The 144,179-nt window shown below is 38.6% G+C and overlaps 1 long non-coding RNA gene across 1 annotated transcript; it reads right to left on the reverse strand.

Moving 5' to 3' along the window:
• Nucleotides 1-21,494: 21,494 nt before the first annotated feature.
• On the reverse strand, nucleotides 21,495-97,996 carry LOC122685821. Its single transcript, XR_006338555.1, has 4 exons — nucleotides 97,814-97,996; nucleotides 54,872-54,946; nucleotides 28,327-28,436; nucleotides 21,495-21,663 (listed from the first exon to the last, which is right to left on the reverse strand). It is a non-coding gene; the product is annotated as an uncharacterized LOC122685821 (long non-coding RNA).
• Between the last annotated feature and the right edge of the window lie 46,183 nt (nucleotides 97,997-144,179).

Below are 144,179 nucleotides of genomic sequence, written 5' to 3' on the forward strand. Positions count from 1 at the left end.
TTATCTGCTTTCAAGGAAATATTGGTGCAAATATTTCTGAACTGCCTACCTATATGGTGATTGTTGTCCATTCACTCAGTCATGTCTGACTGTTTGCAACCCCAAGAACTGCAGCACGTCAGGCTTCCCTGTCCTTCACCATCTCCCAAAGCTTGCTCAAACTCATGTCCACTGAGTCAGTGATGCCATCCAACCATCTCGTCTTCTGTTCCCCCCTTCTCCTCCTACCCTCAATCTTTCCCAGCATCAGGGTCTGTTCCAGTGAGTCACTCTTCACATCAGGTGGCCAGAGTATTGGAGCGTCAGCATCCGTCCTTCCAGTGAATATTCAGGCTTGATTTCCTTTAGGATTGACTGGTTTGATCTCCTTGCTTCTCCAGCACTCCAATTTGAAAGTATCAGTTCTTTGGCACTCAGCCTTCTTTGTGGTCCAACTCTCACATTCATACATGAATACTGAAAAAACCACAGCTTTGACTATACGAACGTCTGTCGGCAAAGTGATGTCTTTATTTTAATACCGTATGTTTGTCATACTTTCCCTTCCAAGGAGCAGGTGTCTTTTAATTTCATGGCTGCAGTCACCATGTGCAGTGATTTTGGAGCCCAAGAAAATAAAATCTGCCACTGTTTCCACTTTCCCCCTTCTATTTGCCATTAAGTGATGGGACCAGATGCCATCAGCTTAGTCTTTTGAATGTTGAGTTTTAAGCCAACTTTCCCCCTCTCCTCTTTCACCCTCATCAAGAGGCTCTTTAGTTCCTCTTTGCTTTCTGCCATTAGAGTGGTATCATCTGCATGTGTGAGGTTGTTGCTATTTCTCCTGGCAATCCCAGTTCCAGCTTGTGATTCATCAGCTCAGCATTTCACATGTTGTACCTATATGGTCAGAGGAGGAAATTGGATACCAGAACTAGGTAATGAGCATTTATCCTAACTGAGTGTGTCTAAAGTCCAAGGCATTGCATTGAATAATGTTTTCCCAAATTTTTTTCCAAAGGTTTGTAGTTACACTGTGAGATATGACATGCAACATACATTCAGCACTTCTCCAAAGCTCATATTCGAAGCCATCTGTCCTGTTCTCCTGCCCAGTTTAGAAGTGCCTCTGTGAACTTGCAGTTGGAATTCAGGAAGACTCTTTAGAAGTCCATTTGTTTATAGAAAAGAAACTTTCTAAGGAAGAGGAGAGGTACTACCTTTCAAGAATCTGAGCCTTCAACATGCTAGAAAAATTCTTTTTGGACTGGGAAAGTGATTTCATTGTCAAATTTTTTCACATTATTTTTTAAATATATCTTTTTCATAAGTTTTTAAAATTGATTTACATTAAAAAAAAATCTAAATTTTAGAACTTTACTTTGAGAACTTTTAGCTGTCGCCAACTACCTATAGCTACCTGGGTAACTCAGTCGGTAAAGAGTCTGCCTGCAATGCAGGAAACCCTGGTTTGATTCCTGGGTTGGGAAGTTCCCTTGGAGAAGGGATAGGTTACCTACTCCAGTGTTCTTGGGTTTCCCTGGTAGCTCAGATGGTAAAGAATCTGCCTGCAGTGTGGGAGACCTGGGTTTGATCCCTGGGATGGGAAGATCCCCTGCAGGAGGGAGTGGCAACACTCTCTTGCCTGGAGAATCTCCAAGGACAGAGGAGTCAGGAGGGCTTCGGTCCATGGGGTCACACAGAGTCGGACACAACTGAGCAATTACACACAATTACTTATGACTAAAAGTCCCCATCTTTATTCTTTAAGAAATTAACATTTTCTGTCTGGGGACATTTTAGTATTTGCAGCCTGTAGCACAATCAAATACAAACTAAATCCATCACAGTGATGCATTTGAAATTATTTTACTGTATCTAACTAAACTCTGAAAAAGTGATGTCTGTATACTTTACTAATATCCACATTGATCATGAGTCAGCCTTAGTTGTTTTATGTTTAGTTAGAACTGTATGCTTTCAAAAATTTGTTTGAGATTTTTATTTCACCTATCAACAGCATTTAGTTGATTGTTTTAAATGTCTCTTTAATTCAAAATGAGTATTTAAAATAAAGTTGGCCCAATTTTCTAATGATAAACCTTATAGATAAAATGTGACTTGATTTTAAAATAATGAATTAATATAGACTGCAAATTAAAAAAAAAAATAAATTAGCATTTCCCAACTACAGACTGACAGGAAGTAGCATTTGGTACCTGAATTTACTTCATTATTATAAAATCCTTATGCTCCCCAAATCAAATTATTTTTAATACATTTTAGTACATATATGATTACAACATAGTGAGAAGAAAAGAACTTTTAAATAGTTGTCTTCATAAGAGTAGAGGACTATATGATATGACTATGATAGCAATGTAGATTATGAGAATTTATTTCAACCTCTGATTTTAGTACAATCAACTAACTCTGGGGCTTCCCAGTGGCTCAGTGGTAAAGAATCTGCCTGCAAGGCAGGAGCCACAGGAGATGTGGGTTTGAGCTCTGGGTTGGAAAGATTCCCCGGAGGAGGGCATGGCAACCCACTCCAGTCATCTTGCCTGGAGAATCCCATGGACAGAGGAGTCTGGTGGGCTACAGTCCATGGGGTCGCAAAGAGTCAGACCTGACTGAAGCGACTGACCATGCATGCAAGCAACTAACTTTAGAGAAAAAAATCCTGCTCCTGCGAGTCACAGTCATTTTCCAGTTTTACGAATTGATTGACTCATCTTTCATTTACCCATTTCTTCATTTTCAAGCATATGTATTAAGCACTCATTGGGTAGGATGTAGGCCCACAACTAGGTACTAGAGAAAGACAGAAGTAAACAACATGAAGTCCTTCTCACACTACCCGTCCCCCACCATCCCATGGGGTTCACATTCTAACAGCAAAGAAAAACCATAAATAGGAATGTGTAAGGTAGTTTCCAGTTTTATGAAGAAAATAACAGAGCTACAGTGGGAAGAGTGATACCTGTGTATAAGATGGCAGGGTATGGTATCTTTAAGGTAGTGACTTTTGAAAGGAAGCCTGAAAGAACTGACCACACAAGCCAAAGCAATATCTGAGAGAAAGGCTTCAGACAGAAGGAATCAGTGCAAAGACCCTGAAACAGGAGTAATGAAGGATGAGTCCCACTTTTTTTTTAGGGGACTTAATCCTTTCTCTTTTTCGCAATATTTTTGTCATATAATCGTACATTTTTAACTCAGGATTGGTGCACACAGTCAAAAGATTGTCACCAAGCACCTACTATGCCAAAACCAGGCTGATTACTCTAAAGATGCAGACCCTGTTTGAAAGAACTTAAGAGCAGCCTCTGTAAATAGGACGACATAGAACTTGAGCTTCACCAGTCAGCCAGAATCTCTGAAACTGGAGGAAAATGTGCTCTTTTTTGCTTTGTGTAGTCTATGTTTAATTTTTTTTTTTTTTTTTAAGGAACAGGGGGGTATCACTTGCAAAACAGAAATTGAGGTTTATCTTTCACAGTCTAAAGTAGTCCAGTAGGCCATAAATCAACTGGTCATTTCTCCATTTAATGATTTACCACCTTACCAAAGGAATCTCCTTGTTAGCTTTTTATGAGGCTTATCATCTAGAGCCAGCCTCCAAAATTAGAGGCTAATAAATGATTAGTTACATGTCTAGATGTGCAACAGCTGATTGAGGAGTAATAAAAGATCCCTCCCCCATTACCTTTCAGCTGGGTGATTTATCTGTGTCCACTGGCACAATCCTGTAAAAATCTGAAAATTACTCTGCTAATGTGTTCAACATAGGCAACTACGGGCATAGGCCTCTTCAAAGTGGCTTTGGGGGAATCTCAGTAATCTCATTTGGCTGCTTATGCTAATCACATTTTGCAGTCTCAAATTTCTACCTCCCTCTGTTGTCTATAGACAGAGGCAGATATTGGTATTTTTATTTCTATTTATAATTTCCAAAGTCATGGGCTTTTCAAATGTGCTGTCAAATTTCACCCATCTTGATTAAGATTCCACTAATTTTGGAAGTCCAAGTAATGCTAACAATAGCTGCAAAAAGATCATCTTTTTAAAGCCAATCTTTTCTTTCCTGGTAAATTCAAAAGCAGATTATATAAAAATATTTGTAAGGGGCAAAAATGCTTTATATTCCATTAGAAAGTAAAAGTTTTCATGAACTTCAGAAGTATCCTTTCTAGCCCAATCTAGATATGTAGATATGTCCTGCCTTGGAGGATGATGGATGGATGGATAGATAGATAGATAGATAGGTAACAGATGGAAGGAAAGGAGGGAAGGAGGGAGGGAGAGAAGGGAGGAAAGAAAAGGAATCTACACATCACTAGGCCCAGGGACCTACTGCTCTGGTTTGCAAATATAGAAACTTGATATGCTTGATTTTCTTAGGATTGATGAGCCTTTTGGAAGCTGCTTCAGTCTAACAATCTCATACAAAAATACTTATTTAAAAAATTTTATTGAAAATCATTTAAAAAAATAACCTAGAAGAAATCTCCCTGACCAAGATCTAAGGCCAACTACCTGCCTTCTTATGGAAAGATGCAAAGGATGTATTCAACAGTAAAGTTTGGTTGGTAGAGAGAGAATCTGAACCTGAGTTGGTATTCTCTCGCAGAGGTCACTATTGTTATTATAGAAAGAACAGAAAATGGAACTGCCAGAGTAAGTGAGCTGATGGCTGAGGCAGAGGATGCAAATGACCCCTCCCTTTATAGGGTCATCACATGCAAGATTTGGTCCTCAGATCTCAGAAAGTACCACACCTCAATGCAGATGACACAATCACAGAAGATCAAAGAAAGGATAACTCTTGTTAATGTAATTCACAATAGGTGGGTATATATGCTGGTAATCAGCACTCCTCACAAAATACAGCACTCCTCACAAAATATTCCTGGCTCTCCACTTTTCTGATATGTGGTAGGACTGTTTCCCCACCCTACTGATGTTAGCCATGCTCAGTATTTTAGCTAAAAAAAAAAAAAATGAAGTGAAATGTGTCACTTTCAGGCTGAAGCTCTAAGAAACAGAGTGTGATTTGCCACTTCCTCAGCTTGGTTATTGTGGATGTACAGGTTTTGGTGACTTGCAATGACCATGCCCTAAAACAACCTTTGTTGAGTGCATGTGTGTGAAAGAAAGAAAAAACGTAATTGCTGGATCAAGCCACTCAGATAGTAAGGTTGTTTATTACAGAAACATAACCCAACCTATCCTATCTGTTGTGGTACACAGCCCAGAATTTAAAATTATTTTAAATTAACCCTACTTGGATTCAGTGTATATTGACAACCCAACTAATACGCAGAAGTTGTCCTGGTGTTTCTATAATCAGAACAAAAGGAACTAGAGGGTGTTGTACGATGCCTGAAGAAGCACAATGAACTAGGACTGCATTGTAATAGAGCATACTCTTTGGTGATTGCATTAGACCTACTTGCAAAACACCACAGCTCATTCACTCATTCATTCATTCACCAAATATACAGTGCTTACTATTAATATATACCAGAACCTGTTCTGGACCTTGGGGATACAACCATGAAAAGATTGAGATAGTCCTATACCTTTCAGATGTACTTATTATCTTAGCCTTACTCTGATTCCAGATTCCATGAAGATCATGTACATTTCACCAACACAGAGTCCTTTATCATAATTGCTTAGGCTGCCACTTACTTGTTCTAAACATACCCTCTCATCAGTGCTTCTCAAACTATTGGGTTTCTTTTCTAATCCATTCCAGACTAATACTTTTGCAAAATACAGGGAAAATATAATTAAATGCAATAAAAATAAGTTACTAGAAAAATAGCTCATGAGGTTGGATGTCAATGTAATGTCAATAAGCTATAAAAGTTTCTAAATGATCACTTGCAATTTCTGTACTTATCTCCTCCAGGAGGACAAAAGGTTCTCAATCACTGATCTATGGACCACACTTTGAGGAGGACTACTCTGGACCAGCAGGGAGGACTTAAGCAAGCTATGTTTTCTGTGTTCATTTGTGAAACCACCTACCTCTTACCAAAGTTATAAAGTTTTGTATGTTGTGTAACCTCTTCAGGTCAATTACCCATTGCCCATTTAGCTCACCAATATGTATTATTACTTAGTTAATATTTTTAAAATCAACTCACTCTTTCATATGGATACATTTTAAACTTCTCCATGTAGATGACAAAAACAATTTCACTTGCCATAATAAAATGTAACTGTATAAAGAAGTGCTTGGAGTAAGTAGTTATTCAAGTCTAGGGAGATGCGGTTGCCTGCTCTGAGATTTCAAATCTCACCAATGTCAAAATGAAATCTCCTATTTGACATAATCAGAAAAGTAAGAGGAAATTAAAAAGAAGGCCTTACTCATTATGTGTTTCAGTGCTGCGTAATACACTACTTGTGTGCCATCTAAACCATTTTAGGGATCAAATGGTGGTCTCATAATCAAATGGGTAACTGTGATTGAGCATCGGTGTCAAATATCACCACTTCCTTTCCTGGTACCTGTCTTACAGACAACTAATGCTATGGACCATAGGCTCACTTCAACTTCTGAAAATAATATTTTCCCCAGATGTAAACAGTACCTCTGAGACTGGGGAGTTCTACTGCAGCATCTGGCATACCATAAGTATCAAACAAATTTGTATTTCCTTCCTTCTTCCATTAATAACCAGTTTCTTTTCCTGATTTAAAAAAAATGTGTTTCTGCTATATTTAAAATGGATAACCAACAAGGATCTACAGCACATGGAACTCTGCTCAGTATTATGTGGCAGCCTGAATGGGAAGGCAGTTTGGGGGAGAATAGGTATATGTATAATTGAGTCCCTTTGCTCTTCACCTGAAACTATTGCAACATTGTTAGTTGGCTATACTCCAATACCCAACAAAAAAGTTTTTAAAAATAAAACAAATTTATCAAATTTTTAAAAAAAGAAAAAAAAATATGGTTAATGATGGAAATTCCCCCTTGGGCTCCCTTGTAGCTACAAGGGAGAAAAACTAATTCTTTCCCACTTGTATTTTTTTTTTTTACTGTTGTAATTATTTAATCATAATCCACAACTATAACATTGGTGATATCATCCAACAGACCAGAGATTTAGTTTGCTATCTGTTTTCACATGGCTACAATTCTCACCAACTCAGAGCGTTACTTTAGCACTAGGGAGCAGAGACTCCCCAGGACAGAAGAAGAGTCATTTAACCAGTTGTATGTCTCTATGTATTACTCCCAACTAAATGTGAGATCAGGGCTTCTGTATGCTCTAGGTTAAGCTGTGAATATGCACAGGCTAGAAAATATGATTTATGTTATATTCTCAGAGACATGGCTATAAGCTGAATCTTCATAACAAAACAGTCCTTCCACAAGCATTTCTTACCTAACACTGAACTTTTATCAAAGAATTTTTTTTCCAACTAGCTGTTTCAAATAAATGCTAACCATACAGTGTCTCTTCTCTCCCTTCAGGATATACAAACCACAGAATTCCGATGACTCACCCCAAAATAGCTTATGAATATGCCAAGGGCGGAAGGGCATGCTGTTTGGTTCTTTAAAACTTCCTGCCAAACTGAAGAAACTGAACATACACAGATATTTGGGGACTAACTATGAGTAATAATGAGAATTTAATCCCTTTCAGTCTTCTGGGTTAGCAACAGCTTGCCTAACATGTCCGGCAACATCCTGTTTGCTACATGTGACTTCTCAAAAAAATAATAATATAATATTAATAGCACAGTGTTTCATTGTTAAGACTGCTGTTATCTATGTCAGTGGTTCCCAAACATTTGTAACCATTTGTAGATTAAGGTCATATATTGGAAAAACTGTCACTAAAGGCTTAATAGAAAAAGCATGTTATCAGTTTAACTTTGAAATTTAAAACAAATAAAGGATTCAATGTATAGAATTTTAAGTCTGCATAAGCCCTTAAAACGGGTTTGAATCTCAGATATGCCACCTGTAGCAGTTACTTGAACCCTCCAAGTTCTAATTTCCCTATATGTAAAGTGAGGATGATAATGATGCTATTGTTAGACGTGTATGTAAACAAAGAGTACTGCTAAGTGAATAAGTTATCTAGTACTAACAAGGAATCTGAAGACCACAACCATTAACTGACCTAAGAAGGGTCACACTCATCAGTCAAGTGCCAGGACAGAGCATTTTATAAAGCTGTGGTTAAATACAGTCTCCGGAGCCAGTCAGCCCAAGTTCAAGCCCCAGTTTTCCCATCTGCTAGCTGCATCACCTTCAGCAGGTCACTTTTCTATGCTTCAATGTTCTTATCTATAATATTAAGATAATAATAGTTCTTTTATCACAGGGTTGTAACAGCTTAAAAAGAATACAGGTAGCAGTGCCTGGCACATAATAATTAATCAACAAATACTACCACCCCCAAATTGGAAAGCTCTGGTTCTTCAAAAAAAAAAATTTTTTTTAACTAAAATAAATGTCAACAATGACAGACATTTTTTTAACAGTGACAGTTATTAAAAACTTGATCCAGAAAAGCAACCCAAACTTTAAACACACACACACACACACACACACATACACAACACTTAAGATAGTTTACAAAGTGATTAGAATATTTGCAGATGTCTTTACAGGTCAAGGTACTTGTGCTCTACAGCCATGTTGATGTGTCATCCTTCCCTTTTCCTGTAGAGGAAGGATACAAAACAAAAATATTATACACAACAACCCCAATTACTAAAGAGTCACCTTGATTAGAGTTTGAGAAGAATGCCATCATCCAGCTGCACTTGACATTCGTGGAAGAAGCTTAGTGCAATGGGAGGAGCATCAGACTCCCCTTTTCAGTCCAGGCTCTGCCGCTTGACCAGCTATAGTAAGTTGCTCAGACTCTGAGTTGCCATCTGTAAAATGGGAACAGTAGACAGAGACTACCTTATTATAAATACTATAAATTCTTTTGATGCAAATTAGCACTAACTCCCCCGCCACAGTTCAGTTCAGTTCAGTCGCTCAGTCCTGTCCGACTCTTTGAGACCCCATGAACTGCAGCACGCCAGAAACTGCTTACCACATATTTGTTTAAATAATAAATAAGATACAAATTAAAGATTTTAGGATTTATTGTGTCCAGTCCCGAACTGACACCACTATATCCCTACTCCCACCCAAATAGTACCTAATTTGAAAATCACAGATGTAGGCCCCTCCATTGATGGCCTCCAAGTGTTAAATGACTATAGTCGTTAGCTCCTTAATAAAAAGCTTAAAATGATGACAGTGGTATAGATAAAGAACTTCTTCCCAACTCATCATTTGTTTTTCAAATAATAGACATTTGTACCGTCTTAAAAGTTTTGTGAGTGATTTTAACCCCAATTTGAAACCAAGTGGTCAAAGGACCTTGGAAACCATACTCCCTACCCTCAATAGACATCATTTCCAAAAACAAGAGAAAAGAGGGAGGTGGGAGAGGGATTGGGATGGGGAATACATGTAACTCCATGGCTGATTTATGTCAATGCATGACAAAACCCACTGAAATGTTGTGAAGTAATTAGCCTCCAACTAATTAAAAAAAAAAGAGAGAGAGAGAAAAAAATATCCACATGGCCTTTGTACTCCATTTGTCTCTTGAAGCACCATAAGAAATAAATGGGAATGTTTTGTGATTCGGGAATAGGTTGTGGGTTTGGACAGGTATGGGCTCTTACAGCTCCTCACACCTTCAAGGAGAAAACTTGCTGAACAGAACTCTGCTTAAAAACTTTAGGGATCCCCACTGTGCAGACTACTTACTCTGATCATGTCACAAATGAAGATCAGATGGAGACCGCCCTTCAGGGTTGCACATGTTTGCTGGCACAGCATTCTCACTGCGTCAGAGCCTCACCTGACACTTACTCATTATTGGATGAAAAGCCAAGGCCTAATAGTGTTGATCATGTGTAACTTGCCAGGTCCAGCCAAGTATCCCAGGCCCTTTCAGAAATAGTCCGCCAATTTGCTTCCCCACTATACCCTGAAATATTTCTATGCCTGTAGCCATCACAGACTCCTAAAATCTCCTGTCACTATGAACTTACTCCTGTCTCTTCTGACGGTTCTCTTCCTCCATTACAGCCAGCTTCTGTATCAGACCTAATGCAGACACTGGGAGACTCTTCTCTGTGGGCTTTCAATAAATATTTATTCAACTCTATTTTGTCATACTCAGAGATAATAGGAAGCAAGGATTACTGTATTTCCTAAATGCATCTTAAAACTCATTGCCTAGGGTCAGGATGATAGCGGGTTGTTTCCTTACAGAAAAACCAATTTTCTCAAATGCACTGCCTTCATCAGCCTCAATGCAGATACTGTATATTATTCAAGGTTTATAAAAAAAATTCAACATCTGCCATAACAGCTTAAGGTTCCAAGGCAGAAAATCTGAATCAGTAACAAAATTCTCCCCAAGTAATACATGGTTCTTAAATATCAAATAAAGAGTCAAACCTGTCATGAAATATGTATTGGACAAAAACAGCATAGTACCAGCTCTTGTTTCTGGATATTTCAAACAGTATGTCCTCCCATTTTCCATCGTGGATTCCCTGTCATTACTTTGTACACACTCTGTGCTTGCAAAGTGCTGGGAGCATAGATACATATCTGGGGGCTTTTGTTACAGAAATAAAAAAGAATTAATATGGGCTTGCAAGAGAAGCAAGAAAGGAAGTGAAAACGGAAGCAAAAAAAAAAAAAAAAAAAAAAACCAAACCTGTGACTAATCAGCAATCTGTTCCATGAATATAAACACTTCGGTATCGTTTTTTTGTGTATTAACATCTTAAATCTAAAACAAGCCTATGAAGCTCAATTCTGTGTCCAGCCTGGACAAAGATAAACTCTTATCTGTCCTCTGCACCTGTAACCGTTTTGACTTATACATAGTTTGCCCTTTTACTTTGCTTCAGGGTCAGCTAAGCAGCAGAAGAAATGCCTGGGATCACATTGCTGTTGTGACTAATCGCTACAAAGAATAGTGCAGGAGATGAAAGGGAAACCACCTCCAGAGCCCTCAAAACCAGGAGCAGAGAGCCCAACAGCCTATCTGAAGACAGATAGTACAATATCTTAGTATAAGGTTTAAAATGCACTGTCCCAAATCAATCCCCTCATTAGAAAGTTACATAGCCTCAAAAATCATCATTATGAATTTTATCTGCTTAGTCACTCAATTACGTCTGATTCTTTGAGACCCTTTGGACTTTAGCCCTTCTCCAGGGGATCTTCCTGACCCAGGGATTGAACCTATAGCTCCTTCCATAATGGACCTAACATTCTAATATAATGCTATGTCAAGGCACAGGATAAAATCCAGGGCAGCAAAAAGGAAAGAACATGAATTTTGGTAGCCTGGCAGATACAGTTTTTAATCTCAGTTCTGCCACTGACTTGCTGAATTAATGTAGAAAGTTAGCCTGCTCATGCTGCTTCTCTTTTCTACATTTATAACAAAGGAGGACATAAGAGTTATCTCATTGTATTATCGTGAAGATTAAAGAAGATTAAAGCCTGGATTTTGGGCAGTACTAGACCTGACGATACAGTGTTCTAGGTGTCAGTGTCCAAAGAAATCCTCTCTGTGTAGAATATGTCACACACACAGACACAGTCACACATGTGCACTTGCACATAGGCTTATAATTTTTTTCTAACTAATGCATTTCTGCATTAGGTGATGCTAGTGGTAAAGAACCTGACTGCCAATGCAGCAGGCTCAAGAGACGTGGGTTCAATCCCTGGGTCAGGAAGATCCCCTGGAGAAGGAAATGGCAACCCACTCCAGTATTCTTGCCTGGGAAATCCCACAAACAGAGGAGCCTGGCAGCTACAGTCCTTGGGGTTGCAAAGAGTGGGACACGACTGAGCTCACACACACAATGCATCTCTGAGTATGCAAAAAAGCCAGGGAAATCCTCAGAGGCCAGAAAAAATGAGAAAACACGTATGCAAAGAGGGATGCAGGTGCTTGAGACAGCATTTGTTTGTGGGCATCTTCTTCTCTGATCCACGATCAGAGAACCAGCAAGGTGGGGCAAAAACCTAAATCCAGGATTCTCAAAATCACCTTCAGAGGGGTATTAAGATAGTTCCTATCACCTTTAAATCTGAGTGATAAAATATATATCTACCCAGAAGGTTACTAGCCATAATCCTGCACTCACAAAGGTTCACATTTGTTTGAAGCTTAAAAATAAAAATAAAACTGAATATTTAATTTATGAGATTTCTGGATTGGTGATACCTCTCCTTGATCCTCCCCATCCACTCACACCTGACAGAAGTAAAGATAAATTCTTTCTAGAGGAAAGTACTTTAAAGTCAGGCCTCAAAACATTCCCACAAATAAGATAGCAAGGCATATGGTGTTTGCACACAGTAAAATCAGGCATTACAAATAAAAGTCAGTAGAAATATTAAATTTTAATTTAACAAGTAGTCAAAATATGAATGTGTGATAAACACTTTAAAGAAATAAATAAGTACAAAAATATTCAAAAGGAAATGAGACTGTAATTACCAGGCAGATTTTTGAAAAATAAAATTCCTAGAAATGAAAAATATAATCATTTAAAAATTAGAAATGCACTGGGGGACATGAACAGGCAATACATGGGGACATGTTTAGCTTTAAGCTTGTATCATTGATCCATATTTTTTTAGAATTATTCTTTTCAACAGCTTTATTAAGATATAAACAATATACAAAAAACTGCACATGTTTAATGTTGTTCAGTTTGAGGAGTTTGGAGATGGGCGACACCCATGACATCATCACCACAATCAAGGGACTAGATACATCCAACATCTCCTAAAATTTTCTTGTGTGCTTTTTTACTCTTCTTTTTCCTTTTTTTGTGGTAGGAACTCTTAACATGAGCTCTACCCTCTTAACTAATTTTGAAGGGCAGGATACTGTATTGTTAACTACAGTGACTATGTTACGGGGCTTCCCAGGTAGGGCTGTGGTAAAGAATCCAGCTGCCATTGCAGGAGACACAAGAGAAAACTGGTTCCATCCCTGGGTCAGGAAGATCCCCTGGAGAAGGGAGTGGAAACCCATTCCCATATTCTTGCCTGGAAAATCCCATGGACAGAGGAACCTGATGGGCTGCAGTCCAAGGAGTCGTAAAGAGTCGGACATGACTGAGCGCACACACTCTATGTTGTGCAGAAGAGTTTTAGAACTTACATATCTTTCTTAACTGAAACTTGCTGCACATTGAACAGTAACTGCCCGTTTTCCCCATCCCAGCCCCTGCCCCTGGAAACCACTATTATATTTTCTGTTTCTATGCATTTGACTTTTAGATTCCTCATGTAAGTGGAATCCTATAGTATTTGTCTTTCTGTGACTAGCTAATTTCAGTCAGCATAATTCCTCCAGATTTATCCATGTTATCATAGACGGCAGGATTTCTCCCTCTTTTTTATGACTGAGTAATATTTTAAGTATATAAAATATGTATATTTATGTATATAAAATATATATTTATGTATGTATATCCATTCATCTGTTGATAGACATATTGTTTATTTCTATATATTGACTATTTTAAATAATACTGCAGTGAATGTGGAAGTGTGATCCACACTTTTTTCATTGAGAAATGAAATATAATGATTTTTTAGAGCAAGGGTTCTTTTTCAACTTATTTATTTTTAATTGGAGGATAACTGCTTTATAATATTGTGTTGGTTTCTGCCATACATCAACATGAATCAGCCATAGGTATTTTAATACATATGTTGATAGACATATTGTTTATTTCTATATATTGACTATTTTAAATAATACTGTAGTGAATGTGAAAGTGTGATCCATACTTTTTCCATTGAGAAATGAAATACAATGATTTTTTAGAGCAAGGGTTCTTTTTCAACTTATTTATTTTTAATTGGAGGATAACTGCTTTATAATATTGTGTTGGTTTCTGCCATACATCAACATGAATCAGCCACAGGTATTTTAATACATATGTTCCCTCCGTCTTGAGCCTCTCTCTCACCTCCCACCCAACACCACCCCTCTAGGTTGGCTGGATGGCATCACCGACTCGATGGGCATAAGTTTGAGTAAACTCCAGGAGCTGGTGATGGACAGGGAGGCCTGGCATGCTGCGATTCATGGGGTCTCAAAAGAGTCGGACACGACTGAGCGACTGAACTGAACTGAACTGAACTGAGGTTGTCACAGAGCACCAAGTTTGAGCTCCCTGTGTCATACGGAAGATTCCCACTGGCTATCTGTTTTACATATGGTAACATATATGTTTCAGTGCTATCCTCTCAATTCATCCCACCCCCTCCTTCCCCTATTGTGTCCACAAGTCTGTTCTCTATGTCTGCGTCTCCATTGCTGCCCTGCAAAATGCTCATCAGTACCATCTTTCTAGATTCCATTATATGCATTAATATACAATATTTGTTTTTCTCTTTCTGACTTGCTTCACTCTGTTTAATGGACTTAGAGCAAGGGTTCTTAATGGGGGTCATAACTCAAAGAATTCAGGGAGTCTGCAAACTTGAATTAGAAAGAATTTACATATTTATTTTCATTAACTATGATTTAGCATGGCTTTCAGAGTGTAAACAACAAACCATAGTATCGATAGTAATAACTTAGACTTTTTATCAATATAAATCTCAGATACTTTTATATCACACAATCACTATTTCATATGTCACAAAATGTTGTCTATTTTCATCTCACAGAATCACATTACTCATTGTGATAGTCCTATATATTTCCCTGTTTCTTAATGTATTAATTTGAAAATATGTATCTTCAGTTCAGTTCAGCTCAGTCGCTCAGTCGTGTCCGACTCTTTGCAACCCCATGAATCACAGCACACCAGGCCTCCCTGTCCATTACCCACTCCCAGAGTTTACTCAAACTCATGTCCATCGAGTTGGTGATGCCATCCAGCCATCTCATCCTCTGTAGTCCTCTTCTCCTCCTGCCCCCAATCCCTCCCAGCATCAGGGTCTTTTCCAATGAGTCAACTCTTTGCATGAGGTGGCCAAAGTATTGGAGTTTCAGCTTCAGCATCAGTCCTTCCAATGAACACCCAGGACTGATCTCCTTTAGGATGGACTGGCTGGATCTCCTTGCAGTCCAAGGGACTCTCAAGAGTCTTCTCCAACACCACAGTTCAAAAGCATCAATTCTTTGGCGCTCAGCTTTCTTCACAGTCCAACTCTCATATCCGTACATGACCACTGGAAAAACCATAGCCTTGACTACACGGACCTTTGTTGGTGAAGTAATGTCACTGCTTTTTAATATGCTATCTAGGTTGATCATAACTTTCCTTCCAAGGAGTATATTACTATGTCATAATTTTTATATTTTTGATAATTATATTTTAATATAATTGAATTCTTTTATAGTCTATTGTATATTATCCTACCTGTTTTTAAAAATCTCTATTTAGAGAAGTCCCTAGGCTGCATGGGACAGACAAAGGTGTTAGTGGCATAAGCAAGGTTAGAATAATACCACATAAACAAACTCAGGAAAAAAAATTTATGACCATCTGCAAATTTAAATTAAAGTGAATTCCCTTTGTATTTTTTAACTCTAAAATTGCCCCTTAAATATAGTCCTTGGACAAATTTTACTAAGTATATTTTTTGGGGGGCTTTCAAGTTTTAATATAAACGTTTGTCACAGTTTTAATAGTGAAAGAGGAAAGGAGTGAAGAAAGAAGTGAAAGATTTGTTTTGCAATTTATCAAGCTATTTGCACTTACCTCCTATCTTACTAAAAAAGAAAAAAGAATATTTGAATATCTCTACTTTCTTTTAGTTGTTTTCAAGTCACTCATCTAAGAATTTATACCAGAAATAAAGCAAATTTTCAACCTCTTGAGGAAGTAAATCATTAGCATATACTATCTGACATTTAAAATATTAATTTTCAGAGGTTTCAACATAAGAGTCTGAGTTTGGGTATCTTATAATTTGACAAGGTTGCTTTATCTCATTCCATCTTAGGTTCTTCATAAAATATAAAGTTCAAATACTTTCTCTTCACTCTGATATTTTACCCACCTCAGCTCCCTCTCTGGACCTTTTCTATGGCATTCTATCGTAGTCATTGGAGTTCTTCATGTTTGTGTCTCAGGTTCATTAAACACCCCAACCAGAACTTCAAAAGAAGCTATGAACAGCAGCACTTGTTCTAACTGGAAGATCATCCCGAGTTGTCCCCTCACCCCCACTGTTTACTCTTGAAAGGTTTGGGCCTCCTTTCCTCTTCAGTTCTCAGGTTCTGGCATAATAACCCAGCCCTGACGTCAGCATCTAACCCTCTGGATCCCAGGCCATTACCAAAATACTTATGCTTTGCCGTTCTGACTCTGCAGCTCTGCTCACTTAGCTAATCCTGTCTGGGATGAGCCTTCAAATTCCCAGAGCACAGGGCTTTGGGCTTCTCTGCCTCTTTTCCTATAATCCAACCAGATCTTGAAGGATCTATGCCATTAGCCACAGTTGAAACAGGGCTGTTAAATGACCCCCTGTATAATAGCATTGATCCTCTCCTGAAACTCAAATAAAATTAACCTCTTGTTACACTTTCAAAGGTATTTTAGCAAAATGACATATCCAGTAAAACAGGAAAGTGACCTTTTCTGAAAATTTTCTTGGAGGATAGAGAAATAAAGTGAATTACACCTCACAGCTCCAGCTTCCTCATAGCTCAGTTGGCAAAGAATCCTCCTGCAATGCAGGAGATCCAGGTTCGATTCCTGGGTTGGGCAGATCACCTGGAGAAGGAAATGGCAACCCACTCGAGTATTCTTGCCTGGAGAATCCCATGAACAGAGGAGCCTGGCAGGCTATAGTCCATGGGGTTGCAAAGAGTCAGGCATGACCTAGTGACTAAACCCCCACCACCACCACCACACCTCACAACCCAGAGAAAAACTTCCAAAAAATGTTTTCAATACATCTCTGTCTCCCATGTCTGTACACCATACAGCAGTAGCCCTGTCTCTCTCCTTTTCTCTCTCTCTCCCTCTCTAGTTCTCTCTAAATCTCTGGCTCATTGCTACTCTCTAAAGTCCATGAAGCCATAAGAAAGATATCTGTGAACTCACATGAAGTAATATCCCAAAGATATTGTAAAGTGACTGATGATATAAAGCATAAAAGAATATATAGTATGCTACTTTTGTGTAACAAAAGACAAGGATGTAAGAAATGGTACACATGCCTGCATACTTCACAAAAAGAAATAGAAAGGAGAAACCTAAAAATAATGAAGTAGGTTACCTACAAGGGGTGAGGGAAACAGAGTAGAAGGGATATGCAAAGCAGTGACATTTCCCAGTGAATTTCTGTTTTTCTTAGTTTTGACTTGAAATTACATTAATATTCTACATACTCAAAGAATGAACATATATATTTTTAAAAGGATAAGGAGAAAAAAACCAAAACAAGTGAACTCAATATTATTTCAAAAGAAAAACATAACATTGTAAGGATGAGATGGCAAGGAAAGAACTTTTAGTTATGATCACAGTATTTGGCATATTAGTATTTGACACTTGACATGATCAGTCTTGGGCAAACTATAAAGCAAAGGGTAGAAGACAGTAGACACATTTTGAACTCTTTTTAAAAAAAAATTATTGGAGTATGGTTCCTGGGTTTCGGAATAACGGAAATGTCAATATGCTTACAGACACAGTATACTGTCTACACCTTTGTCACCAAGAAACTATTTAGGAAATTAACTTGTAAATTGAGTAATCTTAATGTGAAAGACATATCTATCTTTTTTTTTGAGAGAATTTTCCTAGATTCAGTTCAGTTCAGTTGCTCAGTCATGTTTGACTCTTTGCAACCCCATGAATCGCAGCACGCCAGGCCCCCCTGTCCATCACCAGTTCCCAGAGTGTACTCAAACTCATGCCCATCGAGTCAGTGATGCCATCCAGCCATCTCATCCTCTGTTGTCCTCTTCTCCTCCTGCCCCCAATCCCTCCCAGCATCAGGGTCTTTTCCAGTGAGTCAACTCTTCCCATGAGGTGGCCAAAGTATTGGAGTTTCAGCTTCAGCATCAGTCCTTCCAGTGAATACCCAGGACTGATCTCCTTTAGGATGGACTGGTTGGATCTCCTTGCAGTCCAAGGGACTCTCAAGAGTCTTCTCCAATACCACAGTTCAAAAATATCAATTCTTTGGCGCTCAGCTTTCTTCACAGTCCAACTCTCACATCCATACATGACCACTGGAAACACCATAACCTTGACTAGACGGACCTTTGTGGGCAAAGTAATGTCTCTGCTTTTTAATATGCTATCTAGGTTGGTCATAACTTTCCTCCCAAGGAGTAAGCGTCTTTTAATTTCATGGCTGCAATCACCATCTGCAGTGATTTTGGAGCCCCCAAAAATAAAGTCTGCCACTGTTTCCACTGTTTCCCCATCTATTTGCCATGAAGTGATGGGACCAGATGCCATGATCTTAGTTTTCTGAACATTGAGCTTTAAGCCAACTTTTTCACTCTCCTCTTTCACTTTCATCAAGAGGCTTTTTAGTTCCTCTTCATTTTCTGCCATAAGGGTGGTGTCATCTGCATATCTGAGGTTATTGACATTTCTCCCGGCAATCTTGATTCCAGCTTGTGCTTCTTCCAGCCCAGCATTTCTCATGATGTACTCTGCATATAAGTTAAATAAGCAGAGTGACAATATACAGCCTTGATGTACTCCTTTTCCTATTTGGAATCAGTCTGTTGGTCCATGTCCAGTTCTAACTGTTGCTTCCTGACATGCATATAGGTTTTTCAAGAGGCAGGTCAGGAAGTCTGGTATTCCCATCTCTTTCAGAATTTTCCAGTTTATTGTGATCCACACAGTCAAAGGCTTTGGCATAGTCAATAAAGCAGAAATAGATGTTTTTCTGGAACTCTCTTGCTTTTTCGATGTTCCAGCGAATGTTGGCAATTTGATCTCTGGTTCATCTGCCTTTTCTAAAACCAGCTTGAACATCTGGAAGTTCACGGTTCACATATTGCTGAAGCCTGGCTTGGAGAATTTTGAGCATTACTTTACTAGCGTGTGAGATGAGTGTAATTGTTGCGGTAGCTTGAGCACTCTTTGGCATTGCCTTTCTTTGGGATTGGAATGAAAACTGACCTTTTCCAGTCCTGTGGCCACTGCTGAGTTTTCCAAATTTGCTGGTTAAGTAGAAGTTATTCAAGAAGGTCTCAGATTTGTGGGTTAAATCAAAAGTTTGTCACTAATGCTTTTCCTGACCTCCTTGACAATACTAAGTGAACATTTCTTTTAGTCCAAGAAAGTTGACCCTATAAGAAGATTCCAGTTGTACACCTTTTGTTCACCCCAGGCAACCTCCTATTTTGCATCCTACCTCACTTGACTTAACTTTTTGGCACCAAACTTTTTCTTTCTCAAAGTTTTCTGTGTCAAAAATAGTTAGCGGCTTTAGTAGACCAATACATTTTGAAGAGTGGCTTCTTATAAATAAGTATAAGATCTTAGCCTGATTTTCTTGTAATGAAATCCTTGTAATGAGGTATGGCCACGGGTTCCTTCCTGGGACCTAGGTTCAGATGCTATCAGCAGCCAGCCTTGTGAAACACACACACACCCATCCCCCAACCCCCACCCCACCCCCACCCCTAACCCATCAACAAATGACTCATCCTGCTTCCTACTGGTAAGGTCAATGAAGAATGGAGTGGCCAAAGCCCCAACAGGGGGAAAAAAATCTGAAAGTGGCAGCCAAGGCACCATCCTAGGCTGTTAAACCTATATTCATTTGAGGATCTGACTATAATCAGCTTGCCAACAGTTCAGCAAGGATGGATGTCCTGAGAATTCAAAACAGGAAAGAGACTTGGATGTCATTCAGGTCCTAGCTCATTCTTCAGAGATCAAAAGTAAGGTTGCTCAAATGAATTGCTCAAGACAAAACAGTGGCACACCTAGATCTAAAACCCTTTGGTTTAGATTCTAAAATTTTCTCTGAAGCAGAAGTTGTGTGGTGATGATTTTGACATAAGCTGCTTTAAACAGCTAGTGGATATAAGGCACACAAGTTATTAAATTTATATGAAGAAATTATTGAAGTAAAATTCTCAACTTATGAAAATCATTACAGACGAAAAACCAATGTGTTGTAAAGAAAATGAAGAAAATTTGAAGTATAGCATGTTAGCTGTGAAAAAACAGTGGACGGTTATCTGCCTCAAAGATTTTACAAGGGGTTTTTTGCTGTTGGGTTTTTTGAGGCTAGTTTTCGGGGGAAGGGGAGAAGTGTTCTATTGTTATATTTTGGTTTAGATTGTTTTCAAACAGCGGCCCCAGAAGCACCTTTTCATTCCTAGGAACTCAACCGCATTTTGAAAACGCCCATTTATTTCAGTCTCCTTGTTTTACTAAAAGGAAACTGAAGACCAGACACCAGGGCTGCTCGGTAAGAAGCAAAGACGCTTTCTTAATGAAGTAACGAAACAAAAAGACTCTGTCAATCCATTCTTACGACGTTGCAGAGGGCAGCAGGGGAGGGGCGAGAATGGGGAAGAAGTCGGGGAAAGGGTCTATCTCCGAGCCTTGCGAGCTGTGCCCAGCCCTCCGCGGGGCGTTCAGCCCCGGACCAAGGCCGGCGAGCCTGCAGAGCTTAGCGAAGTCAGGCAGCCACCGAGCGTCAGAGCGACGCTGCGCGACTCCGCGGCCTCCAGGAGCCTGGGAGGTGCCCGCAAGGCCCGATCCGCCCAGCAGCCCGGAGCCGAGGAGCGCAGCAAGGTGCGGGTTCATGCATGGAGCAAGCGGCGGTATCTGTCACTCAAGGCAATACCGCAGGAGGTTGCAAAAATGGAAGCTCTAGTCCCTATGAGGATGGAGTTTATAGTGGAGTTAAAGATGTGTGTGTCCCCGGAAGCAAATTCTTAGGAGAATGTTGTTGAGATGTCCCAGAACTGGCTGGCATATATGGAAATCCTGCTGGATTGTCAAGGTATAATGCAATCTTCAAAGGTGTTTAGTAAAAAAATGTCTGTAGGTTACTAGGGGTTTGAGAGATAACAACTCAGCTGCATCACAGTTGTTTCAGAAGAATGATGAATTCAAATGCCTTGAACCCACATATTAATCCTGATCCTAGGGACCATGAGAAACTGATGTTCTGACTAGGAAGGTGACTGCATTACTTAAGTTATAGGAAAGAATCATCAACTGGGGGATTTGTTAAAGAACCCTTCAGGTCCAATGCTCTTTTTTCCAAAAGTTAAATATTTAAACCAGTCAAAACAGACATTCATTTATCTTACAGTTAATACTTTCCCAGATATATTAATGACTCATTAATTGTTTATTTCATACAACAAATTTTATTGACTACCACGCTCAAAGCAGTGTAAAAGATACAAAGGAATACTACAAAAGGGTCCTTTAACAGTCTGCTAGGGAAAAAATATGTAGACAACCCATTCACTTGTAAATCAATACACCATTATGAGCCACAGTGGACATAAAAGCTTAGTTAAAAAAAATCAGTAAGGAAAGGAAAAGTTACTTTTTATATGATATGGAGATGAAATGATTGGAAGAAGTCCTGTCAGCGTCTTCCATTACACCATACTCCTAAAATTAATTCAGAAGAAATAACAAATTAAGCGTTTTTTAAAAATCATTATTTCAACATGAAGCAAATTTAAATATATATTACCTTAGGATGGGGAGGACTTTCTGAGTAAAACTTCTAAAGAAATAACAATAAAAAATACTGATAGGTTTTACTGTAAAAATGTAAAACTTCATTGGAAAAAACAAATGAAATTAGAAGAAAATACTTAACAACATAAGGTACACAAGAAGTTTATGTCTTTACTATAGACAAAGTTTTTACAAATCAGTAAGATGAGCCCTGAAATAGAAAGTTGGTTCAGAATCATGCCAGGCAAAGAATTAAAATTATAGATAGAAACATTTGAAAAATAATTAAAAAAAAAACAAATTGAAAGATAATTCATTCTCACAAAAAGCTAAAGGAAAGATGCAATATTTCATATACCATTTTATTAAAAGTTACATGTTATTTTTTATACTAATGAAGTTGAATTAAAATAAGTACTCAGTTTCTAGAAATTAAATTGGAAAACAATTTCTGGGGGATAATTGGGGAATATATTTAAAAAATCTTACAAGCATTCACACTCTTGAACACCATAATTCTATTATAGGAAATCAAATTAAATAAATTTTACACAAATTAAAAAGCAAAACCTATAAATTGACTTTATAAAATAATATGCAATTAAAAGTAAACATTTTGCAACTTAATCTCAAAGATAATATTTATTTTTCCTGTAGTAGATCACATCTCTCATTATCACCACCATCATTATTATTATCAAAATATTATTACTAGACATGTTTCTTCAAATAAGTCTATTATAATTTCTGAAAACTTCTCACATTTTTGCCTAATTATAATAAGTGAAATATGTTGTTTAAAAATATGTGAAATAAGCAAATCTGAATATGGGTTGAAAGTTAAAATTGTTAATTTTGTAAATTGGGATAATGACATACTCTTTCAGCTAGCAATGCATAATGAAGTGTGTATGAGTGAAATGAAACAATGTCTGAAATTTGCTTAAATACTAGCCCCTCCCTCAAAAAAAGTAAGGGTTTAAATGAAACAAGATGAGAAAAATATTAATTATTCTTGAAGCTGGATAATAGGTTCATGAGAATTTATTATACTTATTCTCTTCTTTTCTGTATGCCTTAGATTTTTCACAATAAAAAGTTTTTTTAAATGTCAGTGGAATAGTTTTATCAGCTACCAATAAAGATATATTACAGAGACAAAAACACTGTCCTAGAGAAATCATACAGAATGACACCTTCTAAGCAGTAGAATTTTTTTCTCAGTACTCTATTTTAACAAGTACATCTTGTTAAAATGTAAAACATCTCCGGCTTTTGAGTTATCTCCCTTCATTTGGACCTCTCACACATTATTTTCCTTTTTAATAACAGTTCATGTCACTGCATGAGTGCTAGAAGTGGGTCAAGAACCACAGTGGAAATCATTTTTTAAATCTCAGTATATCTTAATGCTGCTTATCATATTTTTATATTTTTGTTTATAGTGTTGGCTCATAGAGATTGCGGAGAAGGCAATGGCACCCCACTCCAGTACTCTTGCCTGGAAAATCCCATGGACAGAGGAGCCTGGTGGGCTGCAGTCCATGGGATCGCTAAGAGTCGGACACGACTGAGCAACTTCACTTTCACTTTTCACTTTTCATGCATTGGAGAAGGAAATGGCAACCCACTCCAGTGTTCTTGCCTGGAGAATCCCAGGGACAGGGGAGCCTGGTGGGCTGCCGTCTGTGGGGTCACATAGAGTCAGACACGACTGAAGCCACTTAGCAGCAGCAGCAGCATAGAGATAGCAAGGGAATTTCAGAAAACAATCTACTTCTGCTTCATTGACTACGCTAAAGCCTTTGACTGTGTGGATCACAACAAGCTATGAAAAATTCTTAAACAGATAGGAATACCAGACCACCTTACCTGCTTCCTGAGAAACCTGTATGCAGGTAAAGAAGCAACAGTTAGAATTAGACGTGGAACAACTGACTGGTTCAAAATTGAGAAAGGAGTACTTCAAGGCTGTATATTATCATTTTATTTAGCACCTACGCAAAGTACATCATGTGAAATGCCAGGCTGGATGAATCACAAACTGAAATTAAGATTTCCAAGAGAAATATCAACAACCTCAGATATGCAGATGATACCACTCTAATGGCAGAAAGTAAAAAGGAGCTAAAGAGCCTCTTTATGAGGGTGAAAGAGGAGAGGGAAAAACCTAGTTTAAAACTCAACATTCAGAAAATGAAGATCATGGCATCTGGAATAGAAGGGGAAAGTGGAAGCAGTGACAGCTTTTATTTTCTTGGGCTCCAACATCACTGCAGAGGGTAATGACAGCTATGAATTTAAAAGACACTTACTCCTTGGAAAAAAAGCTATGACAAAGCTAGACAGTGTATTCAAAAGCAGAGACAACACGTGCACCCCAATGTTCATCGCAGCACTGTTTATAATAGCCAGGACATGGAAGCAACCTAGATGCCCATCAGCAGATGAATGGATAAGGAAGCTGTGGTACATATACACAATGGAATATTACTCAGCCATTAAAAAGAATTCATTTGAATCAGTTCTAATGAGATAGATGAAACTGGAGCCCATATACAGAGTGAAGTAAGCCAGAAAGATAAAGAACATTACAGCATACTAACACATATATATGGAATTTTAAAAGATGGTAATGATAACCCTATATGCAAAACAGAAAAAGAGACACAGATGTATAGAACAGACTTTTGAACTCTGTGGGAGAAGGTGAGGGTGGGATGTTTTGGAAGAACATCATGTATATTATCTATGGTGAAACAGATCACCAGCCCAGGTGGGATGCATGAGACAAGTGCTCGGGCCTGGTGCACTGGGAAGACCCAGAGGAATTGGGTGGAGAGGGAGGTGGGAGGGGAGATCGGGATGGGGAATACGTATAACTCTATGGCTGATTCATATCAATGTATGACAAAACCCACTGAAATGTTGTGAAGTAATTAGCCTCCAACTAATAAAAAATAAAAAATTTTAAAAAAAAAGCAGAGACATCACTTTGCTGACAAAGTCAAAGCTATGGTTTTTCCAGTAGTCATGTGCAGATGTGAGAGCTGGACCATAAAGAAGGCTGAGTTCCAAAATTGTGGTGCTAGAGAAGACTCTTGAGAGTTCCTTGAACTGCAAAGAGACTCAACCAGTCAATCCTAAAGGAAATCAAATCTAAATATTCATTGGAAGGACTGATGATGAAGCTAACACTCTAATACTTGGGCCACCTGATGTGAAGAGTGACTCACTGGAAAAGACCCTGATGCTGGGGAAGGTTGAAGGTGAAAGGAGAAGGGGATGGCAGAGGATGAGATGGTTAGATAGCATCACCAACTCGATAAACATGAATCTGAGCAAACTCTGGGAGATAGTGAAGGACAGGGAAGGCTGGCATGCTGCAGTCCTGGCGTGCTGCTGTGACCATGGGGTCACAAAGAGTCGGACACAACTTAGCAACTGAACAACAAATATAAATGTATGTACATATCTTATATTTTAAATATATAACATTTATGAAAAGTATATTTTATATAAGTATATTGTGTATTTATTAAATTGTTATAGATTTTTTAAAGCTATATGTTTTTAAATAAGTCAGTATTCCCATCAGTTACAAATAGAAGTAAAGATTCATTCACACAACTGTGGTCAATGTCAGTATGCAAAAAACTGCTCCTACCATGCTATATCCTGTAACATTTCTCGTTGCCAGAGCTGAGGACAAAGTTTGAGAGACCATTAAGATAGGATGGAATGATATTTCTCCTGTGTTATTTCAATTTTGGTCTTCTACCATAGATTTGGGATATAAGGCAGATAGAAATATATCATTATAAAAGATGAAAAATCTTGCTCAAGAAAATCTCTCATCACTTCCAAAGTGGTATGAGATTTCTGCTTATGTATGGCAAGCCTTGTCTTTGTTAGTAGAGAGCCCTGTCCTGGAGTCTCTCTTAAACTTGTTAGTCTGTTTTAGTGGCAGATTTGCCATGCATGATCTGCAAGTACAATGGAATTTGAGACCATCAAGCTTGCTTGATTCTTCCACATCCTTATGATCCTTACTCAGCTCCGAACTCTTGACTCTATGACCCAGCCTTGCCTGTACCTCCATAAAGTGAAAGTGAAGTCGCTCAGTTGTGTCCAACTCTTTGGGACCCTATGGACTGTAGCCCACCAGGCTTCTCCATCCATGGGATTCTCCAGGCAAGAATACTGGAGTGGGTTGCCATTTCCTTCTCCAGCAGATCTTCCCAACCCAGGGATCAAACCCAGGTCTCCCGCATCGCAGGCGGACGCTTTAACCTCTGAGCCACCAGGGAATCTCCGTGTACCTCCATAGGTCTTGACATTTGTAAGTTCCCTCCCTACTGTTTGTTCCTTCGACTTCTCTCAACACACCTTGTTTTATCATGCTTTCAGTTATTCCCCTCAGCCTTTGCCTTGCTCTAATAAATTGTACACCACCACTCCTAGTTTTTCTAGCCTCTCTGCTTTCAGGCCACTCTCCCAGCCACTCTGACTGCAACCCAGTAGAGAGGAACATGGGTATCTGGTGCTCCCAAGGCTACAGACTTACGAAGGCTCATCTACCAGCTCTAAACCAGTGATTCTCACAGCCATATCACTTTGACAAGAATTTATAAAATAAATTCTGATGAGATGTATTTTCTAGGGTGTTTTTACCATCACCTTGGCCAGGAGGAAAGGATGTGGGCTTCATTTACAGTTGTGGGGACAATGAAGCACCTTTAGAATTTGGTGCATTTCAAAGGTATGACTTCCGTCTCACTCACTAAGTTCAGATATTGCTTCCTGATAATCAGGAAAATGAGTAAAACTTAAACCTGAAGCTAAAAACAAAAGTTTCATTTGAGTCAATGGTTTTTAACATTGCCATAACCAAATACTACACTAAAAAAGTTGACCAGATTTTTTTTGTTTAATTAGAATTTTACTTCTTTTCCCCCAGTTTGCATTCAAACATTGTGTAACTTAAAATCCTTTCTTTTCAGCTATTCACTTTTCCATGAAACATATTCGCCTAATGACTCTGTTCAACTCAGCAAACATTTGGTAGGCATCAATTATTTTCAAAATATTATAAATGCAAAACGAGTCATAGTAAGTATAGCTAACAGTTCTTGACTGCTTACTCTGTTCAAGGTACAACAATTGCCATATATTATTTTATTTAATTCTCATAACAACACTATGAGACAGAGGGGATGCTATTTTCAGCTGCCAAACTAAAAATTACCTATAAAATTATAAAACCTTAGACAATTAAATTTAGACATATTCTAAAGTATTGTCAAAATATATTTATCAAACTGATGAATGACATGTGAAACACAAATAGGCAAATATGTAATCTTAGAGGCAAATGTGCAGAAGACTACTGCCCATTTACTTAGACTTTGAATTCATAAACAGTCTCTGCCATTTATGTCCTACTATAGGCATTTCATTGTTTGTTAGCATTTCTTCCAGGAGTTGGAAAGGTGTGAGGATAGGGGAAAAAAATAAAAGGAGAAAATAGAATTCAGTACTTTTCCACAGCTACACTCTGGTGAGAAGTTTGTTAGGGATAATTGGAAATGACAGATTCAACTAAGATTTTGAATTCCCGTAGTCCTTGAGATTCAGATTTACATATTGAATTTGAAATTGAACTAGAAAGCACTCACATTTTTTGACCACTTGTAAAAGCTAAAGGCTTCCTGTGCATTATCCCATTTAGTAATTACAACTATATGACATAGTATTCATATACCAATTTTGTAGATAAAGAAACCAAGATTCACAAAGTTAAAGTAATACGTGCAAGTTATCAAACTTGTGATGACTTGGAGGAGGGTAGCAGAGAAGCCTCAATGAAATACTGAGATTTGAAGTCAGGTAGATATGGGTTCAAATCAGAGCTCTGATATATTTATGCTGTGTAAACTTGGACCAGTTCCTTAACTTGCTTGAACTCTGCTTCTCTAAGTAACTATAATACTATTACATAGGCTTGCTGTAATAATGAACTGATGTCACATATGTTGCAGTCAACGGTGTGGCAAAGAGTCAGACACGACTTCGCGACTGAACAACAGATGCTCAATAAATGATAGCTCGTCAAATGCCCACCCATTGTGATTACTGTAATTAGGGAAAATGCAGGCCTGCCTCAGTTGAGCCCAGGATCTTCCTCAGATGGCAATCACTATGCCCTAAAGAAAGATGTAAAGAATGACAAAAAAGAGTAAAATTTACGTGAGGAGAGGATAAAGGTAGGAGAAAACTAAGGAGGGCCAGAAAGAACTGTTCATATTAAATGATACCAAATCAGGAATTCTTTGGTTTTTAAACAGCATAAACCACATTTTTTAATGAGTTTATTGGCAAGATATGGGATGAAATAGCTCACAGAATCAAGGGAAAGTTGAATAACTAGCTTCTTGCACGACAGTGAAGGTAGGGAAGGCAAGACCCGTCATTTGGCTGGTTGGATAGTCTCTTCAGGACATGACCATAGGAATGAAGCCTCCAACTATTTCTTTCCTTAAGACATTCTCGAAGATTCAAAGTCCTAAGAGAAAGTGTGAGTTAGCCTACCTTGTATCACATACTTGCCCCCTTGGTTAAAAGAGTCCAGTCACCTTGAATGATAGTTTCAAATGATAGGTTGTATTGGGAGGCAGGGTTTACCAGGGAAAGTGGGGGTCCTGTAAGAGAAGGAGTAAGGAAGTCTGAGTAAGCAAAAACCACAGAGTCCATGACACAGTATTTGTGGGTGTTGCGAGAAATGGTACAGGAGAATACCCAATTCTGGGCAAATCTCTTTTATCCCATTGATCAGAATACTTTACAAGTGTTCCTTTATCTTTGACCCCCATGACATTATGAACTCCTTGCAGGCAGGGGGCTGCTTTGAATATTTGTCCTCAGTACTTGTCACATAGGGAGTTCTCCTGCAAGTCTTAGACTCACAAAAAGGTTTCCATTTCACCATGCAATAAAGTTTCAGTAGAACCATTATGGGTTAGGTCCCATAAACAAAGGAAGAATACTAATTTGTATGAATCCTGCATATAGATGATTAAATTCAGAATTAGATGATGCATCAAATTAGTTAAAAGTTCAGTTTTCAGTCTTTAGAATCTGTGAGTAATGTAGCAAACAAGAGTGATAAACTTTATTGTGTACTTTGACATGTGCAGCAATAGATTTATTCCTGGCTAGCTGGTTTTTAAAAAACTCAAAATATCATTTAAAAATTAAATAAGATACATAAAGATTCTGGCCCTTCACATCCATCCCTAACTGGGCAATGACGTAATTTATCTGATACCACACCCCAACAACCTACAATTCTGAATGGTTTTCTCACAGGAGCTTGTGTGTATATTGATTTAGCCAACTTCTTACCAGGTTCCCTTAGTGAGTAAGGATATATTTCAAAGGCTTAGAGATATAGTCTAAAACCTTGAGATGTAGTCTAAAATATGGCCCTTAAAACCCAAACTCATGTTTATTAGCATTGAACACTAGCAATTAATAACAGCCTTGGTGGTGTTTGTTTTGATAAAATCTGAAATAAATTAAGTTTTAGGGTCAGAGTTTAAAGAAAAGTTATGGAAGATTCTTAGAACTGTTATGACTATTTTTATTTCAAATAATTAATTGCAAGTGACCTTTAAATTTTATGTAACTAAGTAATGAGTCAATTTTTCTAAGAAACTAGAATTTTTTGGTCAACTGTAGATGATATGTAATGAGCTTGGGACTGTATCTTTGCTTTTCTGTTGTTGGTGTATTTCCACCATGACTCCAAGATGTACAGGGCAAGACTTTCAAAACTAGAAAATAGGAAGGAAGCTCTCCCTTTTATGTCACCAAGCAGGATTGTTAACAATCTTCCAGAACCCATCCAAGTATCATTTTTCATCTTCTGAAAACACAATCATTGATATTTTGTAAATATTTCCTCCTTAGAAGAAAACATTTGTTCACTAGAAATAGAGACACTCGTTTTAACATGGAAAATTCCAATTAATTAAGGCTTCCCTAATGGCTCAGACGGTAAAGCTTCTGTCTGCAATGCAGGAGACCTGGATTCGATCCAATTGATTAACAAAACATCAACTAGTAGGTTTCCACAATGTCAATGATGAAGCTAAAAGTCATTAGGCCTTATCATAAAGTTGTCAATAAAAGGATTGTGTGATATAGGACAAAAAGGGAAGTGTTCAAATAGTGGTATTATCACCTTGGATTCTAAGGGGGCTGTAAAATACTAGAGGGCTATCAAATACTCCTGTTACCTTACGCCTCCCCTTCCAAGTGTGAAGCAGATAACAAGAGTGGTCCTCTCTCTTAACTGATTGCAAGCCTGCAGCAAAATGGTCAATTGACTTACCTGGGCTAATAAAATCACTTGCAAAGCGTAACATCATAAACCTTTACTATCAGCAATGGTTAATTTTATGTGTCAACCTGGCCCAGTTTTTTGGCCAAAGTGAAGTGAAAGTCACTCAGTCATGTCCAACTCTTTGTGACCCCATGGACTATACAGTCCATGGAATTCTCCAGGCCAAAATACTGAAGTGCGTAACCTTTTCCTTCTCCCAACCCAGGGATTGAACCCAGGTCTCTCTGCATAGCAGGCCAATTCTTTACTAGCTGAGCCACCAGGTAAGCCCAAGAATACTGAAGTGGGTAGCTTATCCCTTCTCCAGCAGCTCTTCCCGACCCAGGAATCAAACCGGGGTCTCCTGCATTGCAGGCGGATTCTTTACCAACTGAGCTATGAGGGAAGCTTAACATAATCAGTAGGCCTTGAGTAAAGCAAGTTACCCTCCTAATGTGAGTGAGTTTTATCCAATCAGCTGAGAGCCTTAAGAGCAAGGACTGAACGGAAGGACTTCTCTTCAAGACAGCAACATAGAAACCCTCCTGAATCTCCATACTGCTGCTTGGTGAAATTCAGACTCAAAGTTATAACATCAACTCTTATCTCAATTTCCAGACTGCTGGCTTGCTCCTCACAATCACAAGAGCCAATCCAGTTATATATATATAAATGTAAATATTGTAAATATTTGTAAAAATATGTAAATACATATATGTAAATAATTGAATGTATAAATTTTAGACATATATAATCTTAATGTGAAATATGTATTTTATATATATATGTGTATATATATATATATATATCCTATTGGTCTGCTTCTCTGGAGAACCCTGACTAATACACTATCTTTGAGTGTTTCCAAAGTTTTCATGAATGGAAGTCAAGTGACTCTTAAATTTAAATAGCTAAAGTAGATGATTTTTTTCTGATTTCATATTTTATAAATCTATAAATAGCACCACATTTTCTCTCACTTCCTTATTTATAAAACCCACAAATGGCTTTCCAACCCCCAACATCTTTAGCGTGGCTCACAAGGCCCTGTGTTTTCTGCCCCCAAACAGAAGGTTCATCTCACAAGATAACCAGCATCAAGCATTTACCAAATCACTTCCTTCTCTTGGGCGTGAACAGTCAATGGAAAAAAGAATGCCCTAGTCTGTGCCCTTGTGAACACAGAACTAAAACAGCTGGGAATAGATGCTATTGATAGTTTCAGAAAAGTGTCTAAGTAGATTGTTCTAGCCCGTACTAGATATTCCTGCCCAGACAACTGGGGTCTACCCTCCATATCAGATTACTTTCTACTCTGAGGACTGCTGGCTGCCTAGTGAGAAGGTTTTAACCATTGGCGCTCATATCTTCAAACTCACTTTCTATAACTACAGCTGTTTTCACAGTACAACGTTTCCCTAGATGTGATGCAATACTTACTGTCCTGTTTTTCTAGGGTATACACCCTGGTCACTTTGATGCAATTTGAAAAACACTCTGGTGCCTATAAATAAATAGAGAAGATGCCTTGCTCTCAATTGTTGTTGTTGTTTAGTTGCTCAGTGGTGTCTGATTCTTTTGCAGCCCCATGGACTGTAGCCCACCAGACTCCTCTGTCCATGGGATTTCCCAGTTAAGAATACTGGAGTGGATTACCATTTCCTTCTCCAGGGGATCTTCCCAACCCAGGGATTGAACCTGCGACTACTATATTGGCAGGCAGATTCTTTACCACTGAGCTACCCAGGATGCTCCTTGGTCCCATTAGCAACACATTTAAAAATATCTCTTTGGTTACTGCCATAGAGGGTATATCTACTTTGGCTCTATTATTTTTTTCAGTGTGAGTGGAAAACGTTTCCTGACACAGTCCCTACAATCTGAGAATAATGTTCCCTTTTGGTATCTGAGGTTCCTATGCACTACTTAAGCTGTCCTATTCCTAAGTAATCTGGCCATGTGATTTGTCCCTGTGTCTGAGTTATTCAGCATCCTAGTCCTAAACCTAGTAATCCTCTGTTGTCAACATGTTGGAAAGAACTTGGGATATTCCATTCACACCCCTCACTAAGCATTGTACACTGTTTACCTTTTGAGACAGTAATAAAATGTCCCATAACAGAAGCAGAAATCTGTAGAAATTTTCCAACAAAAGATTAGTCATAAAATGAGTGTGTAGAAAGTTGGGCTGCATGAAAGTCCAACAGGGTGTTTATACCACTATACTTCAGGGTCACATGACGCTGCCCACCACCACCAAACCACCGCAACAGCAGTGAGGAAAAGGAACAAGAAAAGGGGGATAAACCTCACATAATTCTAATCAATTATAATCACAGGATGAAACTTTGACCTGATTATGTGACTGTATTAAATATATCAACAGAAGGAAGAAGGTCTATATAAGACCTAGTAAAAGAGAAGTAAGAAGTAAGAAGTGGTCAGTGTATCTCACGCATCATCCAAAGGGGAAATGCCTTAAACTTTGGACTTGGAAATTTCATTCCTTTAGGCAGAAAATAAAGATAAAAATTTATACCATATAGTTCCTAGTCTAGGGCAGAAAACATTCTAAGCACTCTAACTAACTCATTTGATATGCATAGCAGGCTATAAATAGGAAGTATTATTATCCATATTTTCATATAAGGAAACTGAGGGACAAAACTTGCATTTATATCACTTGCCCAAAGCCAAGAGTGGAGATGGACTTGAGTCTAGCCCAGGATCTGCTCTCTAATATTAGAATATATTAAAAGGAGAAAAGACTGCTTCACTTTCTCTTTGAGAAGAGTAAACCAGCATTGTTGAGCACCTGCTTATTGCTGAGGACTGTGCCAAGAGTTTTACGTACATTGTGCTGGAAACAATCCTATGAGTCAAACCATCTAATCCCCATTTTACAGAAGTAGAAACTAGGCCTCAGGGAGGTCCCTGTAGAAACAAGTACTTTCTAGGGGATCACTGAGAACTTGTCAAAATCAAAGACAGTGTGTCTGCTCCCTTTCACTCATCTTGAAACCAAGCAACAAACAAATTTTATGTTAAACAGGCCTTAATGAGAAATGCAATCTTGAGACTGTGGTCCATTTGTTAATCTAATACAAACCACTGGACCAGTTGATAAAACAGACACGCATACACACCACACACACACACACCACACACACCACACACACCACACACACACACACACACACCACCACCACCACCACCACCATGTGCAAGAAACAAAACCAGGAAATTCAGTTTGGCCGTCTTCTGAATTGATCAAATTAAGTTGAGCATGACTCAACTTTAATAGACCTCTTTCTACTGACTATGTGAGTCAACAGAGAGTGTTATGTTTAACAGAAAAAGTAGTCTACAGAACTTAACACATTTAGAATCCCTACAATTGTTTGGTTAGCTCCGTAAAGACTCATTTAGATGCAGGAAGGAAGATCCAAAGTTACAATAGAAGTCAAAGCCAGAATTTAGATCACCAGCCATAATTTTCTTCAAGTATGACTTTCCCAGAGACCTTTCCTTTAAATAAATTCACATTTTCTTTTTTTAAGTCAGATTATATATATACACACACACAATATATATATATATAGGTCAGGGGCTGCAGCCGAGAGGAGCAACCCCACGTCCAAGGAGCTACGGCTGCGCGGGCGCCGGAGGGCCGAGAGGAGCTACTCCACGTTCAAGGTCAGGAGGGGCAGCCGTGAGGAGATACCCCACGTCCAAGGTAAGAGAAACCTAAGTAAGACGGTAGGTGTTGCGAGAGGGCATCAGAGAGCAGGCACACTGAAACCATAGTCACAGAAAACTAGCCAATCTGATCACAGGACCACAGCTGTGTCTAACTCAATGAAAATAAGCCCTGCCGTGTGGGGCCACCCAAGACGGGTCATGGTGGAGAGGTCTGACAGAATGTGGTCCACTGGAGAAGGGAATGGCAAACCACTTCAGTATTCTTGCCTTGAGAACCCCATGAACAGTATGAGAAGGCAAAATGATATGATACTGAAAGAGCAGCTCCCCAGATTGGTAGGTGCCCAATATGCTACTAGAGATCAGTGGAGAAATAACTCCAGAAAGAATGGAGGTATGGAGCCAGAGCAAAAACATTACCCAGTTGTGGATGTGACTGGTGATAAAAGCAAGGTTCGATGCTGTAAAGAGTAATATTTCATAGGAACCCGGAATGTTAGGTCCATGAATCAAAGCAAATTGGAATTGGTCAAACAGGAGATGGCAAGAGTGAACGTTGACATACTAGGAATCAGCAAACTAAAATGGACTGGAATGGGTGAATTTAACTCAGATGACCAGTATATCTACTACTGTGGGCAGGAATCCCTTAGAAGAAATGGAGTAGCCATCATAGTCAACAAAAGAGTCTGAAATGCAGTACTTGGATGCAATCTCAAAAATGACAGAATGATCTCTTGGCTTCCAAGGCAAACCATTCAATATCACGGTAATCCAAGTCTATGCCCCAACCAGTAACACTGAAGAAGCTGAAGTTGAACGGTTCTATGAAGATCTATAAGACCTTTTAGAACTAATCCCAAAAAAAGATGTCCTTTTCATTATGGGGGACTGGAATGCAAAAGTAGGATGTCAAGAAACACCTGGAGTAACAGGCAAATTTGGCCTTGGAGTATGGAATGAAGCAGGGCAAAGGCTAATAGACTCTTGCCAAGAGAACGCACTGGTCATAGCAAACACCCTCTTCCAGCAACACAAGAGAAGACTCTACACATGGACATCACCAGATGGCCAACACCGAAATCAGATTGATTATATTCTTTGCAGCCAAAGATGGAGAAGCTCTACGCAGTCAGCAAAAAACAAGACCAGGAGCTGACTGTGGCCCACATCATGAACTCCTTATTGCCAAATTCAGACTTAAACTGAAGAAAGTAGAGAAAACCACTAGACCATTCAGGTATGACCTAAATCAAATCCCTTATGATTATACAGTGGAAGTGAGAAATAGGTTTGAGGGACTAGATATGCTAGAGTGCTTGATGAACTTTGTACAGAGGTTCGTGACATTGTACAGGAGGCAGTGATCAAGACCATCCCCATGGACAAGAAATGCAAAAAGGCAAAATGGTTGTCTGAGGAGGCCTTACAAATAGCTGTGAAAAGAAGAGACGTGAAAAGCAAAGGAGAAAATGAAAGATATACCCATTTGAATGCAGAGTTCCAAAGAATAGCCAGGAGAGATAAGAAAGCCTTCCTCAGCGATCAATGCAAAGAAATAGAGGAAAACAACAGAATGGGAAAGACTAGAGATCTCTTCAAGAAAATGAGAGAAACCAAGGGAACATTTCATGCAAAGACGGGCTTGATAAAGGACAGAAATGGTATGGACCTAACAGAAGCAGAAGATATTAAGAAGAGGTGGCAAGAATACACAGAAGAACTATACGGAAAAGATCTTCATGACCCAGATAATCACGATGGTGTGATCACTCACCTAGAGCCAGACATCCTGGAATGTGAAGTCAAGTGGGCCTTAGAAAGCATCACTACGAACAAAGCTAATGGAGGTGATGAAATTCCAGTTGAGCTATTTAAAATCCTGAAAGATGATGCTGTGAAAGTGCTGCACTCAATATGCCAGCAAATTTGGAAAACTCAGCAGTGGCCACAGGACTGGAAAAGGTCAGTTTTCATTCCAATCCCAAAGAAAGGCAATCCCAAAGAATGCTCAAACTACCGCACAATTGCACTTATCTCACACGCTAGTAAAGTAATGCTCAAAATTCTCCAAGCCAGGCTTCAGCAATACATGAACTGTGAACTTCCAGATGTTCAAGCTGGTTTTAGAAAAGGCAGATGAACCAGAGATCAAATTGCCAACATTCGCTGGAACATCGAAAAAGCAAGAGAGTTCCAGAAAAACATCTATTTCTGCCTTATTGACTATGCCAAAGCCTTTGACTGTGTGGATCACAATAAACTGTGGAAAATTCTGAAAGAGATGGACCTGCCTCTTGAAAAACCTGTATGCAGATCAGGAAGCAACAGTTAGAACTGGACATGGACCAACAGACTGGTTCCAAATAGAAAAAGGAGTACATCAAGGCTGTATATTGTCACCCTGCTTATTTAACTTATATGCAGAGTACATCATGAGAAAAGCTGGGCTGGAAGAAGCACAAGCTGGAATCAAGATTGCCGGGAGGAATGTCAATAACCTCAGATATGCAGATGACACCACCCTTATGGCAGAAAATGAAGAGGAACTAAAAAGCCTCTTGATGAAAGTGAAAGAGGAGAGTGAAAAAGTTGGCTTAAAGCTCAACATTCAGAAAACTAAGATCATGGCATCTGGTCTCATCACTTCATGGGAAATAGATGGGGAGACAGTGGAAACAGTGTCAGACTTTTAGGCTCCAAAATCACTACAGATGGTGATTGCAGATGGTGATTGAAGCCATGAAATTAAAAGACGCTTACTCCTTGGAAGGAAAGTTATGTCCAACCTAGATAGCATATTAAAAATCAGAGACATTACTTTGCCCACAAAGGTCCATCTAGTCAAGGCTATGGTGTTTCCAGTGGTCATGTATGGATGTGAGAGTTGGACTGTGAAGAAAGCTGAGTGCCAAAAAATTGATGCTTTTGAACTGTGGTGTTGGAGAAGACTCTTGAGAGTCCCTTGGACTGCAAGGAGATCCAACCAGTCCATCCTAAAGGAGATCAGTCCTGGGTGTTCATTGGAAGGACTGATGCTGAAGCTGAAACTCCAACACTTTGGCTACCTCATGCGAAGGGTTGACTCACTGGAAGAGACCCTGATGCTGGGAGGGATTGGGGGCAGGAGGAGAAGGGGACGACAGAGGATGAGATGGCTGGATAGCATCACTGACTCGTTGGACATGAGTTTGAGTAAACTCTGGGAGTTGGTGATGGACAGGGAGGGTGGCATGCTGTAATTCATGGGATCACAAAGAGTCGGACATGACTGAGTGACTGAACTGAACTGAACTGATATATGTATATATGTATATACACATATATATATGTGTATCCATTCATAAACATATATCCATTCTCCTTCAAACTCCCCTACCATGACAAAAGTAATGTATTGCATAGGAAGTTCTATGGAAAATAAATGTAGAAATTTTAAGACCCTAGAACTCACTATCCTATGGTCATCATGCTAATATTTGAGACTGAATAGGACTTTGCAATGTATGTATTATAGATATTTGGATCATGCTACATGTATATTTCTATGTCCTTTTACACTTAATATTTCATCTGAAATATTTTTCTATATTATTAAACATTCTTTTACATTTAAAGATTGCAGTTTTATAGCACAAATATATCACAGGTTATCTTCTACTGCTGGACATTTATGTTGTTTCTAGACCACACCATTATAAACCAAGGAATGGAAGTAGCAAGAGCATTAACACATTACTCTGAAAATTGATAAATAAGAGAAAGAATCAAGCATGTATCATACCTGTCCTGCATGAATTACTTTAGGGTAACCAAATTGTTGAAAAAGAGAGGTTTATCTCTGTAGAAAATTTCTAGTTAATTAATGCAAAAGAATTGGCAGAATTAGAAAAATATCATTTTGTATTCTAAAGAACATTTGGGTGCATATATCTTTAGAAAACAAAATAGTTACCAAAGGGGAGAGGCAAATTAGTGGTATGGAATTAAGATACAAACTACCATATATAAAATAGATAAACAACAAGGATATACTGTATACAGGGAATTATAGTCATTATCTTGTAATAACTCTTTTTAACCTTTTTATTTTGTAATAACTTTTAATGGAGTGTATTCTTTAAAATACTGAATCACTATGTTGCATATGTGAAACTAATATTGTAAAAAAACTATACTTTGATAAAAAAAATCTAATGAAATTATTAATGTAGGCAATGATCATTAACGAAAGTTATAACTAGCAACTATGTAAAAAATCAATAAGGAAACTGATAAAAATAAAGGGAGTCCTCACCAGAACCTACAAATCATCAGTAAAAGTGGGGCAACCAGAAATTTTATGCATGCATGATACAGCAGGAAGTACAAAACACCACACATACAGTACTCTTGCCAAAAAATAAAAATAAAAATGAGCCTTTCTCTATCAGCCTCTCCCTAAGTACAACTTTACAGGAAATAAGTGGGCTAGAAAAAAAATGAATGAAACCATGAAGCAAACAACAGCTAAATCTAGAATGAGGGACATTCTACAGGACAGATAACCTATTTTATTTATCAAATAAATAAAGGGGAAAGAGGAAGGGGGCAACTGTTATACATTAGAAGAAACTTATGAGACATAATGTCAACATATGCATTGTGCAGACCTCTTTTGGATTCTAATGTGAAGAAAACAGGAGAATAACATTCTTGGGACAATGAAGAAATTTTAGCATAAAACCTGTTCAATTCTCTTAGACTTAATAACAACCTTTGAATAATTTTTATAGATTTTATCATATTCAGGTATTTACAAAGAAAATAAGATTTCTTGGATTTGCTTTAAAATACTCCTGGAGAAAAAAGAGAGGAAACCAGGGACAGAAATAGAGCAGAAATAGATGAAACAAGACTAGGAAAATATCACCAACTGTTGAAACTGGATAATGGGTACATAGAGATTTGTAATATTTTCTGTATCTTTATTTTGGTATAAAATTTTCCATAATAAAAAAAATTCTAGAATATTTATATAAAAATCTTTTTGTGTGTATAACTTTGAAATTTTTACTGAAACCACAGAATATATTCCTAGGAAGAAAACTATGGGGTCAATGGCATGAGCTTCTTTGAGGTTCTCAGAAAAAAAATTTTAAGTGCTCTCCAGAAAGTCTGTACCAGTTTATTAACTGCACTAATATGTATGTGTGCATCTCACCAGACCATCATCAAATTGAAAATACATTTTAAAACATTCATCCTATTTTGATAGATAAGGGTATATTGTTTCAGTTAATGTCTTCTCAAGAAATGGGTTGAAATCTTTTAACTGTAATTAGTCATGTATTTCTTCTTCACCAAATTGTCTGGTTATATTCATTGTCCATTTTTTATTTAAGTCTTAGTGACTTTTGTTCTTTGATTGTAAGGTGTTTTTAAATAACAGCTCCTCTTAATCTGATGACAAATATTTCTCCTTTATTTGATTTTTATTTTATGTTTTGAATATTCAGAAATGAATTTTTATGTAATCAAATCTATAGACTTTGGTCTATGCTTTCTTTCATTATGTTCAAGCTTAAAAATTCTTGTCCTCACTAAGATGAGGTAGATTCACTTTCTCATAAATTTTTTTTAAATGACTACTTTTTAAAATTTTTATCTAGATTTCACCTTGGTGGGCATGAGTTATAGGCTTACTTTATTGTTTCCGAAATAATAAGCCAATCATTTTTTTTCTTCTTCATTTAAATTTTGTTTCTTTTAATATACCATCTGACACATAATAAGTCTCTCCATAGAGTACTCTCATATGTTCCTGGTTCTCTTGGTAACATGGCTCCCTCTTACTGTTGAATTTTGTGCCTATACCATATTATTATGACTTTGTACCTAGTGAATATACTTGTTAAACTAACTAGATAAGAAATGAGAGAAACAAGAAGAGGGTATATAATGTATACAGTAGATTTTTATCAGATAGAGTGTGTCATCTATATCATCCAGCATTTTGTTAGCATCTACACAAAGTCTGTGTGCTATAGAAAAGAGAGCAAAGACTCTGGAGTCAGTATACAAAGATTCACAGTCTGGTTTTATTTATTTACTGGCTGTGTGTTCTTAGATAAAGCACTTAACTTCTCTGATTCTGTCTCCTCCATTGCAAAATGAACATAAAAACATCTACACCATGTGAGACATCCTTATAAAACATAAAACACAGTGTATTTTTAAATTAAATGTTGACAATGCCCAGAATACTTTAAAAAAAGTAACAATGATTTCATTGGGAAGATGCTGAAGATACTTGACATGTTTTTTTCAGTAATTTCTGCAGTAAAGATGTCCACTTTTAATACAAATGGGTATTATTCAATCTGCCAGTTATGCTGAAGTGGGTTTAAAAAAAACACACAAAAGACTTTCTTTGGCTTTTTGAAATTCTACATCATTAATGGAATTAAACATTTTCAATTAATTTCAATCCGGTATGGTCAATTTGATTGACGTATGGGATAGATGAAAATCTAGCTTCATTACTTTGTGCCTCTTGGCAACTACCTACAGACTTGGCTTCACCTGTATATTAAAGCATTCTAAGTAGAAGAGGAAAACATCCCCACCACAGCTGTAAACAAATGGGTCAGATACTGCGCTTAAAATGATCTTTAAAGATACTTTCAACAAGCGAGCTCTGTATAAACTCTCCTTGGTATCGGAAGCTGTGGTCTGTGCCTTTAAAAAGATGGAGAGACCCACAACCCTTGCCTCAGTTCAGGAAGGAGGGGTGAAACGCAGCTGGGACTTGGGGAAGCGGCCAGGTTGCCAGCAGTACTTCGGAGTGCTTGCCCTCCCTCCTCCTGCGTTAACAACTTTGTGGCTACCTACCGCTGACAGTCCTGCTCTCATAATCATCAATGCCCAGTTTTACCCACGCTGGCTGTCTTCTCTTTCACCCAGCCGGGCGCTGATTCCTAGCTGGCTTCCCAAACTTCTGTCCTCACTTGATGTGCCTGGCTTCCTCCCTGTTGTCAACAAGTTCTAGCATGTAGAACGCGAGTAGGAGCAAGCTTTCAATAAATATACTTGGTGAGTAGAACTGAACTTCAAATGAATAGCATAAAAAGTGCTACTAGAAAGGTGGAGAATGCTAGTCTTTTTTTTTTTTTTTTTTGACCCAATTATTTTTATTAGTTGGAGGCTAATTACTTTACAATATTGTAGTGGTTTTTGCCATACATTGACATGAATCAGCCATGGATTTACATGTGCTCCCCATCCTGAACACCCCTCCTACCTCCCTCCCCATCCCATCCCTCTGGGTCATCCCAGTGCACCAGCCCCGAGCACTTGTCTCATGCATCCAACCTGGACTGGTGATCTGTTTCACATCTGATAATATACATGTTTCAATGCTATTCTCTCAGATCATCCCACCCTTGCCTTCTCCCATAGAGTCCAAAAGTCTGTTCTATACATCTGTGTCTCTTTTTCTGTCTTGCATATAGGGTTATCATTACCATCTTTTTAAATTCCATATATATGTGTTAGTATGCTGTATTGGTGTTTTTCTTTCTGGCTTACTTCACTCTGTATAATGGGCTCCAGTTTCATCCACCTCATTAGAACTGATTCAAATGAATTCTTTTTAATGGCTGAGTAATATTCCATGGTGTATATGTACCATAGCTTCCTTATCCATTCATCTGCTGATGGGCATCTAGGTTGCTTCCATGTCCTGGCTATTATAAACAGTGCTGCGATGAACATTGGGGTACACGTGTCTCTTTCAGATCTGGTTTCCTCGGTGTGTATGCCCAGGAGTGGGATTGCTAGGTCATATGGCAGTTCTATTTCCAGTCTTTTAAGGAATCTCCACACTGTTCTCCATAGTGGCTATACTAGTTTGCATTCCCACCAACAGTGTAAGAGGGTTCCCTTTTCTCCACACCCTCTCCAGCAGAAAATGCCAGTCTTAAAGTGAATAATACAGCCTCATACAGCTACCGCCAGTAAAATTTATGAGCATTGAATTCTAGTGGAACATAGATTTCTTGACTACTCATATTTACATATCTTTCAAATCAGAGAGAAGAGGTTTAAGGGAAAAGCATATCTACTTTACTATAGCAGTACAATTAAATCCTCAGCCCAGCTTGGCTTTTTTCACTTTTAGTAATGAAATCTCCTGAGGTATTTATTAATTTCAATATGAGCACAATTAAAAGGAGAGAAGATTGGTGTAAAGTTTATATATCTTTAGGTGTGAACTATCATGGAAGTCTATATATCATCCCATACTTAAATTTAATTCATTCAATGTATACCTTGTTGATCTAACTATAGTAAATTTATACTTATATCCATAATATTTAGTTGAATATAAACAAAATAGCCGTGTATAGTCTACTCTACAATCACCAAGCGTAGACCAGAGCCCCAAATTGACTATAACTCAAGTAAATAAATCTTTTATTCTTATGCTTTAAGTCTTGAAATTAGAAGTCCTTTATATTTTCATCTAATTTCTCAAACTTCTATTAAATGCCTACCATGTGATAAGCATAGCTATGCCTTTACCCATACATTTCCTCATTCAAATCAGATAATAACCCTGGGAAATTGGTATTATCATGATTTAAAAGTTTTTATTTATTTACTTTTGGTTGTGCTGGGTCTTCATCGCTGTGCCAGCTTTTCTCTAGTTGTGGCAAGCAGGGGCAACTCCCTAGCTGTGGTGTGCAGACTTATTATAGTGGCTTCTCTTGTTGCAGAACACGGGCTCTAGAGCAGCCTGCTTCTCTCTAGTTGAGGCACATGGGCTCAGTAGTTGTAGCCCCCAGGTTCTAGAGCACAGTCTCAATAGGTGTGGTACACAGCCTTAGTTTCTCTGAGGCATGTGGGATCTTCTCAGAACAGGGATTGAACCCGTGTCTCCTGCATTGGCAGGTGGATTCTTCACCACTGAACCACCAGGGAATCCCTGTATTATCACTTTAAATTCACCAAAGGACACAAAGCTGAGAGAGCTCAGGCAGTTATAAGGAATAGAACTGGAGTTTTATCTTAGGTCTTCTGATTCTCAGACTTTTTCATAGTTTATTGTTCCTTTCCTAAACTTCGTACTAAGCTCAATTGGTAACTGTGGTTGAAAGGTATCATCACCACTAAAAAATAACAACAAACATTCAAAGAGAAAGTGTCATTATAGAATACACTTTAAAATATAAGATATTTTGTCACCTCATATTTAAAAATAGATCATGGATTTTCAAATAGATTCCAAGTCCAAACACTCTCATCATGTGAAACCAGAGTAAAGAAAAAGCCCAGCAAAGGCAAAGCTCTAAACAGACACAACAAAATCAGACTGTGCCTTCATTCACTGTCTCTGTTTCTCTGGGTAAGTCACTTCACATCTCAGAACCTCAATTTCCTCATCTATCAAATGGAAAAAGTTATTTCTCCTGCAGAGTCTTGACTCAAGGATTAAATTAAATAGCATATAAATGACCCTGGTATATGCCCAGAAAACTGTAGTTAATATGGTTAACATTACATTTTCTAGGAGCAAGTTAGCTGATTTACAGAATAAAGATAGATCAAATTAAAAACACGTTCATATGCATAATATGTGTATGTGTGTCTGTGTAAATTAGAAGGCGCATGATATTTGTAGCATATGATAATTGCTGCCCCTGGCACCAGTTGACACTGACCTCCAACTCCAGCCTCACCAGTTGCAGCTTTATCTGTTCAGCCTCCATGCTATTTCCCCCACCCACCCCACTGCATTCTCTCTTCCAATCCTGGTTAAGATTACTTCTCTGTTTCATAATAGCAGCTACCTAACCTGCCCAGTTATACAGGTCAGCCATGGAAGTGATTAAGGTCCAAGTCACCTCTGTACCAAACAATAGTTAATTTGCACCTGTAAGATACAGAGCTAGTATGATTACATTCACTGATTATTTGGGATTGTTTGTTACCTTCCAACACCTTACCCCATTCCAAGCCTCCATACCCAAACACACTTTCGTCTCAGTTAATTCATATTTGACTCATATATTTCTATACCAGCCCTTCCAAGTGGCTTTTTGACTTAGGTCTCTAGACCCTAATAGCAGGGAAAGAATTTCTTCTTAAAGGTGTATCCTATTTTGATAACTCTGAAAATTTCCTTTCTCTTACTAAGCCAAACTCTCCTTTTGGATAAGATTAATCTGAGCTTTTCTTCCCTTTAATGATCCTTTAAAAAAAAAACAAAAACTTCTCACCTAATCCTTTTTCCATGAAGTCAGCCCTTCAGATAAGATTCTGTATAAATCAGATTGTACCACAAAAGCATCATGCTAAATGAAAAATTTCAGTCTCAAAAGGTCACATACAGTATGATCCCATTTATATGACATTTTGAGAAAGGGCAAAACCACAGGGACATAAGACACATCCGTTGTAGCCAGGGGTTAGGATCTGGAGGAGAGAGGGGAGTGTCACTAGCATCTGACTAGAAGGAGGCAGCATAAGTGAATTGTTTGGGTATTGAAATTATTCTGCTCCTTGTTGTGTTGGTGATTATAATATGCATGTATTAAAAGTCATAGGACTGTGCACCAGAAAAAGGTGAATATGACTAAATGTAAATTTTGAAGAATTACATGTATTGATCTCATGTGTCAAATGCTTATCATGATTTTTTCATTTTAATCTTCATAATAATCCTGCACAATAGGTCATTTTATTATCATCCCTGTTTTAATAATACAAATAAAACAGCAGCACAGAGGGGTTAATTAACTTGCCAAGGCCACAGAATTTGATAGAGGCAGAGCTTTGATTTTAACCCCAGCAGTCTGACTCTAGAACTGAATATTTTTACCGCTGTCCTACGCTGGCTCTGCAAAGAGAGAAAGTGGCTTCGTTTTTCCTCTATCAATGAAAAACACATGACCTCCTTGGCAAGGAAAATATCAGCTAAAACTATTGAGTGAGCCAAAAAGTTTGTTCGGGTTTTTCTGTATGATGCAATGTAAAGCAAACTTTTTGGCTAGCCGTATGTAAACGGATCAGCTTGCGAATGGAGCAGAGCTTGTGCCACCAAGACCAGCGTGTTTCTAGGCCACAAAATGTCTTAATTGTTGTTTTAATAACTTGCATTTAAACTTTGCAATTTCCAATTATCTTTGAAATAAAATGCCTTTTTGTTAACATACTAAAAACTTCCAAAATCAACTCTCTAATGCCTGTGGACACTGGTTTGAAAATCTTTAAGAGTCCCTTAAAAAATTCTGATTCTGATGTAAAGAAAATAGAATATATCAATAGGAAGCTCAAATAAATTGTTTAAAAATTTAAAAATCTTACTCCACTCCTTCTCCCTCCCTACTTCCCCAAAACTAAATCCTTCCGGATATTTTTTGGAACTAAAACCTCTTAGTAATGAGACAAACGGATAAATACACCCACGCCTGGTGCCTGGTGGTCATTCTTACACATTCATTTAGGTCTTTCAGTGCCTGCAGTCTACAACTTCATTCTATGCACTTTGCAGAAATAAAACTATCCACTGAAGAAGAGAAGTATGGCAAGCCTCATAATTCAGAAGCAGCAGCAGCTGGAAAGAGAAAACAAAGGGAAAAAATTATGATGGCTTTTAAAAACTAAGAGTCACAGAGAATGCCTAAATTTGGCGAGCACAATCTTGAGATAATAAATGTTGCTCAGTTATTGGTTAAAGAAAATCTGCTTCTGGATTTTTAATGTTTGGGACTTGTTCGTGGTGGATTTAGTCACTTTAGAACTTATGCCCAAGACAGATTATATGCACAGCCATGTACGTGTAGTCTATCTCCACATGAAAATGGTCTGAGTTCTATGTGACTTTTCTGCCTTAGATCCACCTTCTCTGAAGTGTTCAAGAGTTTGATGGATATATTCTCAGCCCACTACCATCATTTCCCAAACATCTTTAGCCCAAACCCCTTAATATACAGAGGCAGTTCTTCTAATAAATTCTACTATACCTTATGTAACCTACAATTAAAGTTCATCCAGAGTAACATCAAAAAAGGAACCAAAGAGAGATCAGGGCAACATAGGACACATTATTTGAATTCTCTGGTCATCTTCCATAAAATTGCTTTAGCTATATTTATCTTTCAGGGTAAGCATTAGAATCAAATAAAATGATACTTACCTAACAAAGTTCTTGCCATATAACTAGGCTCCCTATAAGTAGTGGTTATAATTATGATCAAGGAAAGAAATCCCGCAGATGGAACATTGTTCATCTATGGCCATTTGCAACTTTATTTCACAATATTTCCTTAGGCAAATTTCTCTACTCCTTGCCTCAATATCAGGTTTGATCTTGTTGTAAACTCATGGGGTTTGCAGTGTTAATTATCAGTTACCAGCACACCTCCTATGAAATACAATGGTTTTTGGTTTATGAAATTAGGCTTGCTAGAGAAATGTTGAAGAGATGTGAAATGACTTTGCAACTTGATGCAGCTACCCGGGAGATTGCACAATCTCAATTCACAGGCGCAAGCACACACACCCACACACCCAGGAAGTGCGGGGGGTCTTGTGGAAATCAGTAGCTTATCTATTATGTGCACTCCGGAGCTGTAAACAACACCATGTGAGGACTCAGCTAGAATGCTTCCTCTGAGTCAGTATTAAACAAACTTCCGAAATGTTAGAGAAGGAAATAAAGCCAGTGTACCCTGAAGACACCCAGGACAGAGAGCTGGGGATGTAGAAATTGTGTTCAACACTGTTAGAAACTGACATAATAAAGTAAGTTCTGTAATAAAAGCAAATGCTACTTAATAATCAATAGCTAGTATGAATTAGGACAGGTTGTAATCTCCATCAGAATTTACATGACTTATATGTGGACTGGCAAAAAAAATTTTTAAACCTTTGATTTTATTCCATGAGAATGATAGAATGATTTTCTATTTGGTGATAATAACATTATGTAATGGTCTCAGTATAATTTGGTTCAGAATAAATCAGAGGGAAAGAGCTCAGCAATGGTGAAAAAATAAAACCCCAGGAAAGCAAAGATTTTTCACAGACAGCATACAATGGAAAAGACACAGGCTTTGAAATCAGGAGTGTTCCAACTCTACATTTGCAAGTTTTGTGATCTTGGGCAAGTGACATCTCCCTATTGAGATTCCATCTTCTTATCTATAAGATCGTGACATTCATGAAGTTCTTATTACAATCAAATTAGATATTAACTGAGTAAGCCGTCTGACAAATATGAAGAGCTCTATGAATATGAGAAAATGGTTCACTGCTTTAAACTCTAAGTGTCCTCAGGTCAACAAAACAGAGTTGGAAAGAAATCAAGTTTAGAATACCCTGGAATTGTTTTTGCTTGAGGTATATAATGAGTTCTACAACTTACATTCCTTTTGACCTGCGGAACATTTTGGTTTTTAGGAAAGAAAAGAGGAATGTCACCTGTAACTAGAAATCTGCAGTTATAGCTGAATATAGAGAACATAAGTAAGAATATAGCTCTTACTTACATATAACTATATTTGAATCTTAGAAGGCTGAATATAGAAATCACAAAATAAGAGGAAATAGTTAAAGCACTTTAATCCTTACCAATGTCCACAAAGTAGGATGTTTCATTAAGTGCTGTCTGGGTGCTCAGACAGTAAAGGACATTACATTTCCGGCAACCCAAGGCTTGACCTCACACTTGGACTTCTGAAGGTAAACTTCCGGAGAGGAAATTAAATACAGAGAACCTCTTCCAGTTTGGAATACTAGTTCTGCCAAAATCACTAACAGAAACGTGTAGACTAAGTTATATTTTTAAATTTTACACTAAAAATATTTAAGCCAACAGAAAGGCTGATGTTTTTTCAAAAAATTATTTAAAATAGGGAGTGAACTCAAAATCAAAATATCCAAAATGTTTTTTTTCTCCTTAACTATTCCCTATAAAAATAGGCTCTAAAGTAAGATAAGTTCTTCCTTCCCTCCCTCCAATATTTTTTCTTAAGCCCTAAACTCCAGGCCTTAAAAATTGAAATATCTAACTGACAGGAAAAGAAAGAACTATAGCTATTGTAATTTACATATATGATATATATAAATAAAATTAAACATGAAATTTATTCACACTATTTTTATTTTCCAAGCTACCCAGGATAATTCAAGCTCACGTTCTTCTCTAAGGTGTGTGTACCTTCTGGGTTCAGTGGATACTCTGAAAGGTCAAACAGAGTCCATCCTTCAGGCAGATGAGATGCTGTTCTATTTTTAAAAAACCTCTAGAGAAGGAAATTCCACAAGCTTCCCCAGTTACACATTCCAGTGTCTATCAAATCTCACTGTCTGAAAATTTTTCCTTTTCTCTTATCTAAATCCCTCACACTGTAACCTAAGCCTATGCCTCTAACTTGGTCCCTTAATGAGATTGTCATCATCCTTCATAGATCAACCAACCTTCATAGACCAACCAACAAGGCTCTTTTCAGATTCTGTAAGCCAGAAACCACTTGATTTCTAACTCTCTTTATTATAGCTTTTTAGTTATTGTCATACTCTTCTATCATTTTTTTCCAAGTTTTCTTCCTCCAACCTTGTATTTATTTCACTATCCTTTGAAAATAATATTTTTAAAAAGCAAAAGAAATAAAAAATTATTCTTTAACCTACTGCACTAGAACAGCCTATTTTAACTTTTTGTTCTTGCTCCTAATTACATATACATACATCATTGTAACCATAATGTATAATTGTATTATGTTTATTCCAAGTTTTAAAATTACTCCCTTAGTGTCACTACCCAGAACATGCCTAGAATGAGCTAGCTTATCATTATAACTTTGATGATGTTGGTATAAAGTTCATGATTTGAGGAATTTCCTTTGTCTAATAGAATTAAATGATTGATTACTAAGTCCTGAAGCACTCTGCTAGGTTCTAAAGAGTCAAAACTTTTAATGTTCAGTCCTTACCCACAAGCAGATCATTACAAGACACATAACCTATTAGACTGAAAAAGATCTTGTGTAGATGATTCCTGCATCTACCTATACTGTATATATTGGGTTGGAAATCCAACATCTTATGGAAAAACCCAAACAAATTTTTGGGTCAACCCAATACCTATATAAATTTATAGGGTCAATTGAGAGAGCTAGACTTCAGGGGAGGGTTGACCCTGAAGAAGCCAGAATAGGGGAATCACCTAGCAGGTGATCTGGAGGAGCAGGAGCTGTGGGTAAATTGCCACAGCTTCTACCAGCTACCATCTTCCACTATCTAGGCCAGAGCACCTAGGAGAGAGTACTTGGTACTATCCAGTGTTTCTGTGATTTCATCAAGAGACTCTTTAATTCTTCACTTTCTGACATAAGTGTGGTATGATCTGCATAGCTGAGGTTATTGATCTCTCTCCCAGAAATCTTAATTCCAGCTTGTGCTTCATCCATTCCAGTATTTCTCATGATGTACTCTGCATATAAGTTAAATAAACAAGGTGACAATATACAGCCTTGACGTACTCTTTTCCTGATTTGGAACCAGTCTGTTGTTCCATGTCCAGTTCTAACTGTTGCTTTTAGAGGAGAGTGAAAAAGCTGGCTTAAAACTCAACATTGAGAAAACTACAGTCATGGCATCTGGTCCCATCACTTCATGGCTAATAGATGGGGAAACAGTGAAAACAGTGACAGACTTTATTTTGGGGGGCTCCAAAATCACTGCAGACGGTGACTGCGGCCATGAAATTAAAAGACACTTGCTCCTTGGAAGAAAAGTTATATCCAATCTAGATGGCATATTAAAAAGCAGAGACATTACTTTGCCAACAAAGGTTCATCTATTCAAAGCTGTGGTTTTTCCAGTAGTCATGTATGGATGTGAGAGTTGGACTGAAAAGAAAGCTGAGTGCCAAAGAATTAATGCTTTTGAACTGTGGTGTTGGAGAAGACTCTTGAGAGTCCCTTGGACTGCAAGGAGATTCAACCAGTCCATCCTAAAGGAAAACAGTCCTGAATATTCATTGGAAGGACTGATGCTGAAGCTGAAACTCCAATACTTTGGCCACCTGATGCAAAGAACTGACTCATTTGAATAGACCCTGATGCTGGGAAAGATTGAAGGTGGGAGAAGGGGACAACAGAGGATGAGATAGTTGGATGGCATCACTGACTCAATGGACATGAGTTTATGTAAACTCCAGGAGTTGGTGATGGACAGGGAAGCCTGGCATGCTGCAGTCCATGGGGTCACAAAGTGTCGGACACAGTTGAACAACTGAACTGAACTGAACTGATCCAATGTTTAGTTGGGCCTTTGCAGAAGGAATGTCGGTGAAAGGCTGAACTCAGTGGTAGCTGCTTCCCAAATCTTTTGTGAATTATAAGAGCTTTGGTTACCAGAATGAAATGACAAGTTTGTACAACTGACAAAAAAGATAGTTAATAAGGATCAGGTGACTCTGGGGTAAGTCTGACTTGAGGATTCACTTACTAATTGATGAAACAATCTAATATTATTAAGAGAGCAAAAACATGAAAGGAAAAACTGGTTGCAGTACCATAGTATTCTTGAACAATTACTCTTCAGATCTGATCCTCAGTTTCTTCACCTGTAAATGTTGTTTATAGTATATTCCAATGATTTAGATTCCAGGAAATAGCAAATATTAAAAATAATGCATTGTATTTCCCAAAACCAAACATACAGCTACTTCTTTAAAGTAAAAAATAATTGATGTCCATTTTCACTATTTCTTAGATCAAAAAAGGAAACACACAGGTTATGCTATCCTGTCAAGATGTTTAGGTCTTCAAGAAGGGTAGAAAATAGATGGTAGAGCCATATTGGGATTTAAGGACTTTTTTTTAGCCTGAGTTTTCCCAAAGGTAGTGCCTCAGGTAAAAACTTGTATATAGAGAGCAGGAGTGAGGAACAGTGCAAAAAGCAAACACAGATGCATTATTCAAATCACTATTGCAAGCAACTGGTACTCAAACCTGCATGGAATCGTCTAAAGAGGATGTAGAATATCTTTTGGAACTGTGTACCTGAGGATTGGTGTCTTTTGTCTATAGCTCATTTTCCTCATTAATTGAGATCTACTTTGGGTTAAATAAATTCCTATATACTTCCAGACTCAGCATGCCTGATCGAACAGAAGGCTTCCCAGAGGCAACTGTAGCACTGGAAAAACCTGAAGGCAAAAGTACAAAACATCCAGTACTTGAAAGAAGATGTCAGCATGAGGTAAGCCAAACTAATGTGTGTTGACATCAGAGATAAGACTAAGACTAAGTGAGTTAGGAATTCAGAAGCAATCTGTATCCTCTGTACCACTCAGATACAGCTATGCCCTGTAAAAAGTCCCATCTGCCTCTCAGTCTTCAAGGTGATGGCCAGCCATAATCTTCACAAGTGACTTTATAGATAAAGATTAATGTAACAAGCTGTAGTCTTCACTGCTGAAACTGACCTTGAAGTTATAAGACCTATTTGTCTAGGTTTCTATCCCCATGGAATGATGCCTACCTTCATCCCCAAGCAGGTTGAGCCCTTGGCTATCTTCAGCCCTTGGCTAATTTCAGGCCATGGTTGCTGAAATTTCCATTCACCATTATCACTGGTCATGTGAGCACCAGAAAATGCTAATGATTGACCTACACCTTGCTGATGCTTTAGCTATATCAAATTGCCCAAAGCTTCAGTTTCTGACATCTTCTCATCCTAATTTACCTCCAGTGAGAATCTAATAATATATGTCTCAGCTTTGATTCTACCAAAAATCAAAGCCTCTGTCCAGGAGATAATCCCACAGCACAAATAGGGAACCAGAGAGAATGAGGGAAGGAGGAAAAGTCTCAATAAAGGTGTACTTTTGATATCACAGCTTTGAGACCCCCTGGCTTAATTCTGGCCTCTAAGAAACACCAGCTCAAAATGTCTCAGAGCTGATTTCATCCCTCAGAAATTGAGGATTTCCCTCAGAGTTAACTTTCATAAATTTGGGGGCTCCATGAGTGAGCTCAAACAAGTAGAATCCCATTCCCAGCTATGGCACTGGAGAAGTCCTAGAGCAAAAAGTAAAAAACACATTGTGTCCATTTGAGATGAGATTCTGTTGAGATGAGTCAAAGCCAGAATGCCAATTTCATCCAGGCTGGAATCAGAGGTGAGGCTGAGAAGATGTGAACTAGGGTCCAAAGGCTATGGTACAGCCTTAAAAGCTTCTCAGGTAATTTGGACTGAATTTGGTAAAACATAGCGAATATCAAAGACTTTTAAGTAGAACAGACATAATTATGTTTGTATTGCAGGAAAATTACACTGGAAATACTGAGGAGGATGAAGTAGGAAGAGAATGGGATGATGAAGGACAGGAGACAATTTTGGGGTCCTAACCTATAGCTAATTTTGCAGTGTTAGTGGGGATGGGAGAAGGCAAGAATTAATGAGTGATTTGAGATAATAAATTAAAGTTGAGAAAAACTTCACACTGATAATTTGATCAAAGATATTATAACGAAGTATCAGCTTTTAGCTGTTACAAGTCATTTAATGGTAATAGTTCATTGATGGAATCAATGTGGTTTCAAATTTAGGCTAGTGAATGGTTCATGAGGCCAGTCATGGTATATAGATAGAGAAAAAATAAACTCATGTGTTCACTGTGGTTATATCCAAGGAGGTGCGTAGAGGAGGAATTGGTATGATTTTGCACTTTCATTTTCTAAATTATTATCTTTGTGTCATTTTTACATTTCAATATGAGATGATAGGAAATTTGAGGGGATGATTTTGAAATGTGCTATCTCAGAATCACATATATTCACATTTTCTTATTAACATTTTAAAATTTTTATTGAAATATAGTTAATTTATAATTTTATATTACCCTTATTAACATTTTTAATGTGAGGATTACTTCAGGAAAGCCAGACACTTCACTGATAATCAAACTGTTTGTTCATTGGAATTTTGTGGAGCATTTCATAATATGACTTAGCGTGAGATGTCTGTGATATTTGTTTTGATATTTGCATTACCTGATTTCTGAGACTAAATCCCACATGTATCTTTACATTATAACATGTAATATAAGCAATAGCCTTGGCAGAAAGTTAATGGTAGAGAGATTGCACTCATTTTGCTGATGACAACAAATTTAAAGGAAGAGAAATATTTTATTATGAAGCCTACAACTTCCAACCAACCTTACTTCTTGACTCATGTTGGTAGGATTCACTCTACATAAACATTTTTCATACCATTTGTTATCTGCAATCTAATATCAGCTGCAATTCATGGGGTCGCAAAGAGTTGGACACGGCTGAGCAACTGAACTGAACTGAACTGAACTGAAGGCTTTATTATAAATATGTCCACATACATACTTCATGACCTCAAGAAATTTGAAAATCTCTCACAGATACCACCTGTTCTCTTTACCATCATGTCAATTTCAAGACTAACAAGCAGGAACAGGAAGTAAGTCTTATTAGAAAATGCAGTAGAATAATTAAAAGTTAGTGGACAGACCAAATAACTGGAATGAGTGGAATCTTTAAGACTTGACATGAAGGATATTGCACATATACACTCTATGCTACTTGATAAAGTTGTTTTCCACAAGGATCTTGGGTTAACAGTTCTGATACATGTATGGTGTAATTGGCAGATGATGGGAGCAAGGTTTCCCATTGTTGGAGTGGGAGCATACAGATTAACAAGAGGAAACTAAAACATACAAAGGGTAATGGATTAGAGTTAGAAATGTATGTATAAACTTACATTTAGGTTACTTTTGATACCAGTGGGTTACATATAGAAATATTTATATATGTGTGTGTTATACAGCTTAGTAGATACACATGCATTACCTTGCCCTGTCAGCTGAGGGGTCCTAGAAGCAACTGCACCTAGTAGCAATAACCATGTCTAATGATCAGATCTTGCTTTCTAATAAAAGGAAACTAATTATAAGGAAATTGGAGCTCCTTGGAGAAATGGCTGATTCTATTGCTAAGGCAGCAAATATGCAAGATAGACTTGGAGCTTCTTGTTGTGCCAGAAATTAAGAAAGTTCTCTAAAACACAGAACAAACAAGCAAAAAGCCCTATGTTGACAGAGGTATGTCAAAGAAATACAGGAGCCAACTGAAAGAGCTCCCAATAGCCAAATCTGAAACAATTTGAGCTACAAAATAAATAGAAGTGTTAGATTATAACTCAAAGTGTAATAAATATTCATGAGTACATACTGTTATAAAGAAATGATTGAATAAATAAATAAATGCCGAAGTAGAAAAAAATATTCCACGCAGGAAAATTCCAAATAATTTATGTAAGTACTCCATCCTCAAGGAAAAGGAAAATAACTCCATATTCCTTTTTATTTATTTTTTAATGTTTTGAGTTTTTAAATTTCATCTTTTTTGAGGTATAATTGACATCTTAAACTAAGATATTTAAAGTGTACATTATGGTGATTTTATATATATATATGTGTATATATATATATATGTATGTATATATATATATATATACACATATACACACATATGTATGTATATATATACATAGAGAGAGAGAGAGAAAGGATTCACCCCCCCCCCCCGTAGTTAATTAATATATCCAACACCTCAGATATTTATCATTTTCTGATTTTGGTGAGAACATTTAAGTTCTACTCTGTTATCAAATTTCAGTTATACAATTTAATACTAACAACCATAGTCACAATGTTTTACATTAGTCTCAAATTTTACTCATCTTAAAACTGAAAGTTTATACCCTTTTATCCATCTCTATGTCCCCATCCTCCAACCCCTGACAACTGTTTTTTTACTTTTCTGTTTCTGTGAGTTTAACTTTTTCCACCCATTCCTTCAATGTGAACTGCACATAGAAACGTCTTTCTAAAGATACAATATGCAAAGGGGGAAAAAAGAGTAGCTTGACAATGAAAGAACATGACAAGCACAACCCCAGCAGGTAGTCAGGGTCGATATCAACAATGATATGTCATTTGATAGTATGTACCCTTGACACGATGTGATGAAAATGCTCATTTACTTCCATGATCTTCCTCCCAAATTCCATAAACTCAGCCCAGCTCTGAAAAAAAAAAAAAAAACAGGCCAATTCTAATAGAGGGGCATCTGATAAAATATCCAATCAACGTTCCTTTAAAAAAACTGTCAAAGTTATAAAATCAAGGAAAGTCTGAGAACCTATTACAGCCAAGAAAAGCCAAAGAGACTTGATAACTAAATGTAATGCATCATTCTGGATGAGATCCTGAAACAAAAACAATATCAGATAAAAACTAGAGAAAGCAAACAAAATATAGACTTTTTTTTTTTTAAATTAGTTGGAGGCTAATTACTTCACAACATTTCAGTGGGTTTTGTCATACATTGATATGAATCAGCCATAGACTTTAATGATATAGACTTTAATGATAATGTACTGATATTGGTTCATTAATTGTAATAAACATACAATTCTAATGTAAGATATTAATAATCGAGAAACTGAATGTGGGGTTTATGGGAACTCTTTGTACTATCATTGCAATTTTTCTGCAAGCCCAAAATTTTTCCTAAAAAATCTATTTATGAAAATAGATCTTAAAATAGATCTATAAAAATAGATTAAAAAATCTATTTCAGCACACACTGAAAAGACATTTGATAAATTTAAATATAAATCCTTTTCCATTAAAAAAATTTTTTTTCATTAGGCTCATTTTATTGTGATGTGAAATCAGTATCATGTTGAAAATTATTTAAATAGATACCCAAATTTTATTTAAAAAAAGGTTTTTTATAACTATTGACAAAATCTCATTAAACTGACTTCAAAGAGATATTATAATTCTTTGAAGAAGAATTTCTTTATATATTGACTCATTGAAACAAGTGGAGTTATTATCTGAGACTTAGAATCCTTTTTCTTATATATGTATTTTTTCTGGTAGTGGAATTTTATATATTATTAAATTCTCTTTTATTCATCTTTTCAGTTTGTGAAAAAATCTAGACTGTTTTAGGTAATTGCAACATGCCAACAATGTAGTATCAATTTAGGGTTCCTTAGGCCTGCTGCTGCTGCTGCTGCTAAGTCACAGTCGTGTCCAACTCTGTTTGACCCCATCCCTGGGAGTGGGTTGCCATTTCCTTCTCCAATGCATAAAAGTGAAAAGTAAATGTGAAGTCGCTCAGTCGTGTCCAACTCATTGCAACCCCATGGCCTGCAGCCCACCAGGCTCCTCTGTCCATGGAAGTTTCCAGGCAAGAGTACTGGAGTGGGGTGCCATTGCCTTCTCCATCCTTAGGCCTATAGTCCATAATAAAATTTTGTTGCTTGCTTGTTGATGATGCCTGGATTAAAAAATAATTTTTATTAAAAAATAACAAGATACTTCCTAAACATGATATACTAGAGAAACTTAAAACTCAGAAGCTTTGAAATAACTCACAGAGCAAATTTTATATTGATTAAATAACTCAAAAGTTTCAAAATAGGTTCTCAAAGGGAAAAAAAGCAAAACCTAGAAAACATATTCAAAGTGAAAACAATAAATGAGTTGATATTCTAAATTGATATAGAGCCCTTGCAAATTTACTTTTGAAAGGATATCTCTGTTTCAAAATGGGCCATAGCCAAGAGAAAGCAATTGAGAGAGGAGGAAATGAAAGTGCTTAAAAAGCAATGGGAAATTATTTTCACTGCTACTCAAATAAATAAAAATTAAAGCATAAAAGAGATACAATACTATTGCCTATTAAATTCTAAAATTGCGTATATTTATATTTAATGTATATGTATAGCTGGTTACAGACAAACAGTAGTCTCATCAGACAAATGCTAGGAAAAGTGCCCATGGATACATAAACTTTTAGTTTATGTTTACAAGAGCCTTAAAATGTTGTTCACATGTGACTCTAATAGTTATCCTCAGGGTTGGTAAGCTGTTTTTGGAAAAAGCTGGCATGCAAATATTTTTGGCTTTGTGGGCCCCATAAGCTCTGTTGCAAATACTCAACTCTCCCTGAAGCATGACAGCAGCCATAGACAATTCTGGAAGTTAATGAGAGTGGCTGTGTTCCGTCAAAACAGACAGTGCACCAGATTTGGCCCATAATTTGCCAACCTGTGGTCTCTCCTAAGGAATAACATAGTGAAAGAAAATGCATGAAGCAAAATTACATGTACCTTATGAATTCCTCACAATTGCACTCATCTCACATGGTAGCAAAGTAATGCTCAAATTTCTCCAAGCCAGGCTTCAACAGTACGTGAACCCTGAATTTCCAAATGCTCAAGCTGGATTTAGAAAAGGCAGAAGAACTAGAGATCAAGTTGCCTACATCTGTTGGATCATCGAAAAAGCAAGAGTTCCAGAAAAACATCTACTTTTGCTTTATTGACTATGCCAAAGCCTTTGACTGTGTGGATCACAACAAACTGGAAAATTCTTCAAGAGATGGGAATACCAGACCACTTGACCTGCCACCTGAGAAATCTGTATGCAAGTCAAGAAGCAAAGTTAGAACTGGACGTGGAACAACAGACTGGTTTCAAATCGGAAAGGAGTATATCAAGGCTGTATATTGTCACACTGCTTATTTAACTTATGTGCAGAGTACATCATGAGAAAGCCGGGCTGGATGAAGCCCAAGCTGGAATCAAGATTTCTGGGAGAAATATCAATAACCTCAGTTACACAGATGACACCACCCTTATGGCAGAAAGTGAGGAAGAACTAAAGAGCCTCTTGATGAAAGTGAAAGAGGAGAGTGAAAAAGCTGGCTTAAAAACTCAACATTCAGAAAACTATGATCATGGCATCTGGCCCCATCACTTCATGGCTAATAGATGGGGAAACAGTGGAAACAGTGACAGACTTTATTTTGGGGGGGCTCCAAAATCACTGCATATGGTGACTGCAGCCATGAAATTAAAAGACATTTGCTCCTTGGAAGAAAAGTTATGACCAAGCTAGACAGTATATTAAAAAGCAGAGACATTACTTTGCCAACAAAGGTCCATCTAGTCAAAGCTATGGTTTTTCCAATAGTCATGTATGGATGTGAGAGTTGGACTAGACAGAAAGCTAAGTGCTGAAGATTGATGCTTTTGAACTGTGGTGTTGGAGAAGACTCTTGAGAGTCCCTTGGACTGCAAGGAGATCCAACCAGTCCATCCTAAAGGAGATTAGTCCTGGGTATTCATTGGAAGGACTGATGCTAAAGCTGAAACTCCAATACTTTGGCCACCTGATGCAAAGAACTGACTCACTGAAAAGACCCTGATGCTGGGAAAGATTGAAGGCAGGAGGAGAAGGGAACGACAGAAGATGAGATGGTTGGATGGCATCACCAATGCGATGGCCCTGAGTTTGAGTAGGCTCCAGGAGTTAGTGATGGACAGGGAGGCCTGGCATGCTGTGATTCACAGGTTCGCAAAGAGTCGGACACAACTGAGTGACTGAACTGAACTTATGAATTCAACTATATAAAAAAGCATTTGTGATTAAAAAAAAAAAATGCTAGCAGAAACAGCATTAAAATATTAACCAGATTTTTTCTTGAAAGGCGGAATAAGGACTTTTTCCCTTCCTCATTCCTACAACTCCACTGTTGCATGTATTAAAAATGAGAAAAATCCTAAAGCCATTTATTTGAGTTTGTATTTTATCAGTAAGCTAGAATTTCCCAGACCCGTTTAAGATTTGAAAGTATTCTTATTCGTGTTATTTATGTACATTCAAAAATTATTCTGGTTAATCTTCATCCAGTTCTCCATAATAATGGGCTTCTTTGACATTCAGAAATTACATTTTAAAATATTACTTGCTTTTAATCAATTCAGATTAGGATTCCGAATCCACTGTTAGTTACTCATGAAAATGCTTCACCTCTTCCAGAGCTTCTGATACTTTATAGGGATCGCCTAAAGCCATAATATTGGAAAATGTTGCCTATTTTTCTAAAGCTCTTTTAATGACTCATGTTCTAATAGCCTCTGTTTAAGTGACAAAAGAACCACTGTTGTTCGGAGGGATGTACAGTGTATTACACAAGTTTACCCTGGCAAGCCACCGGCCCTGATCTGCAATCCTGTGTCAGCACTTTTCAGTCCCACTAATATGGATACAGATGGGTGTGTGAGCTGCTCCAGGCTTCTCATGGGGCCAAGGAAAACATGGAAAACAAAGGCCTTTATGAGCTCCATGCTGACCACAGTCCCTGCAGTATTGCTAAAATCACATTTTTCTCTGGATTTGCCATATACAGAATACTTCTCACCTGAGAGAAATCAAATTTCATTCACAACCTAGGACCTAAGTTTGTTGTTCTAGTGAGAGTAAGTAATTGCTCCCTTTGGAAAAGGGAAAATGAAGCCTTTTTCAGCCTTTCTTTCTACAAACTTGCAAAACAGCTCAGTAGCTCTGAACACACAGAATGCAAACCATGGATAACTAGTTAGCCTAGAGCAAAGGCACACAGTTGGGCTGACACTACATACGTTTAGAAAAATGAAAAAAATGAAACCATTATCTGAGACCGTTCAAGCGAGAGAAAGATGTGCTTGGTCAGCTCCACCGTCACCTCAAAGAGCCCCACCCTGGCCACCACCAAGGTCGTCATCTCCTGTCCTTCACCCCATCTATTATTCTCTCTCAGAAGGACATGTGTGCTATTATAAGAGTTTCACATTAGATTAGGTTTAAATTTACTTGTTTTTGTCCACTTCCTTCACTAGAAATAGTTTCTTTGCAAAGGCAGACACCATAGTCTGTCTGAACTTTGCTGCTGCTGTTGTTCTGTTTTCTGTATTAAATATATGATAAATATGTGGTGAATGCACAGATGAATAGCAGGCTAATTTAGTAGGAACACTAGATTGCTATGGATTACTGGTTTAGAGACAAGGTGTGTTCTACTCTGGCTGGACCATCAACCTGTTATTAATGAGGTTCCCACTCTAATAGTGCTGGGTGACACCCACCACAAATCTCAGCGACCTACATTGGAAAGCATTTTACTTGCTCACAAGTCTGCAGGTTCTCTGGGGATCTCCAAGGCTTGCTAACAGTCAGATTTGGGTCAGGTTGGCTTCACACGCCTCTTCCTTCTGACACCAGCAGCTACTTTTAGAGCATGTTTTCCCAGTAAACGGCAGAAGCATGAAGAGCAGATTTTCTGTCCTTCCTTTGTCCCCCATTCATGTGCCTTTCAGGTTTAGCCACATAATGCTCTGCCTCACACCAGCCCACGCTGGGTGACTCACCATCCTGCCCTACTGTCTTTTGTAGAACAGTTTCATCATCCAAAGGAAAAAACCTCTGGCTTCCACCACCGCTGTTTTGAATGGCAGTGTTTTGCCCTGGAGTTGATTTTTAAGTTTGAGTTTCTTCAGAAACTCACTTGAACACCACGATCCAGTACCAGCGGTCTGCCTCATATGTGCATCTCTACTTTTAGAAAGTTCCTTATTAAACTCTTCATAATGTATGGGCTTCTTAGGTGGAATATTCAGTCCCTCATGATCTATCTTTTAGTTTATAAAAATAGCATATTATCTCAAGTCAGTTCTTAAACTACTTGGCACATGCCTTATTCTAACAAAAAGCTTTTCTCTTCTAACTGTATAGGCTAGCTCTTGTCAACTTTTCTATCCCCCCATCTCACCTGCGCTCACTATCTTCAAAACCCACCTCTTTTTTTTTTTTTAACCAAGACCTTTTTTAACCAGACCTCTTATTTTTTAACCTCCAGGACATTCCACTAGGTTCTTCTTCCAGTTCCTCAAAAGTCGGCTCATTCTCAAACTTCCCTGTCACTCTCCAATATCACTTTTTGGAGATGTTTTCTCTGGCCATCCTATCTAAAATAACTTCCTTCCATTCTCAAACTTATCAAGCCCTTTATTTCTTCTAGAGTCATTTGTCCATTTCTACAGTTCCTGATTTATTGTGTGTCTCTTTTAAAAAGAGATAGTATGTCTGCCTAGTTCAGTAATAGTCTCTGCTGTGCATACAGTGCCTGATATGTAATAAGTATCTAATAAATATGAATCAAATGAAAAAAGAAAACTTTGGGCTCAGATCTTTCAAAATCTTCAGAAGTTTGGACTCTAAGCAGGAAATGTAGAAACAGTTGACTGTGTTGCCTATTAGTGCTGGTGTCCTAGGCCCGTGGTTCTGTGACCCAGATTTTTTTTGCCTGGATTTAGATCACTGACACAGTATTCTAAAATCTCTTATCTTGGGCATTTAACTTGGTTTCAAAGTTTTGTGTTCCAGACTCTGTTTTCAAGAAAAGGGACCTAGAGTATCAATTGGTCTTCTCACTTACTATTTCTGAATTTGACCTCTTCCGTGTTATTACAATAAATGCTGTTCTTACTGTTTTAGAGTACAAACACAGAATGACCCCAAAGCTGCCCAAATCCTCCTTAGACAAGGACTGATTTCCTGTCTTTCTCATCTGTTGTCTTTCCACTCTAAATCTTCCTTCTGTTTCTACCCTGATAGTGGCATGACGATAAAAATAAGCAAGGGGTTAATGTGACACATTTTTAAAAGCTAGTCATTCCAACTCACAGTACCCTCTCTATTAGAGGCTTGTGCAAACCCCCATGTACTCATCTCACTGGATACAATAAACCTCCACATCAGCAATTAGGATTTATGCACTTGCCAACTCTGATATAGATAGGAGCTAAATCTGTAACATTTTCAGCTTTGGGTGCTTTTAAACAACTTCTTGATACAGTTGAGACCATTTATAGCATTGACAGTGGGTATGCCTTGAAGACTCTCCTCTGTAAACTTAATTTTACTACTTTCCTTAAAATCCAGTGTCTACAAAGCATTTAAGAAAAGCTACTGTGAGTTGCCTGGATATTTTCCAAGCTCTGGATACCATAGTTAGTCACATGGAATGTGGAATAGGCTAGACATCTTGGAATTGTTCTTGTTAAACTGGTGTAAGCGATTGACCCAATAGCTTCAATAATCGTTATTTGTTTAACAAGTTCCTGTGAGGAAAGCTATGCAGTTGTCTTGTGAAGTAGCTTCTTAAAAGGCTTTTATTTTGTCTGGATATGATAAGGATCATTACATGGTATGTCTAACTGATGACTTAGTGCTCTTTCAGTGCATAGAAACTTCTATGGGAAAAAGAATTAGACAATAAGTACCAATGACTTAATACATGCCATGTTTCCAATTCAATTTGCTTTGATAAAAATCAAATAATCCCCAGGAACACAAATATTTATCTACAGTCATTGGACAGTCTGTTAAAATTGGCATTCTCAGTCCCTCCAAAACATTCATTTGTCCTTTATACGACCCACACATTGTCAGGAGGTTAATAATGTTGAAAAATTCCTGTGGTGTTCTTAGTTTTTGTGCTATCTGGCAGAGAAACATCAGAATCCTTAATTTTCTTTTCAACATAGCATGTTCTTTATTCACAATCAATGCTCTTCTGTCTTAATCAACAAAATAGGAAACAGATTTTAGAATTCTAAAAGCACTATAAATTCATAGCATTTTTCCTTTGAAGTATAATGTTTTATTGGACTACAATGAAACATGAAAAGAATTCATATGATCAGAAGGCTCTACAATTAAAAGCATAATAATCTGTCCTCTGTGGCATAGTCCAAGATTTTAAGGGCAAGCAGCTATTATTAAAGAGTTTGGTAAAGTGATTTTTTAATGTGCTAGGCTTATATTATAGAATATATTTTAAAATATGATTCAACTCTAAATACAATTATATACCACATTTCCTACTTGCAAAGATTATTCTTTCCTACTTAGTTTTTTTTTTTAAGTATTAACATTCTGCCTTAGTATCAATTACCCTAGCACCAAGGAAAATGTACCTGAAACAAAAGATAAGTTATCTACTCTAATAAAACCATAAGAGATAAACCCCTTTATTGAAGGTCAAGTACACGTTAAATGGTAAAATATCATAGGACTAACTATAGGGGACACCTTCATACTTTCATGGTTATTATCTTTATACACATGCCTAATGTACTTTCAAACAAGACTTTAAAAAAAGGAAAATTTGTCACTTTTTAGAATGGCAGTGAATGTTAGTCATCAAAGTCAAAAGCAGAGGCATGTTTCACTTTCTTCAGTAAGTTTCAGGTGTTTAGAAGAAAAGTACAATAGGAAGAAAACTTCTCTGATCAGAACCTCAGGAAAGAAATTTAGATCCAGGACTCCCCTGGTGGTCCAGTGCAGGAGCATGGGTTCAATCCCTGGTCTGGGAAGATCCCGTCTAAGAGCAGCTAAGACCGTGCACCTCAACTACTGAGCCAGCTCTCTAGAGCCTGCAAGCCACTACTGAGCCCACGTGACGCAACTACTGAAGCCCAGCACCCTAGAGTCCATGCTCCACTAGGTGACAAAAGAAGCCACCACAATGAGAAGCCCACACACCGCAACGAAGAGTAGCCCCCGCTCATTGCAACTAGAGAAAGCCTGTGAGCAGCAGTGAGGACCTAGCACAGCCCAAAAGTAAATAATCTTTAAAAAAGAAAGAAAGAAAGTTAGAATCCAGTTCTAACCTATCACAGAGATGGAACATCAACAGTATATTATATATATTATATGTATCATATAGCTTCTCATTAGTCTATATGGTAAGAATGTTGCTACTAAAAAGTAAAGCAATAGACCACTATTTCTCTTAAACTGACTAGTAGCCTAGAGATGTTTCCAGTGTCATCTCTTGTCCCCAACTTCTTTCTTAGACCTTGAAGGCCCTCCACCTTGATCTAACTTACCCCTGACTACCCTTCCTCTCCTCTCTACCACTAATTTCCCATGACCTTTACCTCCTTCGCTGATCTTGCACACTGAGCCCATTCTGATTAACCCCAATCAACCTTATTTATGTCTATGTCACATAACCACTACAGCTTCACTTTCACATGCTGCTCCTCTACTCAAAGATATTTTGCCTTGGGTCTACATTCAGAGGCTTCCCAGGTTGCTCAGTGGTAAAGAATCCACCTGCTAATGCAGGAGTTGCAGGAGACTCAGGTTCGATTTCTGGGTCAGGAAGATCCCCTGGCGGAGGAAATGGCAACCCACTCCAGTATTCTTGCCTGAAAATTTCCTTGGACAGAGGAGCCTGGCGGGCTATAGTCCATGAGGTGGCAAAGAGTCAGACATGACTGAGTGATTAAGCATCCTACTTTCAGAAGTGGTTCTGTGGGTATGTGTAAGATTTGAGCTCTGGAGCTATTCTGCCTATACTCAAATTCCAGCTCTGCTCTAACTACTGGAAATCAAGTTAACTGATTCCATTAAGCCTCAGTGCCCCTACCTATAAAGTGAAGACTATAACAATTTATTAATACCTAATGGGGATACTGCGAAGACAAAATAAGGTAATGAAAGTAAAGCAAGCATTCAGTACAGTGCTGGTAGAGAACAAATCAATACTGGTTATTATTATTGTCTTTTCTAGTATTTCACCAACACAAAGGCAATTCTTTTCAGTGCAAAGGCAAAGTAATTCATATAACTTTGTATCATCCTGTAAGTATGGTGACTGCACTACTTGAACTGAAATCTGAACAAATGCTCCCACCGATTGCATACACTTATTGGCAAAGGAATAGAAGCATTGAAATGAGAACAGTACCAGTTGACTCAGGGTGGGAAAATCACTGTATGTGTAAGTCTTGTGCTTTGCTTTTTTAATAGATTGAGTCCTCAGATAAAAGCATGTCAGGTCTACACAAGTGAAATACAGGACTGATTTGTTTGGGGTTTTTGAATTTACAGGCAAGTTTTTGAATTCAAGATTTTTTTAAATTTACAGGCAAGTTAAGACAAGTTGTTTTCCTTCCAACTTGGGGTGCATAAATATAGACACCTATGCAATGTACTAGGCTATTGTTCTTGCTGCTGCTATTTAGTCACTAAGTTGTGTCCAACTCTTTGCTAGCCCATGGACTGTAGCCTGCTAGACTCCTCTGTCCATGGGGTTTCCCAGGTAAGAATACTGGAGCGATTGCCATTTCCTTCTTTAGGGGATATTCCTGAGGCAGGGATTGAACCCATGTCTCCTGCATTGGCAGGCAGATTCTTTACCACAGAGCCACCTGGAAAGCCCCAGGCTATTGTTCTTAGTGTGTTAGTCGCTCAGTCATGTCTGACTCTTTGCAACCCCATGGACTGTAGCCTGCCAGGCACCTCTGCCTATGGGATTCTCCAGGCAAGAATACTAGAGTGGGTTGCCATTCCCTTCACCAGAGGATCTTCATGATGCAGGGATCAAACCTAGGTCCCCCACATTGCAGGCAGATTCTTTACCATCTGAGCCACCAGGGAAGCCAGCTAGGGTAAAATAAAAGGGTTCAAAGTAACTGAATGCTAAAATATTGGAAATCATACAAATGATAGTTTACTTTCACAAAGTCTAGTGAGGAAATGGAGAAAATATTTCCAATTAAGTGACTGAAGCAATTTGTGTTTTTTCTTCTTAAAATTCTTTATCTGTCCTCTGGCATTGAAGAGGTGGATCTTCATGATTGTTTCAATTTATAGTCTGATTCTTGTAAAGTATAGCAGCAGGAATCCAAAAAGAGATGCATAACATTTCCTTGTTAGGGGCCACTTTTCTTACTAGGTGAACTGAACTGCATGCCTCCAAGGAGATGCCTAACACAGTTCCAGCTTGTTGCTGAACATCCTTAGCTCGATTAGCATCTTTGGAAAAGCTGTAACAGTGCACAATGGGAAGGAGTTCACTGCCACATGGCTGTCCATCTAAGAGTGCTTTGAAAGTGCTGAGAAACTCAATAGCCTTTGCTGGCAAATTCATGACAATGTGCACAGAGTGTTTTCTTTCTTTTGACAGTAGTCCCAGCTGCTGCATTAACTCTTCTCTGACTGGTCCTTGCAGGAAGTCTTTCCCATCCAAGTTAAAGACTTTTACCTTTTGGTTCACTTAATTTAATTTACAGTTGTGCACTAGCCATTCATGAGATTCAGGATTGAGATCATTAGCAAACACAGGGCAGTTTTCTTAGAGAAGACCTTATCTTCATTTACCAGAATTTGTTATGAGGACAATATCAGGAGAAAAATCTTCCCAGTACCAGGGTGGAAGAGGTCAGCACATGAAACAGGGGGGAAATAGACTTACTATCATGTGAGAACCAAATCTGGAGGGATACTGTTGATAGAACTGGAACCCCTGTGGACATAGAAAATGGTCCAGAAAGCTCATGGTGTCTAAAGTGTGTTAGTCGCTCAGTCATGTCCGACTGTTTGCGACCCCATGGACTGTAGCCCACCAGGCTCCTTTGTCCATGAGATTCTCCAGGCCAGAATACTGAAGTGGGTTGCCATCCCCTAGTAATTGTTTGAAGACAGACTTGACTTGGAAAATCCAAGCTTAACTCTCCAAATCTCATCTATTTAGTTGCAACTTTGTTAATATTAATATTTGAAAGCTATGTCTATAAGACTCAGTTCAGTTCAGTTCAGTTGCTCTGTCATGTCCGACTCTTTGCGACCCCATGAATTGCAGCACGCCAGGCCCCCCTGTCCATCACCAACTCCTGGAGTCCACTCAAACTCATGTCCATCGAGTCAGTGATGCCATCCAGCCATCTCATCCTCTGTTGTCCCTTTCTCCTCCTGCCCCCAATCCCTCCCAGCATGAGGGTCTCTTCCAATGAGTCAGCTCTTCGCATGAGGTGGCCAAAGTATTGGAGTTTCAGCTTCAGCATCAGTCCTTCCAATGAATACCCAGGACTAATCTCCTTTAGGATGGACTGGTTGGATCTTCTTGCAGTCCAAGGGACTCTCAAGAGTCTTCTCCAACACCACAGTTCAAAAGCATCAATTTTTCGGCACTCAGCTTTCTTCACAGTCCAACTCTCACATCCATACATGACCACTGGAAAAACCATAGCCTTGAACAGACAGACCTTTGTTGGCAAAGTAATGTCTCTGCTTTTTAATAGGCTATCTAGGTTGGTCATAACTTTGCTTCCAAAGAGTAAGCATCTTTTAATTTCATGGCTGCAATCACCATCTGCAGTGATTTTGGAGCCCAAAAAAATAAAGTCTAACACTGTTTCCACTGTCTCCCCGTCTCTTTCCCATGAGGTGATGGGACCAGATGCCATGATCTTAGTTTTCTGAATGTTGAGCTTTAAGCCAACTTTTTCACTCTCCTCTTTCACTTTCATCAAGAGGCTTTTTAGTTTGTCTTCACTTTCTGCCATAAGGGTGGTGTCATCTGCATATCTGAGGTTATTGATATTTCTCCCGGCAATCTTGATTCCAGCTTGTGCTTCCTCCAGCCCAGCATTTCTCATGATGTACTCTGCATAGAAGTTAAATAAGCAGTGTGACAATATACAGCCTTGACATACTCGTTTTCCTATTTGGAACCAGTCTGTTGGTCCATGTCCAGTTCTAACTGTTGCTTCCTGACCGGCATACAGGTTTCTCAAGAGGCAGGTCAGGTGGTCTGGTATTCCCATCTCTTTCAGAATTTTCCACAGTTTATTGTGATCCACACTGTCAAAGGCTTTGGCATAGTCAATAAAGCAGAAATAGATGTTTTTCTGGAACTCTCTTGCTTTTTCGATGATCCAGCGGACATTGGCAATTTGATCTCTGGTTCCTCTGCCTTTTCTAAAACCAGCTTGAACATCTGGAAGTTCATGGTTCTGTATTGCTGAAGCCTGGCCTGGAGAATTTTGAGCATTACTTTATAAGACTAGGACCTTTTAAAACCCTGTCATTAAGGTAACACAAGAGTGACAGACAGAAATAGACAGAGAGAGTCAGAAAGAGACATGTAGCTAAAGGAAACAAGAAAACAGCTCCAACAGGCCCTAGTTGTAACAGAATGGCCTCCTGTTCTGTGAAGAGACTTGCCAGATAGACACACCCCTTAGACAATTGTAAGTACAGCAGTACATTCCAAAGTCGAATACAAATGCTTTTTATTATCTTCTATCTTTCATAGTCCAATGTTCCCAAGCATTTTGGTGGATAATTGAAAAATAATGTAACAAATTTCTTTCCTAAGTCTCTATTTCTCTCAGGGCAGATATAGTACCCAACGCAGACAGACACTCCATGTAACCAAAGATAATTATGTCTCTCAGGTAATCCAGTGGTCTTAACCTGATCATTGTGCCCTTTTACTGTCCTTCCCAACCTTCAATGAAACCAATATACATACACTCATGGGAACAGAATAGCTATAATGATCTTTTGTTTTCACATTCCTAATTTTCAGTCTTTACACACTTCTCCTGACTTTGCTTTCTTTTCAAGGTGAAATATTTACATCCCTACTGTATCTTATTCTGATAGCTGAGTTATTGTTATCTCACATATTGTGCTTTTTAAAATGTTGGTGCTAGTCACCATTAAGACTTGATATTGAAAGGAAAAACATTCATCCTGTCCTGGGGGAAGAACCCAAGGCTAACCACCAGAGACAGACACACCATAATTTATGGCAGTATTATACAGAGCATAAAATCAGGGCAGATAATATTGGAGCCAGGTCAACGTACCCAGTTTTTTCACAATGCTATTTCCTCTACTTTAGTGTATGCTTGAAAATCTCTATCATATAAAACTTCAAAATTTTATAAGAGATCAGTGGGACAGACTCAGAAAGGGGGGGAAAGTGATCTTAACTAGAGTCTCTGAGTTCAGATTACTCTAGGAAGCACTCAGGTTTAGCAGAGATCCTGAGTTCCTCTCTTCAAACTTGGGAAGCTCATGGGAGGAAGAAGGGTATTTATTTTTAGTGTGAGCTACTTCAGTGAGAGAGTACCCAATTGTTTTGTTCAGGTGATCCAGACATAAAAAGCTATATATTTAATTTTCAACCAAGATGGAGGCCAGGTAAAGAAAAGTGTGAAGACTTTGGTGGTAGACAGACTAGATTCAAATCCTTCTGTCCATATAATTTACAGGAAATGACTAATTTCTCAGACTTTTTATCCCTTGTAAAGTGGAGTTAATATCAGCCTCACAAAGTCATTATATGTAAAGGACATTCTGATACCTCTGGCAAATAATAGATTCTTCATGTTTATTTCCTTCCTGCCTGCCATAGTTTCAGTTGCTTACCACATAACATATTTGAGAAACACTGAAGACTTTCTGGATATAGCTTTGAAAATATTTTCAGTTCTCCAAAATACCAGCAAGAGCCAAGGATATCCAGTCACTGAACATTATTAATAGAAGGACTATTAATAGATGAGGAACCCATATCTTTAGACAGATTCTTCACCAGATTCTTTGGTGTTTTAGAAAGGACAATGAGCTCTCTGTTAAGGACCTGAATTATCATCTCCACTCTCTCACTAAGAAGCTGTTGCCTTGGAAAGAAATACTTAATCAACCCTTATCCTTCGAATAATTCTCAAAAGGACTTTTAAATTCTCCACTTTCTAAAACTTGAAGAATAGTGGGCACAGAGACTGACTGAAATACGTGAAATTAAGAATTTGCTATGTCATATATTAAATAAAGATCACTTTGGTTTTCCTCAGATATTAAAATTTCACTTATTTGAGTTTGACAAACACAATACAAATGTGAGGTTCTGACTCTGAATCAGTGACCTTGCCAGAATCCACTGCAAATTGTCATGCTGTGTGTGTTGTGTGATTATTAATGCTTTTACTATGATGAAAGCAGCATCACAAATTTAATGCAATCACTGAACAGTTGCACATTAACTAAAGTCAAGCACAGAGACTAATTAAGAGTATGGGCTCTCAGGTGTCAGACATAGCAGGCCCCAAGACATATAGTCTTGGCAAGTTACTTCACATTTCAGAACCTAAGTTGCCTTGCCTCTAAGATAAGATATAACTATATTTAACCCATCAAAAGCATGGAAATTAAAACTGTAATCAAAAATCTTACAACAAACAAAAGCCCAGGACCAGATGGCTTCACAGGTGAATTCTACCAAAAATGTAGAGAAGAGTTAACACCTATCCTACTCAAACTCTTCCAGAAAATTGCAGAGGAGGATAAACTCCCAAACTCATTCTATGAGGCCAGTTCAGTTCACTTCAGTCATTCAGCTGTGTCTAACTCTTTGCAACCCCATGGACTGCAGCATGCCAGGCCTCCCTGTCCATCACCAACTCCCAGAGTTTACTCAGACTCATGTCCATTGAGTCAGTGATGCCATCCAACCTTCTCATCCTCTCTCATCCCCTTCTCCCGCCTTCAATATTTCCCAGCATAAGGGTCTTTTCAAATGAGTCAGTTCTTCGCAGCAGGTGGCCAGAGTACTGGAGTTTCAGTTTCAACATCAGTCCTTCCAATGAATATTCAGGACTGTGAGGCCACCATCACCCTAATACCAAAACCAGACAAAGATGCCATAAGAAAATAAAACTACAGGCCAATATCACTGATGAACATAGATGCAAAACTCCTCAACAAAATTCTAGCAAACAGAATCCAAGAACATATTAAAAAGATCATGCATCATGACCAAGTGGGCTTTATCCCAGGAATGCAAGGATTCTTCAATATTCACAAATCAATCAATGTGTACACCACATTAACAAATTGAAAGATAAAAGCCATATGATTGTCTCAATAGATGCAAAGAAAGCCTTTGACAAAATTCAACACCTATTTATGATAAAAACTCTCCAGAAAGCAGGCATAGAAGGAACATACCTCAACATAATAAAAACCATATATGATAAATTCACAGCAAACATTATCCTCAATGGTGAAAAATTGAAAGCATTTTCCCTAAAGTCAGGAACAAGACAAGGGTACCTACTTTCACCACTACCATTGAACATAGTTTTGGATGTTTTAGCCACAATAATCAGAGAAGGAAAAGAAATAAAAGTAATCCAGATTGGAAAAGAAGAAGTAAAGCTCTCACTGTTTGCAGATGAAATGATCCTCTACATATAAAACCCTAAAGACACCACCAGAAAATTACTAGAGCTAATCAATGAATATAGTAAAGCTGCAAGATATAAAATTAATACACAGAAATCCCTTGCATTCCTATACAGTAACAATGAGAAAACAGAAATTAAGGAAACAATCCCATTCACCATTGTGATGAAAAGAATAAAATACTTAGGAATAAATCTACCTAAAGAAACAAAAGACCAATATATAGAAAACTATAAAACAATGATGAAAAAAATCAAAGATGACACAAATAAATGGAGAAATATACCATGTTTGTGGGTCAGAAGAATCAATATAGTGAAAATGAGTATACTACCCAAAGCACCATACCCATGAGCAGTATGAAAAGGCAAAAGATAGGACACTGAAAGATGAACTCCCCAGGTCACTAGGTGCCCAATATGCTACTGGAGATCAGTGGAGAAATAACTTCAGAAAGAATGAAGAGAGGGACCAAAAGCAAAAACAACACCCAGTTGTTAATGGGACTGGTGATAGAAGCAAGGTCCAATGCTGTAAAGAGCAATACTGCATACGAACCTGGAATGTTAGGTCCATGAATCAAGGTAAATTGGAAGTGGTCAAACAGGAGATAGCAAGAGTGAACCTCGACATTTTAGGAATCAGCAAGTTAAAATGGACTGGAATAGGTGGATTTAACTCAGATGACCTGTATATCTACTACTGCAGTCAGGAATCCCTTAGAACAAATGGAGTAGCCATCATAGTTAACAAAAGAGTCCGAAATGCATTACTTGGATGCAATCTCAAAAATGACAGAATGATCTTCTGTTCATTTCCAAGGCAAACCATTCAATATCACAGTAATCCAAGTCTATGCCCCAACCAGTAACACTGAAGAAGCTGAAGTTGAATGGTTCTATGAAGACCTATAAGACCTTTTAGAACTAATCCCAAAAAAAGATGTCGTTTTCATTTATAGGGGACTGGAATGCAAAAGTAGGATGTCAAGAAACACCTGGAGTAACAGGCAAATTTGGCCTTGGAGTATGGAATGAAGCAGGGCAAAGGCTAATAGACTCTTGCCAAGAGAACACATTGGTTGTAGCAAACACCCTCTTTCAACAACACAAGAGAAGACTCTACACATGGACATCACCAGATGGCCAACACCAAAATCAGATTGATTATATTCTTTGCAGCCAAAGATGGAGAAGCTTTATACAGTCAGCAAAAACAAGACCAGGAGCTGATTGTGGCTTAGATCATGAGCTCCTTATTGCCAAATTCAGACTTAAAACTGAAGAAAGTAGAGAAAACCACTAGACCATTCAGGTATGACCTAAATCAAATCCCTTATGATTATACAGTGTAAGTGAGAAATAGGTTTAAGGGGTTAGATATGATAGAGTGCCTGATGAACTTTGGACAGAGGTTCATTACATTCTACAGGAGGCAGTGATCAAGACCATCCCCAAGGAAAAGAAATGCAAAATGGCAAAATGGCTCTCTGAGGAAGCCTTACAAATAGCTGTGAAAAGAAGAGAAGCCAAAAGCAAAGGAGAAAAGGAAAGATATTCCCATTTGAATGCAGAGTTCCAAAGAATAGCCAAGAGAGAGAAGAAAGCCTTCCTCAGTGATCAGTGCAAAGAAATAGAGGAAAACAATAGGATGGGAAAGACTAGCGATCTCTTCAAGAAAATGAGAGATACCAAGGGAACATTTCATGTAAAGATGGGCACAATAAAGGACAGAAATGGTATGGACCTAACAGAAGCAGAAGATATTAAAAAGAGGAGGCAAGAATACACAGAAGAATTATACAAAAAGATCTTCATGACCCAGATAATCACGATGGTGTGATCACTCATTGAGAGCCAGACGTCCTGGAATGTGAAGTCAAGTGGCCCTTAGGAAGCATCTCTATGAGCAAAGCTAGTGAAGGGGATGGAATTCCAGTTGAGCTATTTCAAATCCTGAAAGATGACGCTGTGAAAGTGCTGCACTCAATATGCCAACAAATTTGGAAAACTCAGCAGTGGCCACAGGACTGGAAAAGGTCAGTTTTCATTCCAATCCCAAAGAAAGGCAATCCCAAAGAATGCTCAAACTACTGCACAATTGCATTCACCTCACATGCTAGTAAAGTGATGCTCAAAATTCTCCAAGCCAGGCTTCAGCAATACATGAACTGTGAACTTCCAAATGTTCAAGCTGGTTTTAGAAAAGGTAGAGGAACCAGAGATCAAAATGCCAACATCCATTGGATCATCAAAAAAGCTAGAGAGTTCCAGAAAAACATCTATTTCTGCTTTATTGACCATGCCAAAGCCTTTGACTGTGTGGATCACAAGAAACTGTGGAAAATTCTGAAAGAGATGGGAATACCAGACCACCTGACCTGCCTCTTGAGAAACCTGTATGCCGGTCAGGAAGCAACAGTTAAAACTTGGTATGGAACAACAGACTGGTTCCAAACAGGAAAAGGTGTACATCAAGGCTGCATATTGTCACCCTGCTTATTTAACTTATATGCAGAGTACATCATGAGAAACGCTGGGCTGGAGGAAGCACAAGCTGGAATCAAGATTGCCGGGGGAAATATCTAGAACCTCAGATATGGAGATGCCACCACTCTTATGGCAGAAGGTGAAGAAGATCTAAAGAGCCTCTTGATGAAAGTGAAAGAGGAGAGTGAAAAAGTTGGCTTAAAGCTTAACATTCAGAAAACTAACATCATGGCACCTGGCCCCATCACTTCATGGGAAATAGATGGGAAAACAGTGGAAACAGTGACTGACTTTATTTTGTGGGGCTCCAAAATCACTGCATATGGTGATTGCAGCCATGAAATTAAAAGACACTGCTCCTTGGAAGGAAAGTTATGACCAACCTAGACAGCATATTAAAAAGCAGAGACATTACTTTGCCAACAAAGGTCTGTCTAGTCAAAGCTAAGGTTTTTCCAGTAGTCTTGTATGGATGTGAGAGTTGGACTATAAAGAAATCTGAGTGCTGAAGAACTGATGCTTTTGACGTATGGTGTTGGAGGAGACTCTTGAGAGTCCCTTGGACTGCAAGGAGATCCAACCAGTCCATCCTAAAGGAGATCAGTCCTGAGTGTTCATTGGAAGTTCTGATGCTGAAGCTGAAACTCCAATACTTTGGCCACCTGATGCAAAGAACTGACTCACTGGAAAGACCCTGATGCTGGGAAAGAAAGAAGGCAGGAGGAGAAAGGGATGACAGAGGATGAGATGGTTGGGTTGTATCACTGACTCAGTGGACATGAGTTTGTGTAAACTCCAGGAGTTGGTGATGGACAGGCAGGCCTGATATTTTGCAGTCCATGGGCTCGCAAAGAGTCAGCCACAACTGACTGAACTGAACTGAACTGAACTGACCCAAAGCAATCTATAGATTCCATGCAATCCCTATCAAGCTACCAACAGTGTTTTTCACAGAACTAGAACAAATAATTTCACATTTTGTATGGAAATACAAAGCAATATTGAGAAAGAAGAATGGAACTGGAGGAATCAACCTCCCTGACTTCAGACTATATGACAAAGTTACAGTCATCAAGACAGTATGGTACTGGCACAAAGAGAAAAATATAGCCCAATGGAACAAAATAGAAAGCCCAGAGATAAATCCATGCACCTACGGACACCTTATCTTTGAGAAAGGATGCAAAATTATACAACAGAGAAAAAACAATCTCTTTAACAAGTGGTGCTGGGAAAGCTGGTCAACCACCTGTAAAAGAATGAAACTAGAACACTTTCTAACACCATACACAAAAATAAACTAAAATGGATTAAGGATCTAAATGTAAGACCAGAAACTAAAAATCTCCTAGAGGAAAACATAGGCAAAACACTCTCTGAAATAAATCACAGCAGGATCCTCTATGACCCACCTCCCAGAATATTGGAAATAGAAGCAAAAATAAACAAATGGGAACTAATTAAACTTAAAAGCTTTTGCGCAATGAAGGAAACTATAAGCAAGATGAAAAGACAGCTTTCAGAATGGGAAAAAATAATAGCAAGTGAAGCAACTGACAAAGAATTAATCTCAAAAATATACAAGCAGCTCATACAGCTCAATACCAGAAAAATAAATGACCCAGTCAAAAAATGGCCCAAAGAACTAAACAGACATTTCTCCAAAGAAGACATACAGATGGCTAACAAACTCATGAAAAGATGCTCAACATCACTCATTATCAGAGAACTGCAAATCAAAACCACAATGAGGTACCATCTCCCGCCAGTCAGAATGGCTGCTATCAAAAAGTCTACAAACAATAAATGCTAGAGAGGGTGTGGAGAAAAGGGAACCCTCTTACACTGTTGGTGGGAATGCAAACTAGTACAGCCACTATGGAGAACAATGTGGAGATTCATTAAAAAACTGGAAATAGAACTGCCATATGACCCAGCAATCCCACTCCTGGGCATACACACCAAGGAAACTAGAAGTGAAAGAGACACGTGTACCCCAGTGTTCATCACAGCACTGTTTACAATAGCTAGGACATGGAAGCAACCTAGACATCCATTGGCAGTTGAATGGATAAGAAATTTGTTGTTCATACACACAATGGAATATTACTCAGCTATTTAAAAGAACACATTTGAGTCAATTCTAATGAGGTAGATGAAACTGGAGCCTATTATACAGAGTGAAGTAAGTCAGAAAGAAAAACACCAATACAGTGTATTAACACATATATATGGTATTTAGAAAGTTGGTAATGTTGACCCCATATACAAGACAGCAAAAGAGACACAGTTGTATAGAACAGACTTTTGGACTCTGTGGGAGAAGGTGAGGGTGGGACGATTTGAGAGAATAGCATTGAAACATATATATTAGCATATGTGAAATAGATGACCAGTCCAAGTGCGATGCATGAAACAGGGCACTCAAAGCTGGTGCACTGGGACAACCCTGAGGGATGGAATGGAAGAGAGGTGGGAGGGGGATCTGGGATGGAGGGACACAAGTACGCCCATGGCAGATTCATGTCTACGTATGGCAAGAGCACCACAATATTGTAAAGTAATTAACCTCCAATTAAAATTAATTAATTAATTTTTTAAAGATATATCTATATTTAAAAGTTGGTAAATGAGAGGATATAGGTAAAATGTTCTTGACAATTAGGAAGTGCTTAAGAATCTATTTCTTCATGAATTTCCACTAGTCATTCATCATTCATCATTGTGTGTTTGTGTGTGTAAGAGAGAGATTACACATTTATATGGCTTTTAAAATGGCAAAATCTTTACAAAGTAGTAGGACAGTCTTCAGGAAGGCTGATCAGTCTGGGAGGCAACATGGGACTCAGACAGACTAAAGAGTTTTCAAGATTAGGTGATTCTCAATAGGAAACGTCCTTCCATCAAAAGCCACAGATATCTCCAAAGCCCTTCCCAACACAGACCCTGTCACAGTCAACCTGTGCAGGCACATTGATCCAGACAATTTGCAAATCACCTTTGAATAACAGGAATCTCACCTCCAGCATATCACTTATCTAGATAATTCAAAGCTAAGATACATTTGAGTACAGTTGAAGAGTCTATATTTGAGAAGATACATTTGGAACAATTGTCAAAGGAGACAGAATTCTACATGAGAAAATCAGCATTGATTCAAGAAAGTGACCCCTAAATCCTGGACAATGCAGGATGTGACCCAGCACTCTTGACACTGACACAGTTCAGCAGGTGACCCAAATCCCAAATGACCTGAAGAAGCAGACCCACACCCAGAACAACCCAAACCAACCATTCCCCGACCACCACATTTTTCATCATCATAGTGGAATGAAACAAAGGACAAGGTATTGTTAGTATCCAAAGCATTTTGTGGTGGATACTGACTTAGATATACATAAATTAAATGTTGCAAATGAGTGTATTTTCCCATTACCTAGGTTGACTATTTCTCAAAGATGGCCTGTAGTTTTGTTAAGAAAAATCAGGTAAGCTGGTGCCAGGACACAACATTCACAGAGAAACATGCCCATAACATAAGGTGACCAAGACAGGCCTTAATGCTCTTCAAGAGCACCACTTCTTAGGCACACACTACAAATATTGACTATGGATATTATAATTTTTCAGGCCTCTCACCGCAAGATGAGATTTAGAACACTTACGTAAGTTGGCTATCTTTATTTAGGGGGCTCGATAAAATCACTGGTGCTCCCAGAGCAGAACAGACACTAGGGCTTTATTGATTTGGAAAGAAAAGATTATGTCACTGTCTGCATTCCAAATTGAAAAAGGGAACTATCTACCTTTGCACTTCATCTATCTCATTTTCTCAATGTTATCGTCTCATTTTTCTTCTGCCCTTATATCCTCACAGTTTGTTTCCCCAAAAGCTATTCATCTTTTCCTCACCTCATATCAGCAAGGAAATCATTTAATTGATGAGACTGGTTGCCCCAGTTTACTATTTCTTTTAAAGATAGACTTTCCCCACAATAGAATCCATGCCAGAAAGACAGCTCCACAACCACCCCCACCACCTCAGCCTTGGAGTGAGAAAACCCAGGCATTTATCTGGACCTGCCACTGCCCTGGCCTGAGAAAGCATGAGTCTCTGAGACAAGAGAGGAAAGGCTGCAGACAATAGCAGAAGCTGCATAGTCCACAAATGCTCAACTGTGCACCACACCCATTGGTGGAATTTGTTACCAGTAAACATGCATTGCTCAAAGCACCATTATTTATTATAGATGAAAGAGAAAAATCATTTAAAGTCAGCTCAGCTCCAATTTGATACCTATGAAAACTGGACAGTTTTGCTTCTCTGAACTTGAAACTAGAAAAGGGTAGCTCTTTGTTACCTAGAGACGGCTCTTTTCCAAGTACCTTGAGTACAGTTTCTCTCTTGAAACTCTAAAAGGGACAATAATTTCAAATCATTTTATAAATCAATAAGGGCAGGGAAATATGGAAAACCATGGAACACTGGAAATCTTACAATCCTCTAGAAATTACATGTAAAAAAATGAAATTTTAGTGTTTCTAATTAGCCTTACTAAGCAACAAGAAGTGTTTAGCATCTAACCAAGGTAAAACAATATTTCAAAGAATAATGAAGAGTAAGGAAAAAGGACAATGTACCAGCCATACTCCACATCCTGAAGAGGTCTGCCCTATCTTATCCTATCCTGTCTCCCTGTTGGCTGTAACTCTCAGCACTTCCAGAAATCTCTCAGCATCCTCTTCCTCCCTTCCATGATATCTCTCAGCTCAGTCTAATAGCCATATATCTGCCTCTCTCTAACTTGTGTCTAATGATGAGCAGATCGTTCAGTCTTCCCAGCTCTCAAACATAGTTTTCCTCCAGAGTCTGTGGGTCTCCCAGAGTTTCACGCTTTGCAGCCTATTAACCAAACGAATGCTGCTCCTTGTCACTCTGGAATCTGTTTCATTGCCTTATGCCTCCAGTTATCTGGAAGAAAGTAAAAACTTGAACTTCCTGCTTATTCCCTTAATTAACCTCTCTGACCTTCAGTTTTCTCATCTACAAAATGGGCTAGACCATGCCCCCAAAATTGCTATTAGGTTTAGAAATGTTTCAGATAAAACACTTAAACCAAGGTTTAAAACACACTAGATACTCTGTAAGGAATGATAGTAATAACAAAAATAATAATACTTATACTACACTGGAAGTAAACAATGACATATAAAACAATACCAAGTTTGTAAGCAAGAAGTTCTTCCGATATAACAAAATATGTATTGAGCCAATAAAATGATAGGAATCAGAAAATTTTTTTGTATTATATCTTAGTTTAGAAATATTCCATGAGGTAATGTGATCAGCATTTTCCAAATGAGGAAATTGAGGCATGAAAGGATTAAATAATTCACCCAAGGCTAATCAGTTGTAAGTCCTAACCCTTTTTTGAACCCAGTTCTCTTTCATACTAGAGACTAGAAAAGTAGATAAAAGGCTTCTGCTGTTGAAAGCCATCTCACTTTAGTTTCAAGTGCCCCACAGAGAGTTTTCATTGTTCAGCATCTCGTTCAGTGAATCCACAATCCTTCGCCTTGATAACCCACCCTTGTTAAAAACAAGATGGGGTCAAAACTGTTCCTCCTGCCTCCCTTCCTCACTGTATTTCTTTTCCCCCCTCTCTACCCAAGATCCTCAGTGGCTCTATGCAGGACACTAAATGCCCTCCAAGCTTAGCCCCCAAATACAGAAGTGCCCCCCAATCCATCCTTTCCTCTAAAATGACCTCCTTTCTTTCCTCATTAAAGCTCTCATAAACTCAGCATCTCACCACTAAACCAAGAGAGGGAGGTAATTTAATGAAACTAATTCATCCATAATATTTACTATGTGACAATGTCCCAGGCACACCTACTTTACTTTTAAAGAAAACGTCTAGTACCAAAAAGCTAATAATTGGTCAAGTGTCCAAAAATAAGAATTTCTTGTTTGTTTAGTGTTTAAAAGAGATCAGGCAGTGTGAAAGATTTGACACAAAATGTCATATTTCTAGGCTCAGTACTGACCTTCAAATAAAAGTCTATGACACTTCTTTCACATTCTGATTTGATCACTGTTTTCAGTACTTCCCAGAACTCACATCTTCCCCTCCACCAAAGTACACCCAAAAACAAGAATCAAAATTTAGTTCTACACTTTTGAAAGAAGATTAAATCTTGTTCTCAACCATATCTTCATCAATACATTCCTCCACTGTATATTTCATCTTTTAAAATTGCTTTTATTATTTTGAAAAGAATAATGCACATGATTAAACAAAATTAAACATACAAGAGAGTATACAGTAAAAAGTTATTTTCTCACCTATAATAGACCTTTTATTTTATTCCCCCAAAGTAACTGCCATCACATTTTCTTATGTACACTTCCAGATATTTATCATGAATATAGACATACATGTATGTGATTTTTCCTAAATTGAGAAATATAAATAGTTTTTTACTTGGCTTTTTAACAATATGTCTTACAGATCTGCATATAAAAAGTATTTTACTATTTCCATTGTTGTGTATTATTCTATTCTTCAGATATACCATAATTTATTGATCAATTTCCCTATTGGTAGATATTTGGTTTGTTCTTAATATTTCCTGAATATTAAGAAACTTAATTTGCATATATGTCTGTATATATTTTTGAACATATCTATAGAAACATAAGGCTCAAATCACAATTGTTGGATAGAACAGTAAGTGCATTTTGAATTTTGATATTCTTAACTTACCCTTCCAAAGTTTCTCCAATACACACTTCCTACAGTGAGTGTATAAATGTGACTGCTTTTTCATATCTTCACCAACATAGATTTACCATATATCTTCCTTACCTCTGGGTGTGGAACTATTGATCATGTTTTCAGTGAGAGAAGCAGCAAGAGGGTAGTAGTGATCATTGATCAGGAATGAAATGATACCATGAAAAGTGCCCTAAACAAGTTGGACTACGAAGTGAATTTGATTAGTTTTCATTTTATAAATATTTGAATAATTACACCTTTAAATATATCCTTCAAAATAGCATCTTTGTTGTTTAGTCATTCAGTTATGTGCAACTTTTCATGACCCCATGGACTGCAGCATGCCAGGCTTCCCTGTCCTTCACCATCTCCCAGGGCTTGCTCAAACTCATGTTCATTGCATCAGTGATGCCATCCAACTGTTTCATCCTGTCATCCCCTTCTCTTGCCTTCAATCTTTCTCAGCTTCAGGGAATTTTCTAATGAGTCAGCTCTTCTCATCAAGTGGCTAAAGTATTAGAGCTTCAGCTTCAGCATCAGTCCTTCCAATGAGTACTCAGGACTGATCTCCTTTAGGATGGACTGGTAAGATCTCCTTGCAGCCCAAGGGACTCTCAAGTCTTCAATATCACAGTTCAAAAGCATCAATTCTTCGGTGCTCAGCCTTCTTTATGGTCCAACTCTCACATCCATACATGACTACTGGAAAAACCATTGCTTTCATTAGACAGACCTTTGTTGGTAAAGTAATGTCTCTGCTTTTTAATATGCTGTCTAGGTTGGTCACAGCTTTTCTTCCAAGGAGCAAGCGTCTTTTAATTTCATGGCTGCAGTTACCATCTGCAGTGATTTTGGAGTCCAAGAAAATAAAGTCTGTCGCTGTTTCCATTGTTTTCCCATCTATTTGCCATGAAGTTATGGGACCAGATGCCATGATCTTAGTTTTTTGAATGTTGAGTTTTAAGCCAGCATCTTATAAGGCTGTTCTCTTATACTAAGGATACTACCAATATTCCAAATATCTTTGCAGCTCTTCTTTGGATATGGTCTCTGTAGTCAGCACATTACCTTTTCCCTCTTTGGTGGTAATAGTCTTTTAATGATGGATTTGATTTTTCTAATAGCCAGAGACATTCACAGCCAGTTCTCTGGGAAATAACATTGGTTATCAAGCAAGATAAAACATTTTGGTTAAAAATGAAGTATACCTTAAAATACTGTGTGTGTGTAAGAGAGAGAGAGAGAGAGAGAGGTAGAAAGAGAGAAAGAAGGCCCAAAGGATGTTTTCAGTAAAGAGTTTAAATATTTTATGCCAATATATGTGAAAAGTTCCCCAAGGTCACAGCTCTGAAGGACAAGTTGCTTTTGGATGTAGACATTGTGGTATGTTTGCTTTAAAAGATTGATTATTTTATAGCTGCAACTCTTAAAGCTGGTGATTGTAAAACACCTCACTCTACCTTGGAGGCAGACCACCGTTGTTATGTAAATAGTGGTGTCAGGTTCTAACTCAGCTAAGACCACTTCTGACATTAACACAGCTAGATTCCACTCTGGACCCAAGTAGCCTGGACCATGTCTATTCCCACATAACAAATATGACTTCTAATTTACATCGAAAAAGAAGACAGAAAGTATTTTTTTGTTTCAAAAGAATAACTATTCTTAAAGGATAAGAAATTACTAAAAAACAAAATAGCTTAAAAGATACAAAGTGAAAGCTGCTCAGTCGGTGTCTGACTCTTTGCTACCTCAGCCTACACAGTTCATGGAATTTTCCAGGCCAAAATACTGGAGTGGGTAGCCTTTCCCTTCTCCAGGGATCAAACCCAGGTCTCCCACATTGCAGGCGGAATCTTTACCAGCTGAGCCACAAGGGAAGCCCAAGAATACTGAAGTGGGTAGCCTATCCCTTCTCCAGCGGACCTTCCTGACCCAGGAATCAAAATGGGGTCTCCTACATTGCAGGCAGATTCTTTACCAACTGAGCTATCAGGGAAGACACAATTAAGCGTAATATTGGATGGTGGACATTTTTGTTTCTTATAAGGACTTTAAGGAGGAAGGCCACACTCTATCTTGATTCCGCATCTGCAGCTTGCTAGGATGGTCACACCCTGGCTGCTCAGCCATCAGCAGCCCTGCTTGGTCACCATTCAGTTCCAACTGACTTAACTGTCTCCTTTATCACTTTCTTGTTATACTCCCCAAATCTGCTATTTGCTGTTGAAACGCTCCTAAGCTCCTACAACATATTATTGTATACCTACTACCTCCACATCTTGTCTACTTTTTCCCTTCTTAATTCCATAAAAGGTAGGATTGTGGTTTCCTGAAGGAAAAAAAAAAAAAAAAGATTAGACTTTAAGTCAGAGATGAAGTCAAATCTTGGCGTTTGGTTAAGACTTCAGTAAATGACAGGGACCAATAACATCCCCAAGAAAAAGAAATGCAAAAAAGCAAAATGGCTCTCTGAAGAGGCCTTACAAATAGCTGTGAAAAGAAGAGAAGCCAAAAGCAAAGGAGAAAAGGAAAGATATTCCCATTTGAATGCAGAGTTCCAAAGAATAGCCAGGAGAGAGAAGAAAGCCTTCCTCAGTGATCAGTGCAGAGAAATAGAGGAAAACAATAGAATGGGAAAGACTAGCAATCTCTTCAAGAAAATGAGAGATACCAAGGGAACATTTCATGCAAAGATGGGCTCAATAAAGGACAGAAATGGTAGGGACCTAACAGAAGCAGAAGATATTAAGAAGAGGTGGCAAGAATACACAGAAGAACTATACAAAAAAGATCTTCACGACCCAGATAATCACGATGGTGTGATCACTCACCAAGAGCCAGACATCCTGGAATGTGAAGTCAAGTGGACCTTAGGAAGCATCACTACGAACAAAGCTAGTGGAGGTGATGGAATTACAGTTGAGCTATTTCAAATCCTGAAAGATGACGCTGTGAAAGTGCTGCACTCAATATGCCAACAAATGTGGAAAACTCAGCAGTGGCCACAGGACTGGAAAAGGTCAGTTTTCATTCCAATCCCAAAGAAATGCAATGCCAAAGAGTGCTCAAACTACTGCACAATTGCACTCATCTCACATGCTAGTAAAGTAATGCTCAAAATTCTCCAAGCCAGGCTTCAGCAATATATGAACCATGAACTTCCAGATCTTCAAGCTGGTTTTAGAAAAGGTAGAGGAACCAGAGATCAAATTGCCAAAATCCATTGGAATTTTCCTTGGAAGGAAAACTATGAACAACCTAGGCGGCATATTAAAAAGCAGAGACATTACTTCCCCAACAAAGGTCCGTCTAGTCAAAGCTATGGTTTTTCCAGTAGTCATGTATGGATATGAGAGTTGAACTATAAAAAGCTGAACACCAGAAAATTGATGCTTTTGAACTGTGGTGTTTGAGGAGACTTTTGGGAGTCCCTTGGACTGGAAGGAGATCTAACCAGTCCATCCTAAAGGAGATCAGTCCTGGGTGTTCATTGGAAGGACTGATGCTGAAGCCGAAACTCCAATACTTTGGTCACCTGGTGCAAAGAGCTAACTCATTTGAAAAGACCCAGAGGCTGGGAAAGATTGAAGGCAGCAGAAGAAGGGGACGACAGAGGATGAGATGGTTGAATGGCATTACCGACTCAATGAACATGAATTTAGGAGTTGGGGGATGTACAGGGACGCCTAGTGTGCTGCAGTCCATGGGGTCGCAAAGAGTTGGACACGACTGAGTGACTGAAGTGAACTGAAATGTAATTAACCTTCCTAAGATTTCCTGAATTAAAAAAATATATATTGTATGTTGTTCTAAATTTTTATTTAATATATATTCATTAAAAATGAGAAAAGTGATTACACAAGGCAAGTGTTTGAGTTTGGAGTATTTTTACATGCTTATGATACATATCAGTTCAGTCATTCAGTCATGTCCAACTCTTTGCAACCCCATGAATTGCAACATGCCAGGCTTCCCTGTCCTTCACCATCTCCCAGGGCTTGCTCGAACTCATGTCCATTGAGTTGGTGATGCCATCCAACCATCTCATCCTCTGTCCTGCCTTCAATCTTTCCCAGCATCAGGGTCTTTTCCAGTGAGTCAGTTCTTCGCATCAGGTGGTCAAAGTATTGGAGTGTCAGCTTCAGCATCAGGCCTTTCAATGAATATTCAGAACATATTTAAAATGGGAATATGATATAGTATTTATTGTTATGCAGTTTGGTTTATCTCCCTCTACAATGTTACCAGTAATCCTGTCTCTGTTTACATATCTATCTATGGATCAAGAGGAATATGATTGCAAAGGTAATCCTTTTTGTTCTTGTTGTTATTATACTATATTATAGTTGATATTGGAAGGTTCTTCTCCATTTTGATTTTAAATCTTCCACCTTCTACTTGCATACATTTTCCCTACTTCTGTCCCCTAGAACAACATAGATAATCTAATCCCCTTGCCACATGACAACCATAAAATATTAAAAGTAAACCTTTGTATCTAGCTGATTCTTTTCTTCTCTAACTTAAACATGCTTGGGCTTTGGGGATTTCCTTATCCATTTCTCATCTGACACTATTTCTGGGTCCTCGGTCTACTTAAAATTAGCACATGCCAACTCTTTAGCCTCTCCCACCTCTTGAGGCCTCCTCCAGTCCCATCTCTCACCTGAAGCTCTTACCTGTTCAGTGTAAATTCACCTCTCTTCCTGAACTTCAACTGGACTTGACTTTGTTTTCATTTCTCTACTCAATTTGACTATAGAAGATATGTCTTGTAATTCTTTTGGAACAAACCTTCTATCTACTTTTCACCTCCGCCATCATCAGCCTCATAGGAAAATATCTCAAAGCTATCTCTAAATTAATTTGGTTGACTTTAGCAGCTATTTCCTCTTTTTATGTAACCAATACATATAATGTGAATCATTTTAATTTTTAAAACATTCTCAAAAGTTAAGTAATAAGGGCTTCCATGATGGTCCAGTGGTTAAGACTTCACCTTCTGATGCAGCGGATGCAGGTTCAATCCTTGTCCCACAAGCCTCTCAGCCAGAACATAAAACAGAAATAATATTATAACAAATGTTTCCCCAGATGGTGCAGTGGTAAAGAACCCATCTGCTAATGCAGGTGACACAAGAAACGTAGGTTTGATCCCTGGATCTGGAAGATCCCCTGGAGCAGGAAATGGCAACCCATTCCAGTATTCTTGCCTGGGAAATCCCACAGACGGAGAAGCCCGATGGGCTTCAGTCCATGGGGTCTCAAAGAGTCAAACATGACTGAGCACATCCATATATATATTGTAACAAATTCAATAAAAACTCTTAAAAAATGATCCACATTAAAAAAAAAAACTTTTGAAATAGTTAAGTAGTAAACTAGAATATGTTGTGAAGTGAAGAAAGACTCAAACAGGGAATTCTGTTGAAATCTAGTGGTTAGGACTCTGCTTTGATTGCAGGAGGTGTGTGTTGGATCTTTGGTTGGGGATCTAAGATCCCATAAGCCAAAAAAAAAAAAAGGAAACATACAAGAAAACTGTATTCATCATCTGAGCCCATATTTATTTTTAAGTCTGTGTGTGTACTCCATACACATACACATACACATACCAAGTGCATTGTGTGATAATTTGCTTCATTTGTGTCCAACTCTTTGCAACCTTATGGACTATAGTCTGCCAGGCTCCTCTGTGCATGGGATTCTCCAGGCAAGAATACTGGAGTGGGTTGCCATGCCCTCCTCCAGGGATTCTTCCTGACCCAGGGATCAAAACCATGTCTATAACATCTTCTGCATTGGCAAGAGGGTTCTTTACCACTAGTGCCACATTGTCAAAATGATCACTCTGGAATCACATTGCCTGGTTCAAATCCCAGCCAGTTGACAATCCCAGCACCTCTTTGTGCTTCTGCTTTTTCATCTGTAAGATGGGATAATAGTAACCACCTCATAAGGTTATTATGAAGATTACCATTTACCAGAATTACTGGTGATACATATAAAGTGTCTAGATCAGTAGTTGGCACTAGGTAAACACTATATTTGCTGCTAGAAAGAGGATGAGAATGATATATATGCTCAGGAAAATCAATTTTTGTCTTACTAGATCTCAATTCCTAACCTGCAGAATGTGAAGGAAAACATAAGTGGTGACAGTAGTGATGGTAATACCATACAATCCAGAGCCCTCGACATCCAACGAAGCATTTCCATAGGCTTCATATTTTCATTGGGAAACACTCATTAGGATCCCCCACGGTCTCAGTGAACCTGATTTCCTGACCCATGTACTGCAAAGTACAAATACTGATTCTGATCTCTGGCCTTCATTTAGCAGAAAGCTTCAAAGTTCTCAAATAGCTTGTGTCTCCTCCAGTGTCTGACTTGCTGTGAACAAAATAACTTAGGCCTATAAAAGCTGGACTCGCAAATGGCACTACATGACTAAGAAGAAAGAGATAAGGAAAGAATAAAACAAAGGCGTTCACATTTGTTGAACACCTACAATACAGATCAGTTTATCAATCTCACTGAGTTCTCACTACCTCTTCAGGAGAAGAGTTTATTGCCCATATTTCGGAGATAATATCCTCACAGAGTTCAATACCAGTGTCAAGGTCATATAGCAAATTTCAACCAGGATTTGAGTGGAAGTCTGACTGATCCCAAAGCTTGAGCTGAAGCTAATGTTCATGCTGCCACACTGAGACTTGAGGTCTACAGAGACTGCAATACTGGTTATCATTTTAATTCTTTTCCTAAGTTTTAAACCCACTGAAAAGCTCTGCTGGGTAAAGATCCCAAGAACATGATGCCGTAAGGGAATTTATTTTATTATGAACAACAAGTCTAAAATAAAGATGGCTCTGTCTTTCAATCATGACTAATTCAGTCTGGCACCCATCATGAAAGCTTCAGTGCAGGAATGGCACAGTATTTTGAAGGCACCCTTAGACACCTGTACCTCACAGATCCTGGTAAGAGACCAAGACAGCTGTTGAGCAATGGTATTTCTCCCATAGTTACAGTTGAACAGAGAGCAAATACATCTGAAGAATGATCACTGTATAATAAATATTACCAGTGAATAAACTCATGACACTTTTTTTTGTCCTTGTTCTTCCTCATTTATTTCTCACCAACACACTTCTTTGCTCCCACGATTTTATGAGTGAAAGCCTGAGGGCACATGAGGGTGAGGTCAGCATAATGTATACCTACTGAAAAGTCTTGAGTCATCAGCTGGGGTTTGCTGGCCTGTTTAAAAGCAGTAGCGTATAAATGAGGGAGCAACAAAGCTATGGTTTTGACATCCTGGAGACTTCATTTTGTTTGGAAAATTCAATTCTATTAAGATACTTGGCCTTGAGTAAGCAAAATTGCAATTATGTGTTAAGAGAACATCTGCATTATCTTTGGTGTCATTTTAACAGTACCAGGCAGGGTGCACTAATTATTTTGCACTTGAGCCTCACAGTAATCCTATGAGGTTTGCACAATTGCACCCATGTTTAATGAGGAAACTGAGGCACAGAAATGTTATGTAAATTTCCCATTGCCATAGAGTGTAACTCTGGTAGCCTGAGGATTCAAACCTCCCCCAACCTGACTCCAGTGCCCATGCTTTCTCAAAGCAAGTTACTGATCACAATGGTCCGATATGCCTGTAAACAGGAACTGTTTAGGTTAATGGTTTTCATGAGATTTCCCAATCCACTTAACTCTGTACTAAGTATTTGGTGTGAAGAAAATGAACATAACAAATTCATGTATGCTAAGAAAGCCAAAGTCACCATGACCAGTGAATTTTCTCAGTGAGGTCACTTACCTGTTGGATCACAGACCACAGTTGAGTTGGAATCACGAGGACAATTTTAGTATGGTTGGAGCTATGTGATGGTCAATGTACTTCAGGGATTACATTATATACTTAACCATTACTTTTCCTCTATGTCTCTGACAATGAGATGTACAACTGCTAGAAAGATGAGGGGAAAGTTGTCAGTCTGTGGAACAACTTGTCACTGATTTGTTTCAGAGCCGAGAGTGCCCACACCTTCCCCTCCTTTTTTCCTCCACAAAGGTCCTTCTTTCAGAAAGTTCCTCTTCCCAAAGCCAAGGACTGATAAGGAATGAGGACAGAAGAGCTGGTGCCTTGTTGTCTCAAGTGGCTTTTTGACATCGCTAAGATTTTTCAGGCTAGGTAATACCCATTGAGTTTGTTATGCCCCTCAGAACAATAATGTTCTTTTGGTACTTTCTCCCTGTTGAGAAGGAGTGGGGTGGGGTGAGGTAGGGAACCTGTCATAAAATGTCAGGCATTCTCTCTCTCTCCCTCACCCCCCTCCCCTTATTCAAGTTTAATGTGGCTCAACCTATGTCAGACAGAGATGACCCCAGTCCAGGAGCTGACTGAAGGTAGCCATGAGGTACAACTGAAAGGCCAAAGGGAAAGAACAGCTCATGACAAGCGAGCTAGGAGACCCCACGCTGGGCAACTCTCCTCTGTCTTGTAAACGTCTCCCAAGGTGTAGTGATAAATGGAAGATGACACAACCGTAGGAGTCAGAAAGTCTAGATCCAAGTGCTGCTCCCCCGCCCTGGTCTTAGGCAAGCTGCTTCTCGGTTGAGGTGCCAGCTGTCTCTCTGTTACAAGGGAGAAAGTGTCACCAGAGGATTGGGAGGAACCGGTGAGCTGTCACACAGGCAGATACACTCTAAGTCATCTAGGGTCTATGTCAAGTACCAGCTGTGAGTTTATTTTCTGGAGTCTGGCCTTGCCTCTCATTCTAACCAGGAGCATATCCCTGATCTTTGAACCTCTCCCCAAGCCCAGGAGAGGTAAAGCCCTGATACTGCCTTGGGTGTGACCCTGGTCAGGCTTATTAATAAACAACACTTCCTGTTTCTCTCCAGTGAGAAAGGAGGAGGGAAGCAAGGTCTGAGAGAGCGACAGGGGCCACACTAAGCGAGGACCTCAGCAGAGACAGAAAGAGCTCACTCAAGCTGAGTCAGTCCATGTTTTTTCCTGTTAAATGATTCACACGCCAAGGCAAATCGGTCTGATATGTGCAAACTCTACTCTGCCTTTCATGAGTTTCTAAATGAGTTTTGGTGATTTTTGTTTTTGTTTTTCCCATCTCACTTCTCTTTCCTTGGAAACATGATTGCAGGTTAGAGTTCAGGTCACAGTTCACCCCCTCCTCTTATTTAATATCATGGGGAGGAGGGGTGATCATATCAAAGAAAAACTGTGATGATACTCTCGACTTTGAATCTATTTAAGTGGTCATTTTAAATGTTACTCAGATTCCTTAAACTTCCTTGTGATTTTGACTCAAGCAGGTTAAATTATAAATAAACAAAATTTCCTAACATATTATATACAATGAAGTCTGAGTTCTTTAGAAGTCAGGCTCTAGATATGTGAATTTTCCATTTATCTTAAAAGGCTCATTGTTGTAAACATCCTAGACTTTTTTCCAGTTATTCTGAATGAGAATTCCTTTTGGATTGTATAACATACACAACATTCTTCTCCATAATAAAATTTAACATTTTATTCATTATTGAAAGTCATCTTTACATCCTTTAAACATTGCTAGCTATCATTTCATCTTCCTCCCATGTTGAAGTGAGGTCAATTTTAATTGGAGGCCCTTCTTCCATGTTCCACTTAATTGTCATGTATATCCATAGCCATAATATCCTTTTTTGCCAAGTAATTCAGGAAGAGATGGTTTTACTATTTGGGTAATTTGGACAGCGATGACATTCCCCAGCTAAGGCCTTCCAGTAAGTTCTCAATGTAGTTAGAATGTTAGCCAAACTGTTTTCTGTGAGATTGAGCCCCAGCCCTTCTCTACAACTAAGCTCCCCTTCATCCACTGTGCCCCACACGCAGGCGTCCTCTCTGTCACTCCAACAGGTCCAGTTGTCTCCATTTCTTTGCACTCACCATTGCTACTTCCTGAATGACTCTTCTCTCATTTTCATCCGACTGACTGCTTATTTCTCTTTATTTAGGTCTAAGATCAAATGTCACTCTCTCAGAGAAGCTGTCACTATATAACCACACCATAGAGGCTAGAACACTTTCCTGCTTTATTTTCACCCCATCAGTTAAAACTATTGGAATGCTTTATTTTCTTATGTATTAGTTTTTATCAATATCTGTTCTCTCTCGGGTTTGTTACGTTGTGTGAGAAGAAGCTCTTTATCTGGCTTGTTCTCTGCTGTGTCACACTTTCCAAAAGAGCTGCTGGTACACAGGCATTCAATAAATACTCTTGAAGGACTAAACTGTGGCTCATCTCCACACCTACTTACAACCCATTTCCATCTATCCTGGGGCATTCTGGCTGCCTTGAGTCTTGTTACACTTTGGATAATCCGGACTGCATTATCAATTATAATAATATCCTCAAATGGCTGTCAAAACTGTAGGAAGCTGGTACTATCCAATGTCATCCAATTTTGGAAAGAGACAGAAGAGCTGAAAGAATGTTGAAGACACACTCTAATTTCTTGGGTAGGTCTTCTCAAACTTCTCTGATAAGATATAATAGCTTAGAATAGTGAATAATAATACTTACAGGAAGATCTAAACAGGAGTATAAAGTGGCCCCTAAGGACAGTACATCTTTGAAGTCTCATGATTTATCCAGATGAATTTCACATTCTAATCCACCAGTATATATCTGGGTTTGATTTAATATAAAAGAATTTTCCCCTCAAATTACTGGGGAAAAAAGTGCCTTTCAAGATGTGTCCTGTTTACCCTGGAAAACAACCAAGAATCCCCAAGTACATATGGTCCAAGATGATAATCATTTAGAAATGACACTGGAAAAGCCTTGAAGGGAGCACAACCCCCACCCACCCCTTGATGGCCCACCCACTTTTCCCATCTTTGCCCCAACAAGGAAGAGCTCTGGAACAAAATCACCTCTGTGAGCTGGGAGTTCCAAGAAGTGTCATATCTTGAAAAGGAAAAATTGATAAAAATTCTTTCTTTCTGCATCTCTCTTTTCAGACATTTCTCTTAAAGTATTGCACTGCTCTCTTTCTTACCACGTGCTAGGTGAGATAAGAGGTTCAAGTCTCCTTCACTCTTGAGAAGAGAGACCTTAGAGTGAGCTTTTAATCCAATTTTCTCAGAACCATCCTGGTTATGATTGTTGTCCTGGCAATGTTAATAGTGCTTCTTTTTAACTTGTGCAATGTACAGTCACTCTAAGGGACAGCTTTCCTGCTTTTCCCTCCCCTTAAAAAGACAAGAAGAAACCAAACTAAAGGAATCATAGACAATAGAATGTAAGTCTTCTCCCACATCAGTGTCAGACCACATGCAAAAAGGAGTCCTTGTGACTCAGATCAGTTGTCCATTTTGCCCATTAAGGAAATCCCAAAAGAATTTGGGGTCCAAATCCAAGTTCCTACTAATGAAATTTTTTGTCTGCTGTATTTGTTAGGAATCTGTATTCACTTCTGGTTGCTCACTGAAGATTAGAGGTTTGGGATCCAGGCTCCGGTGCATGCCTTACAAAAGTATTTACAAGGAGACAGAAGGAGCAATCAGGATGACAATGGTGATTTGGGTTAATTAGTAAAAGTATTTTTAAATAAGGTAAAATGTGATGAATGGAAAGTATTCAGTCAGTCAGAGATGCCACATGAATTTGAATGACCTAGCCTTTCAATGACCTAGCATTTGAAGGGATGAAAGAGGAGAACCTTATCCCGTGGATGTACCAGAAAACGGATTGCCAGGATAGTAATTATGGTAGCCACTGCAGGAAACATAGTAGGCTGATGGTTCCAGCTGCTGCCCTCTGAAATTCATCACCACATTTGTTCCGAGGCCATGCTTTCTGTGGCTGCCCCCAGCCATGACTAAGCACAGCCGTGCTGCTAAGGCAGGCCCATTCCTGGAAGATGCAGGATTCCTCCGGTGGGCAGCTTTAGCTTAAGGACTCCAGATAGCCTTGCCAGAACTTTCTCAGAATTGAACTCTTCAGGTCTTTCTTCCTTGCCTTCCCTGCCTCTCTCCCTCACAGGGATCAGTCCTGCATTGTGCTCTGTCAGCCCTCCCAGCCTCCACCAGCTCCCACCCCATTTTCTCCCACAAGGCCTCCTTCAGCAAATCCCTTGCATGTCTAATCTCATCTTAGCACCTGCTTCTCAGAGGACTGGATGGTGGGAGTGGTGATAAGAATAATCAGGGTCTGAAGTTATTAATTTGCATATCTGATGCTACATTAAGACCAAAAGGCAATTTGAGAATTTAGAGAGATTTCACTGTCTTTCAGAAACATGGATAGTTTAGTCATGCGGGCTGGAGCCTTTTAAAATAACTACCTTTTTTTTTTTTTTACTTTGGAGTTTCTTGCTTACTAGCTGCAGGGTTTTGCGTAGTTAGAGAGCATAAATCAGAAAGTTAATTCTTTGCATCAGAACTCATTTTCAAGAAGCCAGAACACCCATTTCCTCATGTTGATTGTTTGTTTGAAAATATTTCAGGTAGATTATATGTAAAATAATTCAAAGAGAAAATGTGACAAGATTAAATTTGTTGTCATGGTTTGGGAGCATTTTTTACCCTCTTTATAAAATACTGAAAGTATCATGGGGATTGTTTAAACTAGTGAAAAACTATTATTTTATCTGTCCACTGTACCTCTCTCTATAAATTTTACTCCCATTCTTTTGGAAATGCTCTTCCCCCAGTCAAACCAAGTGGTTCTGAGAAAATGTCCATGTTCATCTATAACTCCATCCTCCCTTCCCCAGAGAACAGTAAACTGCTCTAGAAATGGACAAAATCTCCCAGCTGAGGCAACAAATCTCCCTCCGCTGGTAATTTTTAACTTTTCACTGAAGAAAGTGTAATTTAATCCATCACCCATAGTAGAAGTTGCAGGATGTAGAACTCGGGAAGTGTGATAGCAGTGTTTCTTGCCATGCAGAAGAAACCAATCTCCAGAGAAAAAGAAGGAGCCATCGCAGAGAGAGAAGCAGCAGGAACTTCTGGAAAGAGAGTCCCCAGGAGTTTTTGACCAGATATTTCAGTTTTTCTGGACCATCCAGCTGCATCCCTGAAGTTCCCATGGTTTGATTGTTCAAGTCTTCATGACATTCCATGAATCAGCATTTCTCATTTTACCTAAACAACTTCAAGATGAGTTCAGTCATTTGCAACCAAGAGAGATGTGACTCACAGAACGGAGAAACTTCATTTCATTTTTCCTTGAGAACATTTATCATCATGTAGTGGGAAAAACCTCTAGCAAAGAAACTTATTCAAGTGTCTCCAGGACACTGGTGATTCAGCAGGGCTTACAGTTTGATTCCTTTCATGTCACCAGCTGCTGTACTTGCTTGCTTGTTTTTGCTCACTATACCAAATACTCCTTCCCAAATGCTTTGCACATATAAAAGAACTTTTAAGTTATTGCTGCTCTCTTGATTATAGCAGCCTATATTCTGTCAGTGTCACATCATAAACATGTATTAGATATATGTCTCCCTTATCTAGTACACCTACTTTTGAATATCTTTAACTGACAGTGAACTTAAATGTTTACAAGTGCTACATATTGCTAAAGAGATTTGGCAGGCTGAGACAGAGAGGGAGAATTATTCCACTAAAAAACCTGCTTTTCTTTTCATCTCTATTCATATTCTTAAAAGAAAAATACTATAATAATTTCATGTCAAATATATATGGATAATATGAAATTATATTTTTACATTTTGACATCTGATCCTTTGTAAAGAAGAGATAAGGGTGCTAAGTATTGGGTTGGCCAAAAAGTTCATCCGAGTTGTTCCATACAGTGTAACAGCAAAACCCAAATGAACTTTTTGGCCAACCCAATATAATTTCATTCATCTGTGATTGGTTAGTTTCACATATGAATCATATGCGCTTTAGATGATACAGAAATAATGAAAAGCATTAGTTAGGTTGAACTTTGTTGAGTCTCTGCTGTTTGAGCAAGTGATTTAAATTCCCCGTGGCCTTAAAGTGGGGATCCACAGAGTGTTGTGGCTAAGGACACAAACTCTGACAACAGACTTCTGGTTCATACTTTGTCCTCATCACTCTGACCTTTATCACTCTGAGTTGTTTGGTGACTGTGGGCCTTGGTTTTCTAGTGTGTTCTAAGATACATTCTAAGACAGACACATACACATATATATGTTGTATATGTATATGTATATATGTACTTATACACACCAGGCATGTATAAGAATATTCAAAACCACATTGTTCATAATGCCAAAAAATAAATAAAATGAAAACAACTCAAATATCCACCAACAGTAGAATAAATTATTGTAGCAAAGTCATCCAGTGGAATATTATTCAACAATAACAATGAATATAGCTTTGCACATCAATAATAATAAACCTCAAAATAAGATATTGAGAAACTAGTACATTCTAGAAGAATACATTCTATAGGAATCCATTTCCATCAAGTTCTAAAACAAGAACAACTAAATCTAGGGATACATACAGGGATGGAAAACTAAAGAAAATCAAGGTAATGATTTACACAAAATCCAGGATAGTGGTTGCTTTTAGAGGTAAGAGGGGAATGTCAGTGGAGAGGGCACACAGGGACACCTAAGGACTGATAAAGTTATATTTTTTAAACTAAGAAATATGTATAGGGTATTTGCTTTCTAATTCTTCTACATATTGTATGTATTTATGATAATCATATATACATGATAATTTCAAAACAAAAGTATTAATAAAGTGGTTCAGACAGTAAAGAATCTGCCTGCAATGTAGGAGACCTGGGTTCAATCCCTGGGTTTTGAAGATCCCCTGGATAAGGGAACGGCTACCCACTCCAGTATTCTTGCCTGGAGAATTCCGTGGACAGAGAAGCCTGGCAGGCTACAGTCCATGGGGTCACAAAGAGTCAGACACGACTAAGCAACTTTCACTGTCACCACGTTTTAAGAACTAAACAAGATCATAGATGTTTAGCCGCAGTGTCTAGCATATAGTAAGCTCTCAATAAGTGATAGGAGCCATAATGATGTTATGACATGGAGATGTTTTTAGCACTTAGAAGAAGAAAATACCAAACAGTGTGTTTTCATCTGTTTACACTATTATATTCCAAAGTACTTGAACATCTATGTTAGAAGCACAGTCCTCTTAGAAAATGAAACCTGATGGCTTTTAACCTTCACTAAACCCAAGGGATTATGCCAGAGGGAATCTTAGATTCTCAGCCACAGGTGAGCATTCTGCTTGATTAAATATCAGGTACCTAATGGATGTCTCTACTAATGAATATGAGGTGTTTAGTTACCTAATACCAGAGAATTAAGCCCAATCTTTAAAGAAAAAGTGATTGATTAATATCTGCATCTTATTAGAGGATTAAGTATTGAACTTAAGGTATTCTAACTAGGGTCTAGTCAAAGAATAATAAAATCATAGAATTAGTAAAGCACCTTGACCATCATCTCATCCAGTTATTTGTTGTAAGTTATTTGTTGTTGTTTAGCTGAAGAAGCTAAAGCTCAGGGACGTTAATTGACTTCTTCAAGGTCAACGATGAGTTTGTGACACACTCAGATCTAGAACACAAGTTAAGATGGAAGCTGCAAAAAACATTCTACTATTGATGTTCACCAGACCAAATAGCAGGAAAGATGGTAGGAGGATGGGAATAGAAGGGAAACTAAGAGAGATCAGAAACACCTAGTTCCTTTCAAAGGAGCATAGGACTGGAATCCATTGAAACTTCCCTAGGTTACAGGCCTAGCATACCACTTTGGGGATAACACCTTTTTCTGAACTCCTTTTGAGCCAAATTCCTGGGAAGAAGACAGGCTCAGCTCATTCTAATAGCAGATAACATCTCATTTGCAATTTCAGTGAGCTCTGGCACCTTCAACTTTACCCTTGTCTCCATCACCTCCAACTAATCCACTTGATGGGCATATACAATACAATACTTGCTCTTACTTATTCTGCTCTTGAATTATGTTTGTCCCTAACCAATCAACAATCTAAGGCTAAGTTTATAATTATTTTCTTCAATAGTACTTACAGGAAACCTGTTAGGGATAAAGGCTCTGTACTGGCTAATAGAAATTTGATGAAAAGTATTTACTCAAACTGCTTGTACCTTGTCCAGTCAGGGAGACCATGATTTATTCAAAAGAAAAACAGACCAATGAGAAGTAACTCTGTGCAGACTAACCCCCAACCCTATATCACACAGACAATTAAATAGAAGTCATAAAAAATCTTGCTTACTTCAGGACCTTATCAGCCTGAGCCAGCTGATAGGGAAAGTAGGTCTTATAGTTGAACTCTTGAACCAGGAAAGGATCAGTCCAAAGTTTCTATCAGGTGACGTGACCTACAAAAGTATTCCCATTCCCTGGCTTATCTTTATAACCGATGAATGATTGCCTCTTATTTGCCCTATATGCTTGGAAAATGTGGTTAAATTGTTGAAGCTGTCCCAAGCAAGAGGTTTCCTTCTGGGACAAAAGAAAAGTAATCTCCTAAACATAAGGTTTAATTAATGGGAAAATTGCTTAGATTATGAAAATGTGCCTTTTGTTGTCTGATGTTTGATGGTTTGGGAGCTTTTTATTAAACAATCAAAAAGACCTCTAGGCAGAAACTAGACCCTTCTCTAACTTTTATATTCTAATCTGTTGCCACTCTACAGTGCTCATAATAACATACTTCCATACTTTCCTAACAAGAAAGTCTGACCGCATTAGTTGTTCACTCGTTGCCATTCACCAATTTAATGTTTCATTGGAAACTCCCATTTAGGGGAAGTTTCTAAATCATAAAATAGCTCGGTTTTTTTGTTGTTGTTCTTTATAAATAAAAAAACATTAAATTGTAATTGAGGTGCAGTGGATGATTTCTCAAAATGAACAATTTAGTGGGCAAAGCCAAGTTTAAGCCTGCTTGATTATTAAGGGAAGAGATTGGAGATCCTAAAGCAAGATTGTGACCAAACTGTGTATGCAGCTAGTGACCTCATGCGCTGGTACACCTGTGCTAGCTTACACCTTCAGCGACTGACAACAAATGGCAGACTTAATAACTATCTAGTAAATGACCAAGCAACATGCATAGACAAGTGTTCAAACAATGAGAGCAATCCTCTCTCCTCAAGTGATTTATTGTCAGAAACCCTGAGTTAAATGGAGCTCCCACTATACCTAAATATACCAGTCAGTGGACAAAAGCTGTTCAGTCAAATGCCAGCCTCCATTGTTCATTGAGAGAGGCAGTAATTTACTCAAAATGTAGCATCAGAATAAAGTTACTTTTCAGAAATTAATCCTATTATAAAGGAAACAGAGAAGGAGGTGACACAAACAAGTAAATAAGAGTAAATATATCTATCACAAAAGATTATGGCAATATTTTTTAATCTCAAAAATTATTCCAATTTTAAGGAAGTAATTTGAAAAGACATGTTTTAATACAGAAAAACTAGGTTTAGGGGGTTGTCCGTTGGTTTCTTCACTTGTTTTAGTTTTCATCAAGGGCCAGTTTATTTCTCAGACCTTGACCCAGCAATAGATAAAAGTCCTTAATCAGAGACCTGGAATGCCTTATCTAATGACACATATTCTGTCTCTGTCTTTCAAAGCACATATTGTCCCTCTAAAGGAAATTCACATGAAGCTAAATGACACAGTCAGTAAGTACCTTGTTTGGAGATCCCCCTGCTTCCTGAAGACAACATCACAGCACTGGTCAGCATCCTTTATAACAACCAGCTGATTGCATGTGCAGTTACGGCACTGTGTGGAGGAAGTAAGGACAGGAGAAAGCAGCCTTAGGTCATCCTCCCAAGGCCCCTGATGTGGAAGGAACAATCACCTAGTACACACAAACGATCATTGTAATCCCCAGGACAAGGGTTTAGGGTGTGGGAAAGGAAGCTTGGCGTGGAATTTGAAAGCTAGAATTGCAAGGTGAGAGATCTGAGAGCTTCAAGAGGAGTCTGTTTTGTTTGTTTTCAGTCTAGACTGAGAGTGGAAGGACTTAGGAAATATGCTTTAGGTTAGAAGGCACCCGGGGGGTTGTTTTCTTTCTCTCCTTAGAGCCCTGAGTAATATCGCACATGCCAGTGCCTGCACTCAGGGCTGACGAATGATAACAGAAATTCCCTCTCCTTCTTTCCACATCCAATCAAAAATCAAGGCTGACTGCCACTACCTTCACAGGACCTCCTCCACTTCTCGTGTCTCCCACACTACTTTTATCTTCAATATTTTACATGTCTCAGTATTTCTCACCTGAACTAGAGCAATCATCTGTTAAATGTTCCTTCCTGTTTTCCATGCTGATGTCTATGGAGCAACTTTGACCACAGGACTGCCAAGTTTAAAAATTTTTAGTAGTTTCCAATAGCCTTCAGGTTAAAATCCCAACTGTCCTAGTATAGGCTTTGGTAACACAATCACCTTGATTCATATCCTGTCATTGCTACTTACCAACTTAGGAACATTACTTAACCTCTTTGATCCTGAATATCTTCATCTATAAAACGGGGTCACAACAGTCCTTCACCATAGGTTTGTTGTGAAGATTCAGTGAGATACGCCTTTGAAAGAGCTTAGCACTGTGGCTAGTTTTCAGTAACTTTTGGGCTATGAGTACTATTATAGTTTCACCAGCTTACTATTAGCTATGAAAACCCTCCCCCCACATGACCCCTTCTCCCTCTGCAATTCTCTCTCTTGCTACTAGCCCATCAGTAATCACAGGTCTTATGAAATATGTGCCAACTCCCAATGCCAAATGATTTACATATATTCTTAATCATTAGTAATTCTGTAAGATCAGTCCTAGCTTCCTCATTTTACAGATGAGAAAACTGAGGCTCAAGAAAGTTAAGCACCTTGGCCAAAGTTACCCAGCTAATAAGTGTGAAGCCCATCGTTGAACCCAAGCGCATCATAATCCAACTCTACTCTTTAGGACCAACTATGCTGCCTTTTATCCTCCTCTATTTCCGCCCCACCACTCCCCCAAAAGAAAAAAGTTTGCAACAGTACTTCTGTCCCTATGCTTTTCCAGAACCTTGCTATTTGTCCAGTCTGTGTCCCCTCCACTTGAACCTGGGCAGGATCTTTTGACTGCCTCAACTAATGAGGTCTGGGATAAGTCAGGCTATATGATTTCTGAGGCTAGGTCATAAAAGGCAACATGCCTTCCATCTGGCAGTCTCTTTTGGAGCACACGCCTTAGAGCCCTAGGCTTCCATGTAAGTTCAGTTCCTTGAAGCTGCTGTGTCTGAGACACTACATGAAGTGATCACAGAAAGATTCAAATTCTTAAGAAGCCCCAGTTGTTCAGGCATACTTAAAGCAGCCCCAGCAATCACTGCATAGACTATAAAGGGGCTGTCCCCACCAAACCCTGACCAACTTGCAGATCTGCGAACTAGCGAAATGATCATGATTCTTTAAGCCACTAAGTTTGGGAATGTTTTGTTATGCACCAATAAAAAAACCAGATCACCCACAGAAACCTCCAACACTATTTAATCATTTTCATTTCCCCTGACAACACATCTCCCATGGCCTTCAAATATGCAGCTGCCTCTGCCTACTAATCACCACCAGCCCCTAACGCCCTAGCCAGCCCAACTATATCCTCATTTAGAGAGTTATTTTGCTTTCAAGAGTCATTGTAGGGTAGTTTTGTTGTAGTTTTAGTCATCTTTCCCCAAATCTGGAAATGTGTGGTTAAGAACCAAGTGTCAAGTCCTTGGTTCACTGCTTCCAAGCTGTAGGAGTTAATCTCTTCAACCTTTGATCCTCCAAAAGGAAGTAATGACCAAACCCCTATATTGGTAATCTAAGGGTTTATAGCTCCAAGCAAAGTTCCTGGTATTTAATAAGAGTTCAATACATGTTGCTGTTATTAGAAAACTAAATGTGTTTAATTGAAATTATCTATTTCTTTCTCTGCTTCCTCTTTTGAAAAAGAACAGTATATTCTCATGCTTGCTACCTAGGATATGCAAGAAATATTTTTATTAATTGAATAAATGAATGAACAAATGAGCGAATAAGTATGCATAATCTAGCCTCCCTTCAACTCTTTTTGTCCACACGGCAGAGAGGAAAAATTGAGAGATCTCCCACCCTGTGGGAAGCAGTCCTAGTGCTGAGTGCATGCTTTTCTTCCAGTCCAATTCTTCTTTCCCTTCCTAGTGTTGCTGTCGTACCACGGCCATGCAGAGAGCATCCTCACTTGACTAAGTAAAACTTTTTACCCCTGAAATCCAAATCAGATGGCAGGACTGTAAGGAAAGCCAGTGCCAAAATCTCAGGTGGCCTCCAACTACAGATTCCCTTCCTTCTTCTAGCCATTTTATAGCATGCCATCCAGATACCTGACCTTGCCAAATAAAACCAGTTAATCTTTTACAATGTCAGTCCCTTTTATGGACTCCACAATATGCCAGTGCCATATGGTGGCAACACTGTGGAAGGGACTCTGCTCTTAGCTGACAAGCAGGTTTGTGCTGCACTAAACAAATAGTTCACCTCTGGCCTCGTGCATGATATTGCCCCACTGACTTCTGCTCAACAGAGAGAAATTGAGAGGAATTACTAAACAGCAATACAAACTTGATTAACAAGATGAGAAGAGGGGACTTGCCTGGTAGTCCAGTGGTTAACAATCCAGCTTGCAGTGCAGGGGATACGGGTTCTATCCCTGGCTGGGAAACTAAGATCCCACAAGCCCTAACTAAGACCTGATGCAACCAAATGAATAAAATAAATAAATTTTTAAAAAATAAGATGAGAAGAGATAGTCTACACTTAACTTTCATTTTCACCATAGAATTTACATATATACAAATGTATACATAAAATCTAATTATAACACTAAAAAAATCTAGATATGCTGGCTGAGTTCCAGTTGGAACTTAATGCCAGCCAGGAATGTCAATGTCATTCCAGCACATCTCAATTTTAATATCCAGAAGACCTCAAAGCCCCTGTGGGTCCTTCAGTATGCCCTCTTGCCTCAGCATAAAAGGAAAAGTTTAAATATTTTTAAAATGAGTGAAAACCAGGGTGCTGGCTGTCCTAAATTACTTTAAAAGTGAACATGGAGTTTATCTTGTAATTATTGTAGATTCTATGCTGCTTACGAGTTTAATCATTTTTGCATTCTTTCTCTGGAAGGAACTATTTGAAGGCTGCAGAATGCTGAGGGTTGGAAAGATTTCTGAGGTGTGGCACCATCTTCTCTGATTGGTCAGCTGATCTCGGACGATGTGGGCCTTTTGCCGTTGACTCACCAGAGGGCAGCAGTTTTGTAGCTTGATGTCAGCAGGCAAGAATGTCAGACGCCTCTCTCTGCCAGCCGCTCCCCCTAGCCCCCAGCAGTAGCCCTGAATTAAGCAAAGCTGTTTGGGTTAGCCTCTGACCAGCCTCCAGGGCTTCTCGCTGCCCTGGTTACCATGCTCCTTCTAAGAAAACCCCCACTCTCTGCAGGGGAACGCTGAACTCTCCCAGCTATGTGTGTCTGAGCATTCAATATAACTGCTCAGTGAAGGTCTGGATCTTGGGGAGACGAAGTATGGTTTCCCAGGCACCCCTCTTTAACACACACACACTCATACAAGTTTTCTCTATAAGTGAGACACCAAGAAATCTGTAAACAGGCACTAGAAAAAATTCTAGATTCTAGACGGATTGTGTGCAGTTTTTACTCCTCACATTTAATCTGCCTCAATTTTCCCCATATTTCTGACTGTTTCAACTGAAGCCTCTAGAACTATCCCTGAAGCCCTTTATACCCTTTCTATGACCCCAAGAAATTAGACAACTAGGAGCTTTCTGAGAGGATTGGCTTTCTGGTACTCATGAGATGTGGCAGAGCTGCCTGCCCCCCAGGAACTAGCCTGTGAGTACCTATTTTTATGTATTACCTAGTTTCACATCTCTTCTCCCACGATCTTTCCACTGAGCAGGAAAAAAAGAGACTTGGCTGTAAGTTAATTAAAATATTCATCATATTTGTTTTACCTTTTCAATGATTCTTATAGTTTTAGGCAACTAAAAGCTTACACAGATGGTAGATCACATACCTAGTTAACATCATCATTGTCAAGGTCAAGCAGCCAATTAAACTAGTATAGTTAAGCCAAGGTGAAACTGATGAATCTCTGAAACTTAGTGTCTGTCAATTCAACTTGCTGAAGGGTAGGTAGCCCAGATTTAAGGCTGTCTGATTCCCTTGTTACACTGAGACCTGAGGCAGAAATGCTCTCTACAGTCTTGTCCTCATTCTATTTCTTTATCCTGATAGATGGCACCAGCCGTTAACTCCCCATCCTGTTTGAATGTCCTCCAGGATCTTCCAGTTTGATTACTGTAGTGGTATTTATAATCCCTAAAAAAATATGACCACATCCTAATCCTCAGAACCTGGGAATATGAACTCTTTTGGAAAAAAGTTAAGATCTGGAGATGAGATCGTCCTGGGTGATCCAAGCAGTCCTTTTATCCAATGACAACTATCCTTGTAAGAAACATAGAGAAAAGAGACACAGGGAGATGAGGATAGCCTCTACAGAGATGGAGGCAGAAGAGGAGTGATGCAGCCACAAGCCACGAATCTCCTGGAGCCACCAGAAGCTGGAAGAGGTGAGAAAAAGGTTCTTCTCCAGAGCCTCTACTGGGAGTACGGGCCCTGCTGACATCTTTGATCTCAGATTTTCTGCCTGCAGAACTGTGAATACATTCATATTGTTTTAAGGGAAACAAGTTTGCAGTTATTTGTTACAGCATCCATAGAAAACAAATACATTGACAAACATAAATGCCTTGTAGGAATCATACAAATAATGAAATGAGCAAGCAGGCTAGTTGGGGAAATTCTAGTTTTAACAGCCCCTAGAACTTTTGTCTCAAAGCAGGGAAACAACAGAAAGCGCCAAGTAGTCTGTAGCAAAAGTGAAAACAAACGTCCCAGCCAAAAGAAGTACAGCACATCACTCAGAGCCATCCAGTTGGTCATAGGTGAAAATAAGGCCAGTATGGCCAGATCTTCCCATTTTTATTGCCTTTTTTATTTTAAATCTCCTGCATTTTAAGTGTTGGTTCAAAAATCAAACAGGCAAACTGCACTCTGTGGGCCCAACCAAATATGCTTGAGGTCTGAATTATGACCACAAGCGGCCAGTTGCTGCCTCTGGAGCCAATTGACCCTTCTAACAGTATTTAAAGCATGTGCCACAGACCAGTCAAGACAAATCTAAGAGCAGGGCCTTTTTTTCTACTGAACCTGGCCTGCCAACCTAGGCCACTTGCATTCAAAATTTCTCCCACCTTTGGTGTAGGCAGAGGAATTTTTCTACCCCTAACCATGTGAAACCTAGGAGATATGTGTGTGAGAGAGAGAGGTTTTAAGAGAATTGGGGTAGAGACTCTGCAATGTGTGATTACTTTAGAACGAAAAATAAAAGAAAAAAATTATCCATCAGGGGGAATTAAAAATCAAAAGGCTTCTTTGGTGGTTATTTTATCACAGAGCATTAAAATATATTTTACTAAAAGGATTAATATTTAAGTCAGATAAAGCATGAGATATAAAACTGAAATATAGCTTAACATTGACACAGCCTTTATATTTAGTTTACTAAAGGTAGCTACTTCTGTGATCATTTAGAGTGACCTGTTTCCTAATTCCATACAGTCAGTGTCCTTTGGAGCACAGCAAAGTAAGACATAGCTCAACTAGATTAAATTCAGTCTGACTGTGAAAATGATTATGAAGATAGTTAAGAGCTTTGGAAGCATTACCAAAATGAAAGTAATACAAAAATTTATATTATAATTCTTATTGAGTCTGCAGTGAGAAAGAGTTGTGACCAATTTTAATGAATGATCCCTGTGTTCTCTTGGAAATAAACTCAAAGTAAATAGGGGAAATTTTCGAAGTGCCCTCTAAAAGGTATAGGAATTTAAGATTTTCAGGAATGGATAGAGAAATGAGTCTCCTTACCGGCAGACAAGTATCTTTAGCCAAATTAAAGTTAAGGGTACAAAGAACGCTAACAGCTCAAAAAGAAGACAACTCAGTTTTAAAATGAGCAAAAGATGTAAATGGACATTTCACAAAAGACGATGTATATAAATAGCCTACAAGCATGTGAAAATGTTCTCAATAATAATTAGTCATTAGGGAAATGCAAATCAAACACATAATGAGGTATCACTTCACACCCATTAGGATCATGTCTGTCAAAAAGATAGACAATGACAAGTATTGATGAAGATGTGAAGAAGCTAGAAACCTCATACATTGTTGATGAGGATATAAAATGATACAGCCTCTCTGGAAGGCAATTTGATAGTTTCTTACCAGTTAAATATTAATTTTCCATTCAACACAGCAGTTCTGTTCCAAGGTGTCTACCCAAGAGAAGTGAAACAATACTCTCACACAAAGACTTGAACATGAGTGTTCAAAATAGCTTTATTAATAATAGCAAAAAAATAGAAACAACCAAAATGTCCGTCTACTGCTGAATGGGGCTTCCCAGGTGGCACTGTGGTAAAGAACCTGCCTGCCGATGCAAGAGATGTAAGATATGCAGGTTCGATCCCTGGGTCAGGAAGATCTCCTGGAGGAGCGCTTGGCAATCCACTCCAGTATTCTTGCCTGGAGAATCCCAAGGACAGAGGAACATAATGGACTATGGTACATAGGATCGCAAAGAGCCGGACACCACTGAAGGGACTTCGCACCCACGCACTGGTGAATGGATAAACAAAGTGTGGTATATCACATAATAGCATGTTATTCAGCCATAAAAAAGAATGAAATACATCTGAAAGACATGGTAACATTTATAAACCTAAAAAGCATTATACTAAGTGAAAAGACCCAGACACAGAACACCATATATTATCTGATTTCACTTATAGGAAATGCCCAAAAAAAGGTAAAACCTTAAAAACAGACTTGAGTGGTTGTCTGGAGCTGGGATGGGAATGGTGATTAATTAAATGAGTGTGAGGATGAAAATGTTCTAAAACTATTGTGGAAATGGTTACACACCTCAGCAAGCTTATTAGAAATCATTGGATTGTTCATTTAAAATGGATAAATTTATAGTATATAAGTCATATTTCAATAAAGTTGTTTTAAAAATTAGACCTAGAGAATCATTAAAAGAATAAAACATGAAATATAAAACATTCTCTCTCCTTTATCTCCTATCCCATTCTGTCAATAAATTCATCAATTTCTCCTATCAGGCACCTTCTTTTTTTAATCTTTCAAGAGTATAATACATATATTATACTTCAAAACACAGGTATAAAATGGAACACAGTGGAAAGTTTTTCTTCTGTCATCCCTCAGCCTCTCTCTGGAAGCAATGTTGCTAGTTTCTTTTGCATCATTCTAGAGACATGCATCTCCAGAAATCTGTGTGTGTATTCTACCCCCAACACACACACATACACCCCTAGCTTTTATTCCACAACTTGTAGTGTTCTGCACATTTCTTTTTTTACTTAATAAATATTTAGCACCATATCAAAATCTAAATACCACTCAATTCTTTCCCCTCTTTACTATCCCATAACCAGGAAAATGGGTAGGACCCTTAATTACCTCTTGCCTAGATCAGTATATTTCATCTAACTTGAGACCCATCAGTGATAAGACATATTGGTGTTTGGGGGCCAATAAGAGAGAAAATAAAACTGCCAATTAAATTATGACATACCATTGACTGTAAGATGTTTCCCAATGTCAGAAAACATGATTAACTATATATATATATATATTTGTATATATATGCATCTAGAAACAATAAAATATATGACATTCTCTCAACCAGTTGTCCAACATCATACCTGGCTGCATTTCACTTCATAGTCTCTAGATACACAAGGATTTATTACATAGCACAGAGAACTATATTCAATATCTTATAATAAACTATAATGGAAACCCCCAAACATAGATGTATCCGTATATGTGTGTGTATAACTGAATCACGTTGTTGTACGCCTGAAATTAACACAATATTGTGAATCAATTGTACTTCAATTTTCAGAAACTAAAAATCAGTTTTTAGGACTTCCCTGGTGCTACAGTGGATAAGACTGTGACTGCCAGTGCAGGGAACATGGGTTCATTCCCTGGTCTGGGAGGATTCCACATGCCTCAGAGGAGCGAAAGCCTGTGCACCGCAACCTTTGAGCCTACACGGTTAGAACCCATGCTCTGCAACAAAAGAAGCCACCGCAATGAGAAGACCACACTCCACGGCAAAGAGCAGCCCCTGCTCACTGCGAGAAAGCCCGTGCACAGCAATGAAGACCCAGCAAAGCCAAAAATAAATAAATAAAAATTTTAAAACAGAAAATCAATTTACAGGCTCCTGTCAGAGTGATTTTTCTAAGCTCTGAGTTTAATCTTTTCACTCCTTTATTAAAAATTCTTTATGGTCTCCCACTGCTACAGGATGAAGTTCAAATATGTTAGTGTGACTTATAAGACCCATTCCTTTTCTGGCCTAATTTCTGTCCACTATTCTATGGTCTAGACATGCCCAACTATTGACTATTCAATTCCTCAAAGGGATAGTGCTCTTTCAAAACTGTGTGTTTTTGTACATGTTGTTCCCTCTGCCTGGAGTACACTTGACCCCTTTCCTCCTGACTAAATACCATGCGTCCTCCAAGACTCATCTCTGGGAAAACTGCCATGAGCTTCCACAGTTCAATCAAAAGTTCTTTCTGGGATGCCACCCTCTGTGCTTCATTCCATTAAAAGCACTTTTGGCCTAGTACTAGGTGCCATTATTTCCTTGTCTGTCTTCACTACTCTTGTTTTTCTTGAATCACAAGGGATTGCCACTCTGCCCAGTCCATGGTCAGCATTGAATACATGTTTACTGAATAGATTTGTACTTTGGACCCTGGATATAATCATCACAACTGCAATAGCGGAGGTGTGGGCAGTTCAGTGTAGGGGACAGACACTAGGTCTGAAACCACAAGATGCAGGTTCTGACACCTGAAGTTTCTGATCTCAGTTTGGTCAGTTAATGTTTTCAAGGCTTGGTCTCTTCATGCAAAAACATGAACATTATCAGCTTCCTAGAAGGACTGCTGAGGAGATAAATGAAGCAAGCATCTGAAGGCACTGGCATGGGGTTGGCACTCTGAACACAGCAACTTTTTCTAGAGTGATTGGAACACTCTACACTGCTCAACAGATGTAACATCCCCTGAAAACAGACACACCACTAACGTGTTTTAGCACTGAAAGGACTTCGCTTTCCCATTATTTTACTTCAGTTTTGAAGAAAGTGGTATATACCATGTTTCATGTTTTTTTTATCAGTGTGATAAAAAAACACATACACACCCAGTTCTTGCGATATCATTACCTCCAACCCCTGTCAGTAATTACCTTTAATAGTTTCTTTTCAATCTTTCCCACATTTTTATTATTTTATTTTATCCCATATTTTATTATTAACACAAAAACAAGCACATAAAACTGAATATTAGTTCCCCTTCTTCTTGATACACAAGGGACTGAGTTTTTAATATATGTGTATAGAGTCACATATATACACAAACACACACTGTTCTGAATGTTGCTTTGTTCACTTAGTAACTAAAGGGGCTTTGTGATCTTCTAAGTTTGCTCAGAAGAATTCCAATCAAGTAGACAGGTATGTTGAAAGAGAGACTTTATTCTTCACATCACGATTCTGAACTATAAGCAAAAGGTTAAAGTTTTGACTCACAGCCTTACCTCCTTCGAAAGGAAACTACAAAGGAACTACTGATTAAAACAATGAAAGACCAACCGCGGGCGGAAAAATCGCAACCAGGCTGAATCGGCAAAGGTCTCGCTGTATTGCCTGGAAATCAGAAGATATCTGCAAACAGCAGACTAGTAAGTCTTCCGCACTACTGTGTCCTACTGGCTTTTCACCAATGACTGATATGCTCCCTAGAGAGCCCTCACTTTTAAATGAAAAGATTACTTTTGTATTTGCAAACAGTTTCCATTTTAGGACTCTGGTTCAGATATGGAACAAGGTCTGCATTTTTTTTTAAGGCAATGTCTGTTTAGAAATCAAGAGATGGCAGGTGGTTTGGGCTTTGTAAATAGTTCTTTCAGTTTTTGCTGATCACATAAATGATAAGATTATAAGTACAAGGTTATTAAATGTGGATATTAGAATATTAGGCCTTCATTTTGTTGGCAAGTTTAATTATGGCCCAGATTACCCATGTCCTCTCTCCCTTTCTCTGACTTTTTTCTCAGGCATCCATACCTGAGTTGATGACCTGAAACTCTTAAACTTTCATATCAATGGCCCCAATTTAATCACTGTGTTCCCCATTCCCAAGTCCCTGTCTGCCCACTGCCTTTACTGAAGCTATCCACGTGGGCAGGAAAACAGATTCATCAGGAGATGCCCAACGATTCAGTCAGTACAGACAGCCGATTCACCATCTCATGCCGGGTAGATTTCTGTCACTCTGACCACATCGTCATGCATATAAAATGCAAAAAGGTTAGCAGGATTAAGAATGAGCAGGGGAAGAGCATAGAAACTCCGGATGGCCTGAGATGGGGGCACAGCACTGTATCTGACCACGTGAGCCGAGAGAAGTGGAAGCCTGAGTCATTTCTCTGCACTGTACTGGCCACAAACACTGCAAACCCAGCAAGGCAAAGAAAAATGCAGGGAGCTATGGAAGCCAGAAAGCAAAGGCATAAACTCTAACAAGGGGTGGGGCAGGGGAGGAGGGAGGGTTATTAGAGCAATCAGGTAAAGCCCATTAACAGCCGATTTCTCAACAAACCATAAAGATACTGGCATGGTATATTTACTATTTGGTGCTTGAGCCATAATGGTAGAATAGGCTAATGAGTGAGCTGGAGATGGCCAGATGGAGGAGGGCAGAGGTCGCAAAAAGTATTAAGTCGGTGGCAAAAAGTATTAAATCTCTAAGTCTTGAAATAACAAGGTCTTTAAATAACTCCAGATAGTTCCCTGTGAATGGATGGAAGAAGAGGGAGGGCCAACATCATGGTGAAAGATGAGATGAGGATGGAGAAATGGCCAGGGGCAGATAATGAAAGATCCTGTGAGGTCATGCGATAGATCTTGCATTTCACCCTGAAGCCAGAACTGTGAGCCACTGCAGAATTTCAAATAGGGAAGAACAAAATCGGATTTAAGTTTGGGGAAGGTCACTTATATACAGATCATGGGTTTGAGTGCTGCTTTCACAGCAGTCACTATACTATGCTGTAATACGCATTCATCTGTCTCCACACTAGTCCGTAACCTCAGTGAGAGCAGAAAGCATGACTGCTTTCTCATTATTATACCTCTGGTACCTAAGAGTCAGACACGACTGAGCGACTGAACTGAACTGAACTGAGTACCTAATGCAATGCCTAACACACAGTTAGCTAAGGATGGATGGATGGATGTAGGGTATCTAATCTCATTCATCTTTTTTTTAAATGAAATGTAGTTGATTTACAATGTTGTGTTAATTTCTGATGTACAGCAAAGTGATTCAGTTATACATATATATATACTTTCTTTTATATATCTATTCTTTTCCATTATGGTACATCACAGGATTTTGAGTATAGTTCCCTGTGGTATACAGTAGGAACTCGTTGTCTATACATTTATATATAGTAGTATGCATCTGCTAATCCCAAACTCCCAGTCCATTCCTCCTCTACCTCCCCCTCCCCTTAGCAAGCAAGTCTGTTCTCTATGTCTGTGAGTCCATTTCTGTTTTGTAGATAAGTTCATTTGTGATTTTTTTCTGTCCTCTTAACTTTTATGTCTGCAGATTGAAGTCTGATGAGGAAGCCTCATAATCATCTCCTTTTTTATTTGCCCTTCAGATCTTACCTTTATCTAAACTCTCCTATAGGTATAAAGGCCAAAACCGTACAGTATTCTAGGGACATATATAAGCTCCCTAATCATTATACAAATAGAAGGTAATATATTTTTGCCTCATTTTCAAAATTTCTCCAGTGATGATCATAATTTTATTGGCTTCTAAAGTAAAAGCAAGAGATCAAACTAGAGTCTTTGCAATGACTGCTTAGGGTCCTTTTCATAAACAAGAGCTCAAAGCCAGTACAGTGTCCCCTGCCAAGTATCTCTTTCCTTAATTGTGATCATGGTCACCCACTTTCTGCAAGGATTTCTTCCAGCCCTGGTTACCCTAGTCCTGCTCAACAAGTTATGAAGTACAACTTACTCTTTCCAGCTAGAATATGTGGGAGAAAAAAAAAAAACCTAGAAACCACTGATTTTCTGTTTTCCCTAAATTAGCCATTTTCCATCTTGCCATCTAATTTCCTCTCTCAACATTTAATAATTGTAATTAATGCTTATAGAGTGCTAGGTTTATATGAGGCACTGTTCTAAGTGGTTCTCATTATACACAGATACTCATTTAATCCTCACAAAATCCATATGACATCCATATCATTATTATCCCTATTTTACAAATGAAGAAACTGAGGCACAGAACAATTCAGTTGTTTGTCAATAACAAATATTCTGTAACAAATATATGGCAGAGTAGAGCTTTGAACCTATGCAATCTGACTCAACCTAGAGCTAGTGTCTGGTGGAGAGGGAAAGCAAGAGAAAAGACAAAGGGTTTTATCTGAGCCCATCTATTATTAGCAGACACTTTGGGTGCATCTGTGGAGTCTCGTTTCTGACATCTGTACTGTGAAGATAATAACAGATACCTCACAGTTTGATGAGAGTAGAAAATATAACCATGCATGCAAAGTATCTGGCTGACAGAAATCACTTAACAAATGTCATTTCTCTCTCTCCTCCACCCAGTTAGTTCTGTTTTTAGGTTATCACAACCATTTGAAATTACAGTTTATTTCTCAGCCCTGTCCTGTACTAATGGCATGAACTGAAACCCCATTTCCGTTACTACAAACTGGCAATCGTAAAACCCATTGTAGATGAAATGAGTTCATGTTTGAGAGGCAATTAACACAGTGCCTGGCATATGGTAAATGCTCAATAAATGATAGCAGGTATAAGGATGGTGATGATAAGGAACAGGAGGGATTATTAAGAATTATGGTGATAATATTTCCAGCTTAATTCTCTCTCTTCACCTAAAAAAAAAAAAGACTGCCATCTGCCTTCAGGACTATAGGAAATAGAAAACCTTGACATTGCTACTTCCTTGAGGGAGACACATTACTTGAGTCCCCAGAGACTACCCTCAAACACAACAGTCTCAACCTTCTAGTGTATAAGATCATTTAGGACATTTACTAAAATTTCAGATAGCAGGGGCCACCCAGTAATTCTGGTCAATAGGAAAGGCATGGGGTCCAGAGATCCAGAAATCTACACTTTAAACAAGCTCTCAAATGATGTTGAATTGGTAGTCTTGAGATCACACTAAAAAACATTCCTGTGATTAAATCAGCATATGTGTTTTCCTAGAACCAAGATTATTCCTAAGTGAAAGTTTTGATGAGATTTAAGGTTGATTGTTACTTTAAAGGGATTATTTATTGGGAAATATTTATCACTGCTTGCCAACTCAAAATATTTGTTTTAATACCTCACAATTTTATTCTTGAGAATAAAATAAATAACAAGACACTCCTTTGACAAATATACATGTATGTATGCATATATATACATATATATATGTATACACACACACAGAGATTAGTATATATACACATGTGGCATCGATCCCAACAGTTTGAAATATCCTTAAAGAAGTTTGCAGTCTATTTTCATGATCTCATATGGCCTAGTCTTAAATTTTAGTCCCTGCCAGATAGATGGTTTCATTAAATATTAATCTATTGTTACTTGAAGGATAATGAATTTGTGTTTTATGTAACCCTGAAAAAGATAATCTTGTTTTATTCAAACTATATTCCTCACACACTCATCAAGAATGCTTTAATGCACTTCTCAAAGTTCACCAGTGAACATTTCCAATACCAGTAAACAAAAGCTGTGTGTAGATAGTGCCACCCGAAAGATTAAGAAACTGAGAGGGGAGAGTTTGCATTTTCACAGACCACAGAGAAAGGCAATATAGTAATGTAACCATCATCAAACTGATTCTGTGTGCAAGTCACTAGACCTTGTCTGCCATCACCTAAGTTTTTTCAGCTTTGGTTGACTTTAGAGAAAAAGAATTTTCAAAGAAAAGGATAACATTTGCATAATATTTTACTTATGGCCTTTGTTACAGCTTCCATGGTATTATTAAGAAGTTAAATCTAAAATTCTTCCAGATACAGAATTAAGTTCACACCTCAGTGAAGCAGATGAACTCATCTTTACTGATCTCAAAATATTTTTGAGACATCTGATATTTTTAGATGTCTCTGGCCAAGTGTTAAGTAAACTACAAGCTAAAGGAAAATTGTCCTTCTTAGTATAAAGCAACTAACTTGAAGATAATGAAAAACTCACCTTTCATATTTGTTTAGTATTTTTCTAACATTTGTTATGTAAAGAATTATATCCTCTTCAAGACCAAGTACTTTTAACCTATTTTTTGCAATGCTTGGGAGAAACATGTTTTAATTTAATCATTCATGAATGTTTGAAATGAATTATTAGCTCAATCTAATACCAAATTTAAAGGAAAAACTAAGAGGCTTAGTTTGTGGTTTCATAATCCGTTAAAATGTGTTCCAAAAACTATTCTAAGTCTTATTATATATTTAATGTCTTGTTAGTCATTCAGTCATGTCCAACTCTTTGCAACCCCATGGACTGTTGCCCACCAGGCTCCTCTGTCCAGGAGGAATACTGGAGTGCGTTGTTGTATCCTTCTCCAGGGGATCTTCACCATCCAGGGTTTGAACCTGGGTCTCATGCATTGCAGGCAGATTCTTTACCATCTGAGTTAATGGCTTAGTCCTACTATTGAATGTTTTTAATCTAATCTTTTGAAATTAGAGGTTAAAATGGTCTTTTTCATCTTGCTACTCATTCTATGCCGTTTAAAGGTAAAGCTATTTGACTGGAAAAAAAGAGGAAGGAATATTGTTAAGGACTGAGGGGCCATCATAAATTAGAATCCTGTGAGAGCCTTGCGCAGTTGACGGTGTAAGAAACAGGTACCTGTTGGGTTTCTCTTTGCTTTGACAAGCAGGTGTGTGGTTTGTAGCTTTTGCTGATCTATGCAGACACTAAAAGTTCAGACAAAAGCAATCCAAAGTTCCTGTCATTTTTTGTTTATTTTACCTAAGTAACTCTTGTGAACTCCACCCAGGCCTGGGAGTCTGCTTGCCCAGGAATAATTTTACTGGGTACATTCAGTGGTGTTTCAAATTTCAGAAAGATGACTTTATAGAGTTGGCTAGTACTCATTTTGTAGAACCTGGACTTGTCTCTTTAAGCCTCCTGGAAGGCAATATCAGTATAACCTATGTCTATTCAAAGTAGATGTTTAAGGGAGAATAAGTCTCTGGTTTAGTGCATTTAAATTAACCTCCTACTCTTACTCATTCATAGACATATTCAGAAAACCATGTTTTGCATTTTACTGGGTAGAAGAACCACAATTTCCCAAAAATTCTCAATGGGTCAACTAATTTCAGAAAGTAAAAAACAACAGACATAAGGAGAATAATAAACGATTACTTGTCTTTGCTTTAGTATAAAGTATGATAAAACATTGTAACATTGACTTCTTATGTCCTTTTATAAACACAACAATCAAAGGCTGATTATTAGGCATTTTTTCCTCTCCTCAAGGTTAATGTGAGCATCTCCACAGGAGGTATTGCTCAGGGTGCCAGGCCCTTGAGAGGGCTGTCTGCCAAGTCAGTTTTAGGGGCAGTCAGAGCACTGGTAGAATATCAGATGATTTTAGATGGCACCAGCTTGACAGATAAATTCAGCTAGTCATGGATGTCTCCCTTGGCATACTCTTTTAGTGCTTCCGGTTACAGCAGGAGCATTGTACCAGTTGGCATAGGGATTATTTTACCACTTCAGTAACACTCCCTAGGGTCTCCTTTCAACAGAAATAGCAGGCCTCCAGCTCAGTCTTCACAGGAAACTATATCTGACAAGAATTTAATAACATTACTTAGCTCATGGGTTTTTTTTTTGGTTTTTTTTGGTATTTCTTTTTTTATTCTGTTTAAGGCAAATAATCCTCGTTTTCAATTTTAGTTATAAGAAAGTTTATTTTTTAAATAAGAATACTATTAAAAAGGAGGAAAAACTTAAAAATGTTTTTGTTAGTACAGATGACACAAGGATATGATAAAATCGTAAGATTGGGATGTAAATAATAGAAGTTTGAGAAGCACCAGACTAAACAATTGCTCATCAAGTCATGCCTTTTATTTTTAGAGAGATTAACAATCTTTTAGAAAATTCAGTCTGTTTAGGATGTCTTATAGCCAGCAATAGCAATTTCTAGTAAGCTTTCCTGAAAAAATGGAAATATTTTTATGAGAGATGCCATTAATATTAATTACTTAGGATGCTTTTAAATGCTTGTAATGGAAAACACACAGGGTTTCCCAGGTGGCTAAGTGGTAAAGAATCTACCTGCTAACGCAAGAGACACAGATTTGATCCCTGCATTGGGAAGAACTCCTGGAGAAGGAAACAGCACCCCACTCCAATATTCTTGCCTGGGGAATCCCAGGGACAGAAGAGTACAGTCCATGGGGTCGCAAAAGAGTCAGACGCGACTTAGTAACTAAACAACAACAATAGGAAACTTTACTAAAAGTATCTTAATAAGGACTAATTCCTAACAGTTCCAGCATAGATTCAGTCAGTGACTCAGTGACATCAAGGATCCAGGTTCTTGCCATCTTTTCCCCTGCCATTCTTAGCATGTCAGTTTTGTCCTTGTATTTGTTTTCTCATCTCAGGAGAGCTTCCATGGCACCAGCTCTCATCCAACAATGACCAGATTCAGAAAAGTATGAAACTTTTGTCCCTTTCCAGAGCAGAGGAACCCTAAAAGTTCCCTTATTTGCCTCCACATTTCTTAAGCAAGATTACACCTGTATAAAATCCAACATTACCAGGAAGAAAAGGAATTACACCAGGACTGCCTTAACCTAATGCTCATTCATCCACTGAGGCCAAAGAGGGACCAATTAAGATTAAGGGCTTTCATAGGTATAGAAGGTTTTCACAAAAGCTGGTCAGGGTCCTTGGCTAAGAGCAGACTCTGCCTTGGGCCCGCCGGTGTAATAAACTGCACTCCACTATCTGAAAAAAAAAAAAAAAATAGATTATGGGCTTAGTAACTGAACAGTGTTGGGATTCTCTTGGCAAGGAAGTAGGAGGGTTATGGCTGTTGGGTACTCAGTCCACATTGCTTGCCATGAGCTTGCATTAACACAAGACTTGAACAAGTTAGGACTTGCAGAAAGTCTAAGGATTAATATTGGAGAAAACTCTTATTTCAGTGTCACGAGTAATAGAAACCTGGGCCGAACTGACAAGATACACACAGAAAATGTAAGCTAACAGTTTTGTTTCGTTTTTAAGAGTCCAAATAAGTAAACTCTCAAAAAATTGTATCTCAAGGATTTAAAACACATTGATTGGTTGATAATCCTTCTCCTTTATTCCACCTGCCTCAGCTATTGTGAGCAGGAAAGACCTAAATGGCAATGCCAGGACAATTTTTAAAGTGGCTGTGATTGTTAATATGTTTAAGAATATGATATTTTTTAAAGGTGCAGAGTAGACATCATGGAGGGAAAATGAGAACATTGTTTGAACTTAATTAGACATTTTTTTTACACTTTACCTTACATGTGGAGTATGTGAAGGGGCATCTTTATCTTGCCTGGCCTTGTCCATGTTTTAATCTGGTCCTGACAGATAACTTTAGCTCCAGCAAATGAGATGTTCTGATAGCCTCCAACTCACCTCAGTTGAGTTACCAGTGTTATAAATGCACTCTAAGCATAATTCTTGGCTTTGTTCCTCACTCCAGAATGAATGGAATCAAATAAATGACTGAAGCTGGATCTGGACTCAGACATGAGACAGGAAATGGCCATTCAACAAATATTGAAATATTGATTGAGCACATAAAGGGTGCCAAGTTCTTTGTATTTATTCTGTTTTCATCCAATTACTCTATAATACATTTTTTAAATTTATTTTTAATTGGAGGATAATTGCTTTACAATATTGTGTTGGTTTCTGCCATACATTAACATAAATCAGCCACAGGTGTGCATATGTCCCCTCCCTCTTGAACCTCCTTTCTACCTCCCACCCCATCCCACCCCTCTAGGTTGTCGCAGAGCACCGGTTTGAGCTCCCTGAGAAACATAGCAAATTCCCACTGGCTATCTATTTTACACATGGTAACGCAGGGCCAAAGTAAGGGAGTGATTTCTTCAAGTTTACAAAACTGGTAAGTATGGAACCACGATTTGAACTTGATCCAAAATCCTGTCTTCTAAAAAAAGAAAAAAAAAAAAATCCTGTCTTCTTTTCATTGAACTATCCTGCCTCCTGAGGGTCTGTGCAACCAAATACCAAAGGACAAAATTAAGAGGTTATGAAATGAGATCCAAGGTACAGGCTGAGAAGTGAAGGAATAGAAAAGCAAGAGTCAAAACCAAATCCAGGCGACAAACAGATATTTAACCCCTACTATGTGCCAAGCTGTGGAATAGAAGAGAGGTTGGGATACATGTCTAGACATGATGGAAAAGGGGAAGTAGGTCAAGAATCAATAGTGACTCCAAGACATTCTGCGATCTCAAGGGAGGGGCTTTTTATATGTTCATTGGTATGGGGCCAGAAGAGGGAGTAGGTGTGGCTGGAACTTGGGGATAAACAGGCACACCTGGGCAATAGGAATGCACTTGGCTGGGTGGGGTTGGGGAAAACAGACTTATTGGTAAGCTTGCCTTTTCACAGCTAGGTGAGATTTCCCTTACCTTATACTTAGGTGCATCTGAGGGCAAATTCTAGCTATCCAACTCTTAATTAACTGACAGACATTCTCTCCTTAATCATCACCAAATATTTCCATATTTTACATCCTGGTAGAATTTATTTTTATCTTGAATTTTTGTGTATTGGGGATTACTAAATCTCTAATAGTGTTACCATAGCTGAGATCCCTCTGGAAAGAATATTGCTCAATTAGCATTTATTCTGTTCTCATTCCAAAAAGCTGGGCTATTGTTCCCTGAGTTGTCATCTGGGTGTAGTTGTTATCTTAGATATCTGTCACTTGGAGGGTAAATATTATTATTATGGTTGTTGGCCCAGATGATACCACACAGTTTCAGCTGTATGATTCATCTTGCAGAAAAGAATGTAATTTCTTTTAGTGTATTGACTCTAACCTGCCAGTCTTCATAGTGGCCTGAATATTTTTGACCAGGTCTTCTCATACTTACCATTGCTACCAAGACGATGTGGCAGATATCGGTATCTAGCCAAATCTAAAGGAAAACAATGTTAGTGCTGAAACATAGCTTCAATTTGAGCATACCAAGAGTCCATTTTAGTTTCATTTATAGACCAAAGTTGGATATACAACCCAGAGCAAGTTGGGGAAATCCTGGAAGGTCCATCCATGCAAAAGAATTTCCCAAGCCAGAAAAACCAAAGCCATCCCCCTCCCCACCCCCATTCTCTGAATGCGCAGACAATGGAAATGACTCCACGGCTACTGGGCAAAGGTCAAAAGGTACTTGGATCATTTTAATGCTACTGACCCCAGGAAAGTACACATAAACTCATTTTACTAAATATAGTTGTGTCTCAAAAGCACTGAACTCATTTTTTCTCTAAATGTATTTTTCTGTATTTAAACATACTTTGGAGTTAGCCTGTAAAAGTAAAGGTAATGTGAATATTGTCTGCTTGACTTGGGAGCAGCTCTATTGTGAATAGCCAGAAAGCTCTGAAGCTGGAGTCAGTAAGAATCTTAGGTTCAAATTCTGACTCAGTTATTTGATTCTGCATTACTTTAGGCAAGATACACAACTTCCCTAAATCTCTTCATCTAAAATGTAGGGATAATAAATTTTACTTTAGCAAATCGTTGGTCTGAATCCAATGAGATGATGCAAATGAGTACTTATAACAGTGAGTGATTCTGAAGGAACTACAAAGTGGCTATTTAGATTTAAAAAGCAATAGACTCAGTCACAGGTCAGGAAGTGAATGTACTTAAAATGTAGAGTGACTATTTGATTATTGAGGAAAAAATTGGAGGTTTGGATATTTTGAAAATTACATGTAAGATATACAGCAGAAAGTGAAAGTGAAAGTCGCTTAGTTGTCTCTGACTCTTTGCAACGCCATGGACCATACTCCACGTACTCCAAATACGGGGTCATTGGTATTTGGAGATATTACAGCAACCACCCTTCAAATACCAGTGATCCCCGTATCTAAATTCACAGCCTTGACCTCTCCTCCAAGCTTTAGACTCATATCCAGCTCCCCACAGGACTACTACATCTCAACATGTCCAAAACTGAACTCAGCATCTTACCCTTCAAAACCATTGTTATTTCCTGGCTCGGTAGAGTGTGCCTGTAATTCACGCAGTCACAAAATTCAGAAATTTGAATGTCATCCTAGAATCCTCCATCTCTCACGTTCCACTCTAAACATCTGAAAACCCTGACAGAGCTTCAGAATTAGGGTCCTTTGGAAAAATACCAAGTCCTGCCCCAGAGGTTCTAATTCAGAAGACCTGAGGTATATATACTGTGGGAATCTACTTTCAAAAATAAATATGCTGAACTTCCACAAAGAACTGATACTCTTCAAGAGTTGGAAGCCACTGTTGTAGTATACAGTCTTACCAGATTCTGTGTATCTTCATCTCCATTCCTGCTGCAGCTCCTTTACTTTATACCCTCATCTCTCTCTCTTTTTAAAAATAATTTTATGCATTTATTTATTTATTTTTGGCTATGCTAAGTCTTCATTGCTATATGGGCTTTTCTCTAGTTGTGGCGAGTGGGGGCTACTCTCTTGTTGTGGAGCATGGGCTCTAGGGCACAGGGGTTCAGCAGTTGCAGCTCCCGGACTCTGGAACACAGACTCAGTAGTTGCGGCACATGGGCTTAGGTGCTCCATGGCATGTAGGATCTTGCTGGATCAGGGATCAAACCCATGTTTCCTGCATTGGTAGGAATATTTTTTTTTTAACCACTGAGCCACCAGGGAAGCCCCTCATCTCTCTCTTGAATTCAGAAATCACTGAATTAGTGGTCACTCTGCATCCAGTCTCCCCAGCCACCATCCCATTTCATCTATCTTTCCAGTGCTGCCAGATCTATGTGAACCTAAGCTTTAGAGGAAAACACATCTAAATTCAAATCCCTGCTTTGCTAATTACATGTCTATAACCTTGAGCAAATTAGTTCATCTCTCTAAGATTCAATTTTCTCATCAGGAAAATGAAGATAATACTAATATCTATTAAATGAGATTTGGATGGATGAAATATATAAATCTCTTAATATAGGTACAATAAGTGGCATATAGCAAGCTATTAGAATTATTTAGCTAATATAATTATTTTTGCTATTATGACACAAATCTATGTAATTCCTGTTTCATTTTCTCCTCTGGCTCCTAGTTTCCTTTTCAGCGAATAAATCCTAAATTAGGCTTTCTTCATCCCAATTGCCTTTCTCCTACCTGGACCTCTGGGCTTCCCTGAGAGCTCAGTTGTTAAAGAATCCACCTGCAATGCAGGAGACCCCGGTTTGGTTCCTGGGTTGCAAAGATCCTCTGGAGAAGGGAAAGGCTACCCACTCCAGTATTCTGACCTGGAGAATTCCATGGACTATATAGGCCATGGGGTCGCAAACAGTCGAACACAACTGAGCAATTTTCACGTCACTTCACTTACCTGGACCTCTAGTAATCACCAGTCATGGAACATCCTCTGATGTGACATTTGTTCTTCCACATTTCTTCCCAGGACTCATACCTGAGGCCTGAACAGATTATACAGCTCAGCCAAGTGGGAATTTGTGTGATTTGGTTCATCCACTGCCCAGGTCTGACTTAACCCAACTACGGCCTAACCAGAGTTGGGTACCCTGACACTAAATAAAGTTAATAAACACAATTCTCTATATGTTTTGTATAGGCCCAATTTACCACAGATAAATGGCATACACTACATAATTATACTCTCCTCTCTAAACATAAAGTTCTGAGTGTTCTTGCCTTAACCAATACCTAAAGTTTAAGCTCAGATAGAAGTAAAGAAAAGTAGAAGCTCAGGTAAACTCAGGCAGAAATAAAGGGAAACAGTCTGGAAAGAGTTCATTTTCTGGAGGTGGGTGAGTTTGGTGGTCAGATCAGCTTTGTTCTTGTTCAGTCACTCAGTTATGTCAGACTCTTCGCACACCAGGCTTCCCTGTCCTTCATCGTCTCCTGGAGTTTGCCTAAACTCATGTTCATTGAGTTGGTGATGCCATCCAACCATTTCTCCTCTGTTGCACCCTTCCCCTCCTGCCTTCAATCTTTCCCAGCATCAGGGTCTTTTCCAATGAGTCTGCTCTTTCCATCAGGTGGCCAAAGTATTGGAGCTTCAGCATCAGTCCTTCCAATGAATATTCAGGATTGATTTCCTTTAGGATTTTCTGGTTTGATCTCCTTGCTGTCCAAGGGGTTCTCAAGAGTCTTCTCCAGCATCACAGTTTGGAAGCATGCCAATATTCTTTATCAGGGTGTGAAACATCCTGATTTCAGAAACTCTGTGCCTGGGGATATTTGAAGGACTGGGGAGGCAGAGTGAAGCCCTTGGGAAAAGAGATTAGCAAAACACAGCAACAACTATAATGATGCTTGCTAACTTTTATTGAGTATTCATTTTAGACCAGGTGCTATGTTAACTCTTTTACAAACATTTCCTCTAATTGCTACATCAACCCTTCAAGAGGTTAAGTACCAGATGGAAAAACTGAGTCTCAGGGCATTAAGAAACTTGCCCAAAATTACACTGCTGGTGAACAAACCACTCCCCTCAACTCAATTCCCCCGCAAGAGACTAATTGTTAGTGCACTTGAAACAGGAATTTCCGCTCACTGAGCCCATGTCCCAGGGGCTCTCTTGAATCAATTTGCATACTTCACTCAGAAGAGCAATTAGTTCCTGTTTCTTTCATCCCCAGAATCCCTTCCTCTTAGTCCAGCCAGACAGGTCTGAACCTGCTGGTTGTAAGAGAGGCTGGAACAGAGAATGACCTGGGCGATTCAAGTGCCACTAGGTTGACAATATAGTTGTAGATACTGGCCTAGACAACACCATGCTCTTATATCACACAAGAATTCTATCGTAAATCCACTAGACTCTGCCCATCACAGAAAAGTAAATAGCCTCCCTGAGAATTAATTTTGAGGAATTAATCCAAAAGAGTCAAGACACGTGGCCTCAGTAGTTACAACACAAAAAAATAAAAAGCCTAATATCATAGGAATGAATAAGTAATTTTTGGCTCAAACTTACAAAAGCAGTCATTAAAACTTACATGACAAATTGTGCCTGACAACTTTGAAACAACAGAAAATAGACTTTGATAAGTTAAAATTTCAAAAGGAGTCAAAATTATATCTACCATGTGAACATAATTATGTTTTTGTTCAAAGCATAGAGAACAATTCTGAAAGAATACACCACAGTATGAATGGGTGGTGGAAGCAGAAATCGTACTGTTTATTTTTCTGCTTAGTGACATCTTACAGTATTTTTAATGAGCATAGTTATTTCTCAATGCAAAAAAAAAAAAAAAGCTTTATTTTTTAAAAAGGAAAAAGAGCTAGTCTCCTAGAAAGTCCTAGCACAATTTGGAATTGTTTCTGAGTCTAACTCAGCCCACCTCCTATTTTCTTCATCATGCACCCATGATCCCATGACCCAACTGCGTGATGGCCTGTGGTAATCAGAGTTGTTAAGTAACTTCCCTAAAATTTTGAGGGTTTTGACATTTTCTCCACTACCTTATAAAGAATGTTCAACAGGTTTTTGGCTTCATAAACTACCAGAAATCCGTTCTTCCTCCCAGCTGTCCATTTTATTAGAATGATGTGTTGAAACACAGGACCACACAAGCAAGGGCTGGTTTTAATTGTTAAACATTCCCGATTGTGTCTGGTTTTTCTCTGCTCCCTGATGGGCTCCACTGGAACTCCTGTAAACCTTGTGTTCCTGAGGGACTCCCAATCCAAATAGGACTGCCCCCACCCCATGCCAACAGTGCATCCTGAGCAAATGTCATGTCACAAGCTTGCATCAGCCAATGATATTCCAGAATCCTTCCCTAAGAAGGAAGTGGATGCCAGGTGATCATAGTGAACACAAAACTATCAAAGGATCCTTGTTACTGTCTTCCACTGATTGGTACATTTGCAAGTTCTGTTCCAAATACGTTGGCAGCCATTTTACTTCAGGAAGCCAGGGAGGGAAAGTCTGTTCTTGCATCATTACCAACAGTTCGGGGAAAACCCAGTCCTTTCACACACAAACCAAGTTGCCTGCATTTGATTGCACAGGTCAGCCTAACTGAGTCTCCTTACCAACCCATGCCTTTGGCAGGTACTTACTCAGCACCCCTCTGAGATTTAGTAGAGAGCAAAAATATACTCCAGTGGCACCTTTCAGACACATAAGTATGATTTTCCACACCCCCAAAAATTCAAATTCATTTCCATAAAGCAATGTTGCTCTATATGACTACAGAAACCACATTAAAGGTACTGAGTGAGGTCTATCTGTATTACTAGAAAGACACTTTGACACACAGTAGATTTTCAAAGTGTGACAAATTCAGTACAGGGCTAGATGAGAGAAAAAAGCTGTAACAGTGGAGGAAGGACAGGGGCATCTAAGGGGAAATGTAGATCTATAGATGATAAAGGAGTGAAAAAAAAAAAAGGAAAGAAAAGAAAACCTGGGGCAAATTTCCATTCTGAAGGAAAAAAAACACCCACTTTTTACCTCACTTTGGGTCTGCATCTGAGATTATAAACGGCGTTGAGGAACCCAGAACCTTCTAAGCTGGTAAATTCACTTTTCCACAAATTGTTTCCTCACCTACAGCAAACTTCACATCTTCTTTCAGCCTTCCTGTCTTCCCCACACAAATGAAAATAAAGGATCTCTGATATTTATGTTTTGCATTTATTTCTTTTTAATTTTAATGAAATGAGTTAAGACTGAGGAAATAAAAAATGCCATAAGGCAAATTGAAAAAATATTCTGCAGAGATTGACAGCCACATTGGTGTTAGTTACCCCTGCCTCCTCAGTAAGTTTTGCATGACTGTGGCCTTTTCCAGCTCTCACCAGGAAGCCAAACAAACTCAGTAAAAATCAGCACCATTTATTAATACTTCATTTTATCAGACTATGAGAAAACCCAAAAGAAGAGTATACATGGCTTCTTCCCTTAAGAAACTGAGAATCTCAAAATGCTGCACACATAAGCCCCAACTAAGATTGTAAAGGATCTCAGAGCTGGTTAACAGTAAGAAAATGCACATTCATCAGATAATGAAGAAAATGTGGAAGAAAGATTGGGTGTAAGAAAACCCTTCAGATATCCTAAAAGATTTTGTAGTACAAAACGTGATCCATGGGAGCATGTTAGAAATGTAAAGTCTTGGACCCTACCCCAGATCTCCTGAATCAGCGTTAGCATTTAACGCAATCCCCAGTATAGATGTGTGTTCACTAAAGTTTGAGAGGCATTTCATTAAGACTTCTGAAGCCCCTTTACACCCCCTGTTAAAAGGAGCCCAGTCCGGCACCCTGTAACAATCTAGAGGGGTGGGAGGGAGAAAATATGACTGTTTCTCATTGTACAGCAGAATCCAACACAACATTGTAAAGCAGTTACCTTCCAATTAAAAATAAAAATTTTAAAAATTAAGCACAATATGGTTTAAAACTTTAAACGGGTAAAGTGACTGAAAGTCGCTCAGTCATGTCCAACTCTTTGTGACCCCATGGACTGTGGAATTCTCCAGGCCAGAATACTGGAGTGGGTAGCCTTTTCCTTCTCCAGGTGATCTTCCCAACCCAGGGATCAAACCCAGGTCTCCCGCATTGCAGGCAGATTCTTTACGAGCTGAGCCACAAGGGAAGCCCTAGATGGGTGAGAAAAGGTGTCAATAATGTAGAGAGAGGACCAACTGTCGGAGTTTCTGGGGGTTTTTTTTGTTTTGTTTTTTCAAAAAAAAAGGGGGGGGAGGCATTTCAGAAAGTGCAACAAAATTAATCAAACAAGTACAGGAAGAGGGAAAACAGGGGCTTCAGTTACTGATAAGCTTGATATGAGTCAAATGTCTGTGGCTTCCAAAAAAGAAAAAAATTGAAAAGCAAGCAAGTACAAAAGCTAGAGACTGCATTAATAGAAGCATGGTATCTAGATCAGGAAGATGACTGCCCTACTCTACCTTACACTTGTCACATCTTATCTTAAGTGCATTCAGTTCCAGATAGTGCAATTAAGAAACAGAGAGACAAAAAAAAAAAGAAACAGAGAGACAAACAAGAACACGTTCACTTGAGAACCATGATACTGAAATTAAAATAATGACCTGGGGAGGGTAAGGGGGAATTGTTGAAGGAATTAGAGTTGGTCAATTTATTTAAGAAAAGTTTGGATGAAAAAGAAGCTCAAAAATATGGAGGAAAGTCATTTGGCCTGTGGACAAGCTTTTGAGAACCATCTGTTAAGTCATCTGAAGACCATTCAGGCCCCATAAATTTGTCCTTCAGGACTTCACTGGATCTTCAGGGCATCTTTTGCAAAACTTGACAAGGCAGAGAAGCAGGTGTCATTCTCGTCAAATTACAGGAGAGCATGATCAATGATGGGGCTTGGTCTAGAGCGAGGCTTTCTGAGCCTTTGTCTAATGTACTTTCATCAGCCAGCTTGCTAAGAAATTCCTACTTTGGTAATCATTACAGAAGAAAAGGAATGAAACATGACCCAAAAATTTTATTTTGATTCTTTCTTCTACCCTGTCATTCAAATACAGTTGCCCCAGCCTCATGTGCAGTTGTGTACGTGACACACGGATAGTGGAACTGAGGAACTGAAGTTTTCTTTTCTTTTAACTTAATTGAAAAACTATAATTATTTTATTTAAACTAATATTTAACTCAGTTTTGAGAAAACTTTAAGACATTTTAGATACATAAATTTAGTTTTTCAACATTATAAAATCTAAATATTAGTTTCAATGACAATTTAGCATCCTAATTGACGTGGGCTGTATGTGGAAAATATGCCCCAGATATCAAATATTTACATGAAAAAAATGCAAAATATTTCAGTATTTTATATATTCTTATGCTAAAACATTTTAGATATATATTGAGTTAAAATATATTATTAAAATTAATTTCACTTCTTTCTTTTTACTTTTATGATGTGTTTATTAACTTATAATGATCTATGCAGCTCACATTATATTTCTATCAGACACCCCTGTTCTGTGTCATTCTGAAAAAGTTTGAAAAGGAATGCAAACCTCTCTCTCCAAGCTAAGGCTGCCAGTAGTTGACTTTCCTATCAAACATGCCTGACTTCATAAGGAAAGTTGCAAACCCCACTGAGAAGAGCAAGCTCTCCAACATTTGTTCCTCCATCACCCCTCCAAGTATTGCAGAGGTTTGAGTAGAGTCCCTTAGGAATGCATAGTTTCCTTGCTGTGAGACACTCTCAGACAATGAAATGAGACATTTCTGGAATGTATTAAATACAAGGAGAAATCCCTTCTCATTCCTGCTCCTTAATTTCAGCTGAGTGGTGATCCCTTAGATGATTCACCTCTTTTGCTATTTCCTTGTCACCCCTTGGGTGAGACTGGTCATAGAGGAGATCATCACCCCGTTCCATCCCCTGCAGGAGAATCAGTAAAAATCAAGCTACATACACTTGAATAACAGGAATGAAGTTACAGATAGCCTAACTCTTCCCATCTCCCCCAGACAAAGCCCCAAAGCTCACAACTGGGAGCTGTGGCTTAAGAAATAAGCTTAGACTACATCATTCCTTTCTTCTCCACCTGGCTAACTCCTGTTCATCACAGTAAAGATCCTTTCCTCTACCCCTGTTGTACCTTATGACTCCTTCTTTCATATTTATCACCATTCTCTACGTCAAAGATCTCCTAGAATCTCCTGAGGTGTATTTCTTCATCATTGTCTGATATTCTTAAAGTAAAGGCCAACATGCCAAAGACATCCTGACTTTTGAGAGAATCTGACTAGTTTATGGGCCTAAGGATAAGTAAGGAAATAGCCTAGAGTATATAACTGTGCTTCCCAAACCTCAAGTAGCTACATGCCAACTTCATGTTTTTTACTATACCTGAGATCTTATTAATAAACATCTTTAAATAACTCATATTTTTCATTTAGATGTATTTAAAGAAGGAACTTTACATCACTGTCATAAATGGAAAACTAATATATTTATATGCATTGATAGTATATAGCAACTAAACATTTATCCATTACTGCCTAAAATCTCTTCCACCACCAGCGGTATACCCATTGCATGGAGGAATAGTGCTCTAGAACGTCGTGGCAGAACAGATGGAAGTCTGAATTATGGATACGAGCTTATGAAAATTCCACAGAAATTTGGAATTGGCTTGGCTTTGGATATCAGCTTTTTCAGAACAGAGACTTTCTCTGAACCAAGATACATAAGTATGAAGATCCTTTTTCTGAACTCAGAGCCGAGGATAGGATGGGGCATAGGGAAGTGCAGGAACCCAGGAAAGTCCAAGAAAAGCAAAATGGTCCCAAGAAACTCATTCTCCAACACATTCCACCCCCAGGCTCTAGCTCCCAGCAGTGGCATCTGGGTAAGCAGCATCCTGCAAGTGTTGGCATGGAGAAAGAGTTTAACCGGGAGGCAAAAAGAAGCAAATAGATGAAGTCTGAAGTTAGCTTAGAGTGTGCTATGTCTCCCAAAGCGACCAGACAGGTTTCTCAAGTGCTTCACTTCCTCTTCTATCAAATTCTTTTTTTTTATGATAGTTTCATAAGTTCTGCAGATAAAATAAATTCTGCTTGACTTTTTCTTCCAAGTTCCCCTTTCTTGTTTGGGAGTTACAATTTTTACCAGCACAATTTAGTTGTTCTGTATCCATGCACGTGAAATGAAATAAAGCTTCTCCCTTCAGAAAATCACCTTAAAATTCTAGGATCTCAAACTTTATTGCAATCCCCCAGGTACATATAATGACTTTAGAGCTAGATTACATGTAGTTTTCTGTACATGATCTTATTTCAGTCAACTCTCAAATGGGAAAAAAGAAAAAACAATGGTATTAGAAAAACTAAATAAACATGGATTTTACTTAATATATCCATAGGGATTTAGGCAATTAGGATGGCAAAGAAAAAGAGCTTCTGATAGTTAAATGGGTAAGAAAAAAGCAGTTTCCTTCACAGCTAATAAAACTAAGGGTGCCGCAGAGGTTATTTTGAAGGCAGATTTCCAAGAACTGTCAATCACTTTCAGTTAACAGAAAATTACACCCATATATTCTTAGAAATCTCTGTTTTCTTCTTACTACACAGTGCTAGGGTGATAACGTTCTTCTTTGAGGTGGTGTATATTAAATACACGTAGCTTGACATGAAAATGCTAGGGGATTTTTGCATACTTTCCTAGCCTAGATGCACATATGCTCTTAGAAATATTTTGCAGAGGGAAATGTTTTATGATTTAACACATGTTCCACACAATCTTTTTGAGCTGTGGAAATATTGTTCTAAAAATTAATAGTTCTTTAGAAGGAAAGGATTATTTTCTTGATAGAAAAAACATACATTAACAATTGCTATGTTTAACATGTATAGCTATTCCCTTTTTATTCTTTTGCCTGAAATATCTGACAAATATTGCCTTTCTAGGACCCTTTATAAAGTATAAAGGCAATATTAGTCTCACAGAAATTAATAAGCAGAGCAAATAATATTTTAATAAACAGTAGGGCCAACACATAAATATAACAATTTTTACTATGCAAAAAAATGAATGACCTGTAATATTATTAACTTTTAATGTTAATTGTACTATAATAGCATGCACTTTCACATTTACACTTTCTAGTCTCATAGAGACTTTCGTATTTATTATCTTCTTTCAGTTTCTATGAAATAAGATAGCAATAATATTCTCAACATAACTATGAATAAGTAAAAATCTAGAAAAGTAAAATGGGCTTCTCTGGTAGCTCAGATGGTAAAGAACCTGCCTAAATACTTTTCCCAAAGTAACAAAGCAAGGTAGTAATTAACTAGGACAAATTCTACCAGTTTATCTTATGGTAAAAAGAAATTATCAAACTATGGTGCATCTTCATACTATGTATCTACCTTGAAAATTAGACTGTCTCATGCTTCTGCCGTTTTTCCTCTTTGGAACCTAAAGTGTCACTTGAACACAGTCCCAAGAAAACCTCACTAATAATTTATTATCTAGTAACATCCAGGCTATACTGTAAATGATCACTGTGTTGGGCAGTCTTTTGAGGGAAATATCATTATTCCCGTTTGACTGATGACAAAACTGAGGATTAGAGAGCTCAGGTCATGTGTGCACGGCCAGACGGGCAAGAATTAGAGAAGAAATGGAATCTGGCTCTAGCAAACCACAGAGCCAGCATCTTTGTCCCTCCCTAAGACTCCTCAAATGAGGTCACAGAACTCCAGGGTCATCTTCCAGCCAATAAAACTGTTCAAATGGGGACAGGCTAAGAAACTGACTGAAGCTGGTCTTTATACAAGCTGGAAAATCACTTTGGTGAATCAAATGAACCATTATGTTACACAAAGATTATCCGAAAGAATTCATCAAGCATTAAGTGTTCATAATATCTTGTAAATAAAAGTATTAGCAAGTTGTTGTTAACTTCACAGGCAACTACTCTGAAAAGACAGTTATCCACAGTGATCACTGTGGTGCAGATCTGCGGAAGACTACTGATAAAAAAAAACCCATTCTATGTGGGCAGGAATGTGCTTTTGCACACATGTGTGGTTCCCAATCTGCCTGTGCTTCTTGGGACTCTGCCCTGTTCCTCCTTCTGACTGCTGAACGCTGTGGCATCACCTTTCCAACTGATGCACAACGATAGGTCTTCCCTCTGTCTAATACCACTCTTATCTGGAATCACACATTTCCTGGATTAGAAGGCATTGTTTAGTACTTTGAAGCTGCAAACAATATCAGATTGCATATGAGAATACAAAAGTACAGAAGCAATACTGCTTAGAAATAATTATTCTCTTTTGCAACACCTATCCCCTAATTAGTGTTAAGTAAGTATTTGTGAAGCTAAACCCAGTAATATCAAAACAGTTCAAAAGGAAACTTTCCCCAGGGAATAGAGCCATATGTAACATCCACAATGGATAATTGAAAATTGGGTGTATTTATGCTTAGAATCATAGAAAGAAAAGAAGATTTAGAGATAATTACATCTCATGAACCACTAAGGCCCAGAGAGACAGGCCCAAGGTCACAAAGGTAATTAGCGGCAAAAGTGGGCCATGAGCCAACAATGTCAGCATCTTGGTTGAATGCTCCCTCTAAATCAGTTATGTAGAAATGCATTTTTAAAATAAACTCGATCACACTCTCAAATATGCTGCTGCTGCTACTAAGTCACTTCAGTCGTGTCCGACTCTGTGTGACCCCACAGATGGCAGCCCACCAGGCTCCCCCATCCCTGGGATTCTCCAGGGTTGCCATTTCCTTCTCCAGTGCATGAAAGTGAAAAGTGAAACTGAAGTCGCTCAGTCGTGTCCGACTCAGCGACCCCATGAACTGCAGACTACCAGGCTTCTCCGTCCATGGGATTTTCCAGGCAAGAGTACTCTCAAATATGAGGTTACTGCAAAAAAGATTTCTAAGTGTATTCATATTGAAACTCTCACATGCAAACAGTTTTTAAATTCTGGGTATTCCTGAGTCTGACCTAAGTGAAGAGACCTGCTTTAAAAATTCTCAATTTTTAATGAGGCCCTTAACAACAAGTGACTTTGCCATCCTGGGTATTAGTCTCCTTAAAAACACCAGGTTCATTAGGTTACGACTGACCAACAAGGGAAAAAAAAAAAAACTAACTTAAGCAAAAAATTCAAACTGGTTTGGGTCCAGGAGTAGACATGTTTCAGGTGAGTCTTAATCCAGGGGTTGAATCATGTTGCCAGGACCTAATGTTCTCCTATCTGTCTGCTATGCGCCTCTATATTGCTCTGCTTTCAGGCTCTATGTGTCACAAAATGACTACCAGAAACTCTAGGCCTATATCCTCTACAAGTCCTCTGAGTCAGGCAAAATCAACAACTACATTGGACAAAATGCCTTTAAGGTCACTGGCATTTGCTCTGATTCCTGGTTCTGTGAGATCCTACTAAAGTCTTACTTAGAATATCAGAATGTAGGAACTGTCTAGAGGATCTAAGTACCTCTCTGTACCCCGCAAAGGAAGGAATCTGCTACATTTCCACTGCCATGGCCTTGATGTGGCTAGTGCTTCATGGTGTGCCCCACACTTCAGCTCCTCCTAATTGTAGTTTCCTCCGTGTAGTTTATTGTCAAATGTCATTTTGCCTTTTAATACACTCTTCCCTCTTTCTGGGATGCCCTTCTTCCTTATCTGTCTGCAAAATGCTCACTCACTGAACAAAACATCGTTTTTCCTCTGAAATCTTCCCTGATTACAATACTCCCCTCGAGTGAAATTGATCACTCAGTTGTACTTAGGCCTTCCTACCTATCTAGACTGGAATATATACCATATTGTATAGTATTCATTTATGTCTTCTCTAAGGGGGCTTCCTTGGTGGCTCAGTGGTAAAGAATCCACCTGTGAATGCAGGAGACATGGATTTGATCCCTGGGTCAGGAAGATTCCTTGCAGAAGGAAATGGCACCCACTCCAGTATTCTTGCCTGGGAAGTCCCATGGACAGAGGAGCCTGGCAGTCTACGGTTCATGGGGTCAAAAAAGAATCAGACACAACTGAACAACAAATTCTCCAAGGAGTATTTCCACTGCCGTTTGGAGATGAGGGAGCATGCCTTGTTTATCTTTATGTGCTCAGGGCCACATACAGTTCCCAAAATATAACAATCATTCAATAAATTTTGATGAATCAATGAAATCTTGTTTCTTTGAACTAGACCATTACTGACTCTCATTCTGTCACCTACAATACAATTTAAAATAATGCATCTCCCTCCCACACACACTCCAATCCAACTCTCTATCAATAACAAATGATTTTACAGTCTTATATGTTCATAAAGCAGAGTTAATCCTGCTTTCTGATCATTTTTAGGACAAACGTTTATTTGGTTTTCACACAATGAATGAGATTCCATCACTAAGTCTGAAGCATCTGGGCACTAGAAAATATGCTCCCTAATACCCATACAGTTATATAATGTATCTCAGTGTTGCATTCATTGTCCTAGGAGTTCTTTGATGCATATACTGAAGGATACTTTTTCAATTATTTTATTTGTTTACTTGTTTTTTGACTGTGCTGGGTCTTTGTTGTTGTGCAGGCTTTCTCTAGTTGCAGCGAGTGGGGGCTACTCTTGTTGCAGTGGGCTGGCATCTCATTGCAGTGGCGTCTTTTGTTGCAGAGCAAGGGCCCTAGAGTGCACAGGCTTAGTTGCTCTGCAGCATGTGGAATCCTCCTGGACCAGGGATCAAACCCATGTCCCCTGCATTGGCAGGCAGATTCTCAACCACTGGACCACGAAGGAAGTCCTGGAGAATGCTTTTAATGAAGTTTGTTGAGTGTACAATTTGTGTTTCCTATCAATATTCCTCAGCTGTTGTGTTTAATTTGAGAAAAAATGTCTCTGTGTTTTGGGAATCTGTTAACTGATAATATTGCTGCTCATCCTCCGTAGCCAGAGGTTATTGTGCCAGAGGACTCTAGAGTGCAAAAGCTTGCTGTAGGGAGCTGCAGGACAGGGATCCGGGTGCAGGGTGCTCACTCTATATGCCACAACTGTATTCCACTTCATTATTTTTATACAGGGAGAATTGAATTTTTTAAAACCTGGGCAAGGAAAGGTAATGTTCAAAGAGGAAGGCAAGCCATTCCTCTTGTCTTCAGTTACAGGAATGATGACATCTACAGCTACTAGCAAGGGAGACCAAGGCCTGGGTCCCTGGCATAATTTGCATGACTCACTGTAGCCCAGGAAAAGCTCCGCCTAATGGGTTGCACTATTGACTTGGGTGTGGCTATTCCTTCTTAGACCTCAATTATTAGGCTGACCATCAGTTTACTGCCAGCTTTGGAATTTAACGAACTTAGCAGGAAATATTATCTAAGCTCGATGAGGTTTCATTTACTTAACTTACTGACCATGACGTGGAAAAACAAGCAAACAAATAAGTCCAGAAAGCATGTATGTTTACCAGAAGAGTTCACACAGTATTGCCATATGATGTTATTGTCATTGCAAATCCACTTAGAGACCACCCACTACATCACTGAAAAAGAGTTACACCCTCACATGCTCCTGCTGTAGAAAGTCCACTTCTCGTTCTTGAATGATTCATGCTCTCTCTCAAATCCAGGCTTGGGATAGACTGTCCTGTCTGCCTGGAATACACTTCTCTCACTGACATTCTGGTTCCCCAGTTTCATCTAGTCAATCTTGTTTTCCTTCAACTCACAAGTTCTCCAGGAATACTTCTCGAGATCTCTTGGACTCGATCATAGCTCCTCACGTCTAGAACTTTCCTTCCCTGGAGTTCAGTGCTGCCTCCTTTGGTTGAAGCATGTAAAGTCCTCGGCCAGGATCCCTTCTGTCATGTTCACAGATGTGAACAAGAAAATGGGAGTGTGGAGTAGTCTTATCAGATTTGGGGGAAATGAAGAAAAAGTTCTTTTTATGTTTATACAAACGCAAAAGGGGGAATATCTGGGAAAGGAAGAGAAAGTAAAAACCGAACTAACATTCCACTATATAGTAATTCCCTCTTATGTACCAGGCACTAGATTATGATGTGCATGGGGGCTACAAAGTCCAATAAGTCATGGTGTCTGCTCAATGAATTACAGTTGTCTTGTCTGAGTCAAAATACAAGAGGTTGATGAACCAAAAGAAAATTTGTTGGATTCCTGAAATAAGAAGAAAATGAGAGAAAGAAGAATTGGGAGGTGGGGGGAAAGTAGGCTTTGAACATTTTCAAATTTCATTGATTCCTTTTACCTTCTTCACCTGGAACCCAACAAATACTCTGAATTCAGACTTGTGTTTTGTAACAGAATATGGAAATGCTAAAGTCTGTATCTTACGCTTTATAAAGATATTTGAAGGCTCTTTGCTTTGTATGCTACAGATTATTTCAAAAAACAGCTCAATCAACAAACATTACAGAACCATTGCTATGGGGCTAGCACTGCTTCCTGCTGTGGGCTTTATGCTTTAAAAGAGATGCCTTATCCTTCCTTCATATCTCAGCTCTCCACATCCTTCCAAGATGTATAACTGTTTACATTTGTGCATTTATCCTTTTCATTTTCCCTTTAAATCAGCACTCTGTAATTGCAGTAACACATTTTAGTGCTGTGTTAGGTGAGGAAGCTAAGATAGTTGTCTGTATGACTCAACCAAGCTCATGTTCTCCCAAGTTTCTTTTTTTTGAAATTCCATCCTTATTCTGACCACACTGCCTTGGCAGCACCACTAAGTACAAAAGATGACAGTGATTAAGTCCCATCTCCTAAACAGAAGATACAGTACAGATTTTCTTCTTACAGTAAAAAAAAAAAAAATAATGCTAGTCTCCATCTGAATGTTAGAGCCCATAAAATTATGCAAAGAATGTTCACATATTAAATTTCCACAGACTTATAAAAAAGGAAGACGATCAAAAATGTGTTTATCCTTGGCAATTGAGGTTTTCTTCCAGAAGATGGCTCTGCAGAGGGCAACTGTAAATAAAAAAAAAAAAAAAAGAAAGAAAATCATCTCTTCCCTATGCGTTGATGGGTATACCCCATGGAGCCTGGAGTGATATGATAAAAAAAAAATAATAAATAAGAATGCTGCAGGAAACCTGGGTTTGATCCCTGGTTTGGGAAAATCCCCTGGAGAAGAGAATGACTACCCACTGTAGTATTCTTATCTGGAGAATTCCATGGACAGAGAAGACTGGCAGACCATAATCCGTGGGGTCGCAAAGAGTTGGACACAACTGAAAGATTAACACTCACTCATCAGAGAAAGAAGGCAGTGGGATTTATCAGCCTTCCAGGGAAGCATTTAAAGCCTAAAAAAATATCAGTGACAGTTCAGAGAACTTCTGCATACAGGGTATAATCCTAAGGCAGTTTCTACATAAGTCAATAAAATGGCACTTTTGCCCAGTATGAAGGGATGGAGTACAAACAGACACTGAAGAAAAAAGTATCTTCTCCTTCTATGCAATTCTCTGGAATGTTGTAAACTGAGTAAAGGAAACAGATAGCTTAGTTTTTTCTCCCAAGACTGACTCACAGTTTACTAAAAATAATTTGTATGCCTCTTGATAGTTGACCAAGTGTGTGATACTGCACTGAACAAAAAAATGATGATAGAACAAAGCTAATGAATTACTTAGGAATTAACACCTCCCTGCCTAAAAAAAATAAAGCCTATGCAATCACAAGAGCTTCTTTCCCCTTCCAAGAAAATTTAACATCTAAAAAATCAAGTGCAGTCTCAGTTAAATTTCAAAGGGAGATAGGGGGTTTAATAAAGGAAGGACTTTTTCTTGGCTAGGATCATATCTGCCTCTCTCAAGAAAGTCTGGAAGACATTGAACATTGTAAAACTGCAGTTCTCAGAATCTAGTACCACTTTCCTGTGGATGCCTTTCTATCAAATCATCAAGGGGTACCTGGAAAACTAGACGAGGTTGGCATCCCTTGCTTAGGGTGTGTCAGTCAGCTCTGTTCTACAAATGAACCTGGAGCTGTAGGCACCCTTAAGACTGGAGTGAAGAACTTGGTGGGTGGCCTAGAAGAGAGTCTGGGCTTTGTAATAAAAAGCCACAGAGATGGCACTTCTGGCCATGAGAAGCTGCTGAGGAAGATACTCAAAGGTCCAGGGAAAGATGCCAGTCCACATCAAGACTACATAAACAGTACAGAGAATCAGCCCAGGTGCCAGGCTAACACTGTAAATAAAGTATCTTGGCTTTGTCCTTATTAGAGGGAAGTCCTTGTTATCTTAAGGAATATGTTACAGTTACATGGAAAAGCATAGAAGGAAATACATCAAAGGTGTGGGGAACACTAGAACTCAGCAAACTTATTGTGATTATAGTTGTTAAAGTGCTTTCCCACAAATGATTGTGTTGAATCTTCACAACTCCAGGGATACAGGTTTATTGTGAGGCTGGAAATGAGATGTTAAATGACAACTACCCTGCATGTGGCCACTTGGTGCATCTTGAGACCACCCCAGGGAAAAGAGGCTGGATCCTCCATCCTGCACACAGGAGGGGGTCCATGTTCAGATGCTTGATGACCCCAGTCCCCACACAGTGAGTTCATCCACACATGACTGGGTCAGACCCCACCTCAGACCCCAAGACATCTTTGTTATGACTAATTCCGCCTTTGGAATGTCTGTGGTCAATTAATTCCAATTAAGGCTTCCATCCCTCTAATCCTCATATGCCAAAAGGAAGTCAGTTTCCATCCCCTGTTCTTAACCCCTTCATGCTCTGTTCCTCTTCTCCCTGGCTTCTCTCCTCAAACCACTAAACCCTCTGGAATCTTCATCCTTTCTGTAAAAGAAAAAGAACCAATAAACGCAACATCTCCCCACATTAAGCTGTACATTTCACCTACCATAGAACTAAGAATAGGGGTTATAATTTATTAACCCATTAGTGCCACTTTAGCACCACCACAGCTCCATCCTGGTATCTGACATCTGACAATACCACTATGTACACTTACATGTTTCTATCATCTACTGACCTCCTGGTCATATGCTTTAAAACAGAACACTCCTCCTCTCAAACCCAACATCTGCCAGTGTTCCAGAAAACTTCAGTGTCTTTGGGAGCAATCCACCTAGTACCTTCAATCTGCTGTTCCTTGGCCTCAAATACATAATAACAATTCTCACCTCCACTCCAATTAGACTTCCCCACACTGCCAGCATACACCCTGAGACTTGTCTTCAACCAGAATTGTTCCATACCATTAACTACAACCACTGTAATTCTCTAACCCAGCCATCTTTCCCCAAAAGCTCTCAGGACCCTCACTTGAACATATCTGCTCTTCAAATTCATTGAGTCCTCCAGCTGCTGGGTCTTCATTTCCTCAGAGTCCATGAGCATTCCCCTAAAAGGACTCTAAGTAGTTGGCTATCTGAACTACTCATCACCAACAGCTTCAGATAGATGTCTCTTCCTATACTGCATTTACCTGGCAAATTCCCAACACAGGATCAATGACATCTTGGTACCTAGAAGGTTGAACACTCCTAAGTAAAATGTTAAGCCATTCAGATTATTGTCATAACAAACATATGGTCTCTGATCTTAAAACTTTCATACATCTCAATCTTTTCACTTGATTAACATTCCTCCCTACTCTCCTATACATCTCTATTGAGACTGTAATCTTTTTCTTCACCCCCCCCCAAAAAAAAAGATGTACAGAGACAGATGAGGAAAAGGAGGGGATATGGTGACATAAAAGCTAACTTTTGAGGGAAGAATCCTCTACTCTATTTATTTATTTCTTAAATAAAGAAATTCTTAGGGCTCACCCTGAGCTCTCTTCTCTACTCATTTTGAGAAGTATCTGTCATCTACTTCTACAGTTTCAATTATCTTCTTTATGCAAAGGACTTTGAAACCTCTATTATCAGTTCAGGTCACACTCCTGTGTGTCATTAAAGCTTAAACTCAACATTTCAATTTATATATCTAGAAAATATCTCAAATCCTTATGTCAAAATTGATCTCCCCCTGTCACACACACACACACACACACACACACACACACACACAAATTGCTTCTCTTATCTCCTCCTCAATAAAATGCATCACCACCCATTTGTCAAGATAGAAACCTGGTAGACATCCTTGCCTCTTCCCTCTGCCTCACCCAAGTCATCAACAACTGCTACTAATATTATCTCCTGGCTTTTTCTCAAATTCAGCCACTTTTCCCTGTTCAAATAATGAACAACAGCCCTGTTCAAACAAGGAAACTAAAGCTGAGAGAAGATATTGTACAATGCCACACAACTAGTAAGTGACCAAGTCTACTCACCTGCCTCCAAAGCCCATGATAGAAATTGGAGAAAAATTTTGCAAGGGGCTCTCAGAGCCAAAGAAGCACAAATTAGACTATTCCAACTGCAGAATGGCCCAAAACCAAGGGAAAAAAGGTACTGGGGGTAACCATTCTTCCAAGGAAGCATTTAAAGCCTCAAACAAAATCAATCAAAGAACTTCTGTGTGCAGGGGTTTCTCCTGAGGCAGTTTCTACATGAAGCTCAAATATGGCCCTTATGCCCAGAATGAAGACATAGGGGGTACAAACAGATGCTGGATAGATGGAGAATATATCATAAAATGTGGCCATTGATATGCATATGTCATGAGTGAGTGAGTACTCTTTAAGGTGCTGAGATTTTGTGGTTGTTACCATAGCATAACCTGGTTTATCCTGAGTCAATCTCGTTTTGTTTTCATTCAGGCTTATGTGGTACTCTCACTGTCAAGTACAGAAAGAAATAAAGATTGAAATGGCTGCAAGGAATGTTCTTCCTCTGAAAAACTTTTCTAATAATTCATTTCATCCTCTCATGAGGTTCATGTTTCTCCCTGGTTTCTCTCTTCACAGTTTTGATGTCAGTGAAGTTGTCCATTAGAGAGACTGAGAAGAGATGAATGTTAGAGGGAAAAAATAAATGAATGGCAATTTTTCAGCATCCACAAAGTGAAATTACCTTGAAAATTATGTAAAAATAGACCATGAGGCCTATGGAAAAGTGATGTACAAAGGTCTATTTTATTATATTATATGATCTTTCTAGAGCTAATCTTTATATCTTACTGAGTGTGGCAGACAAAATATTCTTTACACAAGAAGATTCAGTGGTTCAGAATTTTAAATTATTTTTGGTTAAAAACATGGGCTTTGAAAAGAAAAAAAACAACATGGGCTTTGGAGTCTGGCAGAAATAAGTCTGTATCCAGTTTCTCTGCCACTTTCCAGCTGTGTAACCTTGGGCAGGTCTAAGATGAGGACAGTAATAGTATCCATCCCAGTGTCACTGTGAGGGCTAAACCATCAATGAATCTACAGTGCTTTCTGCAATACCCACAGGTCTTAATAGGTGCTAATCATTAATAGTATTTGTAATACTATTGTTGTCATCATTATTGTTATTTTACTATGAAACAAATTTTAAAAAAGGACATATAGTTCTGTATCTAATCCACAGCAGCTAGGTCCGAAGGGCAAGAAAATGTGAAGGCCCTTAAAGAAGTTGGGAAAAATAAATTCCAGTGCATGTGCAAACTTAAGAACACATGGGTCTTCTGGGTAATTTAGGAGCTAATTTCTAGAAAGGAATCAAGAGAAAATCTCTACAAAAGTAATATTTTAATTTAATGCTTATTTTTATCAAGGTAATTCATGTGTATTTAGAGGCAAATCTTACTAACATAAAACATGACAAAAAAACAACAGTCACTTGTTTGGTGTGGGGTAGAAGTGGACTCAAAATACTTGTTAGTATATGGTGAGAGTGAGATAAAAGGCTATCTCTAGAATAAGTCTTCATTTGGGGGTGGGGAGGAGCTAAGCAGCTAGGTGGATGGCAGGCCCATTAACTAAGATGGGGAAGACTAGTAGACAAGCAGGATTTCCACAGAGGGGGCAGGCAAAGAACCAAGAGACCTGATATTTAGCCTCAAAAGTGAAGATGCTGAATAGACAATTTGATATACAGCCTAGAGGTCAGGGCATGGATCATGGGGAAAGTTAATGAATTGCAGGTTACTGGCATGTAGATGTTAACACTTAAATGATAGCAAGCTGGGCTTCCCTGGTGGCTCAGAGGTTAAAGCATCTGCCTCTAATGCGGGAGACCCTGGTTCGATCCCTGGGCTGGGAAGATCCCCTTCTCCCACCTGGAGAAGGGAATGAATACCCACTCCTGTATTCTTGCCTGGAGGACAAAGGAGCCTGGCTGGCTACAGTCCATGGGGTTGCAAAGAGTCAGACACGACTGAGGGACTAACACTTTCAGTATTACTGACCTAGGCAAAGAAAGTTAAAAATAACTAATACTGAAAGCTTTCAACATGTAGAGCTCAGGCTAAGGAAGGACAGCCAGGAAGGGTGACTGAGAAGCAATGGCTGGTAAGACTGTCAAAGGGTCAGGGGCACTGTGACTCTGGAGCAAATAATGGTTCAAGGAGGAGGGCTTAAAATACCCGATCAGAAACTGGGCCAAAGAACTAAACAGACATTTCTCCTAAGAAGACATACAGATGGCTAACAAACTCATGAAAAGATGCTCAACATCACTCACTATCAGAGAACTGCAAATCAAAACCACAATGAAGTACCACCTCCCGCCAGTCAGAATAATGGCTGCTATCAAAAAGTCTACAAACAATAAATGCTAGAGAGGGTGTGGAGAAAAGGGAACCCTCTTACACTGTTGGTGGGAATGCAAACTAGTACAGCCACTATGGAGAACAGTGTGGAGATTCCTTAAAAAACTGGAAATAGAACTGCCATATAACCCAGCAATCCCACTGCTGGGCATACACACCAAGGAAACCAGAAGTGAAAGAGACAGGTGTACCCCAGTGTTCATCACAGCACTGTTTACAACAGCTAGCACATGGAAGCAACCTAGACATCCATTGGCAGACGAATGGATAAGTTGTGGTTCATATACACAATGGAATATTACTCAGCTATTAAAAAGAATGCATTTGAGTCAGTTCTAATGAGGTGGATAAAACTGGAGCCGATTATACAGAGTGAAGTAAGTCAGAAAGAAAAACACCAATACAGCATATTAATGCATATATATGGAATTTAGAAATATGGTAATGATGACCCTATATGCGAGACAGCAAAAGAGACACAGATATGAAGAACAGACTTTTGGACTCTGTGGGAGAAGGCAAGGGTGGGATGATTTGAGAGAATATCACTGAAACATGTATATTACCACATGTGAAATAGATGACCAGTCTAAGTTCAATGCGTCAAACAGGGCACTCAAAGTTGGTGCATTGGGACAACCCAAAGGGATGGAATGGGGAGGGAGGCTGGAGGGAAGTTTGGGATGGAGGAGACACAGGTACACCTGTGGCTGATTCATGTCAATGTATGGCAAAAACCACCACAATATTGTAAAGTAATTAGCCTACAATTAAAATAAATTAATTAAATTTTTTTAAAAAAAGGAGGAGTGCATGGACAGCTGTGTGCATGCAGCTCAGAAATCACACTATAATCTCAGCCACCCCTTATTTCCCTGCTTCTGCCCTTAATGGACCACTGTGCTTTTTCTATTATTATTCTCTTGCATTAGAATGGCTCCTAACCTGCCAAAATCCTATCTGTCTTTTGTGACCCAGCAAGAATGCCATCACCTTGGTAATGCATTTCCTATCTCCACTATTAAAAAGTGCTCTCTTGCTCCACAATATTCCATAGCCTGTTGTATACTATAATTTATTCTGCTTTGTGCTATATGTATAGGTGTTCTCTCTTTATCCTTCTTGTCTTCCAATTAGACTGCAGTCCCCCAACCCCTATTATTTCAGCAGACTGCTGTGCATCTGCTAGGTACTCAATAAAGATTTTCACTGAGTCAAATCCAGAAATACAGAACTCAAGCCTGAAAAAGTATCTCCAAAGGACAATCTGCTTTAACACTGTAGAGTTGTTTGCCAGCATATGTATCTTCTGCACCTAACCCAGAAATTATTTATACATCTCCCTGACCCTCTATAGAAGAATAGTGGGAAGAATCATTTCCAAAAAACAAACTTTTTAAATGACACCTTAAAAAAAAACATGTGACCAAAAAGTGTAGTGTAGGCAAAGTTCCTGTCACACGCATATCTCCTGTTACATAGCACCTCTTGGCTGCATATCTCCTGAGCTAATGGCTATTTTAGAAACTATTTAGAGTAAGCTTTCCTCCAGATCTCAGGTATGAAAATGACAAGTTGCGAAAGTTTCGTGAATGAAAAATCAAATTGTGATCCCTGAGCTTCACACTAAAGAGCTAAAAAGATTGTTCTAATCCAAGTGTTGGGTTAGCAGGCAGCCGTTCTTTAATCTTCTTGCTTCAAACAACATCATGTGCTTGTCCTCTTACTCTAAGGAAGAGGAGTGTGGTAGAAAAAGGGCATCTGGAAGGTAGTTCTGGCTAAGAGCTGGAGGAAGAGGAGAGAGAAAAACAGGTTATCCATGGTAAACATGGTCACAGTCAAAACTTGATATACCAAACAGAATTTCTACAGCCCTAACAAGGGAGAATCATTTGCCAAGCTGCCATGTGCAACCTGCTATAAAAATAACTGGGACTCAATGGCAAAAATGTTAATTTTTATGATTTCCTTTATCATCTCTTCTGTTTTGTACCATGTTGCAAAACAGCTGTCTCTTGAAACTAATCACTCTTTTGTGGCCAATGGTGATTTACAAATTAGACCCTCAGACCTCTCCTAAAAAATTTAGGCCTTTACAGATATTCGAAGATACACAAATAGCCTGGTGATTAAGAGTACACATTCTTTTTAGTTGCATATGCCAGGTCTACCACATATCGGTGATCATCCAAACTGGTTGTTTTTTGCTAATATTTCTACTTCCTGTACCTTCAAACCCACATATTCAGAGGGAAAAAACTTTTTTGGGGGGAGTACAAGGTGATGATTTGCAGACGCTCAGCAGTAGACTACATAAGAGTAAATAATCAACCTAGGGACTACTCCGGTGGTCCAGTGATTAAGAATCCATCTTCCAATGCAGGGGATGCTGGTTTAATCCTTGGTCAGAGAACCACGATCCCACATGCCACCGGGCAGTTAAGCCTGCACACCACAGCTAGAGAGCTGGCACCACAACTAAGACCCAATGCAGCCAAATATATAAGCTGATGTTTAAAAAGAGTATGAGAATAATCAACCTAGCTGCCCTTTGCTGCAACACTAAATGGTCCAGTAACCTCCTGGTGGCACCAGTTCAACCACACTCTGGAAGGTATTGGTTTCCTAAAGTACAACGTGGAACCATCAGAATAAAAGAACAGCGTGAGGAAAAGTGACTGTGGGGACTTTGTGGTCTCTAGATTCAGTTGCTCATACAAGAACCTGGGAGGGGGAACCCCCAAAAGATTAGTCACTTCATTTTGTGTTGCAGAACTCAATGCAGGTTAACAAAGCATTTGCCAACAAAGGAGATGGGAGAATGGCAGTATTCACTTGCTCTGGTCTGAATAAACAAATGTGGAATTTGTGGGCTGACTAATGTCCTGGGATAAACCAGGCAGTCAGCCAAATCGTAGGAGTTTTGAAGCAAAGACAGCAAACCCACACTTTTCTTCTTCGTGGAAAGTGCTCCATGGGAGTATTAATGTCCCCAAGGGCAGCCTGGGTCTTCAGCTTGCCTTAAAAATTCACTAGTATTCATCCACAGGGAATTCTCAATGCTTCCGAAATTGAAAGCCTAGATCAAGTGATAGAAGCTGAATCCCTCCTCGCAAAGTGTCAAATATTCCATTTAGCTCCTTTTAGAAATGTGCTATCACAGTGCCTTTTTTAATACATTAGTCTGAAAATATATAATTAGGCTACTAAAATATGACTCTGGTTCTATCTTTCTCTTCATTCATTCATTTTATTCACTGAGTGCCTTCATTCATTCATTGTATACTCCCAGCATATAGAAACAATTTAAGTTTCTATGGATGAAACAGTCTCTGAGTCAGACCCAGTCCAGCTCTTAGGGAGTCCTTGGGAAGTCTTTGACAATTTCCAGGGCACTGGAAGAGTATTACATTCTTATAATTTTACTTTTGTTTAGCAGAAAGTATTAAAATTTGTCATTTTTTAGTGAGAGAAGTAATAAGCTCTTAAATTAAAGTCACAGCATAAGTTTGTGGGGACGTCACAGAAAAAGAGTAATGGGTTTCCCTCTATTTGCCCACCAGGGTCCTTCACCATGTATGAGGACCAGATTTTATTACCAATGACAGCTACTGAAATATCAAGGACTAAGTTTCACAGGTTCCTAACTAACTCAAGAAAAACTTCCCAGAAGCAGCTCATGCAATCTCCTTTAAACCTATAAGGCTGGCTTATCTACCCAGATCAGACCGTACATGGTATATGTAGGGTAAAAGCAAAATCGTTGGAATGATTCAATGTGAATATAACATACACTAAAGGGAGACTGTTCACTGTGGTAAGTGATACAAAGGGAGTGTTTTAAGAGTCTCCAAAATACCTCCAACCTTCCTTGTGATGTGGGGTCTTCTTAAGTAGTATTTACCACATTGGAGCCTTCCTATTTCCCACATGAATGTGTAATCTCCATGACTTATTAATCCTCCAGAGTCACAGGAGGAGCCTGCCTGCCAAACTGCAAATTTATATAGATAACTCCTTTTAAGAGGCATTATATGTAACTGCCTTAAGAAGGAAATTCAGGTAGATTAGCAGAGATTCAAGCCAGCTCATTCACAAAAAAAAAAAAAAAAAGCTGTCAAGGAGTAGAGTTTATGAAGTCATAGAATCAATACCAAGTTTAACATGTTTTGGTTAATTTCATGAACATAACTCTTTAGGGAAAAATGTATTACAAAGTCGAAGGGTGAAAGGGAGTATAACTTCTGCTTAATTACTATGAAGAGGGGAAAGAAAGTGGAAAGAGAAAGCTATAG

The sequence above is a fragment of the Cervus elaphus genome, chromosome 29 (assembly GCF_910594005.1).
Source record: "Cervus elaphus chromosome 29, mCerEla1.1, whole genome shotgun sequence".
NCBI classification, from domain to species: Eukaryota; Metazoa; Chordata; class Mammalia; order Artiodactyla; family Cervidae; genus Cervus; species Cervus elaphus.